The sequence below is a fragment of the Mus musculus genome, chromosome 18, assembly GCF_000001635.26.
Source record: "Mus musculus strain C57BL/6J chromosome 18, GRCm38.p6 C57BL/6J".
Classification (NCBI taxonomy): Eukaryota; Metazoa; Chordata; class Mammalia; order Rodentia; family Muridae; genus Mus; species Mus musculus.
In genome coordinates, this window is record NC_000084.6 from 89,171,972 (window position 1) to 89,316,150 (window position 144,179).

General features: G+C 37.3%; 2 protein-coding genes across 8 annotated transcripts in view; one reads left to right on the forward strand and one right to left on the reverse strand.

Moving 5' to 3' along the window:
• Positions 1-4,982: 4,982 nt before the first annotated feature.
• On the forward strand, positions 4,983-100,261 carry Cd226 (CD226 antigen). 7 transcript variants are annotated; one of them, XM_006526461.1, is made up of 7 exons: positions 4,996-5,161; positions 34,599-34,670; positions 35,056-35,394; positions 75,014-75,361; positions 91,300-91,396; positions 95,929-95,986; positions 96,997-100,261. In XM_006526461.1, the coding sequence occupies exons 1-7, from the start codon at positions 5,125-5,127 to the stop codon at positions 97,108-97,110; spliced, it is 1,065 nt and encodes a 354-aa protein (XP_006526524.1). In that variant the 5' UTR covers positions 4,996-5,124; the 3' UTR covers positions 97,111-100,261. The 7 variants fall into 7 exon arrangements, with proteins under 7 accessions (XP_006526526.1, XP_006526524.1, XP_017173383.1 ...); NM_178687.2 differs by lacking the exon at positions 4,996-5,161 and adding an exon at positions 25,456-25,668 and having other exon boundaries at positions 96,997-98,356; XM_006526462.4 differs by lacking the exon at positions 4,996-5,161 and adding an exon at positions 34,023-34,196 and having other exon boundaries at positions 96,997-97,230.
• A 20,190-nt stretch (positions 100,262-120,451) lies between these two features.
• Dok6 (docking protein 6) overlaps positions 120,452-144,179 on the reverse strand; it is a 477,118-nt gene continuing 453,390 nt past the window's right edge. The window contains exon 8 of the mRNA NM_001039173.2: positions 120,452-129,303. Within this exon, the coding sequence (NP_001034262.1) occupies positions 129,164-129,303 (140 nt within the window). The 3' untranslated portion in view covers positions 120,452-129,163. The remainder of the gene's footprint in view (positions 129,304-144,179) is intronic.

The window sequence follows — 144,179 nt, forward strand, 5'->3', positions numbered from 1 at the left end:
TGAAAAAAAAAAGTATTTTCAATAATAAAATGGAAAGAGATCATGAGCAAAGTATATAATGAAGAAATAGAAGTTCTGGGCACCATCAAGATGGCTCAGCAGGTAAAGGTTCATGCCAGTCAATTTAATGACCTGAGTTTGATCTCAGGAAGTGCAGGTTGGAAGGAGAAATACATTCTTGCTGGTAGTTTTCTGATCTCTATATGACTGTCAAGCTACCAGTGTTCTCCCTAACACAAATACATAAAGACACAAATGCACACATTCATACACATATACACATACCCACATACAGAATTCATACACACAATGCAAACATAAACATAATACATACTTGCTCACAAATAAATGAATGTAATAAAAAAAGACAAGTGTTGGGCACATAACAACAATCCAGTCACCACCAGCTGGGGTGCCTACAGTTAGACAATTAGGTGGGAGGACTAGCAAAGTTCATGGTGACCCTGGGAAAGTAGACCCGAGGACCATGAACAATGATCTGATAATCATAGCAGCTGCTTTGGGAGCAAGGATGGCATCAGTAGGAGTAGAAAAGGAAGAGGATGATTTAAAAGTATTTTCTAAAATGAACATTCTCTGGTATTTGGTGGCATAATATAACATGTTAATAAGAACAACTCAGAGATGGCATTGAGGTTGGGCCTGGGCACCATGAACAGGGCTTGTAGCTGTCATGAATGCAGTGTGTCATAGATATTAGTATATCATCCAATGAATTCAGTGATATAGGATAAAGGGTAAGTCTTTCAAGTTTTGTCTTTATCGAGAGGAAGGAATATGAAATCATTTAGTCCGTTTATACAAAAGTCTGATACATGGTCAATGTTGATAATGGAACAGTATAAGTACACAGTTGTACTACAAGGAGAATTGTGCCTGAAGTGCAACTTTGAACTTTGAGGACATCTTTGCTTTTTATTGAGGGCACTGAAGAGGTAGAATAGGTCCTCTGGGAAGAAATTAAAAGAGTGAAAGGCATGCTGGTACTCATAATCAAGAAAAGAAACAATACAAGTGGGAAGAATTAAAAAGGCCTCTAGTGAAATAAATATGCACAAATGAAAGCCAGAAACGAAAATGGTGTTTTTAATAACACAGGTTTAAGTAAATGGGAACTTGGTAAAATGTTTTGGTATACCAGATGGATAAAACTTCATAACCCCTGCATATAGAGAACTGGATTTTACCTTGTGTCAGAATTTTGCTACATTACGTTTTCTTATTATTTCTCATTTCCTTGTATTTTCCCTTTGGATACCAGCTGTCAGGAACTCAGAAACCTTCTAACACTATTATCACAAAATAATATATCTTGGGTGAGTGAATAAAAACATGTGCCTCCAAGTCTGACAACATGGAGCCCAAAAGGGAGACATGACACAGCTGTACGTTAAACACCTCACCCTCGCCATGGTGGCATACAAGTGCCCTTCCAATCCCTCAGCCAAATAAATACATAAATGTAAAAAGATCAAATAAAATTATACATCTAAAAAGATTTGAACAAGGAATAATCACATTAGTTACATGTATGTATGGCTTAATACATACTTATCTTTCTCTCATCCACAGCCTTATGAATCTTCCTCCCAAGTTGTATTTTCTAGAAATTCCCAGAAACTGGCCCACAGATCTGTGGCAACTGGTTAGTGAACTTTCCAGGATTCTGCGTATCTCTGACCCAAGAACCAAGACTTAAAATAAACTAAAATCCATACTTTAACACACAAAAATAGAAGAAAATCAATTTGCATTTTATTCATTGGGAAGACATAATAATGACACCTCCTCAGATATTTGTATATTTTGATATTTGGAATCTGTTCATATGACTTTTCTCAAGGAGAGTGACTTCTCATAAGATAAAGAGCAAAGAATTTGAGGTGGAAACATTATCTGGTGTCATACAAATGGGTCCAATATAATTACAAGCATCCTTAAACATGGAGGCACAGTGATAGTCAAAGAGGATGTGAGCAGAGAAAATGGTCAGAGAGATGCCATGTTGCTGACTTGGAAGGCAGAGAAAGAACCAGGATTTTAGGAAGCATCTCCCTCTAGGAGTTGGCAAAGCCAACATGACCTTGCCTTGAGCCTAGAGGAGGAAGCACAACTCTGTGGACACTTGGGGTTCAGTTCAGACTCATGTTTCATTTTACACATCTAAATTTATGGCAATTTGTTATAATCTCATGTAGAGGAAAAATAAAAGAGCTAGGAAGACCTAAATTATGTCCAGATGTGGAGAGATAATGTGTGAGACAGAAGGAGGGAAGGAGATGGGGACAGAGACAGAGCTTTCAAACCACCTGATAAGGTAAATAGAGATAAGACATTAGTGCAATACAACTCCCCATATAGTTAATCCACAAAATTGTGAGAACGTTTCACAGAGTACTAAGCTTTGGGACTAATTTGTGATTTGATAATAGGTAAGATGATAATTCAGGTCCATGGAGTAAGAAGAGTCTGTTTTGCAAGATTTCTTCTCTGGGGAAGTAGATTGATAGATGCTGTGCTTCAAAGTTGTTTCCTCTAAACAGTTTCCTAAGGATACTGTACCAGTATTATGGTCTCTGTCCCAGAGAAGCATGGAGGAAAAGAAATCTGAGGGTTGGGACCTTAGAACATCATCCACAGTTATCCATTTTCTTTTTAACCAGGCACTTAACTTTTCTCCTAATTGACATGATGTCCAAAACTTACTAAATTTAAATTACCAGTGAGGGGCAATTAGGCCAAGGGAAATAAATATGTTCACTTAAGCAGGATGAGAGTGAAGTACAGAGCTGCATTACTGAAGTCCTGAGGTCTCCAACTTGATGGAGTCATCTGAGTCTGGCTGCAGTCAAATATTCAAGAATTAGAAGTTCTGGCTCTCCAAATTCACCACCAGCTTCCAGCAGCACAGGTGCATGGAATTTCCAGAAAGTTTTGGAAGGAATCTACTTCAAGCCTCATCTGTGCAAAACCTGCCCACTAAAGCTGCAGATGGCAGCAGTACAAATTTCCTATTTGAAACCATGCAATATTAATATATGACTGAACTTAAATACAGACTTCAAAGTCACATGCAAGTGCCTTTTGCTCCAAGAATTTAACTTGAAATCTTGCTTCCAGGAATACTGGGACACACACTCTCCAAGATTTCAACCTCTAAAATGCAAGGAAGAATTCAGAAGGAGCGAATTGGGTTGCTTGGCAGGGAGTATGCTGGTATACTGGCCACCATTGCCTCTTATTTTCTCTAACGATGGAAGATAACAAACTGAAAGTAATGAACTTAGACTTATCCTCACAGCTTACATTTGTATTTAAAGCTCTGACTAGCCATTCTGACAGAGTCCCCTTTTGTTGATTTTAAGGTTTTTTTTTAAAAAACCCTTTTTGTTAAAAGCAAAATAAGAGTTAAGATTATAGTTAGAAAACAACTTTTTATAAATACCATGTAAATCTAGACAATGGACCATATTTGATACAGCAGTCAAGAAGGCAGGCTTCAACACATTTGAAGTGTTAATCCTTAAGTTGATGGTACAGAGACAGATCACACATGCACACACACACACACACACACACACTAAGGCAAAAGTCATAGTTTTACATACATAGTATTAAATAAGAAAGAAATTGAAACATATTTAGTTGTACGCTGGTTTAAACACTTATTTTGCAATGAGCTGGCTCCTTCTGTGTGGAGTATGAGGGAGATGGTTCTCTCAGAGATAGCATTGTATTCTGAAAGTTTCCTGTTAAACTATCTATGTGGATACATGTAAAGAAACAAAAAACGAGAAAGTTTAACTCCTATTGTTTACAGGTAAGGTTGGTTTGTTTTATCTGACTATTCCCTTCCTCAGGATCCCATGTCCTTGGGAAATGTAACTCACATTTTATTGAGGCCTTGAGTACCAAGAAGAGACCCTCTGTCCCAATTTCCTCTACAGCTGGCAATAGTAGCAGATTTTTATCTCTGAAGCCAGAGCCAACTTGACTGAAGAATGGGTAAAAGACCACAGCTTCCCATGTGAGCTGACTTCTAATTCTTGAATATTTAACTGCATCCAGAACTCAGATGACTCCATCAAGTTGGTGTCCTTGGGACTTCAGTTGTGCAGGAGAAAGATGTGCTGTCCTCAAGTCCTCTTGGTCATTGTCCAAGTCAGGGTGACTACAGGCTTGGGCTGTACAAGACTATGGATTTCCTGGGACATTGGGCTTCAGATCTAAAGTCCCCTATGTATCTTTGGTGAGTATAAAATTTATTATCCAAACCAAGATACGTTTGAAAATGAAAGGCAAGATAAAGAGATTATATAGGTAGATGATAGATAGATAGATAGATAGATAGATAGATAGATAGATAGTTGAACAGAGAAAGAGAAGAAAAGAGAGAAAGGAAAGGAAGGATATAACTTAAGTACATAGATTTTTCTACTATTGTAGGCAACAGAGATTTTTTTCCAACAACCTAGGTACATCAATAATGAAAGTATAGAATGAAAAATGACTTTTGTGGCATTTAGAATCCTCACTGGATTCTGCCCATAAATGCAGTCCCAGAGATGCAATCTGCATTCCTGGAAACTTCAACCTTCCTGGAAGAAAGTGCCATTGTAGCTGGGCAAGAATCAAGGCTCCCTCCCTTAATGGAAGACTGGGAGTACCATGGTTGGTCACACAGTGATGAAGGTTTGAACCCAAGTCATTGTGCAGCACATATTCTTGCTTCTAGGATGACAATGACTTTGTCTTACTTGTAACCACAACAGAGAGCTCAGTGTTATCAAATGGTGGCAGCACAGAGCAATGTGGAATACAGAGGATGGCAGAGGAGCAGTGCCAGGAGGCTCGCACTGACAGGAAGAGATACTAGGTATCAGAAAGCCCCTGTCTATCAGTACAGATGAGCTGACTGCTCCTTCCTGTTTCTCAGGAAACTATTCCCCCAAATCCTTAGCATTTGCCTAGGACTTGTACTTAGGGTTTGGATTCCTGTTAATGTACTTGCAAGAATACACTTCCTGGAATCCTTAAGACAACCACCACAACAAAGGTGAAGAACAGCAGGGGAAGGAAAGAGCAGTGGCAAGGGCAGCATGGATGCAGAGACCTAGGCCCTGGGCAATGTGGAAGGCAGGTGAGAAGGAGAGCATGAGCTCTTAGCTGCTTTCTGTGGTGGTCTCTATTTCATGTTTCTGGGACTATATGAGGTGCATGAAGCTTAGTGGTCTCTATTTCTTGTCTTTGAGACTATGCAAGATGCATTAAAGCTCTTCGCTCAGCATATTGCAGAAGTCTTACATGTCTAAATATAGATCTGTGTAATCATGGCAGAGCAAAACAGTCTCCTGAGTGCATTTATCACAATGCACACAGCCCATCCACTGAATATGGGTACACATTCATGACCAGTTCTCATTAACAGTACCCACTGTAATGAATATTTACACATTTTAGATAAATATCTTTGCTAGCTTTGCTAAGTGTACCTGTTTTAGGAAACATCTTTTGAGGTGGTTTTGATGGGTCTAAAGGTATCTGCTACAAGTCTATTTTATCTCTATAAACACACAGAAAGTTTAGGATGCATATAAGATGACTCTTGTACCACATAAATATTTGCATTCATTCTTATTAATACAGACCATCACCATCATGCTTGTGTCTCTGTTTACACACCTAATCAAACAAAAGTTGGCTTATAATTGTTTTAATTGTTTACAGCTCATGATAATAATATTTTTGATGTTTCACATCCTTATATGTTTTTCTTTAATTGGTAGTATTGGGTAATTTTATAACCAATAGCTTAAAAAACTATTATTCATACCTCTCATACATTCTCTTTATTCTTTTCCGTTCAGATTATCATGTGATTTTGCGTTTACTTGTTGAATACTTGACATGTCAGTGTTCTAAGTAATTAGTAGGAAAAGGAGCTGTTACATTTTTCCTAACTTTGGAGCTGGTGATATATGTTAAAAGTGGTTTAGAAAAGATGCAAGCTACAATATAGAAAGAAAGTGTATGGACATATACATACATACATACATACATACATATATATATATATATATACACACACACATACACACATATGTATTATGTATTATGTATGTATGTATGTATGTATGTATGTATGTATGTGATGAAGAAAGAGATAGAGATAGATAGTAGATAGATAGATTGATGGACATATAGATAGATCTGTCTCAAACCAAACCTATCTTCATTCCTAGGTTTTAAATAGAGCCTCTATTTTTAAAGATCCCTTTTCTCACTATTAATTTTGAATGAACTTGAAATTAATGATGAATTTATTAGCCAGAGTTTTTAGTTGCAATATTTAGAAGTAAGAAGTAAGAAATATCTAACCCAAGAATGAAGCAATAAATTACAAGGTTTTAGTATACTATCTAGACTAAAGGATAATCTTTATTGTAGAATTTGAGTATGTTTTGGAGATCTGTGTAGTCTAGTGCCCATGGTTATCAGTACTTTAATGTATGTTACATTTCCTGAGGGCACATATGATTTTGAATTTACCACCAGTATTTAAATGCATTTAATAATTTTTAAAGGGTGGAGATGTAAAATCTTTGGAGGGACTAGGTACATCTATGACATTTATGATGAGACTTTCACCAGAGCACTATATTCTTGTTTCTAACCTCTGAAGTTATATACATTAAAAAAACATTGTTTATATGTAGCTATACTTTAAAATGAGGCATGCAACTACTCAGGAGATGGCTCTGTGGATAAAAGACTGGCAAGTGAGAGTGATGTTCATATTCCTAGATCTCTGCTAAAAGCCAGGTAGGTATGGTTGCTGCCTCTATTGCTAGACCTTATAAGGCAGTGATAGGGATCCTGGGCATGCTGAATAAATAGTTAAATTAATCTAGCTTGGAGAACTCTAGGTTCAATGTAAAGTATGTCTCAATTAATAAGGTATAGAACTGTCAATGAAGATACCTGATGTTAGCTTTAAGCCTTCCTGGGCAAGCACATACATGTGACTGTGCACCCACATACTCATGTGAACCCCATACATATAAAAAATGGTAAGAAAGGATACAGGATATGGGATATGTCCTGAGTTTAGTGCAACTCAGCTTGCAACATTACCACTGTACCAGATGAACACATTTGCATAGCGGTCATCTCTCCCACCCCCACCTCACCACAGTCCCAGACACTGCTGCTTGCCACTGTCTGTCAGTGCCTACATGGGGGGAAAGGAATGAATCCTGCTATAGAGAATGAGCAGGCCCTGAAGTCTACCTGGAGCTGTAGCCTCTCCAGTCCTGACCTCAATGTCTCTATTTCTTCCTTGCTTCAAATTCTAGCATTTGACCCAAGTTCCATGAAATAAAAATGTTAGGTTGCACTTACATCCCATTCCAACTGTAAACTAAACTGGCAGAGGAAATATTCCAGTTGAGGTAGGTGCTTACAGTTTTGGCTGCCTGTAGAATGACAGGCATTCATGGTGATAAGGATAAAGTCTGGCTTACCTTTTTCCAAATGGCAAGCCAATTTCCTGAATACTGTTAGAACACTAGTTCTCTGTACTGAATTAAAATGCCATTCTTATCATGTACTGAAAATTTACAATTCTTCAAGCCTATTTTTAAAGTCTGATTTTTACAGAATATAAGAGTCATTGCAGCTTTATAACACACTTCCATATGTGGTGGTGTGAGATACCCTGCTCTTTTCTTCTTTTAACAAGTATGCCATGGTATCCTCATTTAAACAGCTCTAGCAAACCAAGACTGTTATCACTCTGTGACCATTTATAGACACACACCACAAGTACTAAGGATCAGTGCCCTCGACTGACCACTTCTTATGGTCTCAGCTATAATCAGATGGAGAATGCAGTCAACACATATAATCCAACCTGTTCAAAAATGTAAGAGATTCTGGGATTTCAGTTAAGTTCTACAGTATAATTTTGATGTACTCCCAAATCCAGTCTTAAATAGAAGGCTATCCTCATTCACACATGGCTTAATTAATTCAAGATTACAAAATTTTTCTTTGATAGAATTTAAAATTTTCTCTAATTCTTTTTATTGATTATTTATTTATTTATTTATTTATTTATTTATTTATTTATATTTGTTCCTCTTCCTAGTCTCTCCCTCCATAACCCTGTCCCATCCTCCTCCCCTTTGCCTCTGTGAAGGTGCTCCTCTACCTACCCACCCAGGCCTGCCTCACTGCTCTAGTATTCCCCTATGTTGGGGCATCAAGCCTCCACAGGACCAAGGGCCTTCCCTCCCATTGATTCCAGATAATGCAGTCCTCTGCTACATAAGCAGCTGGAGCCATGGGTCCCTCCATGTATACTCTTTGGTTGGTGGTTTAGTCCCTGGGAGCTCTGGGGCGGGGTCTGGTTAGTTGATATTACTGTTATTCCTATGGGGCTACAATGCCCTTCAGCTCCTTCATTCCTTTCCCTAACTCTTCCATTGGGGTTCCTGGGCTCAGTCCGATGTTTGGCTGTGAGTATCTGCATGTCTTAGGCAGATGCTAGCAGAGCCTCTCAGGGGACAGCTGTACCAGGCTCCTGTCAGCAAGTGCTTCTTGGCATCAGCAATAGTGTGGGGGTTTTGTGTGAAGATGGCATGGATCCCTAGGTGGGGCAGTCTTTGGATGGTCTTTCCTTCAGTCTCTGTTCTATATTTTGTCCCTGCATTTTCTTTAGACAGATATAATTCTGGGTTAAAATTTTTGAGGTGGGTGGGTGGCCCTATCCCTCAATTGGGGTCTGTGCCTATCTACTGGATATTGTCTCTAGAGGTTCTACCTTCCTTTTGTTGGGCATTTCCGCTAATGTCATCCCCATTGGGACCTGCGAACCTCTTGCTTCCCTGGAGTCTGGGACTTTCTAGTGGCTACATCCAGTTCCCCAGGTCTCACTGCTACATATTTCTATCCATTTTCCTGACCCTCTGTACTTCTCTCCCATACCTGATCCTCCCCCTTCTTTCTTCCTCCCAGGTCCCCCTCCTCCCTCTACTTTCTGTGATTATTTTGGTCCCCCTTCTAAGTAGGACTGAAGCATTCACACTTTGGAGTTCCTTCTGGTTAAGCTTAGTCTGACCTGTGAGTTGCATCATGGGTATTCTAATTCTTAATAAGCCTTCAGGAACATTCTATTGTAACACATGCTTACACATTTATATTATCCAAATTTTATTGTTCTTTTGGACATGACATGCACAAATACTAAATTTTGAATAATTTTTAAGATTTATAGTTTCACTCCCTTTAAAAATTATCATTATGTTAAGTTATAATTTTAGAATATTTTAAACATTGGCAGAGGTTGTGACCATACTTAATTTATTTTGGAATGTAACTAAAAATCTTCTATCTTTTTATCCTTATAGAAAATTCAACTGCTATTTATAAAAACATCCATTATAGATATATGTTGTCTTTTCATATTTTTATTTTTAGTTTATTTTTAGTGTGTAATAACTTTTCTTTATCACAATAGAAATTTAAAAATTGTTGTATGTTCTTATGAGAAGCTTAAAATCACCAAATGTTCTTTGTAATTTTCAGAATTAATAATATTTTCAGAATCTTATTGAGGAATGTAGGCCATTTGTTCCATAGTACATGTGTACCCTTTGCAAGACTGATTTCTTCTCTACTTGTTTGCTGTTTGTAATGTTTGTTACTTTTTCAGACTTGACTGAACTCAGGCTACGGCCCACAGGAAAGATCACTTTCTAAATGGCACTATTTTCTTCCTCCTGAGGCATATTAGAAAGCCCCTAATGGTTACTTGAACATTTTTTTTTTAGGGAAGTTGGTCAGAGGGTGTATGCAATGCCAAGTCAGCAGTTCCTCTCATTGTAGAACTTCCTATTCGTTATTCATTCAGTTCTTTTAGTTTCTACCCATCTTAATGATTATCATTGTTGACTGCTTTATCATGCATTTTGAAAAGACATCTTGTATCTACACTGGATGTTTTTATATATAGCTGTTCAATTTTTCTATAAGGATAAATTTAGATTACTGTGAGGTACAATTTGTATGTGAAAGACGAGATAAGCACTTTATTTCCCATCTCTTTTATAATAGATATTTTCTTTGTTTACATTTCAAATGTTATCCCCTTTCCTAGTTTCCCCTCTGAAAACCCCCTATCCCTTCCCCCCTCTCCCTGCTCACCAACTCACCCAGTCCCAAATTCAGGCCCTGGCAGTCCCCTATACTGGGCCATATAACCTTCAGAGACCAAAGGGCTCTCTTCCCACTGATGACCGACTAGACCTTCCTCAGCTACATATGCAGCTAGAGTCATAAGCCCCACTATGTGTTTATTTGGTTGGTGGTTTAGTCCCAGGGAACTCTGAAGATACTGGTTAGTTCATGTTGCTGTTCCTACTATGGGGCTGCAAACCCCTTCAGCTCCTTGGATACTTTCTCTATCTCTTTCATTGGGGACCCTGTGCATCGTCCAATGGATGACAGTGAGCACCCACTTCTATATTTGTCAGGCACTGGTAGAGCCTCTCAGGAGACACTATTTCAGGCTCTTGTCAGCAAACTCTTGGCATCCACAATAGTGTCTGTTTTTCATGGTTGTTTATGGGATGGATCCCCAGGTAGGGAAATCTTTAGATGGTCATTCCTCCAGTCTCTGCTTCACACTGTGTCTCTGTAACTCCTTCTATGGGTATTTTGTTCCCCCTTCTGAGAAGGACCAAGATATCTATACTTTGATCTTCCTTCTTTTTCAGTTTCATGTGTTTTGTGAATTGTATCTTGGGTATTCCGAGTTTCTGGGCTAATATCCACTTATCAGTGAGTGCATATCATGTGTGTTCTTTTGTGATTGTCTTAGCTCACTCAGGATGATATAATCCACATCCATCCATTTGTCTAAGAATTTCATGAATTCATTGTTTTTAATAGCTGAGTAGTACTCCATTGTATAAATGTACCACATTTTCTGTATCCATTACTCTGTGGACTGACATCTGAGTTCTTTCCAGCTTCTGGCTATTATAAATAAGGCTGCTATGAACATAGTCCTTATTACATGTTGGAGCATCTTCTGGGTATATGCCCAGGAGTGGTATTGCTGGATATTCTGGTAAAACTATGTCTAATTTTCTGAGGAACTACCAAACTGATTTCCAGAGTGTTTGTACCAGCTTGCAATCCCACCAGCAATGGAGGAGTGTTCCTCTTTCTCTACATCCTCCCCTGCATCTGCTGTCACCTGAGTTTTTGATCTTAGCCATTCCGACTGGTGTGAGGTGGAATCTCAGGGTTGTTTTGATTTGCATTTTCCTGATGATTAAGGATGTTGAACATTTTTTTAGGTTCTTCTCAGCCATTCAGTATTCCTCAGTTGAGAATTGTTTGTTCAGCTCTGTACCCCATTTTTTAATAGGGTTGTTTGGTTTTCTGGAGTCCAACTTCTTGAGTTCATTATATGTATTGGATATTAGTCCCCTATTGGATTTAGGATTGGCAAAGATCATTTCCCAATATGTTGGTTCCCTTTTGGACTTATTGACAGTGTCCTTTGCCTTTCAGAAGCTTTGCAATTTTATGAAGTCCCATTTGTCAATTCTTGATCTTATAGCACAAGCCATTGGTGTTCTGTTCAGGAATTTTTCCTCTGTGCCCATATGTTCAAGGCTTTTCTAGTTTCTCCTCTATAAGTTTCAGTGTCTGTGGTTTTATGTTGAGGTCCTTGATCCACTTAGACTTGAGCTTTGTACCAGGAGATAAGAATGGATCAATTCGAATTCTTCTACATGATAACTGCCAGTTGTGCCCACCCCATTTGTTGAAAATTCTATTTTCCATTGGATGGTTTTGGCTCCTTTGTCAAAGATCAAGTGACCAAAGGTGTGTGGGTTCATTTCTGGGTCTTCAATTTTATTCTATTGATCTACCTGTCTGTCACTGTACCAGAACCATGCAGTTTTTATCGAAATTGCTTTGTAGTACAGCTTGAGGTCAAGCATGGTGATTCTACCAGAGGTTCTTTTATTGTTGAGAATAGTTTTTGCTATTGTAGGGTTTTTTTTTTTTGTTATTTCACATTAATTTGCAAATTGCTGTTTATACCTCTGTGAATAATTGAGTTGGAATTTTGATGGGGATTGCATTGAGTCTGTAGATTGCTTTAGGCAAGATAGCCATTTTAACTATATTAATCCTGCCAATCCATGAGCATGGGAGATCTTTCCATCTTCTGAGATCTTCTTTAATTTCTTTCTTCAGAGACTTGAAGTTCTTATCATACAGATAAGAACTTCCATACAGATCACTTCCTTAGTTAGCTGAGTAGTACTCTATTGTGTAAACATACCACGTTTTTTTTTTGTATCCATTCCTCTGTTGAGGGGCATCTGGGTTCTTTCCAGCTTCTGGCTATTATAAATAAGGCTGCTATCAACATAGTGGAGCATGTGTCCTTCTTACTAGTTGAAACATCTTCTTCATATATGCCCAGGAGAGGTATTGAGGGATCCTCCAGTAGTACTATGTCCAATTTTCTGAGGAACCCCCAGACTGATTTCCAGAGTGGTTGTACAAGCTTGCAATCCCACCAACAATGGAGGAGTGCTCCTCTTTCTCCACATCCTCCCCAGCATCTGCTGTCACCTGAATTTTTGATCTTAGCTATTCTGACTGGTGTGAGAAGGAATCTCAGGGTTGTTTTGATTTGCATTTCCCTGATGATTAAGGATGCTGAACATTTTTTCAGGTGTTTCTCAGGCATTTGGTATTCCTCAGGTGAGAATTCTTTGTTTAGCTCTGAGCCCCATTTTTTAATGGGGTCATTTGATTTTCTGGAGTCAACCTTCTTGAGTTTTTTATATATATTGGATATTAGTCCCCTATCTGATTTAGGATAGGTAAAGATACTTTCCTAATCTGTTGGTGGCCTTTTTGTCTTATTGACGGTGTCTTTTGCCATACAAAAACTTAGCAGTTTCATGAGGTCCCATTTGTCAATTCTCGATCTTACAACACAAGCCATTGCTGTGCTATTCAGGAATTTTGCCCCTGTTCCCATATCTTCGAGGCTTTTCTCCACTTTCTCCTCTATAAGTTTCAGTGTCTCTGGTTTTATATGGAGCTCCTTGATCCACTTATATTTGACCTTAGTACAAGGAGATAGGAATGGATCAATTCGCATTCTTCTACATGATAACCGCCAGTTGTGCCAGCACCATTTGTTGAAAATGCTGTCTTTTTTCCACTCGATGGTTTTAGCTCCCTTGTCGAAGATCAAGTGACCATAGGTGTGTGGGTTCATTTCTGGGTCTTCAATTCTATTCCATTGGTCCACTTGTCTGTTGCTATACCAGTACCATGCAGTTTTTATCACAATTGCTCTGTAGTACAGCTTTAGGTCAGGCATGGTGATTCCACCAGAGGTTCTTTTATCCTTGAGAAGAGTTTTTGCTATCCTAAGTTTTTGTTATTCCAGATGGATTTGCAGATTACTCTTTCTAATTCGTTGAAGAATTGAGTTGGAATTTTGATGGGGATTGCATTGGAACTGTAGATTGCTTTTGGCAAGATAGCCATTTTTACAATGTTGATCCTGCCAATCCATGAGCATAGGAGATCTTTCCATCTTTTGAGATCTTCTTTAATTTCTTTCTTCAGAGACTTGAAGTTCTTATCATACAGATCTTTCACTTCCTTAGTTAGAGGAATACGCCAAGGTATTTTATATTATTTGTGACTATTGAGAAGGGTGTTGTTTCCCTAATTTCTTTCTCAGCCTGTTTATTCTTTGTGTAGAGCAAGGCCATTGACTTGTTTGAGTTTATTTTATGTCCAGCTACTTCACCGAAGCTGTTTATCAGGTTTAGGAGTTCTCTGGTAGAATTTTTAGGGTCACTTATATATACTATCATATCATCTGCAAAAAGTGATATTTTGATTTCTTCTTTTCCAATTTGTATCCCCTTGATCTCCTTTTGTTGTCAAATTGCTCTGGCTAGGACTTCAGGTACAACATTGAATAGGTAGGTAGAAAGTGGGCAGCCTTGCCTAGTCCCTGATTTTAGTGGGATTGCTTCCAGCTTCTCACCATTTACTTTGATGTTGGCTACTGGTTTGCTGTAGATTGCTTTTATCATGTTTAGGTATGGGCCTTGAATTCCTGATCTTTCCAAGTCTTTTATCATGAATGGGTGTTGGATTTTGTCAAATGCTTTCTCCCAGTCTAAGGAGATGATCATGTGGTCTTTGTCTTTGAGTTTGTTTATATACTGGATTACGTTTATCGATTTCTGTATATTAAACCATCCCTGCATCCCTGGAATGAAATCTACTTGGTCAGGATGGATGATTGTTTTGATGTGTTCTTGGATTCAGCTAGCAAGAAGTTTATTGAGTATTTTTGCATCGATATTCATAAGGGAAATTGGTCTGAAGTTCTCTATCTTTGTTGGATCTTTCTGTGATTTAGGTATCAGAGTAATTGTGGCTTCATAGAATGAGTTGGGTAGAGTACCTTCTACTTCTATTTTGTGGAATAGTTTGTGAAGAACTGGAATTAGGTCTTCTTTGAAGGTCTGATAGAACTCTGCACTAAACCCATCTGGTCCTGGGCTTTTTTTGGTTGGGAGACTATTAATGACTCTTTCTATTTCTTTAGGGGATATGGGACTGTTTAGATCATTAACTAGATCTGGATTTAACTTTGGTACCTGGTATCTGTTTAGAAATTTGTCCATTTCATCCAGGATTTCCAGTTTTGTTGAGTATAGCCTTTTGTAGAAGGGTCTGATTGTGTTTTGGATTTCTTCAGGATCTGTTGTTATGTCTCCCTTTTCATTTCTGATTTTATTAATTGAATGCTGTCCCTGTGCCCTCTAGTGAGTCTGGCTAAGGGTTTATCTATCTTGTTGATTTTCCTCAAAGAACCAGCTCTTCGTTTGGTTGATTCTTTGAATAGTTCTTCTTGTTTCCACTTGGTTGATTTTGCCCTTGAGTTTGATTATTTCCTGCTGTCTACTCCTATTGGGTGAATTTGCTTCCTTTTTTTCCTAGAGCTTTTAGGTGTGTTGTCAAGCTGCTAGTGTGTGCTCTCTCTAGTTTCTTTTTGGAGTCACTCAGGGCTATGAGTTTCCCTCTTAGAAATCTTTCATTGTGTCCCATAAGTTTGGGTATGTTGTGGATTCATTTTCACTAAACTCTAAAAAGTCTTTAATTTCTTTCTTTATTCCTTCCTTGACCAAGGTATCATTGAGAAGAGTGTAGTTCATTTTCCACGTGAATGTTAGCTTTCCATTATTTATGTTGTTATTGAAGATCAGCCTTAGTCCATGGTGGTCTGATAGGATGCATTGGATTATTTCAATATTTTTGTTTCTGTTGAGGCCTGTTTTGTGACCAATATATGGTCAATTTTGCAGAAGGTACCATGAGGTTCTGAGAAGAAGGTATATCTTTTTATTTAGGATAAAATGTTCTGTAGATATCTGTTAAGTCCATTTGTTTCATCACTTCTGTTAGTTTCACTGTGTCCCTGTTTAGTTTCTGTTTCCAAGAACTGTCCATTGATGAAAGTGGTGTGTTGAAGTCTCCCACTATTATTGTGTGAGGTGCAATGTGTGCTTTGAGCTTTACTAAAGTTCCTTTAATGAATGTGGCTGCCCTTGCATTTAGAGCATGGATATTCAGAATTGAGAGTTCCTCTTGGAGGATTTTACCTTTGATGAGTATGAAGTGTCCCTCCTTGTCTTTTTTGATAACTTTGGGTTGGAAGTTGATTTTATTCGATATCAGAATGGCTACTCCAACTTGTTTCTTCAGACCATTTGTTTGGAAAAACTTTTTTCCAGCCTTTCACTCTGAGGTAGTGTCTGTCTTTTTGCCTGAGATGGGTTTCCTGTAAGCAGGAGAATGTTGGGTCCTGTTTGTGTAGCCAGTCTGTTAGTCTATATCTTTTTATTGCGGGAATTGAGTCTATTGATATTAAGAGATAGTAAGGAAAAGTAATTGTTGTTTCCTATTTTTTGTTGTTTTTAGAGTTGGCATTTTGTTCTTATGGCTGTCTTCTTTTTGGTTTGTTGAGGGATTACTTTCTTGCTTTTTCTAGGTTGTGGTTTCCGTCCTTGTATTGTTTTTTTGTTTTTTTTTTTTTCTGTTATTATCCTTTGAAGGGCAGGATTCTTGGAAAGATAATGTGTGAATTTGGTTTTGTCGTGGAATACTTTGGTTTCTCCATCTATAGTAATTGAGAGTTTGGCTGGGTATATTAGCCTGGGCTGGCATTTGTGTTCTCTTAGTGTCTGTATAACATTTGTCCAGGATCTTCTGGCTTTCATAGTCTCTGGTGAAAAGTCTGGTGTAATTCTGATAGACCTCCCTTTATATGTTACTTGACCTTTTTCCCTTACTGCTTTTAATATTCTATCTTTATTTAGTGCATTTGTTGTTCTGATTATTATGTCGGGAGGAATTTCTTTTCTGGTCCAGTCTATTTGGAGTTCTGTAGGCTTCTTGTATGTTCATGTCCATGGTTTTTTTTTTAGGTTTGCGAAGTTTTCTTCTATAATTTTGTTGAAGATATTTGCTGGCCCTTTAAGTTGAAAATCTTCATTCTCATCTACTCCTATTATCTGTAGGTTTGGTCTTCTCCTTGTGTCCTGGATTTCCTGGATGTTTTGAGTTAGGATCTTTTTTGCATTTTGTATTTTCTTTGATTGTTGTGCCAATGTTCTCTATGGACTCTTCTGCACCTGAGATTCTCTCTTCCATCTGTTGTATTCTGTTGCTGATGTTCGCATCAATGGTTCCAGATTTCTTTCCTAGGTTTTCTATCTCCAGCGTTTTCTTTATTGTGTCTACTTCCCTTTTTAGGTCTTGGGTGGTTTTATTCAATTCCATCACCCGTTTGGTCATGTTTTCCTGCAATTCTTTAAGGGATTTTTGTGCTTCCTCTTTAAGGTCTTCTACCTGTTTAGTAGTATTCTCCTGTATTTCTTTAAGTGAGTTATTAAAGTCCTTCTTGATGTCCTCTACCATCATCATGAGATATGCTTTTAAATCAGGGACTATCTTTCCAGGTTTGTTGGGGTGCCCAGAACTGGGTGGGGTGGGAGTGTTGCGTTCTGATAATGGTGAGTGGTCTTGGCTTCTGTTAGTAAGATTCTCACATTTGCCTTTTGCCATCTGGTAATCTCTGAAGTTAGTTGTTGTAGTTGTCTCTGTTTAGAGCTTGTTCCTCAGGTGATTATGTTAGTCTCTATCAGTAGACCTCAGAAACTAGCTCTCTCCTCTGAGTTTCAGTGTTCAGAGTACTCTCTGTAGGCAAGCTCTCCTCTTGCAGGGAAGGTGCCCAGATATCTGGTGTTCGAATCTGCTTCCTGGCAGAAGTTGTGATCCACTCACCAGAGGTCTTAAGATCCTGTGGAGGGTCCTGTGGGTACCTTGCAAGTGTCTGCAGACTCCGGACCCAAGGTACCCTGGTGCTGGTGTGGACTGGAAGGGTTTTTGTTTTGTTTTGTTTTGTTTTGTTTTTTTATAGCTCTTTTTGTTTCCTGTTGGTTGACTTCAGCCCTGAGTTTGATTATTTCCTGCTATGTACTCCTCTTTGGTGAATTTGCTTCCTTTCATTCTAGAGCTTTTCTTTTTTGGAGGCACTTAGAGCTATGAGTTTTCCTCTTAGGACTGCTTTCATTCGGTCTCATAAGTTTGGGTATGTTGTGGCTTCATTTTCATTAAACTCTAAAAAGTCCTTAATTTATTTATTTCTTCCTTGACCAAGTTATCATTGAGTAGACTGTTGTTTAGCTTTCAAGTGTATGTAGACTTTCTATTATTTATGTTGTTATTTAAGATCAGCCTTAGTCCATGGTTATCTGATAGGATGCATTGGATTATTTCAATATTTTTATATCTGTTGAGTCCTGTTTTGTGACCAATTATATGGTCAATTTTGGAGAAGATACCATGAAGTGCTAAGAAGAAGTTATATCCTTTTGTTTTAGGATAAAATGTTCTACACGTATATCTGTTAAATCCATTTGTTTCATCACTTCTGTTAGTTTCACTGTGTCCCTGTTTAGTTTCTGTTTCCAAGAACTGTCCATTGATGAAAGTGGTGTGTTGAAGTCTCCCACTATTATTGTGTGAGGTACAATGTGTGCTTTGAGCTTTACTAAAGTTTTTTTTTTTTTTAAATGATTGTGGATGCCCTTGCATTTGGAGTATGAATTTCAGTATTGAGAGTTCATCTTGTTAGATTGTTCCTTTGATGAGTATGAAGTGTCCTTCCTTGTCTTTTTTGATAACTTTAGGTTGAAAGTCGATTTTATTCGATGTTAGAATGGCTACTCCAGCTTGTTTCTTCAGACCATTTGCTTGGGAAATTGTTTTCCAGCCTTTCCCTCTGAGGTAGTGTCTGTCTTTTTCCCTGAGATGGGTTTCCTGTAAGCAGGAGAATGTTGGGTCCTGTTTGTGTAGCCAGTCTGTTAGTCTATGTCTTTTTATTGGGGAATGGAGTCCATTAATATTAAGAGCTATTAAGGAAAGTAATTGTTGATTCCTGTTTTTTTTTTTTTTTTTTTTTTCTGTTAGAGCTGTGATTCTGTTCATGTGGCTATCTTCTTGTAGATTTGTTGAAAGATTACTTTCTTTCTTTTTTTCTAGGGTATAGTTTCCCTCCTTGTGTTGATGTTTTCCATCTGTTATCCTTTGTAGGGCTGGATTTGTGGAAAGATATTGTGTAAATTTGGTTTTGTCATAGAATACTTTGGTTTCTCCATCTATGGTTATTGAGAGTTTTTGCTGGGTAAAGTAGCCTGGGCTGGCATTTGTGTTCTCTTAGGGTCTGTATAACATCTGTCCAGTGTCTTCTGGCTCTCATAGTCTCTGGTGAGAAGTTGGGTATAATTCTGATAGGTTTGCCTTTATATCTTAGTTGACCTTTTTCCCCTACTGCTTTTAATATTTTTCTTTGTTTTGTTTATTTGGTGTTTTGATTGTTAAGTGATAAGAAGTATTTCTTTTTTTTGTTCCAAACTATTTGGTGTTTTGTAGGCCTCTTGTATGTTCATGGGCATCTCTTTCTTTAGGTTAGGGAAGTTTTCTTCTATCATTTTGTTGAAAATATTTGTTGGCCCTTTAAGTTGGGAATCTTCACTTTCTTCTATTATTATTCAAATCTATTCAAATATTATTTTAGTATTCAAATTCTATTATTATTCAAATCTATTATCATTAGATTTGGTCCTGTCATTACGTCCTGGTCTTTCTTAATATTTCAGGTTAGGATCTTTTTGCCTTTTGCATTTTCTTTGATTGTTGTGTCAATGTTTTCTATTTTATCTTCTGGTCCTTAGATTCTCTCTTCTATTTCTTTTATTCTGTTGGTGATACTTACATCTATGGCTCCTCATCTCTTTCCTAGGTTTTTTATCTCCAGAGTTGTCTCCCTTTGTGATTTCTTTATTGGTTCTACTTCCATTTTTAGATCCTGGATGTTTTTATTCATTTTCTTCACTAGTGTGTTTGTGTTTTCCTGTAATTCTTTAAGGGATTTTTGTGTTTCCTCTTTAAGGGCTTCTACCTGTTTCGCTGTGTTTTCCTGTATTTATTTAAGAGAGTTATTAATGTCCTTCTTAAAATCCTCTACCAGCATCATGAGATATGATTTTAAATCTGAATCTTGCTTTTCTGATGTTGGCGTATCCAGGATTCACTGTAGTGGGATTCCTGGTTTCTCATGATGTCAAGTATTCTTGGTTTCTGTTGGTAAGATTCTTGCATTTGCCGTTTTCCATCTTGTAATCATTGGTGTTAGATGTCCTTGCTGACTCTGGCTGGAGCTTGTTACTCCTGTGAGTCTGTAAGCCTTTGTCAGCACTCCAAGGAGACCAGCTCTCTCCTAGCAAGACCACTACACAGAGGACTATGGAACAGCCCCATCTCCTGGGTGCAGATATAGGCTGGTAGGACCCTTCCCAGCTGCTCTGCTGTTTCTGCAGCCTGTGTGCTCCTGAGTGGATCCGCCTGAGGAAGTCACCTGAGAGAAAATAGTGATCTCACCTAAGTTCCAGGGTCAGACACTTCCTGGAGGCAAGCTCTCCTCTGGCAGGGAAGGTATACAGAGGACTGAGGATCAGTTCCACCTTCTGGGTGCATGTAAGAGCCTGTCCTTGCTGCTCTGCTGCTTCTGTGGCCTGTGCACTCCTGAGTGGACCCACCTTACTATTTTCCATCTTTTACACTTTGTTAGAACAATGTTGGTGCCCTGGAAACTTACAAGAAAGAGACAAAATATAGCTAATGTGGTACTTCCTGTGATATGATTTTTTTTTACTGTGTCTCCTACTTTAGTCAACAGATAGTAACACCAAAAAAGATTGCTTTGTTTTAAAATGATAAAAATGCCTCTTGTAAGGGTCCACAGAAATACTGGAGTAATCTGTCTGCTCCCATAAGTGGTGACCATTCTTCATTCTACTTGACTGGTTTTTCTGTCTTGTTGTCTTCATTTATTTTTCTGGGGAGATCTTTGAGAGTGGAGCAGCTTCATCAGTATCAGGATGATTCAATTGTTTGCTTCCTGATTGATTACTGATCACATGACAGTCATATATTTCTTCTATTTGCTGATTGAAAGTTTATAGCTTTGTGTTGGGGAGAATGATTATACATTTCTAGGACCCTCACTATTGGATACCTTGCATTCCTTTGACATGCATATAAAGATAATTGTTAAGCTTTTTGTATTACAAACTTTTAAAATTCTTTTCTAAATTAATTTTTTATTTATTTACATCTCAAATGTTGTTCTCCTTCTGATCCCTCTTTGCAGAGTTTCTCCCCCATGCCTCCACCCCTTTTATCTCTGACAGGGCAGATCCCACCCCTGGATATCCTTACACCCCAGGGCATCAAGCCTCTACAGGATTAGGTGCATCCTCTCCCACAGAAGTCAGACAAGGCAGTCCACTGCTACCTAAGTGCTGGGAGTCTTGGACCAGCCTGCGTGTATACTCTTTGCTTGGTGGCTTAGTCTCTAGGATCTCTCAGGAATTTGGGTTAGTTGATACTTTTGATCTTTTTATGGGGTTGCCATCCCCTTCAGTTCCTTCAATCATTCCTCCAACTCTTCCCAGAGGTCCCTGACCTTAGTTCAATGCTTGTCTGTATCTGCATCTGTTTCAGTCAGCTGTTGGTAGAGCCTCTCAAAGAACAGCCAGGCTACACTCCTGTCTGCAAGTACAACATAGCATTAGTAATAGTGTCAGGGTTTGGTGCCTGCCTATGGGATGCATCCCAAGTTGGGTTGGTCACTGGTTTGCCTTTCCTTCAGTTTCTGCTTGATTTTGTCCCTGCATTTCTTTAAGAATCAGCTGACAAAGCTGATACTAATGGTTATTACTTATATTCCTATTGCTTTGAAGAAAAATAACGACCAACAGCAACTTAGGAAAGAAGGGGTTTATTTTAGTTTTCAGTTCCAAAAGGACAGAAGCAAAAATCTCAGGGAGTTAGCATTAGGAAACTGGTCAATTACATCCAGGGAGAGAGAGAGAGAGAGAGAGAGAGAGAGAGAGAGAGAGAGAGAGAGAGAGGACAGAGACAGAGAGATAGAGACAGACAGACAGAGACAGAGCTGGAGAGACACACAGACAGAGAGACAGAAACAGACAACAGACAATAGACACAGAGAGAAAGACATATACAGAGATAGAGACAGAAAAAATACAGAGACAGAGAGAGAGACACACACACACAGACATACAGAGAGAATGGGAAGTGGGACAAGGCTATAAATGTTCAAAGAGCCCTCTCACCCTGCCCCAGCAGAGATACATTTCCTCTAGCAAGGCTTCACCTTGTAAAGGTTATATACATCACCAAACAGCACCACCTACAATGCATAAAACCAGTACAGTTTCATCAAGAAAAAGCACCTGTCTTGGTTCTGTCTATGGCAACAATAACAATAACCTTGCTATAGGTTACAGCTATGATGAAAATAATGATGATGATAATAATGGTGTGTGTGTGTGTGTGTATGCGCACACTGTGGAAACAGATATAATAAGTGAGTACAAAACATTTAATAATTTATTAAAAATTAATCTTATAAATCTGAAATTAAATGAGATGGGGAGTAGAAACAACAAACTGTATACCCTACAGATATGAGTTATAGTTTTTATTATAGCTGGCTATCATTTTAAAAACACTTTGAATCATGTGTGTAGACAATGACTATTTTAGCCAATGTCTGAGATTCAATTCAAAACCACTATGAGGATTATTTGGTCTAACATAAGAACACAAGATTTATAATGTAAAATCAGTGCACTTGGGTTATAGGGTGTTTTTTGTTGTTGTTGTTGATTTTTTTCTTATTCATTGGGGAAATGTAAAGTTGCAGGAGAAGATCATCTATTTACTAGAAACAAGATGGAATACAGATTATGAGTAGTTTGTGGATATGTGCTATAAAACCCAAGGAGCTGAAGTTATTGTTTCATCCCAATTTAACAAGTGTTGGTTACACCCCAACCCAGGTGCCAGACAATGAGAAAAGAGCAATGGACAAGACAATATGTCTTATTCATTTGTTCATTAATACTTTGTGATACTTTGTGGCTGGTCTTGAACTCACTATGTAGCTGCATGTGACTTGAACAAGTGATCCTCCTCCTCCTAACTCCCAGGTGCTCAGATCACAGGCTTGTACCATTACACCCACCTTGAACGGATTTATTAGACTAGAATAAGAAAAGCAATCACAAAAGGTATATTATATGCTTCAGTAAATGCATGCCAAGGTTGCAAGAAGATCACAGGAGGGATACCGAAACCTGATTTTTGAGATCTCTCTCCAGTCAAGAGAAACTTTTATGAAGGATGTCTGAGCTGAGACCTGATGGATGGAAGAACAGTAAGAGAAATCAAGAAAAATGACTCTTGTATGCATAGGCTCTACTTTAACAGATCATGTGTCTTTAAAATATGAAATATTATTTATATCTGAATGGAAGCTTAGAATAGAATACTTGTGAGACATGAAATTGGCAAAAGTGAATTCAAGTAAAAGGGCTTTAGAGTGAAGTTTATTTCCCCAGGACAGTGAGGCATTTAAAGAACTGATGAGATTCAGGTGGGTGTATTAGAAAACTTCCTCTGACGCACAATAATACATGTGTGTAATGGAGGACCACACTGCTACTTCATTTCCATGCTTTCAGACATACAGTTAGCATAGCAGCCAAGGCTAGCCTTGTACCCCAAATTATGATTAATGTATAAGGCTGTTTGGCTTATAATGATTTCTTCTTTGCCAAATGTAGTCCTGCTTTCCTAGTATTTCCATTATGACCTCAGGCATCAGCCACATCTTTCAAGTTGACTTGACCAAGAAGGGGAATGTCATAATTTTGTTAATCAAACAACAGATAAAATTGTTATCTTTTGGTGTTCCCAAGACTTAGAATATATTCTTCAAGTTCCAACAGTGGCACTCTAATCTTAATGACATCCAACAGCTGTCTAAGTAGACTACAGACCCACTCAATATGAGGAAAATGCCTGGTTCTAGAAACTTAGATAACTGCCAAGGGCTAGTGATTTTTAAAGAGAGTCATCACTTTACTAGACCATCATAATTCTTAACTGCATTCTAAAATTTATCCTTAGATACAGATGGTGCATCTAACTCCCAGTCAAAGAAACTTCTATTTATAGTAGTGGCCACTGTAAAAAAGCACAACAGGTCATAATGTAGAACTTAACGGATTGTGGTGATTCTCCTTCCAATTAAACATCTATAGCACAACTCCTGCACCTAAGACTCAGGGGACATCACAGAAGAGAGAGTGGAAAGATTTTAAGAGCTAGAGGATCAGGAAGTCTGCAGTGAGATTGTGTTTCCTAGACATGACAGGGAAGGTAGACTCATGATACCTCAACAATATGGCTACCTATAAGGTTTCTGAACAATAATAATATTTTTAGATATGTTAACATGGAAGGGGTAAATATCATGGGGTCTCATATCTAGACAAAAAACAGCAGGCAGCTTATCACTTATTAGGGAGGGAGAATTATACTCTTCCAGGAATGAGCCCCTAATTTATTATACAAAGTGGTCAGCTCTGAAATCTTGTGTACACAAGTAACTCTAAATGGACTCAGCAAGTTGTAATTATATATTGGTATATAGCAATGATAAAAAGGAGGCCATCAATTTGAGAGGGAAATAGAGGGCACAGAAGGGAGGGAGGGGACAGGATAGGTTGGAGGTAGGACAGAAAAGGAGGGAGTAATTATATTTTAATTAAAAAATTAAGACTAGAATAAGAAAAGTAATCACAAAAGGGTATGTTATGTGCTTCAGTAAATGCATGCCAAGGTTGCCAAAAAGATTTTGCCTAATATATAGGGACTGATCTTTGACGATATCAATTTGTACTCCTTTGTGTGTTAGTGTGTGTACAGGCTAAAGGTTGATGTCTGATGTCTTCCTTACATTTTGAGCCAGAATCTTCACTGACCAGACATTCTCAACGACTAATACTGGATTGTATTTTTCTGTACTGTTCTGGTTTTTTTTTTTGGCTATTTTATTATTTACATTTGAAATGGTATCCCCTTTTTCTGGTCTCCCCTCCAGAAACCCCCTATCATATCCCACTCTTTTGCTTCTATGAGGGTGGTCCCCCACCCATCCACCCACTCCCACCTCCTCACCCTGGCATTCCCCTACACTGGGGAATCGAGTCTTTACAGGACCAAGGGTCTTTCCTCCCATTAATGCCCAACAAGGCCATCCTATGCTACGTAAACGGCTGGAGCCACAGGTCTCTCCAAGTTTCTGGGTATGGTGTCTGTATATGGGATGAATCTTCAGGTGTGGCAGTCTCTGGATGGCGTGTATTTTTGCACCCTGCTTTGACTTAGGTGCTGAAGATAGAACTCAGATCCTCATGTATGTGGAGTTATCCCCTCACCAATTGAGCCATGTACTCAGACCTCTGGGGATGGGGATGGGTGAGTGTCACAGACGATATGACAAGGATGAGATTGTTTGTTTGCTTGTGTGTGTGTGTGTGTGTGTGTGTGTGTGTGTGTGTGTGTGTGTGTGAGTGAGAGAAAGGGGGGGGGGAGAGAGAGAGAGAGAAGCCGGTAGTACTAGAAACGTGTTTAGATAAGGCCTAAGATAATAAAGCTTCCTGAATTGTAAATACTTCTGAAGGTGCATTTCTTTGATTGGCAGGAAGAAATAGGGAAATGAAAAGAAAGAAATGAACTTTAAATTTTAAAAGAGTACATTTAGTTTCAATTTGGAGTTAGAATCGAGTATGAAAAGTGCATGTGGGCTTGGAACTCTGATTTCGCAATGAGTATGAGTAGATGAAACCGTAAAGTTGCTTCTAGACACAGAAGACTTCTTGACTTCAGGAGACACTGCTGTATGAAACAGTGCTTGCTATCAGTGGCTGCTGGAAGAGGCTGTGGTGGAAAGAAAACCTCAACTGCAGGCCAGAGTTGGTTCCCCAAAAGAGGCAAACTCCCAGTGCTAGCCAGAGGCTAGGAAGCTCTAAGCAACCCACTTATCTGCAAGGAGAGTTACGCCCAAAGAGCATCAAGGTAAGTAGCCTTCTTACAAAGAAAGATTGGACCCCACACTTGATGTAAAACTATAAATCCATGTCTGTACATGTGACATGAAATTAAAACCAGTACTGTCTAGGGAAGGAGCCCAGGTGTTTTTTGGGAAGGAGAGCAAAGAGAAAGTGTGGGAAGGAGGGAGGTAAGGGAACATGGTGAAAATGGAGAACATACTTGTATGAAAAAGGTCTATGGAACCCAGTACTACAATCAGTATCTGCCAGGAAAACATTGGCGGTGGCTGAGCTGACACTTCACACAATAAGCCTGTGGTACAAGCAGATAATGCAAGGCAGGGACACTATCGGAAACAGCTGTCATTGCTTGAATGTCATGGAAGCCTGTGATTTAAGCGATGGGCATAGATTTGGTAAATGGTGCCATTTAAATACTTTTCTCTGTGTCTTCAGTCTGTGTGTCTCCAGGAAAAAATCAAGTTGTTTTATCATAATAAAATTTCTAAGATGAGAGAACCGACATGATTTTATAAGTGCCTGATCTATCACACTTAGTCTTCCTCTTCTTAGAAAAGGTTGAGTGAGGTGAAGTTAACAAGTGTCTGCTATCTAAAGAATTTTTGTAGTATGAGAAGGTTGGCAAATGTTTCCTGTGGAAAACTATAGCACACACAGACAAAAAAAATAGCCACATAAAATTAAACAGATGAGAAGGGCTGTGATCCAGCTAACATTTATAGAAATTAAATAGTGGGCTGGATTTGGTTCATGGGCCTCAGGGTCTAACTCTACTGCTGCAGATGATCACTGCTGAATGCAAACTAAGGATTCTGACTTGAATGGAATATTACTTGTTGAAATTCTAAGGGGACCATGAGGCAGAGGAGACCACAACTTCCACAGTTGATGAGGATTCCCTAGTGCTGCAGTAAAAGCCAAGGATATGGTGTTTCAATGGAATCTGCCTAGAGTTCTGAGAGCCTAAAACAGCTAAGTTACAGTGTCCTATCATACACCCAATCCTCTCAGTTTGGAAATAAGAACTGAAACGAAGATCTCATATTTGTGATTTTCCTGATAGTGGTCATGAGTTTTCAGAGTAGCAGTGCTTGGTGATTCTCTGCTTTCCTGTGGTTTGAATGAGTAGAGAGGTATCACAGGGTGTCCCAGAGTGAATCTTGGAGGAAAAGATGCCATTAGAGTAATGAAGAAAGATGAGATTCCTTCCAGAGTTCAGAAGTGGCTGAAACACATATTAATCAAAGTATATCAGATTTCAGATGCAGTGAAATCAAGGAAAAGCAGAGGGGCCTGCCTTTGTGGCTAGAAAGAACGTGACTAAAGATATTTACCAGACCCATATGAGAGATCTCTGAAGACAGACCTCTGCTCATGTATAGTGCCATGATGGTTAAAAATAGTGGAAAGCATGCAGGAATATATTGATTAATGGTTTTCCTGAGGATAAAGCTCCTTTGTATAGCCGGCTCTATTCAGGGAAAAAAAACTCTCAAGCCAAACCCTTCCATAAATCATGCAAAAAATGACTGCCAACATCACATAAATAGCTCAGTAGCCATTTCTATTTGTCTTTAGTTAGATGTTGATAGATAGGGCTTGTCCCCAGCAAAGTGGTAACAGCCAAACTTTTGTCTTCAACTGTCAGTCCATAGGTACCTGTCCAAACTCATATATGACCTCTGTGTGCTTAGATTTCTTAGTGTGAATGCAACTTATCTCTGATCTCTAATATCTGATGAACCAGCATTGAGTGACTTGGGAATGAACTACACATTCTAATCAATTATTAATTTCAAGATTGCTTCAACAAACCCACCTGCTTACTCCTAGCGAGAGGAAACTTCTTTCAATTCTGTTTGTAAGAATTCTAAGTCACAGAGTGGAGAAAAATCACATCACACCTAATTCCATTTAGGTTTGTTTGAATACACTGTCACAGTATCTAATTTGTTTTTCTATATTATACCACTTTACTGGATCCTATTCCCTGTCTTTTCCTGAACACACACACACATTCAATTGTCAAACATTTAATTCTTTTTTGTTGTTGTTGTTCGTTTGTTTGTTTTGTTTTTCGAGACAGGGTTTCCTCTGCATAGCCCTGGCTGTCCTGGAACTCACTTTGTAGACTAGGCTGACCTTGAACTCAGGAATCTGCCTGCCTCTGCCTCCTGAGTGCTGGGATTAAAGGCGTGCGCCACCATGCCCAGCTAAACATTTAATTTTTAATCTCTCAAATTCTTAATTTACAATGTGGACTATGATTTTTTATACTATTTATTTCTAGTTGTTGTCGCAAGCATCTGACACAGCATGCCATTGGGCTCTGTCCTTTCAATGTTCTAGGAAGCTTAATGTTAGCCACAGTTCAGGGTATTGGGGACTCAAGTAATAAACACACAATGAACTTCAAACTGTACTGGCTTCTGCAGTTGGGATTACAAAGGTACAGTTGCAGTCTTGATTATTACTAATAATATTTGTTTTACTATAATGGAATTTATAATCACATAAAAGTTATCAAAGCATGTTTAAGTGTCTGCTTAAGTTGTGTTTAACAGATTCATAATGCTCTACAATAACCACTTCACTTTTTTTGTGTGTGTAATAAAGCTACCTATTGGGGCTGGGGCTTAAACTTGAGTCCTCTGGAAGAGTAACCATTGCAATTAGTCAGTGAGCCATTTCTATAGTCCCAATAACCACTTCTTATCCACTCAAAATCATTTTTTATAATCCCCCAATAAAACTTTATAAATTAGTCTCTCCCCATTCTGTTATTCTACCAGCTTCTGCAAACAGCAATGTGCTTTGAATATCTTACAGATTTACCCATTCTGGGGCCATTTGTGCCTACACTGTTTTATTTATTTTCTATAATCATTCATATGATGGCATGAATCAATGCCTATTTCTTATTGTGACAGAATAATGTCTCCTGCTATGATTATATTGAATTTGTTTACCCCGTGCCTATGATGGATATCCAGGTTGTTTTCACTATCTAATTCTTGTGAACAGTGCTGCTATGAACGATGATGTGTGAATGAGTATTTATTTTCTGTTTTAAAATCATGGGGTACATTTCTAGGAGTGAAATTGTTACATCCTGTGATCCTATTTGAAGAATTGAAAACTACTTTCCACAGCAGTTTCAACCTTTCATATTTTTGTTAGTAATACACAAAGGTTTCAGCTTACTCACAGCATGATTCCATCTTCTCTTTTTTATGATAGCAGCTTAACTGACTATAAAGTGATCTCTCCATGTGGTTTTATCTGCACTTACCTTATAACTAATGATGTTGAATACCTTTCATCGTGTTTGTTGGTCATTTGTGCATGTTCTTTGAAGAAATATCTCTTGAAGTACTTTGCTCGTTTCTCAGCTGGGTTACATATTTTATAACTTTCAAGTCAGATATTTAATTCACAAATGTTTTGCCCATTATATTGACTGACTTTTCACCTTCTTGGCATCAGTATTGATACACAATAGTGTTAATTTTAATGAGACCAAATTTACTTTTACTTTTATCTTTTCCTTTTGGTGCCATATCTAATGATCCCTAGTCAACTTTAAGGTCATGCAGCTCTTACATTTAGGTCAATTCATCTGATATAGTTCTTGTGTATGGCGAGAATTACAAATTTAATTTCACATGGCCACACAGTTGTTCCAGGCCCATTCTTTGAATACTGTGTTGTTTCCCACTGATATGTCTTGATTCAGTGTTGAACATCAATTCACTATAGATGTAAGTTTTCAATTTTTATAAACAAAATAAAATAAAACAAAACAAACACTGTCACAGTGAGAGAGACAAGGCAATCCAATAAGACAAAAAAAAAAACAAAAAAACAAAAACAAAAACGAGGGACCCAAGGGAAGGCAAAGGAATCAGAGACACACTTGTTCATATTCTCAGGAGTCCCATAAAAATACTGAACTGAAAGCTACAATATATGTGTATGTATGATTTGCTACAGACCCATGTTGGTCCCGTGCTTAATGTTTCTGTCTCTGTGAGTTCATATGAAGTTTGCTCAGTTGATTTATCAGGCCTTGTTCTTTTGGTGTCCTCTGTTATCTCTGATTCTTACATTCTTTCTGTTTCCTCTTCCACAGGGTTCCCTGAGCTCTGAGGAGAGGGATTTAATGGAGACATCCCATTTAGAGATGTTGTTTTTACATTATACTAAGGTTTTCAGAACAGTTTACATATTTTCCCATACCAAAAGACACCAGGAAAATGGGAATGAAAGTTCTTCGTAGGCACCAGCTTGAAAACTCCATGTTTAATGGGTTCTGTGGGTATTGTCTACAACAATGAAGGTCTTGGTCTGTTTGTGGAGAGAAACATATTATCTTGCCTGAGTTGTTTGAGGATATACATTGAACCCCTTTGGCTCAAAACTCAATTAGATGTAACCCAGTCCTAGTCCTGATACTAGAAGCTTCATTTGGTGATGTGATATGGCTAGTTGTGACTTCATCTCTCTCATTATTTTGAAACTTCATTAGGGTTGGCTTTATATATTTTAGGAAGCTTCCACTGCACTATATTTCTATTCCACCTCTCAAGTGCTAGTTTTTAATTATCACTTTCATACCATTTATTTGTCTATCCTTCCTTATCCTGACATTAAGGTTTCGATTATTAGCTTTGAACTAAGTTTTAAAATGGGGTATAGGAATCACCCAATCTTTTCTCTTCAGGCAAATGTTGGATGATCAGAACCCCTTGCAGTGCAGTATGAATTTCATGATCAGATTTTCCATTTTCAATATAAGGCCACTTAAAGTTTACTAATTACTGATAAGGCTATGAGTTTAATTGAGAATATTGTCTTTGTAACATTAGTAAAATTTCCATTTATGAACATTGATATATTCTAGATACATTTTTTGTTGGTTTTTTTGAGACAGGGTTTCTCTGTATAGCCCTGGCTGTCCTGGAACTCGCTCTGTAGATTAGGCTGTCTTCGAACTCAGAAATCCACCTACCTCTGCCTCCCAGGTGCTGGGACTAAAGGCATGCACCACCATTGCCTAGCTTGCTAGATCCATTCTTAAGCATGCCTTTTCATTTGTAGGCTTTTAAAACAAACTTGCAACATTTGTCATTTTTAATGTAAACTCTTGATTCATCTACTTGGTTAAATTTATTCAGATGTGTTTTACTTTCTGGATTATAAATAAAATTGTTATTTAGAATTTATTTTCATGTGATTGTTAGTATTTAGAGATACACTAACTTTTCATATGTTCATTTTCTCTTGTGCAATTTTGCCTTGTTATCTAAACAGTATTGAGTAGATATCAGCTAATTTACAAAATCATGTCATCATTGTACAGGATTACTTCTTCCTTGGCTATATAGGTATCTTTTATTTCTTCTTGCTTATTTGTTCTGGTTAAAGCCTAGAGAGCAATATGAATAGCAGTAGTGAAAGCAAACTTCTGTCTTGCTCCTAATCTTAGAGAGACTTCCCCCACTGGGTGTGATGTTATCTGTGGGTGTTTCTTAAGCATCTTTCACTAGTGGTCATTTAAATTTTCAGATAATCAGTTCCCTTATTTGTCCTTTCCTCCTTTTCCCCTTGATTGATTCATTCCTTGGCTTTTCCTGATATCTCTAGATGAGCTTCAGCGTCTTAATGTTCCAGCTTTAACCAGAAACCTCTATAGTGGGCATCTCTCCTCCTGGACCCTTTAACGCTTATCACAGGAAAGGACATTTTTCAAAGTTTGTCTTTTTGTTATTTTCTCACCTAATCTATTTTATTATATTTGTATTATCTATAAACTTCTCCAGTTGTTTATTTTAGTGAAAATACTATCTATAGAATCTAGGTATATTTTTCTGACTGGATGCATCCTAGATCACATGGAATTATAAACATGCCTATTATTGGTGTGTCTCTGAGATTACAGACCATGTCTTGGAAGCCAGCTAGTTCATCTCATCTGCAGGGAAAATATCCAAGTCCAGGTGGCCATTTTATTTTTCTTAGATGATGGTAAAGATGTTCGAAAAGTTGGATGTCAGTGTTTGCTCATTCTCATTTTTATCTTTACAACATAGATAGAAAGAAAATGTATCACTTTAGATATACTTGGACAGAAGTAACAGGGACTTTTTATAAAATGTAATATATCTAACTGTATGTTCTGATGCCACAGTTCATGGATTCAGTGGGTTCAATGATTCTAGATGTGAGTTTGTATCCATCTTCTGGCAATTGTCCTCAGATTGAACTTCAAGATAGTTATGTAGGGTAGTGGAGTGACCATGCAACATTCCTTCTTGTCTGCATCAGGTGAGGAAGGGGAGGAAAGAGAAAATGTTCCTTCTGGTATAGAATGCCAATAATTTCCTGCATTATGATTGGGTCATCTCAGGCTTTGATTTTTTTTCTTTTTCCATTTACTCAGATCGGCCAGAGTGGCATAGATTCTTCATGTTGTGGTATAGAAAAAGGAGTAGATACTCAAAGAAAGCCAAATTCCAAAGGGTAATGAAAAGGCAAGTTTGTGACAGTTACTCTTCTGTTAACTTAGAGCCATCATCCAGAGTCTACAAAAGCAAACAGAACCTTACCCTACCTATCTATAAAATGTTACCTCCCATCATTTCCTGTCTTTATTCCCCCTCTACTACTCACAGATACAACTTCATTGAAAATTGCCAGCTACTGGCATGGTACACTTGCTTTCCTGTCTGCTCAAGTTTAGCCGAGCTTGGTGGCACATGCCTTTAATCCCAGCACTTGGGAGGCAGTGGCAGGTAGATTTCTGAGTTCAAGGCCAGCCTGGTCTACAGAGTGAGTTCCAGGACAGCCAGGGCTATATATACAGAGAAACCCTGTCTCGAAAAAAAAAATAAAAACCCAAAAAAAAAAAAAAAAAAAAGAAAAGAAAGTTTTTCATTCCTGGACCTGACTTCAATGATCACCTGGCTAGTGTTTAGAGTTTGCATCCCACAGGGGTGCAGGTCTTTCTTCCAGGTATCCTCCCTACAAAAGGCTTCTACTAGACTGCCAGTCTGGATATTTGGTCTTCTGGTTACCCTCATGAACTTCTTTCTTCATAACATTGAAGGAGTTCTGTAAATAAGTATTTGTATATGTGTTCAATGTCTTTCTAACTAGATCAGGGATCCCGTAGACTGTAAAATACCTCTCTATTATGGTCATACATACCTCCTGGTTAAACAACCACCCCATCTATACTCTGTACCTATTTCAATTCCTAAGCATGCCCCATGTGGACACATCATTATTTCCTCCTGTTTTATATAAAATATTCCCAAAGTTTATTAGACTGAACAATTTCCTTTTTTTATTGTCTAATAGAATAATTCATATTGTTAAAATAAAAGGTGAAAGTTGCTGATTTGTCTTATTGACTACCTCCTTTGCCTTACAGAAACTTTCCAGTTTCATGAGGTCCCAATTATCAATTTTTGATCTTAGAGCCTGAGCTATTGGAATTCTGTTTAGGTAATTTTCCCCTGTGCCAATGAGTTCAAGGCTCTTTCCACTTTCTCTTTATTAGATTCAGTGTGTCTGGAAAAAAGGATTGATTAAAGAATAAAAAAAAGGTGAAAGACAATTTTGCCTCTTGAACTTCATATGTGATGAGTCCATTTAAAAGATTATCAGTGTGAATCAATTATTTTGTGTATCAGCATGAGTATAAAACAGGGAGATGTTTTTAGAGAACATGAAATTTCAGCTGAGAATAAGAAATAACCTCATTTATAATGTGCACATTGTATCATGGTTCTGCTAATGGGGCCAAATGTAATATAATTCTTCTTTTTATAAAGATAAAAGTTTGAGTTTTGATTGTCTTGTTGAAATATTCTTCACAAATTTTTAAGAATTAGAATTAATATTTTATTATATATTAGTTATTCATATTATAATTGTGTGTGTTTGTTTGGTATGTGTGGTTTCATGTGCCACCGTGTACATGTGCTAGTTCAAGCATAACTTTGTGAAGTTAGTTCTATCCTCTTACCTTTATGTAGGTTCTGGAGACTCAGGTCATCAGGCTTTTTTAATAAGCATTGTTACTGGCTAACCCATCTTGTCACAACCCTAAGTTGTTTTTATAATTGAAGAGAGAAATCTTAGAAATGAATCTCACTTTGATAGTGTATCACAGTTTTAGATATATAAGGTGTAACCTCTAAGTTGTAATATCTAGTTTTTTCGTAGTACTCTATGCTTATTTTAAAATTAAAAAGTGGAAAAAAAATCATCAGATATAATGGTATATTACATGTGTTTTGGATCGTAATATTTTGTAGTTGGAGGTCCATTCAGTTGAATATCTTTGTTCAAATCTAACCCAGAGGTGTGGTGCAGCTGGAAGGCCACACCTGAGTGGTTGTCTGATATGCAGGCTCCTCCCATCAGCTCCAGTCTTCACCCCATTTCACTTTCTCAGTGAGCAGTTCCTGGACTTGCCTATATGAAAAGATCTTGACTGTCCTGCTTTGCTTCACTTCTTCTCAGGTACCAACCACCTTCAGCACACTATATCTAGTACACCTTTAGCATTGTATCAACCTCTTCCTAACAAAATGGCATGGGATTTTATTTTTAAGATGCATTTTTGTATATTCTTGTTGCACAGAGCTAAGTCTGGCACAGAGGACACACTCAGTAAACATTTGTCAAATGAAAGAATCTTTCTCGAAAATTATATCTTTTAAAGTAAACTGATTATCTGACAGAGAACAATAACTGCAGCCTATCCATCCCTGTACGATAGCAAAGCTTTCTTTGAAGCTGAAACTTCTTTCCTGTGCTCATACTTCAGAGAAAAAGATGCAGCTGATAAGATCTGAGAGGAAGGAAACAGTACTTCATGCTGAGCTGTGAATATAACATCATACACATTTTTTTTTTATACAGTCCAACCTCCTGAACTGTTTCCAGAGATGGCTTATGTTACTTGGCTTTTGGCTATTCTTCATGTGCACAAAGGTAAAGCCAGTCCTATGTATTCATTTAAAGGTTTTGCTATGGGGAGCACCAGGGTCAAGAAGTGGGAGTAGATAGGTAGGGGAGGGTGGAGGAGGGCATAGGGAACTTTCGGGATAGCATTTGAAATGTAAATGAAGAAAATACATAATAAAAAAATTGGAAAGAAAAAAAAGTTTTGCTTTTTTTTTTGTGACATGTGCAGGATCTCTTAGGCAGTTTCTCACTTGTTTAGAAATACTAAAATTTACAAGAGGCAATTTTGTAGTTGAAATTGTCAGTCTTCACCATGAGCTTATCATGCTATTTGTTAAGTCTTATAAGTTGTGTTTATTTGGCTTCGTCATCATTGGATCTAATCAATTTATGTGATTGATATACATTTTAGCACTGTGTGAAGAGACATTGTGGGACACAACAGTTCGGCTTTCTGAGACTATGACTCTGGAATGTGTATATCCATTGACGCATAACTTAACCCAGGTGGAGTGGACCAAGAACACTGGCACAAAGACAGTGAGCATAGCAGTTTACAACCCTAACCATAATATGCATATAGAATCTAACTACCTCCATAGAGTACACTTCCTAAACTCAACAGTGGGGTTCCGCAACATGAGCCTTTCCTTTTACAATGCCTCAGAAGCAGACATTGGCATCTACTCCTGCTTGTTTCATGCTTTCCCAAATGGACCTTGGGAAAAGAAGATAAAAGTAGTCTGGTCAGGTAAGGAAAAACTTTATTTTCTTTTTGTCTACTGACAATGTTTAATTCTAAGAAACCCAACCAAAAGCTTAAAATGTTATTGTATTCTTTTCCCAATTCCATTGCTAGATTTTTGATCTAATTTTTCCTCAACGAATAATGTCGTAAACCATCTCATTTTTTTCTTAATTGCTGTCATTTCTGAGTGCAAGTGTCTCCCAGGTTTCAGTGATGTGGGAGGAAATGCAGATTTACATAGTTTTTATGATGACATAAGGTTAGATTGAAATAATATTGTCAACATGTAGATTCAGAGCAATCCCTTCTTTTTTTTCATTTTATTTATTTATTTTTTAATTAGGTATTTTCTTCATTTACATTTCAAATGCTATCCCAAAAGTCCCTCATACCCCCCCCCACTCCCCTACCCACCTACTCCCAATTCTTGGTCCTGGCGTTCCCCTGTACTGAGGCATATAAAGTTTGCAAGACCAAGGGGCCTCTCTTCCCAATGATGGCCAACTAGGCCATCTTCTGATACATATGCAGCTAGAGACACGAGCTCCGGGGGTAATGGTTAGTTCATATTGTTGTTCCACCTATAAGGTTGCAGACCCCTTTAGCTCCTTGAGTACTTTCTCTAGCTCCTCCATTGGCAGCCCTGTGTTCCATCCAATAGCTGACTGTGAGCATCCACTTCTGTGTTTGCCAGGCCCTGGCATAGCCTCACAAGAGACAGCAATATCAGGGTCCTTTCAGCAAAATCTTTCTGGTGCATGCAATGGTGTCAGCATTTGGAGGCTGATTATGGGATGGATCCCCGGGTATGCCAGTCTCTAGATGGTCCATCCTTTACTGGTAAGAAGGACACATGCTCCACTATGTTCATAGCAGCCTTATTTATAATAGCCAGAAGCTGGAAAGAACCCAGATGTCCCTCAACAGAGGAATGCATACAGAAAATGTGGTACATTTATACAATGGAGTACTATCAGCTATTAACAATAATGAATTTATGAAATTCCTAAACAAATGGATGGACCTGGAGGGCATCATCCTGAGTGAGGTAACCCAATCACAAAAGAACTCACATGATATGTACTTACTGATAAGTGGATATTAGCCCAGGAACTTAGAATACCCAAGATACAAGATACAATTAGCAAACCACATGAAACTCAAGAAGAACAAAGCCCAAAGTGTGGACACTTTGCCCCTTCTTAGAATTGGGAACAAAACACCCATGGAAGAGTTACAGAGGCAATCCCTTCTTTTAAATCATGTCTCAGCAATGCATGATATCATGCCTATTTGCTGATCATTTGGCACTAGTTTCAGCACCTTAATATCTAGGATATTTTCTGGATGACTTATTCTGATTTTATTAGCAAATTCTGAACAAAGTTTAAGACAGAGTTCGTCTTCAGCCCATATACTTCCTTTAGAAACTGATAGATATTGTGTCAGAAAGAGAATAATGATTTGTGTATGTTAAGTGTACCAGTGAGTATGCTTAGATTTTTCTACTATGGCCACATGGATCAGGTATAATACATCAAAGAAATTCTGGGTAGTATAGGCATCGTTTTCTGTAAAACCTTTTGTTAGTATCTCACTCCCTCTCACTGAAGTAACAGAACAACCCATAAAGGTATTAATAATAATGATATATTTTTAAAAGGTCTACCATTCCAAATCTCAAAATCTTTGGAAGTGTAGTTTTTTCAAAACAGAATAATGTGATATTAAATATATTTGTTATATTTAAACATTTATCTTAAAATATATCTAAAAATCTCCTTTCATGCTTTATTTGCAATTTAATAAGATCTATAAGTACTGCATTTTATATAATATAATGATGGAATTGATCTATTTAATACTAAAACTGAACTTTAAACTGCAGAAATTCTAATGTGCCTAGTAAATTGTCAGAATTATAACATAAAGAGGGGGTCTAATTTTTTAATATTAAAAGAAAGAACCCTTAAAAATCAGAAATCCTAATGTGCATAGTAAATTGTCAGAATTATAATTAAAGAGTGAGTTGATATATTTAATATTAAAGAAAGAAACTTAAAAATCAGAAACCCTAATGTGCATAACATTGTACGAATTTGACAGAAAAGAGTAACACTACATGTTCGTCACAAATACTGGCTTCTTTTCTTCACTATTAACTCTTTATGGTTGAGAAAACTTCCTTTCAGTACCTTAGACAGATTTCTTTATCACTTTCTACTGTACACTTGGACATAAACATAACCTTCACAATATCTCCATATAGGAAAGTTGGGCTTAGTAAAGTCTTCTGGCCTTTCCACGGCCTCCAACCTGTATGAGTACTATAAGGATAGCAGCATAGTTAGATGTTAAGTCATGTATGGGGAGACATGAGCTTCTTGGCCTTGAAAAGATGATATATGACCACTGCGTATGTATCTATAGAACTCCTTTATGCCTTATTATTTACTCCTTTCCTTAGACTTTTAGCAGAGAATTGAGCTACTTAAAGATCTTATTTTGGATAATTGATACTATTAGTGGAAAGGGCATTGAAATGTTCATTAGCTTTAAACTAGGGGTTCTTAATTACTGACAAAATTAAATAGACAAATTGGTGCTGTATTATTTTCCCAATTCATGGTAAAATAGATGTGACTTAGGTGGTGACCTTTCAAAACAGTTCTTTGATAGCAGAGTTTGTGGTAGAAGTCTTGAGGAACACATTGCTCACCTTGTATCTCTGGCCTTATTAGTCAGTTAAATAAAATATATTTCTAGTTAAATAGCCCTCTACCAATGGCTAGAAAGCAACCTATTCCAATATCCTGCCCAACTTTTACTAGATACCCACTTTGTATGAATCAATTGAGTGTCTCTTGTAGTATGTTTGAATACTCAGCTACAGGAAAGAACATTTTCTGGTGCCTAATTTAAAAAGAGAGGGGTGAGAGACAGAGACAGAGAAACCATCACATGCTTGCTGACAGAGATGAATCTCACAGCTGTTTTGGAATATGATTCATTAGCTGGCTAAAGGACCACATATTCTATAGTACAATAATTCTGCTCTGTTTGGTATTTTTAGAGCTTGCCAATATGAATTAGAATTCTCCAGCCATGTTTATAGCAACAGTGATGACAGGAGCAATGTTTGGAAGCCACCAATAAGTTCATCAAAAGTAGAATAGGCAAATATGAAGGGCTCATCCATGCAGTAGGAAACTGCATTCCTAAGGGAGGACTTGTCACTATGCTCACTAACAGAGCTGAATCTCACCAAAATCACACTGAGGAAGTAAGCATACCAAAGATGACTTTGGGTGTGGTTCCTGCCCTTTACATTGTATAGGCATGTAAGATTGAGCAAAACCTGACTGATTGACATATAAACAACAACAAGAAAAAATAAAACTACAAGAACAAGTTCTAAAACATGATCAGGAAGAACACAGAGACAGGATCATCATCATAGTGATAGTCATGTATAGACATTTTATTTACTATTCTCAGACTGTATTATAACATTTCTTTCAAACATGCTGAATATCTAGAAAAATGTTGAAAATATTTAATTGCAGTTTTTGAGCAGTTCAAAGATTCCTACTTAAGGCAAGTACAAAATTTCTACTCTTACTTGACCTGGATGTTAGAGAGAAGGAAGCTTTAAAAGTGTAGCCAGACTTTTATGATCTAAGAACTGGAAGATATTAGCTTTAGTTTAAAATGACAGAGAATTAGGAGACCAGTTTTTGTTTGTAAGAAAGGAAGTGTTTTTGGTCTCCTGAGTTATAACATAGCCTCCGAACATCTATCATTTAATATGATAGAGCAGAAGAGCATTTCAGGATTGAATATACTATCTTTGAAGTTAATATCACCCAGCATGTGTGAAAAAGATAGCTAACAAAGCATCTCAGTAGGTAGAAGAAAAGACTAAGGTCATAGTTTGGAGAAGGATCAAATTGAAGTGCATGAGGGCATTTGTGTACAAACATGAAAATAATGGGGAAAGGAGAGGAATAAGCAGGTGTGGAGGGAAGGATGAAGCAGTAAAGATGTATCAGTGGTCTGGGATCAGTTAGGTTGGACACAGTTGCTGCTCACTGTATCCCTTTAAAAAGTGTCACTCCTCTTGGGTGGGACAAAGATATCCATGTCTTCCACACTCCTTTGCATGGTCTGTTTCTTACAACCTTGCTAGTCTAGCACTCGTTGTCCAGGGGCCAGCAGTTGACACAACAGCTAAATGGTCTATGCATGTTTATTGCTGGTTATCAATGCCCAGAAATCCCTTTAATATTTGGGGCTTCAGAACTGGGACCAATTCTGTTGAATCCCATGGTAGAATACTTTTAAAAGATATTGTGCACCTCTAGATCAAGTGGAAACAATATTATTTTTGCCCTGTAGTGTGGTATGATGTCAGGATTCAAAGGTGGAAAGGGAAGAGTGTCCTAGATCCAGTTTCCATAAATAGGCTTACTGATATGGGAAAATGAACTCATCCATTAACTCATCTACCAAATCCTTATTAAGAACCTAAACTATTCTAGAATATGTTCAGTGATTTTGAAGACAGAAAAGCATGTATCTTAGCTCTACATGTAGTTTATCCTGGTTTACAATTCATAGCTTGGCTTATTTCAATAGGTGGCTTTTGGCTGCCTTTATAATCCATATTAATATACCAGCATACTTTTATATCAGACTTTGTTTTGTTTATCCAGAATTAGCAAAGAAGGAAAATGTGTAAAATGATTTTTGTGTAGTACTGACAGGTACAAAGTGATGAAGGTAGAGACTTGGTTTGAAAGGCTAAGGGCATTGTGAATGTCAAAGGACATTCTGAAGCTGGTATGTGGTCCACCAAGAAAGAATTTCCCACAGAGTCTTGTTTCAAAGATTACTGGAAAAATTTCAGATCTTTATCTGTATTCTTTTAATTTTCAAAGGTTGAGTGAATCCATATTTCATCCTCTGGTCCTTACTATAGCTACTCATTTCCCAGTCTGAAAGAGGTAACCAACCACAAAACCTGGAACGCATTTCCTCTGAAGAGCAGGTGTTGGAGTGTTGGGTTGTGTGGGTGTTGGTATGTGGTGGTGACAAAGTCTCATGCATGAGAAAGAGTGGGTACTCTTCAGTCTTTGATACCTGTCAACATCACCGTGGAACATATTCAGCTCACAGGTCAGGGATATTCAAGACTGTCTACACTTGCTTAAAAATTTTCTCATCAAAAGTCAAAAGCTACAGAGAGCTAACCCTAAACCTGATGCTCTAGAGAATTAGTGCATAGAAATTTATTCATAGACTAGTCACAGTACTGACTAAAGGCAAAAATCATGGATTTTATTTTAAAGAATAAAATCATTGAATTTTGAATATGAAAATAAGAAAAATAATTACTGAAGGAAGTAGGGAAAATAAAACTCTTGGGTCCAGGGCTGGCTTAAGAGAATCTTCTGTGAACTTTCTCTGAGGTAATGCTGCCAGTAGGGATCTGATTTAAAACTTTTAGCTAATGGATGGATCACAGGGCTCCCAATGGAGGAGCTAGAGAAAGTAGCCAAGGAGCTAAAGGGATCTGCAACCCTATAGGTGGAACAACATTATGAACTAACCAGTACCCCGGAGCTCTTGACTCTAGCTGCATATGTATCAAAAGATGGCCTAGTCGGCCATCACTGGAAAGAGAGGCCCATTGGACTTGCAAACTTTATATGCCCCAGTACAGGGGAATGCCAGGGCCAAAAAGGGGGAGTGGGTGGGTAGGGGAGTGGGGGTGGGTGGGTATGGGGGACTTTTGGTATAGCATTGGAAATGTAAATGAGCTAAATACCTAATAAAAAATGGAAAAAAAAACTTTTAGGAAACAACCTATTTTGTAAATTGTATTTTTGATGTTGCCCTTTATTTTGGTTTGACTTTATAGGTAGTGGTGATTAGAAATAGGATGAGCTTTCCCTTCCTTCATGAAAATGGTGGGAAAATATTTCTGAAGACAATGTAAGTTTTAAAACTGCTAACAATTTTAAGACCATCAAGTCGATCCTTCTGGGATCAATGCAAAATGACTCCCTGGGGCAACATCTCATGTACTTACTTTAGAATTGTTTTAATTAAATAACTCCACTGATGGGACTGCTGGCACTTCCCTAGAGAGATTATGCGCAATCCAATAAATCTTAATGTGAGAAAATTTCTGACTTCAGCTATTTAGCCAACTAACATCTTTAAAATCTTGCTCTTTTTCATAATCTTCCCAGAGAGAAATACTCATGTTTCATAAGATGAAGGTCTATAAGAAGGTATCTGGGGAAAGGCCCATCATCCATAAGATATATGTTTAGGAAATATCATGTCTAGGGAAAGACCACATCCCATAGGATGGTGTCAAGGGGAAAATTTATGTTTAATAGAAGAGGGATATAGGAAGGTGTCTAGATAAAGAGTGATAATGTACCAATTTATATTTACTAACACTTGAAATAGATATGGGTGCCATACCTGCAGAATGCAGCAAGGGTGAAGATAGTGGTCAATAAAATAAGGGCATGAGCTCTGTGTTCAAATGTTCAACTTAATCATCAGGATAATTACAGAAGTTTACATTCTCATTTCAGTTGACTGTTCCCAATACAAACTTGTGCTATTTCTTGGGTGCAGAACGAATTCATTCTTCAACCATATTAATGTTTTAAATATCTTAGTGAAAGTGTTCATGTGAATATATGTGCATGTGTGTTCTGCACAATTTTCTTTTCAAATTGAAAATAGATTCTTCTTTTATACACTGCATTATGACCAGTTTTCCCTCTATCCATTCCTCCCAGCTCTCCCCCTCTTCCTTATTGCTCAGATCCACTTTTCCTCCATTTCCCATCAGAAAGGATCAGTACTCCAAGAACAACCAAAGATGATAAAACAAGACATAAGACAAGGCAAATGCCCTAATACTGAAGCTGACAAGGCAATCCAACAGGAAGAAGAGATTCTCAATAGTATGAAAATGTGTCAGAGACATACCCATCCCCATTGTTAGGAGTCCCACAAAAACACCAAGCTTACAGCCATAACATATATGCAAAGGACTTGGTGCAGACCCATACAGGCCTGGTGCTTGCTACTTTTATCTTTGTGAGCCTACATGAGCACTGCTTAGTTGATTTAGTGGACCATGCTCTCCTGGTGTCCTCCATACTCTCTGACTCTTACAATCTTTCCCTGCCATCTTCTGTGGGTTTGCTCAAGCTTCCAGTAGAGGGACCCAATGGAAATTTCATATTTATATTCTCCATATAATTTCTGGTTTTGGGTCTCTGCACCCACTCCATTTCCATCTGCTGTTGGAGGAAGCCTTTCTGATGATGACTGGACAGTGCACTGATCCATGAGTATAGCAGAATATTATTAAGAATCATTTCATTGATTTTTTTTGTTGGGGGTAGGGGAGTCATGTTTGCTTTTACCTATGACTTTGGGGTATCTGGTTTTCAGTTCTAGGACATCTACACAGTGTAGGGTGTGAACTCTTTCATGGTGTGGACTTCAAGTTAAACCCGGTATTGTCTGGTCACTTTCACAAGTTCTAAACCACCATTGCCTCAGCACACATTGTAGAAAAGATATATTATAGGTCAAAGTTTTTGTGGTTATATTGGTGTCCTGTTTCCTCTTTTGATAACTTGCATAGTACCTTCCTGTGCCAAAGAGTCTAGAATGTAGGTGTGAAGGTTCTATGTAGTCACTAGCTCAACCTCTTTACATTCAATGAGCTGTGTAGATGTTGTCCTCAGCAATGGAGCCCCACTGTCAGTTTTCTGAAGCTGACTATCCTAGCATCAGCCTGGATAGATCATGGAACTATCTCAGCCAACAAATCAATTGAATGTAAACCTATCCCATCATTTGAAGCTTTGCCTGGTTACAAAAATAACCAGTTCAGACTCTGTTTTCTCCACTACTAGGGGTCCTCACTAAGGTCAACCTCATCTATTCCAGGAAGGTTCCACTGCGTGTGTTTCCAAAGTACTTCAGAACCCCAGATTACAGGAAAAAATTAATCATTCTTCCAATCAATTCTATGAATGGATAGAGTTAATTAATTAATTTTTTTTTTTTACAAACTGCATGCTACAATTGAATATTCACTATTTTTCTAGTGAGAAACATCCAAGGAATTCCGGGCTTGGTAATGCTAGTGTACTTACAATGAGACAGTTTGTTCCATTAGTTCCTGACATCAGATTTCTCAGTGTAACCCTTCATTATCTGTTTCTATGTGTGTGGTGCTGAGGAGCAAAATTCAGGTCTCATGTATGTGAGGCAAGCACTCTACCACTCTGCTGTTTACCCAGTCTCTTCTCTACTATCTTTTAAAATATATAGTTATGGATAGTTAAATAAATGATATTTATAAATAGATATTCTGTTTCTATCATATGTTATAACTGTTTTATAAAAGTAAGAATTTAATCAGATGGAAATATGTACAACCTCTAGTACTACATTTCCTTAAACTGACTCAATATTTGACTTCTCATTTTTAATGTAGTCTGACCATGACATTTTTGTTAAAATAGCAGAATTAAAGAATTAAACCATAGGGAAAATAATAACCTTGTTGTTAAATGAGATTATTGTGTATAGAATTATAATTGATTGAATGCTTAGAATGAATGATCATAACAATAATGTAAATATTTATGCAAATCTGTTATTTTATTGGAAATTATATGTGTACATGTCTTTGTGTGTGTGTATGTTAAGAAGTTAGTAATGCTTCTCCTGTGAGTTACAATGTAGGAAACACCTGTATCTGTAAATTGAAATAATAGCAGCAGGTTAAAGATATTACATGGGGGATTATGCTAATTAGCATTCAGAATGGTTTGAGGAAATAAGAGATGAGTAAAATTTCTTCTGGTTTCGTGGGAACCATGAGCTGGGAATCTTGTATATTTTAAATGAGTGGAGATAGGAATGATAGGGGAAAGAAGTCCTATACAGAAGACACATCCTATAAAACACCACTGACCAGGAAAAAGGGGTTTGAATATAAAGAACACATTTTGTCACATGATTTAGGATAGATTGGGAAGTACAAATTCTAGATATTGGATTTTACCTAGTAGCCAGTAAAGTTTTTATAAAGTGGAAGCCACATGTTGGCCACATCTTGCAGTAGTATATGGGGTGGTTGGGTTGAGAAAGCAGAAAGATGGGTCAGGTAAAGTAGCTGAGAGAAAGAAAGCCCTGTCAACTCAAACAGAGCAGACACAGCCTTTAAGCCATGGCCCACAATAGTCTCTATTATAGATCACTTAATCTACTTTCCTCTGTCCCAATAAAGAAATCTTCTTTATGTATTTAATTCTACCTGTCTTTTCCCCTTGCTGTCTTTCCATAAATATTTATCGACTGCTGTGATCTATGTTAGGTCAGATATATGGAATAGGAAAAACTATTTGGATTTTTATTCTCAGACTAATATATGGATTACAGTCTAATCCAATGCTTGTTTGATGTGGGTGTGCTGAACAAGAGATGGTGTTGCTAGAAGAAGGGAGATGGCACTATACATGTGTTTTGGAAGGATGGAGAAAGAGACAGGAAATGGGGATACTCAGGAAAGCTGTAGCTATGAAAAGTCACTAGAGTTTTCTCAAGAAGGAAGTATAGAACTTCTGGAATTGAGGAAAAATCAGACTATTGTTAATGGTTTCCTGCTAGATGAAAACTAGGCTGTAATGACACAAAGGCAAAGTGAATCCATTTTGTTTAGAGACAACTGGATACTTAATAGAGCCCATGTAAATGTTAGTTCAAAATGAATCATAAGGCTAAAGAAATGCTGTTGTGCTTTCACTATAAGTTCTAGAGTGGAAGGGATTGGGGAAAATCATTGATGTGGTAAACCCATCACAGCCAATATCTTTATAAATAACCTATTAGAGTGCAAACAGGAAAGCCCTATGAATACATGGGGAGGAGAATATTCTGCAAGCCAAAAGAAACAAGAGGCATAAAAAGAACCAATGTTACCGCCATCTTAATTTTGGATTTGTAATTTGAATTCTGAAAATGAAACATCTGTTGTTTATGCCACCCTTTCAGTGGTACTTTGTTATAACAGCTCCTCAGAAACTTCCTTTATCTGTGATAATTAATCTTTATTGTCAACTTGATTGGATTTGAAACCATGTAGGAAAAAGTTCTGTATGTGTCTGTATGAACATCTCCAGAGACGTTTAACTGAGGATAAAAGTCTACCTGGAATGTGGCTAGTACCATCCTAGTTTGGGGGCTTGTACTGAATTAAATGGTGCCCTGAGTATTAATCTTCTTTTTACGTTTCTTTATATCTATGTATACAATGTGACCAGCTACCTCACACTCTTGTTACCATACTTTTCTTTGCCATATGGACTGTGTCTCAAGCCATGAGTCAAAATAAACCTCCATTTGGTCGCAGCAATGAGAACAATGACTAATATATTGCCCATGTTGCTTGCAAATGCTATCAATTTTTCTCTGCTCCCTCTATGTACATCATTATTTGGAATATGTAAACTTAGAAGACATGCTCAATAAAGAAACAAAGAAATAGAGTAGAAGGAGATGACACTTCAACACAAATTCATCATCATTAATCCTGCAGGTATATAAGAAAGCATTAATTTTATACACAATTAAATGGAACATAGCAACTTTTCTATTATGAATTCTGTTCAGGAATACAAAAACATTTTCCTTGTAGAGACAGAGGATTTTATCATATCTCATTTACCAAAGATGTTTGATTAGAAGGGAAATATCTGATTGATCATTTATGGAAAGTAAATTCAAATGAGAGCAAAATTGCAGCGAATGAGGATAATTAAGAGTTGATTTTTAGAAATACAAGTTTGTTAAGACTGGCAGTTTGGAAAAAAAAAGAAGGGTAATGGAGATGGAGATCTGGGTACCTGTTTGAGAGTAAATAGTGACAGCACCTATTGACTAAGTCAGAGGCATTGGTAAGGACAAATGAATTACGAATGACATTCAGTTCCAACAGAATAGCAAGAATGATAGAGAATATAGTTTGCAAGCTATAATAGCAAAGCAAGACTAAGAGAGAATATCAAGGACTAAGTTTAGAAAGGGGAATATGGCTTTGCTTCTCTGTAAGTACAAAATATATAAAAGAGTTTGAAAATTTAAGTTATGTTGTTTTATTCTTCTTTGCCATATGTTATTTCTTCCAAAAATTCTAGAATGGGAGGTAGATATTCTTTTTGATTTTTTTAGATTTATTTATTTTATATGCATGAGTGTTTTGCCTGGAATTACAGAGTGTTGTCAGCTGCCATGTAGATAGTGGTGATGAAATCTGGGTCCTCTGCAAGAGCAGCAAATGTGTTTAGCTGATGAACCATCTCTCCAGTCCCAAGGTAAACACTTTCATCTTAACAAGACCATGCTTCAGTTTTTATCGTAGTTTGCACTTGGTTACACAATAAGTATCAAAACCTTTCCCTAGTTTACTGAACTCAAGAGTTAGACTAATAGATTTTAATTTAATGACTTATCCATCTTTAGACTGGTATCCAGTGAAAACATGGGAGTGTTCTGAAACATGATGGCTGTTTGTTAATACAAGTGAGTTAGTGTCAGATAGTTTAGCTGGTTGCATTTGTAAAGCAAATTCAATGGGAGTAGAGCTACTATCTTCAGGGAGGCAAATTTTCTCAGTATATCAGTTAGATCAAAGGCTCATCATTTCTTGGAGAAAACATGCTGTCTATTGGTTCATTCTCTAAGGGCTTCTCCTGCAAAGTCACTCTCTCTTTATCCACTGAAAAACTTTTATTGTCTGTGACTCCATTTTACTCACTCTCTTTCCTTGATGTTTTGAAATTTTATCTGCATTTACTTTTAGAGATGCTGGCAGGTGTTTTCAAGCATGCTTTTGGCCTTGTTACAATGTGTACCTCTGGGCACTGTAACTCTTCTCCAGTGGATGGTCCTTTTTCACTTTTCTCTAGGTTGTATCTTCATCTGATTATGACACTTTGACTTTGCATTTTAGCCATAAGAGGCTTTATTTTAAGCATAAGACCTTTTAGATCTGTTAGAATATATTTCCCTTAGACTTTCAAACATATTTTTCAGTATTCTTGGGGTTTCTTTTGGGATTTTTACCCTTTAAACCAGAATTTATATGTATATATTTTTAAAACCAGAACATTTGCATTTTAGTATGGTTTCCATTTGTTAACCATGAAAACTTTCCAGTGAACATTCTTTGACTTTCTATTCAGAATGGTTTTTAGTCATCTGAAGAGGCATTTGCTTCAAAGCACAAAATTTATGTGTCTCTTCCATTCCACAGCACAATGTAAAACTCAATGCACTTTTTATTCTCATGGATTATGTAACCACTCAGAAGAGCAGTCTGATTGTACTAAGATTTTTCAGAGGGGAGATTCAAGACAGAAAGTGGACAATTTACTTATCCACTGATCTCTTGTGTTTAATTCTTCTACCTGATAGGCTTTGTGTAGTATATTTTTTTATTATGTTGTTGGCGCTATGTTGATAACATCACATGGGTGACTGGTTTCTACCATATAAAATACTGACTTCTGTGGCAGTTGCTATTTAGAACTAAGTTAAGATGTCCTTAGTATGTGACACTGTATCTTATTTTTTATAGACTATCTCCTTCCACCTCCACATTCTGAGTCATATTTGTCATTTTTGTTGGAGTTGTCTCATGCCTCAAAGGTTCTTTTAAATCCTTTCAATTATTTAATTATTGGGTGTTTGTGTTGGCAAATTATGATCTTTCTATTACTTCTAAGATAGAGTAGTTGAAGCTTCATTAAGAAACAGTAAGGTTGAAAAAAATTGGAATAGTTGGTCTATGAATGGAAGTTAGACATTTTTTGTTGGAAGCAAGAGACTCGAAAAATCATGTGTTGAGGAAATGTACTAGGTTCTAGCTGGTTCAGATTTCATCCCCCTGTATTTAGTCCCAATACCTTCCATACTCCAGCCTCTAGGCTTGTCTTTTACCACTTTAAAACTATCTGGAATGGAACTGTTAGGTGTGTGAGGGATCTACTACTAGACATTTATTCTCATTATTGTGGGTTCTTGGTCTATGTCTTGAATCTTGCTTTCTTCACTTTGTTTAGTGAAAAAGTAATTCCTGGTGTCTATTAAATTCAGCAGTTCTAAATTATGTCTCTGTAGTTCTCTAACATTAATTATTCTGTTGACACTGGTTGACTTTTAAACATTCAGGGAACGCTCAAGGACTTTCTTCTCAATGCTAAAATTACTTTTAATTTCTTGTACTAGGTATATATTCTAATATAAAAATAATATATTCCTTTATTTAGAGCAAATTACAAATTTTGCAATATATTTGCAGCACCTCTATTTCCAGTATAAATACCTTAGTGCACCATTTAGTAACTGATAGCTGGGCATTTATCATGGGAGATTCCCTATGTGCGAGGGAACTGGTAATAATGGATAATAAATGATTGATGACTCTTAGTAGTCCCTTAAGTATGTTTATTCAGATACAGCCAACCAGAACATTCCCCAAAAGTAAAAACAAACCCTCAGAGGAAGAACAGAATTCAAACTAAAACCAAAATAGAGCAAAAACTCAGGAGGAAATAACTATTTAGGAAAACAGGACTAATAAGATTATCATGGCAATAACTTATGTCATTTATCAAATGCAGTTTGGAACATAAAAATGTCATTTGATGTATAGTTACTTCATTTGGCTAATGAGGAGACAACTCACTGAAGTTCATTTCCAGAGATAATGAAAAACGCATAATCATGATAGAAGTGGTTCTTCACTGTTTACATCAGGCACATGATGTCTTGTCCACTTCACTCCTGGAGTGTGTGATTGTTGGCCTATTAGTGACAGGCCCTAGGAGAGTTGTAATGTCTGTGCCCATCTTTGAGTAGAAAGCTGTTGCTTCTCTGGAGCCAATCAACAGGACATGCTAAATTCTGACAGAAATGCTGTAGTGGAAGCTATAGCTTTGAGTCCAGAGGAGGTACCTCAGAAGTTCATATGTGATATTATCAGGATGTATGCAGAATTCCAAGATTTCAGCAGAAAGAATTGTCTGCATGAGGGCATGAAGTGAGTGAGGATTATGAACACATGATGGGCTTAAGTATAATAACTGTGATTATAAACTATAGGCATGTGTGGAAAGAGATGTAGTGGAGAGGTTTGGCGGCAGACTGTGCTTGCCGAACTCTGTAATGATAGAGATTCCAGAATTTCAGGTTTGCAAGGGCTGAGATCAAATTTATTTTTGGGAAGGAATTTCCTCCCATAGGAAAATTTGGTTATAAAATTTCCTTGGCTCGGCACAAAGACTAAAGTAACTATAATCCAAGACAGCAACAAGCTTCATTGGTTAATTTCACATTACTGGGGCCAAGGCACCCAGTAGAACCCATTTAAGGGAGGAAATGCTTCTTTTAATTTGTGGTCTAGAAAATTTGGTTCATCAGTGTGAGGAAGGAGTGGTAAAATCATAATGCTAGTATGGTACCAGAATGAACATGACAGGGAGGCCATTAACATCACTGTCGATAAGGAAGCAGAGAGCCATGTCAAAACCAGGGGCTGGGCTCTAACTTGCAAAAGCCTGTCCCTAGGGAACTAGATTTACCAGGCACATGTTCCAAAGACACTGAACATGGTACTAATAGCAGCAGGGGACCAATAACTTAAAATATGACTCTGAGGGTAATGTTTAATATTTAGAACATAAGACTGCCTATTTCTCACTGCCCAAACAGGTTTGTGGTCATCTATTAATTCTGTATACATTTAGTTCGATTTCAATAGTCTTTGTAAGTCTTTACAATGACAAGAACTTGTTCAGAAGTTTAAAGATTAAGTCATTTCTCTCACACAAGGCAAACTCTTAAGACTGTTCAAAGTAAAGAGGGCATGCACACTTCCAGTACACAATGGCATGGGGTACACATTGCAATTTCTTTTTTATTAATTAATTAACTAGTTAATTAATTAATTAATTTTTATTAGATATTTTCTTTATATACATTTCAAGTGCTATCCCGAAAGTTCCCTATACCCTCCCTCTGCCCTGCTCCCCTCCCCACCCACTCCCGCTTCTTGGCCCTGGCATTCCCCTATACTGGGGCAACTTCTAAAGGGAGGAAAGAAGGCTAAAGTGCAAAATTAAAATCATAAAACCCACCAGGCTAAACTGCAAATCCTGTAGCTCCTCATCTGACACCTGGGGCACATGGGGTAATGACTTGGTGCGACCCTCAGTTCCTGCAGCTTTCATCATCAAATGCCTCACTTCTCCTGGAACTTTAGGGTTTATCTTAACAGCTTCACATATGTGTTTTGCAAGAGTTCCCTGCAGAAAATCTAGCCCAGTTACACATTATCTGTACTCCCAAGATTACCTTAAATGTCTTTGTGCCAGCTTCTGTAACTCTGTAGGTCTTGCATTCTTCATGCCTACAGAACCACAGCGATGGTGAAGCTTTGTTCTTCCATTTTAAGAAATAACAGAACACCCTTTCAGCATGGCTGTGTCAGTCTCTGAGTACCAGGATCGCTGAACTCAAAAAAAAAAAGGATGACTCCGTTGGTCATCCTTTCTCAGCAGGGTACACTGTAGCCTCTTTAATTCCAGGTACCCTCACTTTCAAAGAAAAGCTTTTCAAATGAGTCTGTATGAGTGGGTGGGGACTCATCCTCAAAGGCCCCTTCTAATACTCTAAGGTAAAACTTGTGGATCATCCTGTGGAGTGTTAATCCTTAGCAATAGAAGCACTTTCTTGACGTTTCTTTGCCAGAAACAATAAACATTCTTCTTTTCTGGTTAAATCGGACATTTTCCACATCTTTCTGTTCTGCTTTTTGCTAATAGCTTTCATTCTAGTCATGCCTGATGGCAACTGTCTGCAACCATGCCCCAGATTATAGTTGTGGTGTCTTAAAGTTTCCTCCACTGAATTCATCAATACATTACTCTTGCATTCAGATTTATTCAAAATTTTAGGAAACAGACAAAATACAGATACATGTGTGTGTGTGTGTGTGTGTGTGTGTGTGTGTGTGTGTGTGATTGTAAAATGAGTGGCACCAGTCCATTCTTCAGTAAAATCTTTGTTCCTATCAGTAACCTTGTAAACAAATTTAGCTTCTGTGTTCTGGACTTCTAAGCTGTCACTTGAATTGCCCATTGAACTCTCTTCACAACATCCTGGGATGCTCTAGTTCCCATCACCAAGCATTTCCAAATTCCTCCCTGAAGTCAGTGAGAATACTTAATGAGTTGAGTGATTTTACTTTTAAAACAACATAAGTGTCATTTTTAGTTTCAAGTCTGTAGGGAATATACTTTTAGTGGGAAGTAGAGGTTACAAATATGAAAAATAAACACACCACTGGTACATATTGGTGCAGAATGATTAGAAAAAATTGTGATGCCTTTCATGAAGTAAGTAAAGCAGACAATCTTCAGGTTTGTTTTTTTTTTTTTTCCCAGTTGAGTTTATGAAAAGAGCAAGAAACAAAGTAGATAGAAGTCGGAAAGTTTATGTGCCTTATAACCTTATAGTAAGTAATAACCTCTATTTTGAAATAAATTTACTTTAAAAAATACCCATTCAACATCTGGAAATGTTATATAAACTACTTATTACTATTAATGGTATGAATTGGTCTTGAGAAGCAATTTGTTCTGTTAGATTAAATCATCCTCAGAATTCTTCAGCAAAGAACAATAAAAATGAGAATACATGCTGCCCGGTGTTACTTATTTCACACAGAGATAATATTTGTCCTCTTCCAGCATTTATTTATCCTTAAAACTTAGATAATCTTCTTGCATTGAGCTCTTCAAAAAAGTGCTTTTCAATTCTTTTTTCTTTGATAGTAGGTATTGTTCGAAGGCTTTTATCTCCCTCCCCAATGATCCTTTAAGTGTTGCAAATGAAAATGTTTTCTATTATGTAATAGTTTCTGCTTCATGACATGTTTGAATTATTTTACGACACATTTTTCAGTAGTATATCAGATTTTTTTACTCCTATGTTTGTGAACAGAGCCTATACTGTTTTATGGAATGTCTGAGTTGCCCAGGTTTTTCATTGTTCTTCCTCATCTTTAGAATAATTACAAAAGAAGTCATAGTCAGATTTTGTTTAATTCTTTAAAAAAATGAATCAACAACTCAGTCGAGATAATATCCAACACTTACAAGACCCAGCAGGCAAAGCCACAGCTGTCCAAATATTTTCTGAATATAGTTTTAAAGTTTCCCTGTATTTGACTTTTTCTTTTTTCCTCTTAGCTTTTTCTTCTAGAGCCTCCAGCAACTATATTACTTTTAAATTCTCCTTCATATGTGTATTACTCAGGCAGGGGTTCTATTATCTCTAGTCTCTCTGCTTGCTTCCTATATAGATCTGTGCACAAAATCATTGAAAAGAACCACTATCATACCCATACATTCAATGTGAGAAGTTCAAATTATATTTATCAGTCAATACTCCATGTCTCTACCTCAGTCTGTCCAGCCAGTTTCCTGTTCATACTGGAAAGTTCTGAAGTCCAGGTGATGCATGATAATCTCTAACTTTCTTCCAAGTCAATACTCAATTTTCTGCTTAGGGTAATTTCTCTTATATTGCTTCATTTTATATACTCACATAGCACTTTATATGTTAATTCTGTTTAATTTTATGGTTACTTAGTAGTTTCTAGCCCTGTGACAATGGGGCCACATCTGTCTTATTATCCACTTCATCCTGTTATCTTCTTTAATCCCTGTCATAAATCAGTCCATTACTAAATAATTATGTATTTATTTATATTTGTTGTGCTGGGATTAAACCAAGGGCTTCATGAATGCTAGATAAAAGTTGCAATAAGCTACAAGTCCAATCCCATTTTAAAACACTGAATTAGTGGTTGCAGTGGCTCTTTGTAGGCTCATTCAGGGCAGTGGTATTTAAATTCAATAAGTCTTTTCCCATAAACCTTTCTATAGTAGACCTATAAATGCTCCATTTGCTTGAAGTACTGATGACTAAATGCTATGTCATTTGTGGTTCAGCCTTAGATGTCTAGTTATGTGCTCTGGTACTTAGTTTGCTTAGACATGGAGCACATCTCATCCAAAGTTGCTTTGGACCAGGAGTCTTAGCACAATTTAGTTTTAAGGTTTGTATAAGAAAGCTATTGGTGCTTAACTTCTTTTTTTTTTTTTTTTTTTTTTTTTTTTCTTTTTTCCGGAGCTGAGGACCGAACCCAGGGCCTTGGGCTTGCTAGGCAAGCACTTTACCACTGAGCTAAATCCCCAACCCCCAGGTGCTTAACTTCTATATTATTTAGTTTATGACAACTGTGACCAACATGTTTGGCTGAAACAACTTATAGGAAGAAAGGTTAGTTTCAACTCACAGTTATATACCATCATGCTGGGGGAAAGCATGGCAGTGTGGTTCTATTCATAGCAGTGGGAACCTGTGATGGAGTTCATAACATGACTATATACCAGGAGGCAAAAGATAGCAGGCCAGAAGTAGGGCAGGTATCACCTCCAAAGCACCTTCCACCCCAGCCTCAACAGTTATCTATTTTTTATCCAGGTGCCATTTTCCAAAGATTTCATGATTTTTAACTGTACTAGTCCTTGAGAACCAAGAGTCCCAATCACGAGCTTGTTGGGGACAATTCAGATTCAAACCCTCTTTTGAATGGGTTGATGTGCTCATATCTTTCACCACCATTTCCCTGTTACTTCAAATCATTTGATACTTTTCAATGACATTGATCCCCATAAAGTGATATAAGAGTTAAGGATAAAGTTATAATTTTGTAATACATGGTGATGAAAGGAACAATTTGGAAACATTAACTCTAATAAAGCAAATTGAGCAAGAAGGTATATACAACATTCTGCTTTGCAAAAAATCACCAGCAACTCTATGAAAGGCATGTCTTAACACATACATCACCATGAATTAAATAAATATGTGTTAAAAGGAGTCTAATCTTAAAGAATTGGTTGTTGGACAACAGGGTTTGGAGAGGCTCAATGGAAGAACTAGCACATGACTTCACAGCTAGAGATGAAAGAAAGGTATTGTTGTGGACAGGAACCCCTAACTAGGTGCTCAGATGTTGCTCAGAGGTAAAACAAGAGTATTTGTGTGTGTGTGTGTGTGTGTGTGTGTGTGTGTGTGTGTGTGAGAGAGAGAGAGAGAGAGAGAGAGAGAGAGAGAGAGAGAGAGGAAAGAGATATTCTGGGTAATTTTTAAGACAATCTTAGTATAACCCCAAGGTAGAGGTGAATGGTGTAGCAAGGCCAGCCCTGAGAACTCATGTTTTCTTTTTCCCATTAAGATTGATTGTGATGCTAAAAAGTTTAAATTTATTTCTAAGTGCTCGAGAACAACTTTGGATTTGTAAAATAGGAAAATACAGGCCTTTGGTTTATTTTCCAGGATTGGCTTGATTGTATTAGGGATTGATGGGAGCGAGGCATGAGTAGAGGTCACTGAGGGACCAGATGATTAAGAGTTGATGATTAGTGTAATTTAGTCAAGAAGGCAGAACATTAGGCAAATGGAAAGCTTCTAGGTACACAGAAGGGGTGATGGAATTTGGAGATGAGTTAAATGAGAAATTTGGCATGGAGGTGAAGGCTGGCCTCTGAACTGAGCTGCTGACATATGAGGATATCATTTATAATAATGGATGACATTAGAAGGAATGTTCCAAAGTACAGGAAGCTACAGAGCAAAATTAATAAGTGTAATGAATACTCATTAGGAACAGAAATTAAGTATGAACAGCTCTTGACTTCTGTTATATGTGACTGTTCCTGGGTGTAGATTTTAGGTGATAAATCATATTTTCACATTAGATGATGAAGTTATAGTCTCTAGTCTAGTGACGCATCAGAAAATATTATTTTGTGCTTAATTCTTGTCTAAGCATTAAGAGAACATTATTTTTACATTACTCTATAAATCAAATCCTTCACCAATATTGTTGAGTCGACAAATGTTTTGAGTCATCTCTTCCTGGAAAATGTTTATTTATTAGAGATTAGTCTGCAGGCCTACTGTTCATTCTTTTTTATAAATTGTTTTTGAAGACCTATTTCATTTTCTGGGTTCAAGATATATTTCAAGGAAAGGAAATATGGAGATGTGCAGACCATCAGAATCACATAAGATAGTCACCAGCTTTGGAATAGTCTTAAGTTTGTGTACTGGCTAGTTTTGTGTCAACTTGACACAGCTGGAGTTATCACAGAGAAAGGAGCTTCAGTTGAGGAAATGCCTCTATGAGATCCAACTGTAAGGCATTTTCTCAATTAGTGATCAAGGGGGAAAGGCCCCTTGTGGGTAGGACCATCTCAGGGCTGGTAGTCTTGGTTCTATAAGAAAGCAGGCTGAGCAAGCCAGGTGAGGCAAGCCAGTAAAGAACATCCCTCCATGGCCTCTGCATCAGCTCCTGCTTCCTGACCTGCTTGAGTTCCAGTCCTGACTTCCTTGGTGATGAACAGCAGTATGGAAGTGTAAGCCGAATAAACCCTTTCCTCCCCAACTTGCTTCTTGGTCATGATGTTTGTGCAGGAATAGAAACCCTGACTAAGACAGTTTGATTAGTTAATTTTTGTTTTATTTTATCTTTTATAATTTTTAAGTACCACTGCATCCAATTAACAGCTTGCTGTAATATTCAGCATAGTTTTTCCCTTTGTGGATTTTCACTAAGAGCTCACCATCTTGGTAGTTTTCTCTGTTTGCTGAGGCTGTCACTGATTTATTTATATGTATCTTTTATATGCCCAATTTAAGCCTGTGAATAAATTATTCTGGCCATTGCATAGAAATGGAAAGATGCTTTGTTCTCCTATTATTCTACAGCAATATGCCTCTGAAATGAAATAGCACACTGTGATAAGCCTCACCTTGATGGAAGCACATTAGGGTAGATTTGTAATTGATGCTACTGGCGGGGATTCATCCTGTGATTAGGCTCAGATTCCCAAACTTTATAGCTTTTTGTTTTGTTTTGCTTTAAAAGGCAAACCCATAAATGTGATAAATGGAATTCCAAGATAATGGAGTTAGGAAGCCATTACTGAAGGCAATTTTGGAGGAAAATGGAGAGTGTAAAATGATGACTTTAAAATATTTAAAATTATGGAGGTGGAAATTAAATTGCAGTCTTTGGAGAGAACTGTGAACAGGACAAGGAAAAGGAAAGTCAACCCCAATTTAGAGATAGAGTTTATACTGTGATAAAAAATAAAGTCAGAGAGAGTGGAAACATTACTTTTGAATATTTCAAAAGGAACCATTCCAGCTAGTTTCTGCATTAAAAGCATGGCATGTTGCAAAAGGAAACACAGATTCATAGGTGGTATATTCATCAGAGCTCTTTCTGACTGATCTGGAAACAGTTCTGTTTGCTTTCCTAAAGCTCATTTTTTCTTTTGGTGTTTATAATTTCAACATGGTTCCTCAATGAATTCTTACAAATGGAGAGCCACAGGACAATTAAAAAAAATCTGTGGATTTTCAGATAGCTTCAAATATTTGGGTAAGATTAAATATAGGCACTTTGATAATTTATTAAAATGTCTACATGTTTCTTTGTAATTTCCATTTATCTTCCTACGAAATTAAAGCAAGTGATAACAATTCTCAAATCAGAAGCAATATTGTCTTTTGTATTAAACATTTATTGGTTACCTTAACAGTGTTTAACTCATATATAATGAAAAAAAGGTAGCTATAGACATCATCTCAAAATAATAGGTGACTATTATGACCAGAATATGAAGTAATAAATGTTTACCCTCATATAGATTACTGAGATATCACACAATAAAGACTTGATTGCTTGAATGCCATTGCCATCAAATGCTGTTTATGAAATAAATAATTCCTTAGAATTATCTTATACTTCAAACTGAAATTTTCCTTTAGTTTTAAACTGGGTAGAATTCCTACAAAAGTAACAATATACTAATGTAGTTCAAAAGTATTTTGTGATCTTTTTCTCATATCACCTTTGTTTCATATGAGGAAGTACCATTTGCATTATTAAATGCTATTCCTTTAAGAGTTATAAAATTTCACCTAAAACATAACACATCTTAAAAATGGTTTCTCATTTGATGGTATTGGAGTTACCTTAAAAGAATAGGCATTTCAGTTTTATTGTGAGCAGCAGGGTGACAGCTAACTGTATCTGGGATGTTTTGGTTGTCATTTTCAACTAGAGGAAGGGCTAAATGGCTGCTCTATTATGTCTTTTCCCATTTAAATTTTCTATTAGAAGAAATGCTTTTATAAAAGAGCAATATAAAGGACATAACACAAAGAATGAACTCCAGAACTTTACTGAGAAAATTAGAAACTTACTGAACCACTTCAGTGGAGTTATTATTAAGAGGTTTAGCTTAAAATCTGAAGATAAATAAATACTCCTTGTCTGGACTATGAACATATTGGATTCACCGGCAAGTTTGTTTCATGCTGATGATCTTGAACTGAGCCTACTGTTTCCTTACATCCTCAATGGCATGAATGCTTGGTGGGTGTCAGGGTGTCAATGAAGGTCTTATCATACTGTGGGACACACTGTGATACCTATAGTTGTTTTCCATGTGTCATGGAATATTTTAGAGAGAGGTTGGATATGAGAGTCAGATATTCTCTGTTAGTGAAGCAGTATATACAAACAAATTTCTTGGGTGAAACTGAATCTTCCTTTTTAGTTCATTATGTTAAAATAAAGATAAGATGATATGATCCCATTGTGACTTTCCTAGATTTTGGAAGTCTATAGCAGAAGTCTTGGCTTTCCCTCTACTTACATGGTTTCTTGAAATCTCATGAAGATCACCAGAAATGATAGAGAAGGCCAGGCCTGTTTTAAAACAGTTTAATATTAAGTATCTTTCCTTTCCTGTGTGGTGCTCTCTAACTCTTTCCTTCTTTAAGACTGTAATATCTCCCATTTGTCTTAGGCTGGTCTTTTGCAGGCTATTATAAAAGCAGAGTATTTGACTAGAATATCAAATCCTCTATAGAATAAAAGCTGCAAATAGAGCTCTGTAAACCTTCACATGTCATGGACTAATTGAACCATGAAAAGAAAGCAGGTTTAGGACAAAAAACATTCCTTCTAGGTTAGGTGTGAGACAATTATGTATTAACTAAAATCATAAACTGGGAGTGGACAACTTATTGTAGGCGCAAGGACAGAAAATACAGTATTGACTAGTTCATCTATATAAAACTTCAAAGCTAATAAGACACAGGCTTTGTCTCTACAAAATCATGATAACTTGTGACATAAAATTGTTTTAAACTATAAAGAACTTATGGGAGGCTATGAACAGATAATGAATATTTAGTCAGATACTAGTCTTAATGGAAAGACATGTAAACCTGTCGTTACTCCTAAAATCTTATCAATCTATGACATGAATTATTGCTTTTAACTTATTATGAATTTATTGGAATGTAAAGGTATTTAGAAAATTATATAATCAGTTATCCTGCTGTATGAGGTAATTTCTTAGAGAAAGTATAAAAGTTCCTGGGAGTTTATCCCTCCACCTAGTTTCCAATAAAACAACAGTGCAGATTTCTTCTGTTACATTTAGTATGCATGTCCGTTTCTTTTTTGTTTTTCTCTTCTCTTCTCTTCTCTTCTCTTCTCTTCTCTTCTCTTCTCTTCTCTTCTCTTCTCTTCTCTTCTCTTTTCTTCTCTTCTTTTTTTCTCCTCTGGTTCATGAAGAGTTAATGAACTCCAAGCCTCTTCTTGCTTGGCCAGTGAAGGGCCCTTGAGCCAGAGAGAAAAGAAGCAGGTAACTAAGACTTTTTTTTTTTTATTTCTTAATCCCTTGCTGCTACCAGCAGGAGGTAATTACCATTCTAATGGTTTCTGGCCTTAGAATAGCAAAGAGTTAAAGGAGGAGAAAAATTACCCAAAGTAAGGAGCTTTTAGCCAAGGAACAGTGAATAGTCAAAGACAGAATTGCCAAAAATAAAGCAGCTTTGGCCCCTATTGCTGACTCCATGCCCCTTTGCTTCCTTCCTTGGAAACTAGTTGGAGGGATGAGTTCCCAGGGACTTCCTGAAGTACTGGAAGGTGCTGTGCCAGCTGCTAAGGGAAGGAATGCTCAGTAGTTTCATTCAGTTGAAAAGCCTCTGAAGCACAACAAAGAATGGACTGAGAAGAGATCCAAATGGTGAGATGGTGGTATTTTTTTCCTTGGGTGTAGTCAGCAGCTGTTTAATTGGACTTCTGGCTAAACAGAAGGGATACTTAGACCTTTCTGGTACTGTAAGATTAGTGAACTTTGTAGGCTAAAGACTTCTTAGAGGCAAGATGAGAATCTACTACTGTCAGATTCCTAAACCAACATAGTTTCTGTCTTCTGTACACTATCTTTGTACCCACAATTAAGTGTATTTCTCGCCCATCATCAAAGAAGCTTTGTTTTTTTGTGACAGATGGAGCCTGTTGCAGAGATCTGCAACTGGCCAAAATGCAGAGAATAAGAACTGCGGGATACCCAACTCCAGAGAATTCATTTAAAGCTAAGGTTCAAAGAAAATTGTGTAAACAACAACAACAACAAAAACAAAAACAACAACAAAAACAAAATCCCAAGAGCCAGAGGCTCAGGATGCCTGTTGATAGACCATGTTCCGTAGGCATGATAGACAAGAAAAATATACTTATCAATTTTTAACAATATGCTTTTTTTGGATAAAACAAGAAAAATGGCAATGACAGTTGACATGGCAGTTCAGACAGGGACCATTCCACATGCCCCCACTCCTAGATGAAGAGCTACAAGATGTCAAAGGCTGCTGAGATGAGGAGAATCCATTGTGTTCAAGTATATACTCTCACATAGATTATCCAAAGTGCCCAGTCCTGGATATGTGAACATCAGAGCAAAGACAGATGGATTTAGTACATTATACATACACGTGCCTATACAGTAAACACACATATGTACACGTATATTCATGTGACAATAATAACTAAAGAATATATAAATTTTGGCGGAGAATGGAACAGTTGGAGGAAGGAGAAGGAAGTAGAAGTGGTATAGATGTTATGATCACATGTGGAAATTCTCAAAATTACCCCTAACTTTTAAAAATAATTACTAGAGGCATAAAAAGCAAAACCTTTTAGAAGACTTGCCACACTGACTCACATAGTAGCTGCATTAACTTAAACACTTATCTATAGATTTGTTCATAACTAGCCAATTGTTTTTTTATTCATAACAAATCTAGCTATCTATAAACTGATGAATGCATAAAGAAAAAATCACATACACACATACACAGAGTTGTAAAGAAGAATTAAGTTATGTATTTTTCAGGAAAATGGATTGTACTGGAGATTATCATGCTCTTGGAAACAAGCCAGACTCAAAAAGAAAACTATGTTGCATTTTCTAGCATATGTGGAACTTAGAGAGGAAAAAGGATCTTGAAAATAAAAGAATATTAAGGACATAGAAGGAGTAATCGAGACGAAGGATGAGAGAAAGAATTAGGGAGATAATTTGATCAGATTATACTATATGCATATGAAAATGTTAAAATAACATCTGATATGTTCTACAATCAATTCCTGAAAAAAAATAACAAACCTCTTGTTTTCTAGTTATGATGAAGCCAGTGCTTTTTTTTTTTCATTATGAGAAATAAGTAACCTAAATAGCAAAATCCTCCAACCTAGGGATCTAAGCAACCAGTAACAAATCCTTTAGAAAAATTTAATTCCCCAATTATTGGATTGCTTTATTTTCAGACCCTATCACTGATTTTCTCAAATGTTTTCCTGTCTTAGACCTTCTTAGTATTCTCTACCTATATTTTCTCTCTCTGCTTAATTTTAAACCTTCAGAAGTAGAGGGACACAAAAGATGTCTCATCAGGTACAGGGTGTATTTCATTGCCAGTATGAGGGAATGCTGCATTTCCTCTGGTGCTCCAGGAATTCTCTCACTAGCATAGACTTTCTTAGTCCTAACTTATAACTCATAAGTCCATACATAGGCCTAGGATTACTTATTCTACTTACAAGGAAAGGGTGAATCAATTCATCTGCAGAAAGTCATAAGATACTGGTTCTTTGTGCTACCTGAGATATCTATACTAAAGAAGGGTCAGAACAGATTGTGTTATACATGATGAGGCCAGAGACTTGCTCTGTTCTTACTCATCTTGTCTGAGTTTCAAAATCTATAAAATGCTGTCATAATATGTACTTCATTGGATGGCTGTGTTAAAATGCAACAGAATATTTAATCATTGCATGGTGGTGCTCAAGAAAGCAAGACCACAATTAGGTCAAACCAAAGGTTAGATTGTTATCACACTTTCTGTAAGAATTAGGTTCCTTGTTCAAGTGTGAAAACTGCAACCTTGATAAGAGGGGTGACATGTTGACACCTTAAGTGGGGAGTAATTTTGTATCCAAAAACTTAAAAGAATTTGTAGTTTAAATCTTGGTCTCAGAATGTAAAGTATTCTACTTACCCTTTTCTGGACTAAGAAAAGAAGAGGCACACTAACATAAACAAACAAGCAGGATGGACAAAATGAGCACCACAGAAAAGAAGCCAGTCACTTACTTTATGACTGCTTTGATGATGCTGGGGCCTCTTGTGATTCTAAGATAGCCTTCCCATTTTATGTTGAAATGGTGAAATATGAGAGACAATTTGAGCAAACACAAGGAAACAAAGTCTGTGGTATTCAGTTGAGCAACAAGTACATAATCGCAACATAAGATTAAAAGATTTGCTTTGGTGGGCAAAGTTTCTTTAATAGCATATTTACTCTCTCTCTCTCTCTCTCTCTCTCTCTTTCTCTCTCTGTATGTTTATGTGAATATACACAAAAGAGTGTGTTTAAAAACAAAGTAAAAATTTAAAATTCCTTCTATTTTACCATCCATTTCCTATTTAATTCTTATTCATAGGCATATGTATGTTTGGACTGTTAGTACTAAGTGTAGATATCATTGAAAATATTTCCTGTATTTTATATGATAAATATCCTCAGTCTTTTTTATAACCTATTTGATTTCAATATATTGCTGGTCTTTTAAACTATTTTCACTACTATCTGTTTCAAACAATGCTTGATAACCATATTCACGTGCATATGTTTGTGAAAATTATGTTTCCTGGGTTAATGCGTAGGCAGTCCTGTGATGAAGACAGGGTACATATGGAATGCTGATAAAGATTTGTTTCCATATGTTCTACTGCTTACCTAATTTCCCATTACAAAAATATTTTTATAGTTGACAATTGCATTTTAAATGCCCTTTATAGTATATATGCAACACGGATATTCTTTGTTTCCCCTATTTCTGGATTTTCTTTCCTAACTATTTGCATTTCCAGGCAGATCTGATGGCTATAATTACCTCCTTTAATATCTGTGCTCACTCTAATTTTCAATATTGTGATATTTAACTGCATTATAGTTTGAACTAAACAACTGCACCATTTCTTTCTTTAAATGTTTTTGAGAAACACTGTCATTTGAATAGTATTGGGAACCTTTCATTACAACAGCATCAAAATTATAAAGTCCTGGCTGCTGTGTGCTTATAGTACCAGGAAGAATAACTCTTGGATGTATTTCTTTTTGTAAATCTGGAAACAACAAAAACAAAAAACCACAATTTGTGTAGGACCTGGTTTTGTATATTAGACTTAGAACATTTTGAGAGATGGTTTATGACCCATTCTCCATAAAATTTATCAGGCAAACTAATGTGATTGGCAGTGAATTAAGATTACACATTTCCCAGGTACGGTTCCTTTGAGGACTCAACAGCTTCCTAGTGCAGGAGGAAAGATAGCAGATAGAATACAGCAGGTACAAAGTATCAAAGTTAAACCGTGCTTTTGGAAAACGGTATAAAGAGTAGGGAAACAGCATTTAAGAATATAGGGCTGCAGGGACATTAAAGTAAATGCAGTTTTGGGGGAAACTAATGCCCACTGTAGATTCTAGGAAGTGAGACATTAAACAAGGGCAAGAGTGAAAGCATACAATCTTCTTTGAGCTTGGGTACAAAGGGGAATGCAGAGCCTTTTAAATAGAGATGGAATATAATCAAACCCAGGCTTCACCTTCATGGTATAAGAATCCATGGGGACCAAAGGACAGTTAGAATTTTAGAGTCCACTTGGGCAACTATTTGTATGGTCCCATAGAAAACAAAGCGAAAGGCTTTTAAACTGTATCACACTTCTATCCTGCTTTTCAACTTTCTCTGATATTGTTTTTTAGCTCCCCAGATGAAGTGAATGTTCTTAGCACTTTGTTTTTGACCATCATGTAACTGTAACATTTAAAGTAAGGCTCCTTCTGAGATTAAAATAAGTGCAATACATGATACATCTACTTAGAAAACATTTGAGTCAGAATAGAGAAACCAGCAACAAACAAATATTTCTGAAACCACTTTTGTCACTCTTTGAGTCCAGCATCATTGAGAAAAGCAAGATGCACACAGAAGTGGGTATCAGTTTATCTCTTGCAAGCACAGTAATTTATTTTTACACATTTATAGAAAAGTACGAAAAGAAAATAAAGTTTCTAGGATTCTGACTACATAACTCCTCAGAATAGTTTCTTCAAGAGAAGGATGGTTAGCCAGACTTTGGAAGCCATTAGGGGTTGACTGAGTCAAAGAGGAAGTTTTTAATTTACTCAAGCTATGTCTCTATGAGGATGCTTGGAGGCCTTGTGCTATCTCTTGTGGAGACAGGATGGTATAATCCTAATGCTGAAAAAGTTTCATAAAGTCCCAGTACTGCAAGGACCTTCAGAATCCTTCCAGAAGCAGTGCTAGAGAGGACGATAAATGTGACCAGTCAGATTACAGTATTTCTAGGAAAGTCCTCCAGCGAATCCAGACCAAGGATACAGACCAATGACCCATGAACAAGGTTCAGGGAAATGAACTTCAACATTGTCTATCACAGAGTCCTGAGGGTGTCAAAGGCAGTTCCCCACCCTCTCCTCATAAACGAGCAGATAGGGACTCTGGGTGTCAATTATCCCAGAGGGATCTACCCATGGAAGAGAGGACTAAGAAGCTTGGGACCCTGACAAGGGTGAAGGGATCCCATGGGGATGTACATGGAGCAATTTTACAGTCTTCAGACTGTTCATTTCAAGCCTGGTATCTTTTCTAAATTAATGAGATTCCCAGTGATATAGGACTTTTTGCCCAATATAGAGTTCTGATTTTTCAGATATTATTGACTATGAAACAAATGCAAAGTTTGGTGTTAGAGTTGTCATTGCCTTTGCCCCCTTCATAGAATACAAATGTAAAAACACTCCAGAAATCCTCACTTTTAATTATGATCAACTATAGCTGAGTAAATGAACTCAAATTTCAATTATTCAGGGGAATGTTGTATGGGTCATTTGTAACAGGGTTTTCTTTGAATACTGTTGGTGGCACTTGCTGAAGATATGCAATTATGGGTTGAGTAGAGGCACTTTCATTATCTTATCTAAGAGGAAATGATTTTATTTCATAGAACATTTTTCCCCATAAAATTTTTAAGCAATGACTTTCCATTTCAGAGAAAAACTAGAGGAGTCATGTTGATAAAAATGGCTCAATCTTAAAATGAGTGTGCCTAAATCTTGATTTTAAAATCAACCTTATTGTCAAGTTTGATTAAAGCATTTGTGTATAGAAGTTGAAGCATATAAGTCCACATCTATGTAAACGTATTTATTTCATCTTGAGGAAGTGCATATGTTTTTTCTTCTCTTCGGATTTTTAATACATCAATTGCTTCTTTGTCAAATTACTCAAATGTCATGAGTCAGAAATGCCACTTAGCATTCCTGGAAAATCACATGGGATTATAAAATTGAATATAATATGTTAGATAATGAAACAGTATCACAGATAGATGTGGAAAATGATAGAAAATTAAACTTGGAAAAGAAAGAAAATTTACTTGCTGTAAATGCAGTAAACATGGGAAAATTGCATATTTTGATTCTGAAGCCTTAAGCAGAGTTTTTTTTTTTTTCCTAGCAAAAATATCTTTGAACCTTTTCCAGACTTGATGAGCCCATTGTCAGTAGGTAGACACATAACAGAACTCAAAAGAGTCCCTATAGATATTCAAGTCTCTATGGCAAATCCCTAAGGATAACTGGTTCTAGTGTTCTCTCTTTGCTTAATGAATGTGGGTGAGGGGACAAAGGAAGGAGGAATGGAGGAAAGAATAGGAAAGGAAAGGAGAAAAGTGGGAGGGAGGGAAAGGGAAAGAAAGAAGGAAGGGGCAAAGAAGGAACAGCATGATTCTATCACATGCTACTTCTATCCCTTCCTCCTGCATGAGTCCCACAGTACCTGCAGTGCACTTACAGTTGACCACTTCCATGCACACATCCATGGTAACATCAGTGGAACAAGGCTGGCTCCTGACTTTGCCACTCTCTTTTGCTACACTAAGTCTGTTCTGGTTTCTTTGTGGGAATTTGCTTCTTTACTTCTTGAAAAACAATCTAATGGGAAATTTCACACTGTGTTGGTGCCTGTTAGGAATCGAAACTGTTATATGCATTTTAATAAGGATAAGGACAGAAGCTGATTTCTAATTGTAGCATTTAAAGCATCAGAAAATAAGATATTTAGGATCTAAGGCTATCTTGGGTCCTGTTTGTTTCTGTGAAATTCAGCCTCCATGAAGGGAAGTAAGAAAACTTCAGCTATCTCTGCAAGCCTTCATTGTGATATAGGAACTAGAGCAGATTCTGTGGTTCAATGTGGCTTCACACCCTCCTACCAGGGTGAGGCAGATTCTACCATTTATTAGCCAGGTGGCTTCTCTGCAGAGACTCAGTATGTTACTATATGCCATGCATTTAATGCTGGTATATAAGTAAGAAATTGTTCACTGCTTATTGCATTACTTTAAAATTCACTGCAAATGGCATCTGGGGAGATGGGTTTGCCAGTAAAGTGTTTGTGTGGAAGCCATGTTTAAAGGCCAAATGAGATGTGTATCTGTAATCCTAGCTATGGAGAGGTTTGTTGGTTATCCAGTCTAGCTGAATCATCAAACTCTGTGTTCAGCTAGCAATTGTATCTAAAAAAGTTATGATGATCAATGAAGGCATCAGATGTTTACTTCTGTTCTTTACACACATGGACACATACATATAGGCATACCTGTACACACATGTGAATATGTTCACATGCCACACATATGTGTTTCTCCCTTTTATTAGCCATAGATTCTTTTCTCATACAATATAATCTGAATACAATTTTGCCTCTTTTTAATCCTCCCAGTTGTTCCCTACCTCCTTTCACTTTTGGCTCCACTCCCTTTCTTTCTCTCATTAGAAAAGAACAGGTTTCTAAGAGATAAAAACAAAACACAACAAAATAAAACATGATGAGATAAAGTGAAAACCACCATATCAAAGTTGGACAAGCCAGGCCAACGAAAAAAATCAAAAAGCCCCAACTGAAAGCACAAGACTCAAAGACCCGCTCATTTACGTCGCAGAGGACCTGGTGCAGGCCCTGTGACTGCTGCTTCAGTCTCTGTGAGTTCACATGGACTTTGCTCAGTTTATTAGGGGGCCTTGCTCTCTTGGTATCATCTGTCTTCCCTCTGTCTTCCCCACTCCTCAGCCTCCTCTGAAATCTGAGAGGAGGGATTTGATGCTGCTGAAATTTTTTTTAGACCTGCACACATATGTTTTTAAGTATATGAGATAAAATGCTTAGTGCATTTCTGTTTCTGCTCTGCCCTGGGAGATGATTAAAGAGAGAATTAAGCTCCTGATACATTTTTTTTTCCGTTAAAAATGTCAACATCTGATTTCTAAATGTGGGAGATTCTTGGTAACATTTTAGTAGAAAAACTGGAAGCTCTCGGACTGTAATATCTTTCTGTTTTAAAAGTCCTCTGAAATAATACACTACTTAAAACTCTTTTTTTTTAAAATTTTTTATTAGGTATTTAGCTCATTTACATTTCCAATGCTATACCAAAAGTCCCCCATACCCACCCACCCCCACTCCCCTACCCACCCACTCCCCCTTTTTGGCCCTGGCGTTCCCCTGTACTGGGGCATATAAAGTTTGCAAGTCCAATGGGCCTCTCTTTCCAGTGATGGCCAACTAGGCCATCTTTTGATACATGTGCAGCTAGAGTCAAGAGCTCCGGGGTACTGGTTAGTTCATAATGTTGTTCCACCTATAGGGTTGCAGATTCCTTTAGCTCCTTGGGTACTTTCTCTAGCTCCTCCATTGGGAGCCCTGTGATCCATCCATTAGGTGACTGTGAGCATCCACTTCTGTGTTTGCTAGGCCCCACCATAGTCTCACAAGAGACAGCTACATCTGGGTCCTTTCGATAAAATCTTGCTAGTACTTAAAACTCTTGTTCAGTGCTTTTTTTTCCCCCTTGCTGGAAGAAAATAATGCAGAACTGTTGAAGAGTTGAACAACTTCTTGTGCTCGAAAAAAACTTTGTATTACTGATTTAATAAATTGTATCACTTCCACGTAGCATGGTGAGAGACTGGGAGTTACAATTACAATCTGAGTGCAGGTTACCCTCACACAAAGGTTATCTAGACTCAAGAATTCCTGAAAGCTGCTTGAGGAGCACCTTGGATATCAAGGGCTGGGCCTGCAACCTGGATCACTGCTTAGAATCCCGAGTGATGTGAATCAGATCTGCCAAGCCATGTGGCAAGCGTTTTTTTCTGTCTGGGGCTTGAACAGTTGCAGCCCATTTGGGACCTACTGTAAATCTTCCCTTTTTTGTGATTTCTGGGTGGAGCCCCTGCTTTATCATCCCAGGCTGATCTCTTTTTAAAAATTTAGACATCTGTCCCTGTCTGTCCTGCCTTTGGGAAGGCTTTGTGAAGCTGTGTTTTATCTCTGATGGTAACTCACTTTCTTACTGCTTTTCAGTCAAGCAATCTTTTAGCTCATGTTTTTAAAATGTTGCTAGTTTTCTTTACCTTTCACCTGCACTTCAAATGGATGATGGCAAATGATATTTCATGGTGGAGCTATGAGACTTTTGCTCTTCTGAACAACACCCTGGCTGCTTCAGGCTAGGCTGGTGAAGCTCCTATTGCCCAAAGGTAGTTCTGGGTTACTGATGCAGCAACAGTGACAAGTGATACAGTCAGTGTGGCTTGTCCAACAGGAAAGCATCATGGGATGGACGAAGAGCTGGAAGTGTGTGGTACCAATGCCAGCAGGCAGGTTCCTATCACAGCTGTGGCAAGCCTTCCCCAAACCTCCCAGTCTCTGCCTTCATCCTACGGGTGGAATTCTCCCTCTGCATATTGGTGTCTGAGTTTTTCCTCTTTATAATGTAAAGAAACCAGTTATACTGGATAAACGTTGACCTACTGTAGCATGACTTCATCTTAACTAATTTCATCTACAATGACCTCCATTCTAAACTACTTTATTTGCTGGTGAAGACTAGGTAAGAACTTCAATTAGTCCTGCAGTGACTTGATGTGCCAGACTGGGATGATATGGGGGGTGGTGGTGGTTCTCCCATCTCATGGAGAAGGGAATGGGGGTGTGGAGGAAAGGCTATGTGAAAGGAGACAGGGAAGAGGGGGAGACTGCACTCTGGATGTAAACTGAATGAAAAAATTAATGGAAAACAAAAAACAAAAATAAAAGAACTTTGCCATATGATTTGTTGGAACACATTCAACTCACCCCCTAACTTAGTCATTGTGGAACACTGGAACATTTTAAGGAAAGGGTGTCCAACCTACTTGTCGTCTTCCACATTTGAAAGGAACACACTGAAGTGTTTTTACAGCAGCAGTTGGGAGTTGGCCTGCTCTAGCTCTGTGAATACCGGCAAGTTGTAAATTACAGGTTCCTGTTTGTTCTTGTTCTGCTTGAAGTTGCTAAACTTCAGTTAGGGGTCTGCCACAACTCACTTTTTTCAGCCCTTTGTCACAGGAAGAGTGAGGGAGGTAAAGCTACTTTGAGGGAAATTTAGTCTTTGGGGTCTGGCCTTCTTCCTCTGCCCTTGTTGCATCCTCCCACACTGCCTGTTCTCTGAATTTCAGAAACATTTCTTTTCACCTTTCTGGACCCTCATTTCTACTTCCTGTGCCCTACTTATAATTGGAAATTAGTGAGTGTATTTATTGTGTCTGCATGTCTCAGAGAACTATATCTCAGGTCACTGTAGGGCACTTCCTTAGTCATCGTGCAGTCAATATTTGGTTTTTAGAAAAGAGTACCACTGTGCATCTTCACGAACTAGGCAGGGTTGGGAAGACACAAAGACACTAGCGTTAACATTTCTAATTAGCTGGCATAATAATAGCTACTACAGATGGCTTGGGGCAATTTTGGGCTGTTTAACAGTTAGTCTATTTTAAACATCTGAAGAACAAGTTATTGTCTTGTGCTTTGAAAATGTATGGAGACATCTGGGCAAATGGGAGCTGTTGATTTATACCTCATGTGCACAAGAGGTGGTGGAGAAATGAGGGTGGACAGTCAGAGAGGAATAGTTGAGAAGGAGGAGCAAATTCTGGAGGAGATAGGAGGAAGGTCAGAGAGTAAAGAAAGGAAGCAATAAGACATAGATGCCAGGTAGGTAGAGTGGGAATTTACAGAAGGCTAGACCTCTAATGTTTAGGGCCAAGAACACAGGTGACATTTGAAGTATTAGTAGAATGGTGGAAATGGAGGCTAGTTAGCATGGAGTATTCATGAAACATGAGAACACAGGGACTTTCCAGAAATTTCAATGAATGGGGAAGAAAAAATAGCAATTGGGCCATTGGATAGTATCTTACAGGGTCCAAGCTGGCTCTCAGGAGGCAGAAATTTCCACTCAGAGATGAGTGGAAGGGGTTCAGTTAGAAACAGAGGTTGGAGACTCTTACAAGTGGAAATATTCTGGCATGTAAAATACATGGGCCTAAGAATAAAGTGAAATTTGACTTGCATTCTGTCAGCTACAAGCTCAGTGTTTTGGGAAGTTAGAATGCCCCCGTTTGAGAAACAACCTCATTATTTTCTTGCCTGATTAGAGCCTGGGTATATGTTACAGGCCTTACAAAACAAGTGTTTTCCTTTAACTTTGTTGTCTGGCTTTCTAAACAAATAATTTGATCTAGACCAAATAATTTTAGACTTTTAAGAAAACTTCATTAGAAACGAAATGAGCCATGTAGGATAGTTATTGACAAGTGCATTGATTAAACCAATTAGAAGTTTTAAGTCCTTTTTATTAATGGCCAGACTACGAGTGGGCATGTGTCTCTGAAAAAAATCTCTTGGCATCCAATCGCAGGGGTACAAAGTTTTTAAAGACAAAAACTACAAAGCACATACTTTACACCAAAGTTAAATGAGGTTCAGAGTAACCTTGAAATGTTCATTTCTGGCAGAGAATAGTAATTATTTTAGACATAGTATGCCAATTTTATTTAACTTATATTTTTCCTAGTTATTTTAGTTTACTTTAATTATTTGGGTTAATACATTTGGACCTTGGTTAAAACCATGAAAATCTCAAATGTGTTGCCCAGGCAGCCATGACTGCTATGGGAAGAAGGGTGTAGCATCGAGAATTGTCTAAGCAAACACAAGATGGAGTCAGAAAAGCATGATATTACATTAGTCATTTCAGAAACAACAGTAAGATAAATTCCTATGTGTCTTTTTTAAGCTTACCTAACTACCAAGAATGGCCACAATATTACTGTTTAATACTTCTCATACTCTTAATAACTTTTATTTATTTTACATGTCTCCAGTTGTATCAACATTCTGCTTTTAATTCTATGTTAGAGATATTTTGTCTCTTGAAATGTGTAAGCTCCTCTTCTTATTTATTTATTTGTTTATTTGTTTATTTATTTATTTATTAATTATATTTATTAACTATTTTGGTATTGTTGCCATAAGTTTGAGTTTGGGTAGTCCAATGCACTACCTTACCAAAGTGTCATTTAATACATTTCTCAGTTCTTTATAGCTTTGTAAAATTCTTGTTTAGAGTAAAACCTAGTTGCTCTGACAGAGCTTTTTCATGACTGTTTTCTCATGAATTTGTGGATGTATCTTATCTTTGTGTAGAACACTATTTATTTTGGCATAAAATGTTATTTAAATATATTTATTTTTATTTTTTATTAGATATTTTCCTTATATACATTTCAAATGCTATCCTGAAAGTTCCCTATACCCTTCCCCCCACCCTGCTCCCCTACCCACCCACTCCCACTTCTTGGCCCTGGTGTTCCTCTGTACTGGGGCATATAAAGTTTGCAATACCAAGGGACCTCTCTTCCCAGTGATGGCCAACTAGGCCATCTTCTGCTACATATGCAGCTAGAGACACGAGCTCTGGGGGTACTGGTTAGTTCATATTGTTGTTCCACCTATAGGGTCGCAGATCCCTTCAGCTCCTTGGGTGCTTTCTCTAGCTTTATATTTCTTAATATGAGAATTATTGCAGAAGTCAATACTATCCAAAACAACACAATGGCATATTATTCTGACTACAATGTGGAATGCAAATTGATTTTCTATTAAAAGTAATATTGATTTTCCTCTTTCATTTCTGGCAAGGGTGGATCTTGGGGTCCGAGGCAGAGTAGGCCTGCACAAAGGTTTGACTGGAGAAGTTGGTGTGAAGAGACCCAGAGCTCTGTGATGTCGATGGGTTACATAACAGTCTGTTCCTGGAAGATACGGCATACATACATATCTACTCACCCCAGATAGGACTCTCATGATGGACCTACATCAAACATGGTGAAGCAATGATATTTTATTGAGGCAATTAACAGAATATGGGTGAGGGGTCATTTACAGGAACAGGGATGACTCGAAGCCTCATCACCCAAAGAGCACCTCAGCACCCAAATACCCTGACAGCACATGCAAGCACTAACACCAGAGCTCTCTGCTGATGTAGTTGTTCACTGCCTTTATAATCCCAGGCCTCCTGGGCCTCCCCCTGGAGGGAATGTACCATTTTGCAAGAAACACACCATAATGTCTTTGGGTGATGTTGAAGACCTGTCCAACTGGAGACTGAATTATAGGCCTGTAGAGATACTGATGATGACAGTCAGTGCCTGGGGATGTGAGATGAACATGAAGTATAAGTGTACCCACCAATAATTTGTTCTCTAGAGGTGGGGCAATATTTGGAAAAGAAAATAAAGCACAAACTAATGCTTAAATTAAATTGATGGTCTATAATTATGATAGAATAGTCACTTGTAAAGTCAAGAATATCAATCAAAGTTACACAGACAGCAGTATTTTATGTTCATTTTATAAACTAGGACATAGATGAATTATCAATATGATATCAGTGTGTTTCTACTATTATTGTTATTTTTATTTTGGGATTCAATTTAAATCAGATTCCACCTCCCCCATGAACTATGACAGTTTTGTCTCTGATTTAAATCTATTCACCTCTGACTTTGTAGTGTGTCAGGATGGTGGGCCCTCTTGTTTATGTCAGCTCTTCTTGGCTGTCATTTTTAGTGTCACTTTGGACAACCTTCCACTTGGATGAGCATTGCATCCAGAAGTGTTCAAGTGGGACTTAGTTTTCATCTCAGACCAAACAGTCAACTCCCGTCAGCATGAAGCTTGACCAGGATCTGTTTGGGGAAGAGGGGAATGTCTGCCTCTAAAACTCATTCCGTCATTTAGGTCTGGATGTTCATGGGTAGAGATTTTCCTCAGTGCTTCAAGAATTTGTCCTTCATATAAATGTAGGTAATTTTCCTAAGTGGAACCCAGCACTTTATGCCTGAATTGACAAGTACGTGCATGGAGCTGTTCCTAAGAGGAGGTCAGGGTGAGAACAACCTGAAGACAGCTTATGAGATGAGAGAGTAGAGAACCATTCAGAGTGAGTGAAGAAAAGCAGTAGTGAATGTGAGTCCTGAAGACAAACACTGAAACCTGTAGCCACGGCTTTAACCTGTCTGTTCCTGAAGGCCACAGCTACTTGCAAATAGAAGATGTTTTATTACAAACTGCTAGTATCTTATTTAGCATTTTCCTTCCATTTCCCATAGTTTCTTCTCTAGTAACGTTCTCTCACCTTCATGTTAGTTTCTCCCTTCTGTTCTTTATAGGAGATTTCTTATTATTTTCTACTTATGCAGTTTCTTCCCTCCCCCCTCTGTTATGTTGGTTTATAGCTTAGAGATGAAACATTTTCTGTATGCCTCTTATGTGGGCAAAGTGTTACTTCTGCTAAACACTCTCATGGTCACACACTGAAACACTAGAGAGCTGTGGCTTTTCTGTTGCAAGATTTTTATGTCAGAAACCACTGTTGCAGCTAGTGTTTGGTAGGAGGAGATATAAGGTCCTAATCAAATATGAAGAGAACATATTATTGTACTTTAGACTTGTACTCCTTTACAAATGTGCCATTTCTCATTTTCCATTGCCCTCCCTCCATTTCTCCCTCCTCCTGTCCCACTCCCCTCCCAGTCTTCCTTTTCCTATTGATTGTTGTTTTACAAACCCAAGCACTGGTTCCTCAACACCTTTGAGCATATCTGATACAAATAAGTAGCTCTTCTAGTTTTTTCTCTTACCTGCCCAAAAGCTTTGTGACATAATGGCTACTCAGCCTTCTTTTCTTTTTGAATAACAAATCATTGTCCTTGATTTGTGTCAATAAAGATGAATGAGGCAGGTATTTAGTTTACATTTTAAGGCTCTGGGTTTCCTGATCTGAGAAGTAATAATATGAGTTTTAGTACTACATTAAGTTCAAAAGATTTCTGGTCTCAGAACTAAAAATGATGGAAGGCCCCTAAATGATTTTGTTCACATTCATTACATCTATCATGTTCATAGCACTAGAGGTTAACATGGAGTGCAATTTTAGACATAAGAATATTTGAGCATTTGCTGCACAAGCTATCGGAGCCTCTGACAGTATAAGGTCTACACTTGTGAGATATCACAAGGGGAGAAGATCTATTATATTTTCCTATTGCTTTGAGGTAGAAATTTGGGAGAGTATTTTTGGCACCAGAAATTTATACTACATGTGAGTCTCCACCTATGCACCAGATATTCCTGTACAATTCAATGAAATTAAATGAAAAAAATGATGTAGTATCTTTTCATAGCCACCCACATCTTAGTCTATTGCCTCATAATCTGAAATTTTCAGTCTTCTAAATTCAGACCTGGTGTAATCACTGCTAATAAAGTACCCTGGGTTTCAGTTATGTTTCTAGTTATCTGGTTAACAAAATAACACTCAAAGGATATGTGTCAAATATTGTTTCCTTTTTCTGTCTACAAGCCCTTACAAAATTGCAAAAATGAAGATACCACTTACTCTTGGAGTATCTACAGTAGGTAACATTACCAATCAGTTCAGGTGGCTTTCTGAGTAGCTTTCCCCTGTGTGTGAACATATGACCACCTGCTTAAGTATCTGCTTCTTTTTTTTTCCAGATAGTTTTGAGATAGCAGCACCCTCGGATAGCTACCTGTCTGCAGAACCTGGACAAGATGTCACACTCACTTGCCAGCTTCCAAGGACTTGGCCAGTGCAACAAGTCATATGGGAAAAAGTCCAGCCCCATCAGGTAGACATCTTAGCTTCCTGTAACCTATCTCAAGAGACAAGATACACTTCAAAGTACCTAAGACAAACAAGGAGCAACTGTAGCCAGGGGAGCATGAAGAGCATCCTCATCATTCCAAATGCCATGGCCGCTGACTCAGGACTTTACAGATGTCGCTCAGAGGCCATTACAGGAAAAAACAAGTCCTTTGTCATAAGGCTGATCATAACTGATGGTGAGTGACAGGATATGTTTCTAGTATCAAAAATAGAGAAACAAACAAAAACATACAAACCCAACGACCTTGAATTGGTCTCCATTCTTTTTATTTGCAACACACCTGTTTTGTATCAATATATTTAATGTTTATATATGAAGCTTCTAGAGTAGTAGATTTCTATATGTCTGTTTAAAAAGATCTTTAGTATGATTTATCCTTATCCATACTCCAAAAATATTTTACCTAATAGTCATTTGTACATATATAATTTTATAAATATTTTTATTGGTTGAATTAAGTATGTTGAACATTATTAAATTTTAGGACGTTGTATTTCTTTATTTAGTAAGTAAATCAACAATTATAGATTTACTAATGTAGATATTTCATTTTATTTTTATTGAGTGTGTGTGTGTGTGTTTACCCATGCACAAGTGTTTGTGCACCCCGTGTATACACATGAGTAGGTGAATATTGAAATCTGGAAACTTTCTCTATTGCTCTCTACCATTTTGTTTGAGACAGGGTCTGTAGCTGAACCCAAATCTCACAGTTTTGAATAGACTGTGGGGGTGGTCTGCCCAGGATCTATTTGTCTCTGCTTCAACCATTGCTGGGTTAACCTTATTATACTCTGTGTTTTAGTGTGTGATAGCAATCCTCACACTTGTGTGGCAAGTACTTTATCCACTGAGGCAATTGCTGAAGACAAAAATTTCACTATTTTTTTTCTTTACCTGAAACATTTACAAACTAAAATTCACCCATGTGTACACATACATACACCCATGAACATGATTGCATACATGCACACAGAGGATATTACCAGTGTATATCTTCATTACCTAATTCCTCACTCCAAATTATTTGTGGATTTGAAGGAGATGCCTGGATATTACATTGCCTGTGGGTCCCCAGAACTAATAGAAGACTGCAATAATGGTTTCTAAGTCTCAAGAGGACAGAGCTTCTGTACACATTTGAAAGTGTGTCAATACTAGTTTGCCAGATGGAAGCCTTGTATCCATCAGGAACAGAAGACAGCTGACCTTGAGATTTACAAAGCTGACCTCCATTGCATAGAGCAATACTCTTCTATGAGGCTGCTTTCCTTTTGTATCCATTATTTGTCTCCTCTGTCATAATGAAGTATAAATTATGTAAACATCAACGTAACCAAGAGTTGTACCTCCTCATGGATGATATCAATAATAGATATTTTTCCATCTGTGTAAGTGAAAACACAAAGATGAAGAGTAAGGTGTATATAGCTGTTCTATCACTGAGGGAGGAGGTAATCCTGGGCTTTCCTGGTTCTGCCTCTAGGCAACTTTCTCACTGACCAGGAGCAAAGCATTATTTGTTCCAGTGATAGAAACTTTACTTCAATTTATTGTTCCTCTCTCTAATGTTCCTCACTTTCTCCTTTCCTCCTTTTCTTCCTCTCTGCCTTTCTTTCCTTCCTCACTCCTTTCTTCTCTCTCCTGCTTTTCTAGTTTTATTTGTTCTGCCCCTTCCTTCCCTTCCTCTCTCAATCCTTTCTTTCCTTCTCACCTGCTTTCTCTTTTATTTTTCCCTCTTTTCCCCATTCTTCCATCTGTCTCTGTCCCTCTTTCCTTCCCTGGCTTCCTACCCACTAACCTTCTTTCCCTCCTTCCCTCCCTCCCTCTCCTACCTCCATACCTCCTCCTTTACTTCTTGCCCTCTTCCTTAGTTTCACTAAATTCACTTACCTTGGCAGTACTTAAAGGTTTAGAGGCATTCCTTTCAGCCTGCAGCTGCTACTCACAGTTTCAGACTGGTCTTTCCTTTTGAACTGGAATAAATAGGTGAAGAGTCTGTGTAACAGCAGCCCCTGTTTCTGTGTAAAGAGGACAGAAGTTACTGCAGGAGAGCAGGCTTTCATGTGTTAGCCATGATCATGATTATATCAACCCTTCTGTTTGTCTCAATAATAACAGGAGCTGAAGGACAGATACACATTGGCTTTAACATTTAGTACTGAAGAACGATTTCTTGATAGAATATTTTAGTATTGGGGAGACAAATTAACATCTTACATGTTGACTATACCTGTAGGCACAAAGAGGAAATACTTCTTGCCAAAAAAATTTATGCATCACAGAAGTTATTTTGGATCTGGACAGGAAAAAAAAAAGAGAATAAAAAGCAGATATTAACCTTTTGATAAGACAATACTTTAAATAGAAATATGCTATAGAGCCATTTTCAAACATGTATGAAATAAGGTCTTATCTAGTAAATGCTGAGAACATGATAAATCTCACAGGGTAGAGTAAGCAAAGGGAACGGGTTTTAAAATACGTTGTTGTTTAACTTTTATAAATTACTGAAAATGTCCTTCATATGCCTAACATGATTTTTTTCAAAACAATTTCTATGTACATAAATTATAAACAATGTCAAAATCTGCCATCAGCTGAAACTGACAGTGTAACAGCAGGTATTGTTAGTGTCCAGAAGCCTTGAACAGTTGCAAAATAGTTTTTTGACATCTAATTGACAGAGTAAAAGCATAACAACTAGATTTTATATCCATTAGCAAATATTATAATTGATGGGAGATGACAACTATTGGTTGTATGTTTTGACTTAATTCTTTTTTTTCAATTATTGTAAGTAAAGATAAAATCTAAAGCTACTAGACAGCAAGCAAGGAGGATGATTTGTGTTTTCTCTGGTGTGATTTTATTATCTCAAGTCCTGAGGCTATTTGGTAAAAAAATCAATGTAGAGATTGAAGCAGAGAGACAGGTATAAGATGTGAGGAGGATTTAATTCATCTCAACTGTCAGGGTAAAGATGATTTTGACACACGTTTTATAAACTGCTACAATCCTCTTTTAGTCCCTATCCATTTCTTTTACAGGACAATGTCGCATGAATCCAAATGAGATTTCTAGGGGGTCTCAAGTTCTCTCTCTCTCTCTCTCTCTCTCTCTCTCTCTCTCTCTCTCTCTCACACACACACACACACACACACAATGCAAAATGCCCTTATGGGGTTTTCCATGACTTCTGCCTACTTACATTTGTCTTCACACAAGAGTCAATGAAAGATCACCTAAGTAATTTTAACTAATTGTCTAATTACCAGCAAATGTGTGTGTGTGTGTGTGTGTGTGTTTTGATATATTTTAAGTAAAGGATGAAGGAGGCAGAAACATGAATTATTTGCTACCAAATTCTTTGCTAAAAATGTGAAGCTTTGTGCTGTTTGTGTGTACTCTTGGAAGTGTTTGGAAATAGTTACAGATTGAGAGTACTGATTTTGAACCTCAATGCCAGAAGCTAGTGACAGAATGAAAGGTGTGCTTGTAGCCAAGAACTGCAGTTATACTTGTTCTCTAATATCCTTCAGATTTTAATTAGTCATAAGAAAACATTTCAGATCCCAACCCCCCAAAATGTGACGTTCTTTTAATATTAGCAAGATATGATGTATCGACTATTATCATTTAAACTGCACCTGTTTAACATAAAAAGAATGAGGATAAAATAAATGACATCAGCTCACTGGAAAGTACAGGGACAGGACTGAAAGAACTGTTTGTTGTTGTTGGTTGATGGGCTTGCTACAGTCCTAGTCCAATCTTTTATAATGAGGCCTCTTGATAGAACCAAGTTTCATAGGAGGTAATTAATATTCATAAGTAGAGCTGAGGAATGAGGGGAAAATAGATCACGTTGGGCAAAGTGAAATTTGTAGTCGATAGTGGGGTAACACATTTAGAAGATTCTAATCAGATGACTAAGTTGGTCTAGACAGTCTGATCCATGAATTAGTATAGAGTGAGGCAGGTTAAATGAAACATCACTCTGATCGATTCTGGATCTTCAATTATAGTCAAGGAAAGTTACTTCTGCCTCTTGAGCAAGGATGGTGAAATAGCATTCTCGGAGAAGTAGGTTCATATTTTTCTGTGTATATGTCTTTCACTTCAGCTTACATTTATTCCAGTCTTCATTTCTTTTTTTAATCTTATGAATGATACTATTTTTAAATTTATTTTTGTACCATGATGTATAGAAAAATGTGTATCATCTTTGTGTATTGTTCTTGTTTTGATTGTGAATGAATTATATTATTTTCTTAATTTATTTTTTGTATCATTCTGCATAGAGAAATGTGGATATTCTTTGTGTATTGTATACATTGCAACTTAAAAAATCATTTATTAATTTTAGCAGTTGAGGTGTATTTGTGTGTATGGTTAAGCACAGTCCTTAGGGTATTATGTATATGTGATATTGTCATGTTCAAACTTTTTTATCTTTTCATATTTGGATCTCTCACACCTGCCTGCTATGGTGAGGGCTTCTAGAATTAGCTTGAGTTCAGTGGTAAAAATGGCATTTCTTAAAAATTGTTTTATTTATTTACATTCTAGTTGTTGCCCCTCTCAGTCCTACCTCCCATAGTTCCTCATCCCATTCCTCCTCCCTGTTGCTTCTGAGAGGGTGCTCCACCAGGCCTCCTCCTTCCCTACGGGAGAACGGCATATTTTTTGTTCTTGATTGTAAACGGAAATGTTTTTAGCTCCTTACTATGAGGGTCTGATGTTACCTATGGCTTTTCTTAAATGGCCTTTATTACATTCCTTCTATGCTTAACATGCTGAGAGGGTTTTGTAAAGCATGAAAAGACATTAACTTTTATCAATTGCCTTTTCTATGTCTATTGATATGTTCATATATATATATGTATATATATTTATATATAAGTGGTATATTGATTGATGTTCATACATTGAAATATTCTCCTATCACATTTGATTGTGATATATAATCTTGTTTATGTTCTATATTAAATAAATTATTAAATTTGCTAGTGTTTTACTGAAATTTTCATCTATATTTATCTTCATTAGAGACATTGGCTTATAGTCATCTTCCTTTGTGGCTTGCTTATTTGGGTATTATAGCAATGCTTTTGTCATAGAGTTTGAAGTAGTCCTTATATATTTAGAGAGTTGAAGAAGCATTGGCACTAATCCTACTTTAGATTTTTCATGTAGAAGAAGATGTGACACTATCACCTTCTGGGATTATTGGTGAGCCACATGTTCCAAATGAGCACTGATGTGGCCTCGACAAGAAGAGAGGAGTGCTAGCAGAGAAAGAATCCCAACTTCTGTTTTAGGCTCCCTTCCTTGGCTCTCATACCATTCTAGTTTCTCCTTTCCATGGACACCATCTTTTACCATTTACCCCCACCCCCATAGAGCTTAGTCAGCTCTCTCTGTCTTTATGTTCTGTCTACATTATCCCAATCTCCTTCCATATTATCAAACCTTATACATTTGGCTATCTCAAACTTTTATTACTTAAAATTACTATGATTCAGTGATGTAGTAACAGTATTTGTTTGTGTGGTCCAGATTTCTAACAAATACCCTTGTCATCTTTGGTTGTACTTTACATTAAAGTAGAAAGAAATCAACCCCATTGAAAGTTTGTGGCAATATTAAACACATATGCTTATTTATCTACTCCTTTGTTTATTAAATACAGAGATTTATTTATCTATTCCTTTGCTTTTAAAATAATGTTTAATACAAATAAATGCTATTTTTATTAATAAGTATTAAATATTCTAGCAAAAAGGAATTAAAGAATATTATAAATGTATTCACTTTATCAAATATGTATACAATAAACATATTTTAGGACAGTAGAAATATGAAAAATTACTTTTAAAATTATAGTGTACTCACATCACGCTTATAATAAATAATTTTAATTAGAAAATTTATTACATCATCCATTTAGATATTCTTACATATATGGTGAAAGTAAGCCAAGTATTCTTTTAGAATATGCTCAGGAACATTTATTGAGCATTGACTGTATCAGTATTTCCATTTTAGAAGTCATAATGTCCATCTAAGTTTTACATTTTTTTCAAAGTTTATTTCAAGACGCTTTTCACATGTTACAGCTCTCATTTGAGGTTTAGATATTGCCAATGAAAGAAATGGAACTTCTGAAATGTTTGCAGAGGAAATTTTTACGAACTTTGGTTTGTGTCTGCAACTGCCAGAAAGGTCTATTTCCTTTTTAAACTTGTATTATTTTGCTTTTAAAGATGCAAATAGGGCCTAATGTTGAGGCTGTAGAATTAGAGAATGTGAAGTTAGAAATTAGGTCTCAGGAGAATTTGTCAGGAAATCACAATGCCACAGTTACCACTCCTTCACCCAAATGGTACTTGCATGTTTCATTAGCAAGACTCATGATTGGCAGGACACAAGAGTAAGTCTAGCAATCTTAATATCCCTTGTCCATGATTACAAGCTTATTGACTTTAACTTCGTGTACTCTTGAGTTGAACTATGGTAGTATGGAAGGAAGGAGACTATGGATGGAGACTTTGTTTGTATGTGTGCACATGAGCACACACATGTGTACAGGTGTCTGTATAATTCAGGTGCTCATGCTTGTAAGACAAACACTTTTCTAAGCATTCCAGCTCCAAAGAAGGATGCATTAATTTAATTTATTTATTTGCTTTTAGTTTCTAGAGTTCGGCTGCTCTTCAATGAGCTAATTTGTATTCTACAAGAGTTCTAGGTCATTAATAATTGTACTTTAGAATTTGGTTCATTTACAATCTTATTTTTCACTCTTGTGGATTTTGACTAGATGTTCTAAGAAGGTCTGCATAGATCAGTCTGTTTCCATGACAGTTTGTTGAGCCTCAGCAATGGAATTTTTACATATATGACATTTCTTTTAAATGCTAGAACCACTCGACTGGAATCCCCAAGTCCTACTGATTTTGCTCACAAGTTAAAATAGTTTCCCCTGAAGCAAATCAGATACAGTTTCCACCTCAGTTTAATTTCATTTTAAGAATTCTGGTTGGCAGCTGGGTACCCAGTTGCAGCACTGGGTACACAGTTACCAACATCACAAGTGAGTTGTGTACTCAGCCTCTGCCTATTACATCATAGCTCCTTCTCTTCACAGCTATCTCTTCCCATATCAAAGTATTGTTTTCCTTTTAGTAAGATAATGCACAGGTAGGGAGATAATTTCTTTCCAATGTCCCATATAGACAGATATAGGTTCCCCCAAAGTACAATGTAGGCTAAGAGAATATTTGCTTGCATTCATTTTATACATTCCATTCTTTAGTATTGGATTGAATAATAATGCCACACTAATATCACATACAACAGAAATCTGAAAAACAGAAAAAAAGCAATTGATCTTAGGAATTGCTATTTGGTTAATCTTTGCTTCCAGAATTAGTATCAATTTTTTAAAACATTAAAAAAAACAGTTATCTATTTATTTACTCTGCCTTTGTGTGTGTGTGTGATTGTGTAAATGTGAGAATGTGTGCATGTGACTGAGTTTGTATGTGTGTGTGTGAGTGTGTGTGTGTGAGTGTGTGTGTGTGTGTGTGTGTGTGTAAGTCAGAGAACGACCACTGGAAAATAACTCTATTTTTACCATGTATTTTTCTGGGATTGAAACTCGGGTTATCAAGGTTGGTTACAAGCACCTTTGCTCACTGAGCCATGTTATAGCTTTCAATTCTTATTTAAAAAATCAAACCTTTCTTGTTCCTTGGAATTCAGATAGGTAAAATTCAAACATGAGTACTTAGCTTTGCCCCTTAAAACCCATGCATTGTCCCAATGATGGAAACAAACAAACAAACAAAAACAACAACAAAAACCTCCTTGACTCTAAATTAACCATTTTAACTGTTTTGTCCCTATATACAAATTTCATCCTAAAAGGCCCCAGGAATTATTAGCAGCACATGGTATATATTAATAAGTAAAGCTTTTCTGAAGGCAGATAACCAATTATCATTTTTAGAAATGAGTATAAGATTAGCAGTATTTGATTCTTAACAGAAATTCCAGTTTTGAGTATTCCAATTTAATTACTCAAATGAATATTTATGTGAAGTATTTAAAACATACTGATTTGCATTTTGACAAATATTCAAAGGCAGTATAATGGCTTTTTAGAGGACTATTTATCTAAAAGATCAGCACATGAAGAACAAGCATGAATCTATCACTCCCAAAGATACATCTTCAAAGCCCAATTTGCACCTTAAAGCTATAATTTACATTGAAGCAATCCAAGAATCCTTAATAGGTATTGACCCAATAGAGATATATATTTTTTCTTTTTCAACATCTGTAAAGTATAAAATAAATATTTAGCAGTTTACTGACCTCTTTTTTATTTATTTCCAGAATGCATTTGTTGGTACTCAAAAGTAGCCATGGTGCTATAATGTTTCAGAATGGCACTGGCATTTTATTTTATTAGCTAATAGAAACTGATTTTCTCATGCACAAGTATAAAGTGAAATATAAATGCTTTTATTTGAGCTCACATAGCTTAAAATGGCTTTAGTCATATTGAAAGTGAGCAAAATGAAGAAAAAGCTAATTATAATTCTATGCATGAATGCAAGAAAGAATAGGTGCTAAGAGAAGAGGACATTAGCAAAGGCTGGGGTACTTCCTGTGGCTACACATTAAAGATGCTCAAGAGTCACGATATGCAAAAGTTCCTCAATACTGGGCAGTATAAAAGACAGGTTTACAGTTATGGAAAAATACAGGTTCACAAAGTATAATTGTTTTGATATTAATGTCATCAATTTTCATGTCTTATTTGATAAATTACCACTAATTCTTCATTCTTATCTGTGTGAATGCTTAGGAATAAATATATGTATGAATATTTGTGAAGAAGAGCAAAGCAATTATTGACCTCCTATATGGAAAACAGTTAATAAATATGTCATGGTGTAGGCAGTTTTACATCTGTACTTAACACAGGCATATATGCCAAATCTCAAATAGCTTTATGAAAACAATTTACTGTGTTTAGCTGTTGATTACTGTTTTCTCCCTCTGACTTCAAAGTGAGAGGCATCATTTTTGAAATCTAATCATGCATTCAACAATCATTGAATTTTTAAAAGATGAAAAATGGGTGGGTAATCAAATTCTAACAGGCATGTCCAACTGTTACCTACAGCCAGGATATCTGCAAGCGAATCCCAATAGAAAATCATAAATCACTTAAACATTACGAGGTTTGCTTGCAATTTCTTTTCTAACCCAGTTCCGTAACTCCTGAGTGTGAACTTTATAGATGACAGCATCATGTCACAATGCCAAAAAGCTGGACGTGCCTGTGTCTAGAGTATAAATCTACAGGTTTTATTCACTAACATTGTTCTTTATATTTGCTTTATGCTTTAAAAGCATGAGAAGTTATTTTCAGATACTTGCTTAAAATAGATAGAATTCATGAGATAGATATTTAACCCAGAACTTGGGACCTATTTCATATCTTGACAAAAATAACTAAACAGAACATTTATATGTTCATCTTATTTAGTGGCATTGTTTAGTGTGCATCTTGACTGTCCCAAAGATTTGATCCCTTGATGGTACCAGTGAGGAGTGGTAGGTTATTTAAGAGATGGGGCACAGTGAGAGAGGGATCTTCAGGTCACTGAGGTGTGCCCTTGAATGAGTTGTTGTTATTCTGGCTACCTTGTTCTATATAGGAGGTGAGTGGTTCTCTTACCCCATGAGTGGTTTTCCCATATGACTCCTTGCTGCAGTCTGCAGAGCAATGAGTCAATTTGATCATGGATTGGAAACTGTAAAATAAAACCTCATTTTTCTAAGTTAATAGATCTTTGTATTTGTCATGTAGTGCAAAGCTGATTAATCCTTCTTATTGCTAGAATCTTGAATGCATGTGGCTGTGTGTTGATACGTTTTTGAGACACATGGGTCATGTTTCTCTGTGCTGCTTGCTGGCCTAAGGATGTATGCAGTATTGCTCATTTACCCCTCAAAGCAGTTTTATCTCATCTCTACTTTACAGATGAGAAGCATGCGAAGCATGGTGGGTTTAACTGGTTTATTCAAAGCTTCTTAGCTAATGCATATATGAGCTAGGCTGTAGAGGTAGGCAACCTAGCTTCAGGGTTCCTGTTCTTAGCCACAGTTCCTCATTCTGCTCAGTGCAGAATAAAAAGTCTTGCCACTTACATCAGAAGGGGTTTCAGTGAAGTCACAGATCTCTGGTTTCCTTCTTTTAGATATTTAATCACAAGGCAGATTCCATACTGAACCTATATGTGAAGAAAGTGAAAGCTCACAAGTGGGGTCTCATCTCTCACTGTTTTATTCCAGCATTGGGTGTTGCTGCTTGTCTGGTTACCACCCTCAGGGTCAGGTCCTGTGTGGATGAGTTCTTCACCTACTATTTTCCCTTTTCCAAGGGCTTTTGCATTAGTTGCTCGAGTCATTCAAGATTGGTTCCATACACAGTTTTAGGGAATTAGCCCCATCAGAGCAGGTGCGAGAATCCAGAAGTGGGATGCTGACTGCTAATAAAATTAATTCTACACTCAAAAGAGATTAGTGGATTGTGTGATTTAATTGTATCCAGTGAAACAGTGTTAATGTGGGAGCTTTAACTGGGCCACGAAGGCTCTGTCACCATCAACTGATAAATGCCATTATCACAATAATGCTTTAGTGGCTGTGGGGGTGGTATTCCTGATGAGTTCAGCATATTTACTTCTCTTTTACTCTTACCTTCTCTTGTCTTTCCACTGTCTACCATGTGATGATGCAGCAAAAAGGTTTTCTGCTGTCTGTTGTTCTTGATTTGATGGTGGTAGTGGTGAGCAGACAGGTTCTCACTTTGTAGCCTAGACTGGTCTAGAAATCAACATGTAGGCCAAACTGGCCTGAAATGTGTGACAATATTCTTGCCTCATTGTCTTGAGTGAAACCATTACAAGCATGACAAACAACACTCAAATGAATGACTGATTATTTTCACCTAACCTCTGGTATTGTGCTATAGCCACTTGAAAGAGATCCAGACACTAGAACTTTAAGAGTAGTATCTGGGTATAGGACAATTCTAGTTTGTGATATAGAGACCTGGTGATATTTTATCCTGCACATGACTTTGGGCCATCACAAAAGCAAGCAAGCAAACAAACAACCCCCCCCAAACCCCAAACAAACAAACAAACAAAAAAACCCCCAACCAACCAACCAACCAACCAACCAAACAAACAAACAAACAAACAAAACCAGTGCACTCATGGCCTCCATCTGATTTCCTACTAGATGCTTATCCCATGGCTAAACCTACTTTCTAGGGCAACTATTTAGGTATCTATAGAAACTATCGAAGCAAATTTCTTTATCCCACTTAAAATTCTTCTTTTTTTTCCTCTTCTCATATTCTGCTCTTCTCTTTGTCTTATACACCAGATCGAAATGACTTAGGACAGTTGGATTACAGCAGTAGTTCGCAATCAGAGATCTTCTTCCCCTCATTGTTGGTCAGTGAAGGGATAACTTTCAAAATACCCCAAAGAAGCAACAGAAGCTTATTTTTTACACTAGCACATGTTGGATATTCACGTAGGAACACCATGATACAAAGTCACACCTGGTCAAACAACAGTAGTAGAAGCAATTTTCTGGGAGAAATGTAATTAAAAAAAAAGTCTCTGCCCAGAAAACTTCTCCCAAAGTAGAAGAGAAACAAAATAATTATATTTATATTTTAGTGAACATGAATTTAGAGTGTTCTGTGAATCTCAGGTGATCTACTAAAAGATTGCAAAGTAAGAAATATTATTTCTTTAGTGTAGACAATTTATTTATTATAAACATAATTTAAAGACAAATTATAACTAGTTTTTAAGTAAATGGACTTGACAGTACCATTTGTTATATATATCATACAGAATATGCCATATTCATTTGACATTTGTGGAGGCCATCCATTTTAGTTAATTGTCTTTATCCAAAAGAAACACAAACATAATCTTTATAGCAAGAGGTAGTTTTACATTGGATAGAAATGTTTGGGTAATAGAACCTGCTCCATGCTATGCTGTCCTTGGTGATGACATATCAGAGCTATGGCTTTCTGGTTCTGGAGAAGGATATTTCTCCAACACAAAGCAGGTTAAAAAGTTCATTTAGCTTTAAAAGAGTTTTCCATAGTGTCATATTCAAAGAGACAGAACTTATGTTTCCAGTTTCCAAAAAAAAAAAAAGGTTGTGATTAGCCTCAAGCATTCTTCTTGAGGGGCATTGACTTTTAAGGTCAATTTTATGGAATCCAGCCTTAGATTATTTATTAAAAATAGTCCTTAAAAATGTTCTGCATTCACAGTGTATTTTGACATATTCACTCCCCCTTCCCACCTTCACCTGGTGTCTTCTTTCATTTTCACTCTCAACTTCAAGTCATCTATTTTTTTTTTAAATATAACCCACTGTGTCCAAATAGAATATTCATTTATATTAGTGAAAAGTCACAGATTTCCGAATTTTGTGCCTGGGTGCCTGACTTAGAGTAGATGTAGTTAAAACAAGTCATTATCCTAAATTATTAACATTTACCTCTGTTTGAAGAACAAGACTAATCAACTCTAACCTCTGTTTACTTTTATTTCTAGTATTCTAGTATTCATTTATCAAATCAACAAATTTGATAGTTTCCCCCTAGATTCTTTAAATGTGAAACGGTTAGGTTTAAAGAATTAGCATAGCAGTGAGCAACAGCTGCAAGCTTATATGCTGATACAACAATCATCAGGTAGAGAGAGACAGAGAGACACAGAGAGAGAGAAAGACAGAGAGAGAGATAGACAAAGACACACACACACACACACACACACAGAGAGAGAGTCAGAGAGTTAACTGGGAATGGTATGGGCTTTTGTAATTTCAAATCTCACCCCTAGTGACATACTTCCTCCAACAAAGCCACACCATTTAATCCTTCCCAAACTATTCCACTGGTTGGAGAGAAAGTATTCAAACACACAAGCCTTTAGGGGCTATTCTCATTCAGACCACCAAAGATACCAATTTAAGCACCCTTGGGATACAACAGTCACTAGTTAGTTAGGTTAGTGCCATTGCTCGTTAAGTATCAGAATGTTACTTTTTCCCTAGGATTTTCTTCATGTGAAACAAGAAATTGTTTATAAGGTAAAGATTATAAAACTAATTTATGTAGACAGGTAGCCTCTGGAAACCTGGGGTAATATTAAAATACCAGTATCCACTTGATGCAAGTTTTACCAATTTTGGTTTACCACGTTCCAGTGATCTGGAATGCTCTTATGCATAAAGATCAATACAGCCTTTACCTTTATCTAGAAGTGTGACTCTACTTACAGAAGCAAGCAGTACCTGTGATATGGGACTACTTCAATGTTACATTACAGCATGAATAGAAATGGCTTATTTAGTTAATCTTAATTTGGATAGGGTATATAAAATCTAAATGTATGTATAATTTGTACAGTTTAATAACATTATATAGTGTTATAAAGTACTTCTATATATGATTTATTCGAATACCAAAGGCATGCTTGGTATTGATTCTATTATCATTTTGCTACTTACAAAAGTAAAAGATTAACTGTCCTTTATCAAGTCAAGTGAAACCAAGCAGAAGCCAGGGCCAGGTTCCGTAACTGTCCTCAATGTCTATGCTTTTAGTTTGCTGGTTTAACTTTAGATTAGATATTTTTTTTTTGGTCACATGCCAATAGTTGAAAGTTGATTATCTTGATATTGCTGAATCTATGAGCCCGCCCTGCTTCATTCAAACTCACTGCGTATATTCCATCTGTTCACAGAGTAAGGTCTAACATTTGTGCTTATTTTTTTTAATGAGCCATGAAAAGATACATTTACTCACTTCCTCACATGTTCTGATCTAACAATTTAGGTTTGTTAGTTGTTGGTTTGTAAAATGGTCTCATGTAGCCCAGGAGTTTGCTATGTAGCACAAGCTGTACTTAAACTCTTGATAATACCACATCTAACTTCTGAGTTCTGGAATCAAAAGCATGACCCATTGTACTTGGCTCATTACCTAGGTTCTACATTATTTGGTGCCTTCACCCCTGTCTTAGTTAGGGTTTTATTGCTGTGAACAGACACCATGACCAAGGCAACTTTTATAAGGACAGCATTTAATTGGGACTGGTTTAGGTTCAGAGGTTCAGTCCATTAGCATCAAGGGGGGAACATGCAGTATCTAGGCAGGGATGGTACAGGAGAAGCTAAGAGTTCTACATCTTGATCTGATTGCTGGTAGCAGAATACTGGCTTTTAGGCAGCTAGGATGAGCCACTCCCTGGGCTGAGCACATACAAACCATAACAACCCCCAACCCCTATCTCTAATAAGGACAAACAGTGGGCAGTGCTGATGGATCTGCTTCTTGCCTCCCTCAGCAGGAAAGATCTAGTGGCATTTCTTTCATGAGTCTTCTTCAAAAGTGTATAACTCCGTCATAAATACTTGGCATTGACAGAAACTTACCCTGGAGGATTGCAGGCCTAGAGAAAAATTATTCATTTATAAATTCCACTGACTTGATTTAAATTGTTTTAACTGCACTTATTCTTTTTGATAAGAGTAAAAAATAATGGCTTCATAGTTCAAGACAGATTTGTCCTCCTATGAATCAATACAGCATTGGGATACATGAAAAAAAAAAAGCCATCAGAAAAGGGACCACTGAGAACAGACAATAATTCTTTCTTTAGGAGAAGGGCTTGAGGGCTGGCATTATTCAACTACAGATCTATTAGCAGAACTTAAGGGGAAAAGTGAATGTTATTAACTATTGATTAACTCCTCAAAGCATCCTGTGTGCTTTCTGTTTTTCTATCCCATCCTCACAGGTTTCAGGGGAGTGAATGCTTGCAGTAGTCTGACCATTACCATTGCAGCTTCGTAAAGAAGTCAGGGCAGGGAGGGAGAGCAGCAGTAGCTCTGGGCTGTACTGGTCCATGCATGACAGAAGCTTCACTTATCTACACTCATTTCTGGAAGGAAATGCTTGTTTCATGCTGACTTTAAAACATTTAGGGCTCTTCGAAGTAACATAAGTTCCACCAAATCAGATACAAAATATGAGTTTATCTGATTCCCTCTTTTTACCAATTACCCAGCTCACAGTGAGATTGTTGGCATTTCGACACTGAAGAGATGGACCCGACTCTAATGGTCAGATTTCTCGGAAGAGGTTGATCGTGTAAACATGGTTCAGACTGTAACATTTGAAACTAGGTTTTATAATTCAGAGCTTGGATAAAAAGTCCAAAGTCACATATTTGAATGAAACAAAAATGTAATCTTAACTCTAAACAATTCTGAGTCCACCTTAAAATGGAATTCCTCACATTTTCTTCTTTAAATGCAACCACTGAAATTCAATAAACATTGAGAAATTCCACCTGTGGAGTTGTCTTAAGTGCTGTTCCTCAGGAGATGTTCATCTTGCTTTTGGAGATTGGGCCTCTCCCTGGCTTAGGGCTTGCCAATTCAGCCCAGGGTCCTGCTTACTTCTGAAGTGGAATATAGTGTTATACCACAGTAGACTTTTTCATGTGGATAGAAGTCAGGTCCTTGTATTGGTATGGCAGGTGCTATTAACATTATTGTTTTTAAAGATTTATTTGTATTACTTTTATCTGTATTGTGTATGTGGGTGTGAGTGGAAGTGCTTTTGGAAGCAATAGGTGTCAGGTTCTCAGCAGTTGCAGTTACAGACAATTTTGAGCCAGTGTATAGATTATGGGGACCTGTGTAAGAAGAGTAACCACTGAACCATCTTTTCAGCCCCATATTCTTGTTCTTGATGCTGAACCCAAATTAATCAAGGAAGCAATAAAAATCTTTAGTAGTCATAAGAATTAAGGAGGCTTTCAAGAAAAACTTTCCCCGCTCAACCCATCTGTTCTTAGATTCTTTGAGTTTGATTCCTATCCTGCCATGATTAATGGATCCTTTCTTCATTTCTCCTTCTTTCTTTGGTGGGAATTTATTAAATTCATAATTCATACTACAACTTTTTTCTTCTAGGTGGAACCAATAAACATTTTATCCTTCCCATCGTTGGAGGGTTAGTTTCACTGTTACTTGTCATCCTAATTATCATCATTTTCATTTTATATAACAGGTAAGTAAGGCAAGTTATGCTGAGTCTTATTAATCTTGAATGATTCTGATATTTAAGATTTTCTATAACAACCCAACAACTTATGAAGCAACTTGGGATTCATGTGTGAGTGTACAGTTAGGTACATAGGTAATTGCTGCTTTTCAAAAAGGGACAAAAGGGGGGGGGCAATGGGAGTACTATTATAGACCAAAGCTGGAGTCACTCACTTAAGAGTTGGCAGTGCGCCCTTACATTCATGCAAATTTCTCTGTTCTACATCCATCTTCACTTCTGCCTCCTCCACGGGAATAGCTGTAAGTTGAGAAGCTTTTGTTAGTGTGTGGGGTGTGGGAGGGGCTGGAAAGGGCAACATAGAGAGGGAAAAAGAGGGAGAAGAGATTAATGTTTTATTCAGTCATCTTCTTTTTAAAAACATTGCAATGCAATGAACAAGAGACAAGGAAGCTTACATATTACCAGAATAACAACAGTCTAAGATGGTTTGATATTTTCTGAAACAAGCCACCCACTGATATTAAATAAAGTAACTTAGATAGGACCTGAAGGGGTGGCCTGGGAAAGAGAGGTTTCAGGCCCTTTCTTTCCCTTCTAGCTCTTCCATGAGCACTACTGATCTGTCTAGTATATCTCATACTCAGTTATTTTATTTATTTACATTTCAAATATTTTCCCCCTTCCTGGTCTCACCTCCTCAACCCCCCCTCCTCCAACTCCTCCCCTTTGCCTCTAAGAGGGTGCTCTCCAACTCACCCACCCACTCTCATCTCATCCCTATAGCATCCCCTTACACTGGGCAACAAACCTCCACAGGACCAAGGGCCTCCCCTTCCATTGATACCAGACAAGGCCATCCTCTGCTACATATGTAGTTGGAGCCATGGACACATCCATGTATACTCTGGTTGGTGGTTTAATCCCTGGACTTTAATTTTATTCTATAACGTCTTATACTATGTTCCAGATGGAGAGTTACCTGCTCAAGGGAGAAAGGAACTACTTTTGAACATTAGAATTTTGCATTTCTGGAAAGACATAGGCATAAGATTTTTTTTGACAAATGAATAAATAAAATTTTATTCTTCCCTTGCTGAGAATATTAACATCACACACACACACACACACACACACAAAACCATGGCTTATTATTATGGTTCTCAAGCAGGTTTATATGTCCTGTCTCCATATATTATCCATGAACCCCCCCCCTCCCCAATTCTTTTATTGTCACCTGACGTTAATAACATTTTTCACTTCCCTATATTGCTCTCAGACCCACTTTCTCCCTTTAACCTACCGATTTTTACCTATTTCTTCTTTTGAAGGAGGATTGGTGATGCCATTCTCCTGATTGATGCTTGTATTATCTTCCAAAGACACCAGTATATGTAATCTTACAACTCATTAATGCCTTGTTTCCTGATCTCAGTATAATCTTCATTTATATTTTCTATGTTACTACTACCCCTAATCCTGATTACGTTCATTAAAACTAGAACTATTATATTTTTTAACATATCCAACTCATTTATCAAAAGTGAAAAATTTTGCTACCAAAATACAGTTTCTCTAATTTGAACTCAGTCCTTGTGCTTCATTCAGCATGCAAGACCTGGAATAATCTTGTCCTCTTCATCTGCCATCCCTTGTATCCTGCTTTATATTTTAATTCTCCTTGCGATTATTATCCCTTTCTGTACATCTATGATAATCACAATGGCAGGGTTTTGTGCTTTTCATTTTTAGTGTTTGATTGCACTAATATATCTAAACGGTGCATATTCAATAGGTGTCTGCCCAGGTACATTGGAACACAGGGAAGTCTTACCTTTTCTCCCATCATGGTGGTCTTAATTTTTTTTTTTCCTGAGCAGAAAATACCAAGTTAGGAAAAGACCCCCAAGTGTTAGTATTACAAAAAATTCTTTATCACGGGAGTGATATCACAGGGACAGGCAGCAGAGATGAAATAGTGAGTGTCAGAAGAGACCTCTGGAGGATCACAGATGTTTGACGTGATAAGTTTTGCGTCAGGAAAATGCATTACTTTTACACGAAAAACTAAATTGAACCAGAGAGTACATGACAACCCTTGGTTAAATGTTATAAAAAGATTAGGGAGCTTGGCTGCATAATCATAGGTGAAAAGCACACAAAAAAGTGCACTCTCTCTTTCTACCTTGTCACTGGGGCTGTTTTGGTTGTTACTTCAAATGGAAATGCTTTGAAAGCTGACCCAAGGTTTATAATAGTGACCCACAGCCCTATGTCTTACCATTTAGAATAATGCTGCAGCTTCAGATGTGCTGAGTTGAACAGAAGCCAAAGTAAATTTAGACTTTACTCTTGGCACCTAGTCACCTGTGATTCTGATGTCCTTGGAAGCAATTCCTCTGTGTCAGGTTTGTGCTGTTCCATGTAGAGATGAGAAGGATGATAATAGTGAGTTACAGGACAGGGGAAGTACAGAGTGCTGGTCAGAATGAAAGGAGCCAACATTTATTCTTGGTTTGGACATTTTTTAGGTAAAATTTAATATTTAGGTTGAAAAACATTGCTTATTTGAACATTTGGTACAAATGTGCATATGATGTTTTTAACAAATACGTGTCTTTATATGCTGGAAACTCTTCTCTTTTCAGCACTGAAAATGTCCACTATTGAGAAATACTTTACAATTAGGCAAACCAGGACAACTGTTCAACACACAACAAGCTTTGGTATATGATCTAACTGTAGTGTAAAGATAAGAGGACTAATCATGAAATACTGATCACTTGTCTAGCAAATAGCACAGTACAAGTTGCATAAAGAAAGCTTTGCGATCTGAACCAAATTCTATTTTATTCACACTACATTGTTTGCTTTAGTGTTATTTAAGCACGCACACACACACACACACACACACACACACACACACACACACACAGGGAGAGACATACACAGATACATGCAGACATGCACATACACACTTATCTTAAGAATGACAATTTAACAACTGGTCAAAGGCATAGATTCATACCTTTGTTTCTTCATGTTTGAAAGTAGCAATAGTAGCCTTACCACAAATTTTCTTGAAGAATAAATAAGAATTACTTAAATAAACTTAAGAAAAATCATGTATGTACTTTTGTGTCATACATTTCCACATAGAATAAGTAAATAAGTGGAGTGCTAATTTCTTAAATAAAAAATCAAATAAATGTGTATAAAGAGTTAAGATTGTGCTGAGGTAATTGGGCTACTTCCAAGCGATTGGAAATACACATTATAGTCAATAGCCATTATGGATATTCTTTTCTTTGTAGAAAGAATATCTTACTTTCATGACTGCTAAAGAGGAGTTGTAATTGTAGATTTAAACAAAACAACAAGGACACGCAAACACAACAGACCTTCTCACTTCTTGAACTCAATTTATTTCTGCTGTAGTTCAGCTAGAATCTTGTTTGTAGGGAGATGACAGTGAGACAGACCTGATATCCCCATAACAGCTCTTTCAATATTCTTGGCTGTAGTTATTTTCTACAATTCAATTATAGTATCATTTTTGTTTCTTTTATATTTATTCTTTTGAAATTTTACCCAGAACGTTGGTTTACTTAGATGAGTGTGTTATACAGTATGGCTCTGGATGGTCTGCTTATACAGGTGACTCAGAATGGAGAAGCCTTAGATTCAAATGGGAGGGCTGTGGCTTTAATTCCAACACCATTACTAACCCATGAAATGCCTTCCAAGATGCTATTCACCTCTGATCAATTTTCTAATCTATTAGAGCTTTGATGTACTTTAAATAAAATAATAAACCAGGTAATTTATAAATTTAGAGATTTTTTAAATGAAACTTAAGTTAATTATTATTGTCATCCAATACAATAGAGTGCTAGTCTTTTAAAGAAGTCCAGCAGTCCAAAAGCTATAGATTGTTTTGACATTAGTTCACTATATAGTATTTTGTAAAACCACTGTAATTAATTGCTATTGCATTCTGCCTGTAGAGCTGTGTAGCTGTCTTTTCCTTCTATGAGCACACGAGAGTAGATAAGTATGTTCTTTTCATCACTGTGAAAAAACACCTGGAAGGCAGCCTTAAGGGAGAATAGATTTATTTTAAGCCACAGTTGGGAAGTACTGTCTGCCATGACAAAGAAATCATGGGAGCAAGAGTATGAGTCATCTGGTCATGTATCCAGTCAGGAACCAGAGGGAAAAGATTCCTGGTGTATTTTCTTCTTGTTACTGAGCCTTTGACCCTGGCCCTTAGGATGGTGATGCCATATATAGCACAAATCTTCTTTCTTCAGGTAAAAATTTCTGGAAACAAAAATCACACCCAGAAATAAGTTTCCATGATGACTTTAAATCTAGTCAAGTTGGCAGTCAAACATCACTGTGGAAGATGTACACATAAAACATAAAACAACTATATCTAGCCACAACTACTTATTCACAGCAAGGAATTGAAACAGTACAGATAACCAATGCTTGCCTGTACAGTCTTAATATTCTGTCCTAAATTTGTATTCCAGGAAGAGACGGAGACAGGTGAGAATTCCACTTAAAGAGCCCAGGGATAAACAGAGTAAGGTAAGTTGATTATCATTGCTCTTATTTGTTTAAAATAGCCTGTCAGGGGGCTGGAGAGATTGCTCATTGGTTAAGAGCACTGACTGCTCTACCAGAGATTCTGAGTTCAATTCCCAGCAACCATACGGTGGCTCATAACCATCTGTAATGGGATCTGATGCTCTCTTCTGGTGTGTCTGAAGACAGCAACAGTGTACTCACATATATAAAATAAGTAAGTCTTAACAAAAACAAACCCCCCAAACCCCCAAAACCAAAAAACCTCTCCCATAAGAGCTCTTTTGTATTCAGTTGTGTATATTTTCCTTGCAATGCTATTGCTTGTGATTCAAGTACCAAGTAGCTGGTGAAATAGTTATCTTTTTATTGTTAAAAACTTTGAAGCCAAGATTTTGAAAATATATCAGTATAAAAATACATGACTATTTTGCTAGTTCTTGGAAAGCTAGGGTGGTAGGATTGTGAGGAAAATAGTAACAATTCCACTGTGAGCATTACACATTACCCAAATCTGTATTATGTGTGCTTCTATAACACATTCTACAAACTTGGTAGTTTAAAACACCAGACATCTATTTTTTCATGACCGAGGGTTTAAACAAACAAACAAACGGAAACATAAGAAGGATATCTATTTCTTGGGTAAATCTGGTCTTATACTTGCCTTCCAGTTTCTGGTAGCTACCTGAAATTCTCCACAGCCATTGGGGAAATATATTAGACTTTGCATAGGTAGACGACATCTTATTTTTGAAGAAGTAATCAGCATAAGACTGAACCTGATTATCTGCCTTAAATATACTTACCACCTATTCCATTCATGTAAATGAAGACTGTAATGTCTAAAATGTGCTTTAGAAATAAGTTTTGTGTAATAAGGTTAATGTTTTACCAAATTATCTGTAATGGAAATTTGACCTATACTAGTGTATTTGGAGGGTTCTATAGAATACTTTCATTGGACGCTGAAATTCAGTGAGTCATTCAATGTTTTGCTATTTATTTTGTAGGTAGCCACCAACTGCAGAAGTCCTACTTCTCCCATCCAGTCTACAGATGATGAAAAAGAGGACATTTATGTAAACTATCCAACTTTCTCTCGAAGACCAAAACCAAGACTCTAAGCTGCTCTTTTGGCCTGAACACATTAGTGATGACTTCTATGGCATGGAATTTTACCCATGATTTCCTTACCACTAGGATCTACATTGATAAAAAAAATTGATTAAATTTATTTCATCTCATATATAGAAGTACTTTATTACCTGGAAACATTCTTAATAGAGATTCATTAGAAAACCCAAATCTAATGTTCATGTGTTCAAGGAACCTTCTTCCATTATGTAACAGAACAGTCTAGAGAAGATTAAGGACCACATGGCTTTCTTGCTCTACTTGAAATTAATTGTGAGCATAAGCTTGTTTCTGGAGTCTTCTTACATTGTTGGTTCTACTTACATACTACTGGTCCAACTCTCATGCTGTTTCTCTCAGATGTTCCCATGATGGTTGCCAAGGACACTTGATAGAAAGACTACTGGTTAAACACAATAAACAAAGTTCATTATTCACTTATTAGCAAGAAGGTAGCATTATCATAAAGGATTAGATGACTTAAGTTAGCTATAGGTTCAAGACCTGGACTAAAGTATTACTTGGAAATTCTGAGTATTGCTAAAAAGGAGGATGAAAGGGACCTAGAAGTTGAGTTATTACTAAAAACTTTGAGTGCGAAGATATTACTCATTAACCAGATAACAAGTGAATATGCTGTAGCATCAACATAATTCAAAAGAGTAAAGAAATGGCTAGGAATGAGGTAGTTGTGTAATTATTTCTTCTCTTACTAGTTTCAAATAAATTCATCTCTAATTCTATAGAGAATTCTTGCCTCCCATTCAGGACTGGCCTTCTATACAGTGAGATGGTCCAGTAAGAAATAATTTTTATTAGTGTTTTTTCTATTTTGAGAATTATTTTAATATATATTTTAATATATAAACTTGTGAGTTAAATTTTTTTTTTGCAAAATTAGCACATGAAAAGAGATTGATGGTTTTAAGTAGTAGAACACAGTAGTGTAGGAATCTGAGAGCAGAGAGTTTGGGAGGGGGTGAAGAGAAAACAACATCACCAAATAGTGATATATAAGAGAAAATCTGTGCTTCAGAGTTTGATCAGGGCCATCTCTCCCAACTCTGCTGGAACTGAGAGAATGCACCTGATGTTGTCTCCATTTTAGATAGAGAAAAAAAAAACCCGAATATTTATAAAACTAAATAAAACTATAGTTACCTCAAAACTATGGGGATCACTATAACATAGAATAGAATAGAATAGAATAGAATAGAATAGAATAGAATAGAATAGATTTAGTATCTATTTTCTAATCTCTAAAAAATTTTAAATTATCATAATCTTTGAATGCTAGTGCTGTTACATATATTCTAAAATGTAATCCATAGTTTTAAGGTAGCTGGGGGATATTTCATATTTTTAACCTTAGATCCATGCATAATGAATAGGCCAATTATTTTGCCAATTATAGAAATTCAGAATGTAATAAATAAAAATGACTTTTTTCTTAGTTGTTCTTAAATAAGAATGATTAATTAACTCAGATTTTGACTGATTGCTTGAACATTTTTACGTCTCAATTTGTGAACTGTTTCTCTAAATATGCCAGTGAACTATAGTTGAATGACAATTAATCAGAAAATAGCCAACATTTGGAAACATCAGAGATCACGTGTCTACCTATGACAGTTTGCATGGTTGAACAACTTAGTATTGTTCATGAAATAAACTACTTTTCAATAAATGTTAAAGACAGTCAAAATAATACTTTCTAGTATGTTTAGTAGTAATAATACTTTCTAGGATGCCAAGTTTCCAGTGGCTAAGTTGGTGAGAGGGAATGCTTTTATAATTGCATGATAGGGAGATATAAATAGCTACCTGGTGGTCAGTGACTTATATGAAGAGTCACTGAAATCGATCAAGAAAGCCTCCAGATCATTGGACACTTGTCTCTGTTTCTATGGCAATTCATATAATGTTTTGAAAAAAAAATCACTCCTTCAAAATATATTTTCTCTGCCTACCCTTCCTTTCTGTATGTAGTTTCTCACAGAATTTAGTATTCATCAGGGATATTTACTACAACTTCTGACCTCCCCATGTCTCTGTTATGCTGCAGAGACAATGTTAACTGTCTCTCTAGATATTTTTATTCAAGAAAGCACTTTAATTGCAATCTGTGTGTTTTACACAATTCACAAGATTTCTGGAATGTGACCCCTCCAATTTGCAACAGAGTGATCAAAACTGAACCAAAATTAAAAGACAAATGTCAGAAATGAAATATAATTTTGTTTTCCATGTTTTATTTTATTTTATTTTTTTAATATTTGGTGCTGCTTTGGAGGCCAGATGCTTTCTGGAGGTGCTTTACACAGATAATGGATACCAGTATATAGTGCAACATTAAGTAAAATATGATTGGATTAATTGTTATTATCTTAATATTTTCATTAAGGTAAACAATGAAAGAAAGTTAGGTCTGATTAGGAATAGAAGAGTTTCTTACATGATTGCAATAACTATGCAAATACTATCTTATTATCAGATTGATGTTGAATTTCATTTAAATGCATTTATGTTAATGTTAAGAAAATAGAATATAAATCTCTATTTTTCTCTTTTTTCCCCCATTTTTCTATAATGAAAATTGAACTCAGGGATTTTAAATATCAGGCAAGTGCTATGCTCCTGAGCTATACTCCAGTTCAGAATATAATTTAAAGTTTAAATATTCAACAAATTGTCAAGATACTATACATTAAATATAAATTTAAAAAGATAAAGTAAAATAAAAGCTAGAGGTTCTTTTTTATTTTAAACATGCAAGTTTTATTACTTTACATATAGAACTCTATTAAATAATATAATATAACAATCTTTTAAATTAGGAAACCCCACGTTATAGTTAGAGATCAGTTTACATAGTTGAATTTTCTATGTTCAAAGCACTAACATTGTTGTAAGATGCTGTTAGAAAATGCTTTATTTGAGGCAATGGATAATAATTATCTGATTCTGATTTGTTGCTTATTGTCTCTTATAATTATACGTTCTCTGACTATTGTATTTAGAACAATATTTCCAGTTTTGTTTTCCATTTCCAGAGACTGAATTTGTAGGCATAGAGCAGCTCTTATCCCTCAGTGTACTGTAATCTATTGTTCTCAATGAATAAAACATAGTTCTCAATGATGACTAGCTTTCTTTTGCTACCAAAAAATTTAGGAAAAATAAATAGAAAAATCAACATGTAGACAGAAGCAAAGAACACAGAAACTTTGTACTTTATATCTTAAAGCAATAGTTTGGACATTTTATAAATATGTGTATTTTAAACAGTTATGGGATGACAGCCGTCCTATGTTCTGCATTTCATTCCATGAGGGCAACAAATTCAGTTCTTACTCATTACCTCATTCCACTCTTCTGCTATCCCATCAATAGTCATACACTGGAGTTCAGGTACAAAGTTTCCACAGCAGACCTGAGTAAAAGCATGACTATTTTAGTTTGGGTTTCTATTGTTATGATGAAACACTATGACCTAAAGCAAGTTGGGGGAGGAAAGGGTTTATATTTCCATACCTGCAGTCAATCACTCTAGAAAGTCAGGACAGGAAATCAAACAGGGTGAGAACTTGAAAACAAGAGCTGATGCAGAGACCATAGAAGGATGGTTCTTCTTGCTCAGCCTGCTTTCTTATAGAACCCAGGACCACCTGCCCAGGGATGACACTACCCTTGATGGCCTGGGCCCTCTCACATCACTAATTAAGAAAATGTTTTACAGACTTGCCTACATCCCGTTTCTCTCATATTTTTCTTTATTTTTATTCACTTTCATTCATGATCACAGCTCCTCCATCTCTTCCTAATCTCACCCTTACAAATCCCTCCCTCCACCATTGCCTTTTCCCCTTCCCCTCAGAGAAGGGGGAACCCCCTTGGGTACCATCCCAACTTGGGACATCTATTTCCAGCAGGACTAGGCACATTCTCTCCTACTGAGGCCCAATAAGGCAGTCCAGGCGGGGGTGGGGTGGGGGGGGGTGGAGGGGATCCAGTGACAGGAATCAGAGAACGAGACGGCCGCTCCCTCCAATCCCCATGCCTTTTCTACTTGTTAGGGGACCCACAAGAAGACCAAGCTGTAAATTTTCTACAAAGGTGTAGAGGACCTAGGTCCAGCTCCTGCATGCTCCCTTGGTGGCCCATGCTTTGTGAGCCCCCATGGTCTTAGGTTAGTTGACTCTACATTTTCTTATAGTGTTCTTGACCCCTCTGACTTGCTCAGTTCTATCCCCATCTCTTTCAGATGACTCCCTGAGCTGTGCCTGATGTTTGACATCTGCTTTCATCTGCTACTAGATGAAGCCTCTAGGGAGACAGTTATGCTAAGTTCCTGTCTACAAGAAAAGCAGAGTATAATTAAAAGTGTCAAGAGTTGGCTCTCTCACGTGGGATGGGTCTCAAGTTGGGTTATTCATTGGTTGGCTGTTCCCTCAGTCTCTGAATCATCTTTATCCCTGCACATCTTATAGGCAAAGCAAATTTTGGGTTGGGGGTTTTGTGGATGGATTGATGATCCCTCTCTCTTCTGGAAGTCCTGCCTGGCTACAGGAGGTGGCTATATCAGTTTCCATATTGCCCCCTAGTAGGAATCTCAGCTAGAGTTATCCCCATAGACTCTCTGTATCCTTCCTTCATCCCAGGCTTCCAGCCTGTCACCACAGATGCCCTTCCCACTACCAGCCCTCTCCCCACACCTGATTGCTATCTCCCTTCCTCTCCTTGCCGCTTCTTCTACCCAGTTTTCCCTCTCTGTCTACCTCCAATGACTATTTAGTTTCATCTTCTGAGTGATATTTACACATCCCCTCTTGGAAACTCTTTATTACTCAATTTCTATGTGTCTGTGGATTGCAGTATAGTTGTCCTGCATTTTATGGCTGACGTTCACTTATAAGTGAATATATACCATACATGTCTCTCTGGTTATGGGTTACCTCACTCAGCATGATATTCTCAAGTTGCATTCTTTTTCCTGCAAAATTCATGATGCCTTTAAAAAATAGCTGAATTGTTTTCCATTGTATAGACATACTACATTTTCTGTATCCTTTCTTTGGGTGAGGGACATCTGGGTTGTTTCCAGCTTCTGGTTTTTATAAATAAAGTTTCTATGAACATAGTGGAGCAAATGTCCCTGGATTTTTTATTTAATTCCATTGATCAACCTGTCTATTTCTATACCAGTACCATGCAGTTTTTATTACTATTGCTATGTACTACAGCTTGTGAACAGTGATGGTGATACCTTCAGTAGTTCTTTTATTGTACAGAATTGTTTTAGCTATCCTATGGGTTTTTTTTTTGTTGTTGTTGTTATTTTTTTCATGATTGTGAGAATTGCTCTTTCAAAGTCTGTAAGGAATTGTTTTGGAATTTTGAGGGGAAATTGCATTGAATCTGTAGATTGGTTTTGGTAAGATGGCCATTTTCATTGCTAAACCTACCAATCCAAGAGCATAGGAGATCTTTCAGTCTTTTAAAATACACATAAACTTATTTCTTCAGAGACTTGATGTTCTTTTCATACAGGTCTTTCACCTGCTTGACTAAAGTTAGTCTAAGATATTTTATATTATTTGTGGCTATTGTGAATGAAGGGTATTGTTTCTCTAATTTCTTTCTCTGTCCATTTATTGTTCATATGAATCTTAACAAGAAGGCTCAACTGTGGATGCTTCAATCCCATTTAGAAGGGGGACAAAGTAATCATGGGAGGCAGAGGGAGGGATGGACCTGAATGGGAGAGGGAAGGAGGAGGGAAAAGGGGGACAGGATCAGGTATCAGGTGAGACAGGAGAGACGCTCAGACAGCCAGGAGAATGAATGGAAATATGTAACAGTGTGGTGTAGGAGATAGGGGAACCACTAGAAATTCCCAGACACCAGGGATATGAGAGGATCCTAGGACTCAATGGGAATAACACAACAGAGAGAAGATGGAACCTGAAGAGACAACCTCCAGTAGACATGGTTCCCAGTTGCAGGGTGGGGCTGCTAACTCATGTTAAAATTTTAACCCAGAATTGTACCTGTCTAAAGGAAATGCAAGGCCAAAAATGGAGCAGAGACTAAAGGAAAGGCTACCCAAAGACTGCCCCAACTTGGGATCCATTTCATGCACAGGCGTCAAACCCCTACACTATTGTTGATGTCATATTGTGCTTGCATGGTTGTCCTCTGAGCGGCTCTACCAGCACCTGACTGAGACAGATACAGATACAGATAACCATTGGACTAAGCCCAGGGACCTATGGAAGATTTAGGGTAAGGACTTAAGGCGCTGAAGGGAATTGGAACTTCATAGTAAGGACAGTATCAACCAACTGAACCTCTCACAGCTCCCAGGGAGTAAGCCCAACCAAAGAACATACATGGGGTGGTCCATGACCCCTGCTACATATGTAGCAGAGGACTGCCTGGCCTCAGTGGGAGGGGATGTACTTGGTCTTGTGGAGGTCTGATACCCCAGAGAAAGGGGATGCTAGAGGGATGAGGTGGGAGTGGATGAGTGGGGGAGCACCCTCTTAGAGGGGAAGTAGAGGGAAGATGGGGTAAGGGGTTCTTGGAGGGAGGACCAGGAAGAGTTTCAAAGTTGTCACTTTGAAAGGTAAATAAATAAAATAATTAATAAAGAAAAGTGGCTTTAGTGCAGCTTATTTGATCCATTTTTCATGTTAGCATATGAGAGTAGTCTGAAGCAAGTTTTAATCTTCTTTTATCTTTCTTACATTAAAAATGTAATGATTCAGTAGGCTCCAGAGAATTATATTAGTCTTCTAAGTTTTCTTTTTTAGAATACACGGATTTTATGTATGCAATTGCCAAATAACAAAATTAATCATTAAAATATAATTTTGCAAATCTCCTTCATTATCCTTTCAAAAGCTAATAATAGCTAGCTCTTATAAAGTTTGGTAATTGACAAAAGTATATATTTTTATTATGTTGTATAATTTAAAAACCATTTCTTACATTCTTTTATTAGAGTTTTACAAAACTTCATGATTGGGTCAAAACAAATAGTATTATTGTAATTGAGAATTTAGTAGATACAGATGCAGATAAGGTGTGTGCCAGACACTACTGTCAACTTGATTAAGACGAGAATATTGATTCCAGTAAGAGACAGATTTTTAAAAATTTCTTATAAGAGTAATGTGAAATGTTGAACACTATTCTCTTTAGGTCATTTAGTCATTGTGGTGATGGGCTGATTTAAAAGGCCTAGAAAGTTTCAGCGTTTCCTTTTCTAGTATGTGCCCAGTGTCCCCTGACTGAATCCTCTGTTGACCAATTATAGCTTTACTTGTAAAACCACTCATGCAAATAGCTGTCCAATGACAATGGCTTCATGGGGATCTATTCCAAGCTTCCTTTCACATGTCTAAAAAGATACAAAGCTAATTCATTTACCAATTGTAAAAAAGTCATCTGGCTTCCTATAAATTTCAGGAATAAATGATTAGATTCTGAAATTTAAAAATCAATTCTATTTACCATAGCACTTAAACAAATGAAGAAATTACATCCAGCCAAATACATGCAGGATTTCTGTGATTACATTCTTTTAAAAAATCTTGGTCTTATTCATAAGTACAAATAATTTTCTTTCATATATTTTGATATATTTCACAGAGACAGTTGTGTGTGAATAATTTAGTTTTTAACTTTTAAGCCTTTATTGCTTTTTCTTTGTTGCCTTAGTGAAACAGTCTTGAATTCCTAAAATCTAATTCTAAGATATTTCATTTCTGCTTTGTTCCTGATCTTAGAGAGTATGTAGTCACTCAACACAAAGCCCAATGCTAACTACAACTGTTTGTAGATTTTTTTTTTATAATCTTGAGGACATTTTCTTTTATTTGGATGCAATAAAAGATTTTTATAATTAGTGAATGTTGGATTTTGTCAAGTGTATTTTTGATGCATAATCATATGACCTTTAAAAATGTTGTTAATGTGGAGTATTACATGTGTAATTATTTTAAATATTAAAACAGCTTACAAACCTGGAGTTAGTTGCATCTGGGTGTGATTTTAATTCTTTATCCACATTATTGGATTTAATTTATAACATTTAAATATTAATATTAAAATATAGCACTTGAGGCTGGAGAGATGGTTCATCATTAAGAGCACTGGCTGTTCTTTCAAAGGACCCAGGTTTGATTCTCAGAACCCACATAGTGGCTCACAATCATATGTAACTCCAGTTTCAGGGAATCCATGAGCATGCATGTAGTACACAGACATTTATGTAAAAAAAACATCCACATGTTAAAATATAGCACTTGAGAAATCTCTTTTTTTTCCATTTTTTATTAGGTATTTAGCCCATTTACATTTCCAATGCTATACCAAAAGTCCCCCATACCCACCCACCCCCACTCCCCTACCCACCCACTCCCCCTTTTTGGCCCTGGCGTTCCCCTGTACTGGGGCATATAAAGTTTGCAAGTCCAATGGGCATCTCTTTCCAGTGATGGCCGACTAGGCCATCTTTTGATACATATGCAGCTAGAGTCAATAGCTCCAGGGTACTGGTTAGTTCATAATGTTGTTCCACCTATAGGGTTGCAGATCCCTTTAGCTCCTTGGCTACTTTCTCTAGCTCCTCCATTGGGAGCCCTGTGATCCATCCATTAGCTGACTGTGAAATCCACTTCTGTGTTTGTTAAGCCCCGTCATAGTCTCACAAGAGACAGCTACATCTTATGAGGTATATGGCATACTTGCATTTCACTCTTTAAGCTTTCATTTTTTAAACTATTCACAATTACTATATTGCGGATACGTTTGTGCATTATTTTCTATTGCTTAAGAATTTGATAAATACCGGTTGGGACATCTTCTGGATATATGCCCAGAAGAGGTATTGCTGGAATCTCTGTTAGTACTATGTCCAATTTTCTAAGGAACCGCCAGACTGATTTCCAGAGTGGTTGTACAAGCTTGCAATCCCACCAACAGTGGAGGAGTGTTCCTCTTTCTCCACATCCTTGCCAGCATCTGCTTTCACCTGAATTTTTGATCTTAGCCATTCTGACTGGTGTGAGGTGGAATCTCAGGGTTGTTTTGATTTGCATTTCCCTGATAATTAAGGATGTTGAACATTTTTTCAGGTGCTTCTCTGCCATTCAGTATTCCTCGGGTGAGAATTCTTTGTTCAATTCTGAGCCCCATTTTTTAATGGGGTTATTTGATTTTCTGGAGTCCACCCTCTTCAGTTCTTTATATATATTGGATATTAGTACCCTATCTGATTTAGGATAGGTAAAGATACTTTCCCAATCTGTTGGTGGCCTTTTTGTCTTATTGGCAGTATCTTTTGCCTTGCAGAAGCTTTGCAGTTTCATGAGGTCCCATTTTGTCGATTCTCGATCTTACAGCACAAGCCATTGCTGTTCTATTCAGGAATTTTTCCCCTGTGCCCATATCTTTGAGGCTTTTCCCCACTTTCTCCTCTATAAGTTTCAGTGTCTCTGGTTTTATGTGAAGTTCCTTGATCCACTTATATTTGACCTTAGTACAAGGAGATAGGAATACATCGATTCCCATTCTTCTACATGATAACAACCAGTTGTGCCAGCACCATTTGTTGAAAATGCTGTCTTTCTTCCGCTGGATGGTTTTAGCTTCCTTCTCAAAGATCAAGTGGCCATAGGTGTGTGGGTTCATTTCTGGGTCTTCAATTCTATTCCATTGGTCCACTTGTCTGTCACTATACCAGTACCATGCAGTTTTTTATCACAATTATTCTGTAGTAAAGCTTTAGGTCAGGGATGGTGATTCCACCAGAGGTTCTTTTATCCTTGAGAAGACTTTTTGCTATCCTAGGTTTTTTGTTATTCCAGATGAATTTGCAGATTGCTCTTTCTAATCTGTTGAAGAATTGAGTTGGAATTTTGGTGGGTATTGCATTGAATCTGTAGATTGTTTTTGGCAAGATAGCCATTTTTACAATGTTGATCCTGCCAATCCATGAACATGGGAGATCTTTCCATCTTCTGAGATCTTCTTTAATTTCTTTCTTCAGAGACTTGAAGTTTTTATCATACAGATCTTTCACTTCTTTAGTTAGAGTCACGCCAAGATATTTTATATTATTTGTGACTATTGAGAAGGGTGTTGTTTCCCTAATTTCTTTCTCAGCCTGTTTATTCTTTGTGTAGAGAAAGGCCATTGACTTGTTTGAGTTAATTTTATATCCTGCTACTTCACCGAAGCTGTTTATCAGTTTTAGGAGTTCTCTGGTGGAATTTTTAGGGTCACTGATATATACTATCATATCATCTGCAAAAAGTGATATTTTGACTTCCTCTTTTCCAATTTGTATCCCTTTGATCTCCTTTTGTTGTCGAATTGCTCTGTCTAGGACTTCAAGAACAATGTTGAATAGGTATGGAGAGAGTGGACAGCCTTGTCTAGTCCCTGATTTTAGTGGGATTGCTTCCAGCTTCTCTCCATTTACTTTGATGTTGGCTACTGGTTTGCTGTAGATTGCTTTTATCATGTTTAGGTATGGGCCTTGAATTCCTGATCTTTCCAAGACTTTTATCATGAATGGGTGTTGGATCTTGTCAAATGCTTTTTCCGCATCTAACGAGATGATCATGTGGTTTTTGTCTTTGAGTTTGTTTATATAATGGATTACGTTGATGGATTTCTGTATATTGAACCATCCCTGCATCCCTGGAATAAAACCTACTTGGTCAGGATGGATGATTGCTTTAATGTGTTCTTGGATTCGGCTAGCGAGAATTTTATTGAGGATTTTTGCATCTATATTCACAAGGGAAATTGGTCTGAAGTTCTCTATCTTTGTTGGATCTTTCTGTGGTTTAGGTATCAGAGTAATTGTGGCTTCATAGAATGAGTTGAAGGACACATGCTCCACTATGTTCATAGCAGCCTTATTTATAATAGCCAGAAGCTGGAAAGAACCCAGATGCCCCTCAACAGAGGAATGGATACAGAAAATGTGGTACATTTACACAATGGAGTACTACTCAACTATTAAAAAGAATGAATTTATGAAATTCCTAGGCAAATGGATGGACCTGGAGGGCATCATCCTGAGTGAGGTAACCCAATCACAAAGGAACTCACACAATATGTACTCACTGATAAGTGGATACTAGCCCAAAACTTAGTATACCCAAGATATAAGATACAATTTGCCAAATGCATGAAACTCTAGAAGAATGAAGACCAAAGTGTGGACACTGTGCCCCTTCTTAGAATTGGGAACAAAACACCCATGGAAGGAGTTACAGAGACAAAGTTTGGAGCTGCGACAAAAGGATGGACCATCTAGAGACTGCCTTATCTAGGGATCCACCCCATAATCAGCTTCCAAACGCTGACACCACTGCATACACTAGCAAGATTTTGCTGAAAGGACCCAGATATAGCTGTCTCTTGTGAGACTATGCTGGGGCCTAGCAAACACATAAGTGGATGCTCACAGTCAGCTATTGGATGGATCACAGGGCCCCCAATGGAGGAGCTAGAGAAAGTATCCAAGGAGCTAAAGAGATCTGCAACCCTGTATGTGCAACATTATGAACTAACCAGTACCCCGGAGCTCTTGACTCTAGCTACATATGTATCAAAAGATGGCCTAGTCGGCCATCACTGGAAAGAGATGAAGGCCCATTGGACACACAAACTTTATATGCCCCAGTACAGGGGAAAGGCAGGGCCAAAAAATGAGAATGCTTGGGTAGGGAAGTGGGGGGGAGGGTATGGGGGACTTTTGGGATAGCATTGGAAATGTCATTGAGGAAAATATGTAATAAATAAAAAAAGAATTTGATAAATAATTATAGAATATAATGTGTTTTGAACAAATCAATCATGAATCCATCCTCTTCTATTCCTCCCTGTTCTTTTCCCCACATTTACCACCTTAGTTTATGTGCTCTTTATGTAAACCCTCTGATATCTCTTAAAGTTGACTATGTGTGTCTGGGTGGAGGAACATCTTCTGAAGTGTTGATAGCCTCTAAGAACCTGCATCTTTGAAGAAAACTGGTTCTTCCTCTATCATCATCTATCAATTGCTAATAGCTCCTCAACTTAGTGTGGGACTTCATGAACCCATTACCCATCCATACTGGGATTTTAGCACGTTTGATCTTATATAGGTCATATTATCACAGCTACTGTGAATTTATGTGTACAAGGGTTCTGTCATGCCTGGCAAATATTTTCCCTGTAAATATCCACTATCTCTTGCTTTCATAATGTTTCCACCATCCGTGGTCCCAGAGTATTGGGAAGAGAATGTAATATAAATATGCTATTTAGAGCTGAGTACTCCAGACTGACCAGCTGAAGGTCTCTGTATTAATTTAGATTTCCTGCAAAAAAAAGTTTTCTTGATGAGGCTTGACAGATACACTGTTTCATGTGTATAATGATGGAAACTTTGGGGGAAGTTCATGCAGCCGAAGGATATTATTCATTCTCCTGGGGGGCCTATGCTCTAGCCAGCCTTGAGTTTTCAGCCAGTTAATGGTACCAGGAATGTGTTTTACCTTGTGGAGCATGATTTAAATCCAATAAAAAAAAACTCTTTGGATTCATATCTGGTTAATACTGTTGATTACTTTCTCTGAAAGTTGCATGCATAGCATCTTCTAGCACTATGAAAGCTATCCAGAAGGGATGATGCTTTTTGGTTGGCACCAATTTGATTTCTCCATGTACTGTGACAAGAGCCTATACTGTTTTATTTTTTAATTAGATATTTTCTTCATTTACATTTCAAATGCTATCCTGAAAGTCCCCTATACCCCCCCCCCCCGCCTTGATCTCCAACTCACCCACTTCTGCTTCTTGGCCCTGGCATTCCCCTGTACTTGGGCATATAATCTTCACAAGACCAAGGGACTCTCCTCCCAATGATGGCCAACTAGGCCATCTTTTGCTACATATGCAGCTAGAGACACAAGCTCTAGGGGGTACTGGTTAATTTATATTGTTGTTCCTCCTATAGAGTTGCAGACCCATTTAGCTCCTTGAGTACTTTCTCTAGCTCCTTCATTGTGAGTCCTGTGTTCCATCCAATAGGTGACTATGAGCATCCACTTCTGTATTTGCCAGACACTGGCATAGCCTCACAAGAGACAACTACATCATGGTCCTTTCAGCAAAATCTTGCTGGGATATGCAATAGTGTCTGGGTTTGGTGGCTGTTTATGGGATGGATACCTAAGTGGGGCAGTCTCTGGATGGTCCTTTCTTCTGTTTCAGCTACAAACTTTGTCTCTGTAACTCCTTCCATGGGTATTTTGTTCTCTATTCTAAGGAGGAATGATGTATCCACATTTTGGTCTTCCTTCTTGATTTTCATGCGTTTTGCAAATTGTATCTTGAGTATTCTATGTTCTGGCAGTTCCTCAGAAAATTGGACATAGTACTACCGTAAGATCCAGCAATACCTCTCCTGGCCTTATACCCAAAAGATGTTCCAACTTGCACTAAGGACACATGCTTCACTATGTTCATAGTAGCCTTATTTATAATAGCCAGAAGCTGGAAAGAACTTAGTGTCCCTCCACAGAGACATGGTACAGAAAATGTGGTACATTTGTACAAGAAAGTACTACTTAGCTATTAAAAACAATGAATTTATGAAATTCTTAGGCAAATGGATGGAGCCTATACTGTTTAAGTAGAGGGATGTCTATAGAAACCAACTAATCAACATCTGGAAAAGAGGTAACTCATACATGGAGTTTTATTTGATAGCCTATGATGTCTGGGAGAGGCATTGTTAGCATATGTATATATGTGTATATTTGTGAATATATGTATTTGAAAAAGATTCTGTGGTAGGTTGGCACATGGAATTTCAAAGGATGTTGCTTTTATTCCCTCTACTCTTTACTCTAGCCTCTCCTCTGTCATCCTCCTCACTTAACCTTTTCAGTTCCATTATTCCCCTTCCCTCTTTATATCACTTGAGTCTGTCATTCTTCCTGCTGACAATGACACTCATTAGGTTACTCCAACTTAAACACACATATCTAAACGTCCAAAGCTACTATCCACATATAAAACAGATAATGTGGTATTTGTCTTCCTGGGTCTGAATTATTTAATTAGGAATAATTATTTCCAGTTCTATGTATATTTGAGATTATATAATTTTCTTTAGAGCTGAATAATATTTCATTGTACGTATACATATTTTCACAATCCATTCAGATATCTAGGGTATTTCTATTTCCTGACAATTGTGAACTAGGCAGGCTGAACATGGATGAGTCAGGATCTTAGTAAAAATATATAGAAGGTCCTTTGGGAATATACCCTGAAATAGTACAGATCCTGTGATATATATATATATATATATATATATATATATATATATATATATATATATATATATATTCTTACCTTGGCTGCACTAGTTGACACATCCACCAACAATGGGTAAGTTTTCTCCTTTCAGCAATTCATGGCATTATTTGTTATTATTTGTTTTGTTGTTGCTCTTTTTACACCTTAGCAATTCTAACTTGGGGAAGATAAAATCTCTAAGAAGTTCTAACTTACATTTCCCTGAAGGCTAAACATTTTGAGTGATTTAAACAATATTTCTCAGTCACTTGTGTTTCTTCTTTTGCAAACTCACACTTTAGTTCCATGCTTCCATTTTTTAAATTATTGGTTATTTTATTTACTTACATTACTTTTTTATTAAATATTTTCTTTATTTACATTTCAAATGCTATCCCTTTTCCTAGTTTCCCCTATGAAAATCCCCTGTCCCCTAACCCTGCCCCCTGCTCACCAACCCACCCACTCCTGCTTCTTGGCATTCCCCTAAACTAGGGCATAGAACCTTCACAGGACCAAGGGCCTCTCCTCCCATTGATGACTGACTGTTGTCTCCCTTTCCAGTCTCCCTCCACAATCCCCCAAGCTATTGCCCTCTCATTTGCTTCTATGAGGATGCTCCTCCACCTATCTATTCATTCCTGCATCACTGCCCAAGCATCACCCTTTGCTGGGGCATTGAGTATCCACAGGACCAAGGTACCAAGGTCCATCCCTCTTATTGATGCCAGATAAGGCCATCCACTGCTACAATTATAGTTGAAGCCATGATTCCCTTCATGTGCACTCTTTGGTGGTTTAGTCTCTGGGAGCTCTGGGGTCCAGTTAATTGATATTATTGTTTTTCCTATGGGGTTACTTCAAGTTTTAATTGAATTGGCTCATTTTCTTCATGGTTTCTCCCCTCTCTTTCTTTGAGTCTTTTGTGTTTCCTGGGCACCAATGCTCTGTCAGATGTATAACTGGTGAAGATGTTTCCATCTTGTAAGCTGCACAGAAGCCTTCTAGTTTCCCAAACTCTCTTATGTCAATTATTGGTCTTTACTCCTGGTCTCACTTTCAGAAATTTCTTCCTATGCCTGTCATTGAAGTATTTCCCATACTTTCTCTTTAGACATCTTCAAAGTTTTAGAACTTTGTTGAAGTGCTTGATCCATTTGTATTTGACTTTTGAGGAGCGTAGGGAAAGGATCTAGTTTCATCTTTCTACATGAAGCTATCTAGTTTGAGCAACAATCCATGTTGAAGATCATATCTTTTCTCCAATGCTTGTGATTGACTTTTAGTAAAAACAAAACAAAACAACCCACAAAAAAACAAATCCAAAATGAAAAAAAACTACCATCAACCTTCCCGCCCCCATCATCATCAACACAAACAACACTAGAAACCAAAACAAAACAGGTAGCTCTAGGAGTGCTGTGTCACTCAGTTCCATTTCAATAATCAATGTGTCAGTTTTATGATGGTACCATGCTGTTTGTATTATTTTACCTCTGTAGTACAACTTGAAGTCTAGGACAGCGATACCTTTACTTGTGTTTTGGGGTTACTTTTCTCAATTTCTGCAAGGAACTGTGTTGGAATTTTGATGGGGATTGCTTTGGATGAAATGGCCATTTACACAATATTTATTCTACCAACCCATGAACACAGTAGTACTTTCTATTTTTTGGAATCTTCTTCAGTTTCTTTGGAGTCTTAATGTTTAACTGTACAAGTCTTATACTCTTTGATTTTATTTATTCCAAGATTGTTTTTTCTGTCTGTCTGTCTGTCTGGAAGCCATTGTGTAGGAGAGCATTTTCTGGACTTCATTCTTAGTAAGTTTATCATTAGTACATAAGGAAGACAACTAAATTTTGTACCTTTCTATTTTGCTGAATGTGTTTATCAGCTGTAGGTATTTTCTGGTGGAGTGTTTTGAGGTTTATATGTGTAGTATCTTATCATCTACAAGAATGCTTTGACTTCTTCCTTTCTAATTTGTTGTCTCTTTTGTTTTAGCTAAGACTTACTATATTAAGTGGAGTGGAGACAGTGGACATCTTTGCTTAATTCTTGATTTTAGTGGAAGTGCTTTGAAATTTTTTTCTAGTTAACATGATGATACTGTAGCCCTGTTGTATATTGTTTTTATCATGTTAAGACATGCCCCCTTTATCCTAGACCCACCAGGACTCCTTATATAAATTCAGTACTTATTAAATATTTTTAATTTTTTTATTGTGTTTCAGTTCAGAATGAGAATTCAATTCTACTTTATTGAAAACGATTATGTGCATAATTTTATTCTTTTGAATGTACTGCTACATGGTTCAGAATATGGCCTATGTTAAAAAATGTTTCATTTGCTCTGTGTACACTGTGCATTAGGCTGTTAGATGTAGCATTTTATAAGTCTTCACAGGTTAGCATTGATGGGTAGTGCTACACAAGTCGTCTGTACCCTTTTTGATCTCCCATGCCCTTAATGATAGATAGAGACTTTGAAGTCGTCAGTTGTCAAGTGAGTTTGTCTAAATTTTCTTGCGATTTTATCAGTTTTGCATGAAACATTCTGGTTGTCTGTAGTGTACTGTACTTTTAGGACTGCTGAGGTTTGTCAAAAAATAGAAGACCCTCATATTAAATATTCCTTTCATCTCTGGTAATCTTCCTGGTTCAAGTTGGCCTCTTTTGGAATTGGCACAAGCATTTCAGCTTGGTTTTGAATCATGTTGCCATTCCATGTTTTTCCATGGTTCTTGAAATTGAAGTTGGTGCATTTGTGTTTAAAGAGACTTTGTTATAGCAAAACATAATTAACACCTCGAAAACACAGTGAAACAATCTTTGTTTTCTTTTTTTTAATAGGTAATTCAAATTTATTTAAAAATAAAATATTTAAATATAATAAATTTTGTTATATATTTTTGTATTATTGTGTTATGTATCTTCTTTTTTTTTCCATTTTTATTAGGTATTTAGCTCAATTACATTTCCAATGCTATACCAAAAGTCCCCCATACCCACCCACCCCCACTCCCCTACCCACCCACTTCCCCTTTTTGGCCCTGGCATTCCCCTGTACTGGGGCATATAAAGTTTGCATGTCCAATGGGCCTCTCTTTCCAGTGATGGCCGACTAGGCCATCTTTTGATACATATGCAGCTAGAGTCAAGAGCTCCGGGGTACTGGTTAGTTCATAATGTTGTTCCACCTATAGGGTTGCAGATCCCTTTAGCTCCTTGGGTACTTTCTCTAGCTCCTCCATTGGGAACCCTGTGATCCATCCATTAGCTGACTGTGAGCATCCACTTCTGTGTTTGCTAGGCCCCGGCATAGTCTCACAAGAGACAGCTACATCTGGGTCCTTTCGATAAAATCTTGCTAGTGTATGCAATTGTGTCAGCGTTTGGATGCTGATTATGGGGTGGATCCCTGGATATGGCAGTCTCAATCTTTGTTTTCTTAATGGCATTTTAACCACTCAAGAGAAATTGATTTATTTATGTAAGTGTATTTATATATGCTCACAACTATTTTCTACTACTGTATTTGTATGTTATTTGATTCTTTAAAATCTTATCCTTCCCTCTTCATTCTTTTCTTTGGTTTCAACTGGAAATTTCTAGGTAATTCTATTGTATCTACTGGTGATTATCAAGGTTCTTTCTTTTCATTATTACCCCTTTTTCTTTTTTCTATCCCCCCTTTATTCTCTTTTTCTTCTTCTTTTTCTCTGTCTAGTTCTGCTTTGTTTTGGTCTCCCTGAACTCCTTTCTGTGTCTCTCCTTCCTTCCATTTTCCTCAACCTCTCTCTCTATAGAATTTAAATGTTCTAAGAACTCAATGGTTCTCTATTAGCAGCTTTTTATAATTTTGGAAAATTCCTAGACAATTTTATTTCAAAGATTCTTTTTCTTTATTCTCTCTTCTTTGGAGCAGCAGATTATGTTTGTTACACAGGGCGAGATTATTTCACTGTTTTTGATATTTTGTTTTTGTTTTTTTCCTGCTTAGGTTTATTTTGGGAACTTAAAAAATTGCTTTTATTTATTCACATTCCAAATGTTGTCCTCCTTCCTGGTCTCCCTTCAAGATTTCTTTATCCTATTCCCCTCCTCTTTGCTTCAGAAAGTGTGCTCTCCCCTAACCTCAGAACCCCATCACCCACATACCTCACCCACAGCCCCTCACCCCCCTTCCCTGGGGCATCATGTCTTTATGTGATTAGGCACATCATCTTCCACTGAGGCCACACAAAGCAGTCCTCTGCTACATATGTGCTGGTAGCCACAGACCAGTCCATGTATGCTCTTTGGTTGGTAGCTTAGTCTCTAGGAGGTCCCAGAGGCTCGAGGTTAGTTGACACTGTTGCTCTTCCTATGTGTTTTCCATCACCTTCAGCTCCTTCAATCCTTCCCCTAACTCTTCCTTAGGGGTCCTCAACCTTAGTCCAATGGTTGGCTGTAAGGATATGCATCTTCCTCAGTCAGCTGCTGGTAGAGCTTTTCAGAGGACTGCCATGTTAGGTTCCTGTCTGCAAATACAACATAGCATCAGTAATAGTTTCAGGGGTTGGTGACTGCCCATCAGATGAGTCTCAAGTTGGGCTGGTCACTGGATGGCCTTACCTTCAGTCTCTGTTTCATTTTTGTCCCTGAATTTCTTTTAGACAGAAATAAATCTGGCTCAAAAATTTTGAAGGTAGATTGGTGACCCCGTCTTTCCACTGGAGGTAGTCTCTTCAGGTTCCATCTCCCCACTATTGGGCATTTTGGCTAACATCATCCCTATTCAGTACTGGGAGCCTCTCACATCCCAGGCCACTGGGACTTTCTAGAGGTTCCCCCCTAACTCCAAGTCCCCATAGCTCATATTTCCATTCATTCTCCTGGCCCTTTGGGCTTCTCTCCTGTCTCCCTCCATAGTTTTGGGAACTTTATATGCATGACTAACATTCACATTCTCTCTTTTATCAGTTGTGTCAAGTTTTGAAGATCCCATAAAATGTAGTCTTCACTTCTGTAAAACTGTTTGTTGTTGTTAGCAGGTTACTGATTTGTAGATTAGTCCCAAATATAACTAGGGATTGGATTGTGTTTGAAGTCTGTTGTAGCTGTGGGTGCTAACTACATTTGAATTGTATACTTCTCTTGGAATTTTATTGTTGCTGCTAAATTTGATTTTCTTTCCTTATTGACTTCAGGCACCTGTTGTCATTTCTCCTCCTTAGGGAGACTACCCTGATTGGGAGTTCTCTCTTGCAACTACAACTTAGTTATTTTGAAGACTTCTTTATATATTGGTGAGGTGTAGGGAAAGGGAAGTGTTCTATGATTTTACACTTAAGCATTAGGCTTTTCGTGGGCCGGTGTAGAAAGTTTTCAAGGTCCTCAGAGGTATAACACATTACTGCCTGGCTACCTCCACCATGCTTTCTCCAACTACCATGCCTGCAGCATTTCTAGTTGCTTTCCTACAGAGCCTGACACCTTGCTTCAGAATACAGGATCTGAAGATGTGAATGCAAGATCTGGGGCATGTCTCATAAAGTTGTTTCCTGACCACATGCCTGTGCTACCTAGAAGGCTCTCCTCTTGCTTTTCACTGGGTATTATTTTTAGCCATTGCTGGAGCTATGAAGGGATTATTTCCAGATTCTAATGCAGAGAACCCGATCCTTCTGACTCTGCCTCCTTAGTACTTGAATTACACTAGCCTACATGCTTGACTAGTCTGTGCAGTAATGAGGATCAAACTCAGGCATTTGCCCACAATAAGAAAACACTCGATGTAAATTCCTAGGACTGTTTTCTTGTTACTTGTATGTTAGGTAAGTTCTCTTCCACTGAGCTGTGTTCACTTCTTGCCTTGTTACAGATTAATGATGGTTCAACTGGGAAGACCTAATTTTGTTTATCTGACTTTGTTTGTTCTATGATGCACTTTACCTCATTTCAGTGAATGACATAGGATGTAGGGTATATATTAACTCAACATATACTTTTAAAAGAATAACTATAAAATTATGAGAAAATAACTATAGAATATGAAAGAAAATCTGAAGGTCAATTTAAATCATACCTTTCAGGTTTCCTGATTATGCTTAAATAATCTTTAAGATTCATAAAACTTTCCAAATCCAAAAGAAGCAAAAGGTTACAGGAATATTTTGTGCCAATGTACACAAAGATCATATGTCAAGTCTACCCAATTTGCTAATACTAGAGAAGATGAACTGTCGGCCATACTTATTCATCACTGAATCAGTCTGAGACATCAAATTTTGAGAACTCTTTTTGTTTAAACTGTCAAAATGAAACAGCATTTAAATGTTAGAAAATGGTTTTCAACATTAGTTTTGCTTTGATGTAAAACACTTTAAAGTTGCCAAAATATAAACAAAAAATAGAAGGCTTTAAGTTGAAAAGAGGCAAAAAAGGCTTGGTCAATAATTTTGTGCACACACACACACACACACACACACACACACTAGTTTTATTAAGAAACAGAAAGAAGGTAGAGGATTTTTGTGGCCCCTGTGAATTTTTTTGTAAATAGAACTCTCCTTTTATGTGTATGTAAATAATTTTAACTTAAAATATGAACAGAAGTCTGTAAACTTGACAGAGATCTTTTTCATTGTATATGGATATGCCTAAGTATACTGCAAAAATTTAATAAACAAGCTGCTGAATAATTATTTTTAATTCTGTAACCTACGTAGCAGAAGCAACATTCAAATAGATCAAAGTTCTTTAATTGCCCATCACATATTACTCTGTTTTTCAGCTTAAGAGAAAGCATCATTAGTAATCGCAGAGAAATAATCACATGTCATGAGGGAAAATATTGTCTAGGGATACAAACAGATAAGAATGATCTTTAGTGTACTACTCAATAGCAATGATCTGAACTATCTAAGACTGTGTAGTGTTTTGGTGTACTAGAAATTATACTGTATTTCTTACAATTCCTGCTTCACTCATAAACACAGAAAGCAGCATAAAGTACAATTCTATGGGTATGGTATCTCTAGGACTTTTGATATTTCAGTTAGAGAGTTAAGAAAGACACTGTCACATGAAGGATGGAGTTATATTTGGTTCAAAAATGAACTGAACATTCCATATTATATGTAATGCAATACTAATTTTACCTGAATTTTAAAGTTACCAAAAACCAGCTTAATATCTGGACATATCAAAAATAGCAATGGGCATTTTTTTTGCATTCAACATTATTCATCTTGTTTTCACATTCTACACAAATACAAATCTTACTGCTGTTACATTTCCTGGAAAATCCTCTGAAAGGACCATGAAATTTTGAATTTAAAATACCATCCCCCTCCAATGTTGAGGGAAGTAAGTCAGATATGAGAAGTACAGCCAAGGAAGAAAGCTGAATAAAACCCTCCGAATGAATTCAATGTAACATTGTTTTTTCCATTACAGCATGAAATTGAGGTTATTTCCTTAGAGTGAGTGAAATAGGCTATTTCTAGGTAATGGCCTTAATATACTATACTTAATCCTCTGAAATGTAATTAGATTTGTTAAAAAGAACTACAAAGCTCAGAAGCAGCAGTGTACCCACAAATAACACTTAATATATATTGGAACAAAGAAGGGATGTGTAAAGTAAACTGTACTCCAGGGATACCCAATGAATAAGACCAGAGTAAGCTACTTGCCTCCTGATTTCTAGGTGATGTCTCTGAAAAAGTGGCATCACATTGTGCTTTTCAAGTCCAGCTGTGAGAAGATTCAATTAAGACTTTATTTTATTTATTTATTTATTTATTTATTTATTTATTTATTTTTAAAATTATTTTATTTATTTACATTTCAGCCATTTCTCCCCTTCCGGCCCCTCCTCCCACAGTCCCTCATCACATGCATTCATCCTCCCTCTTGCCTCCAAGAGAGTGCTTCCCCCTCATCCCTCTCACCTCTTATCCTCCTTCCCTGGGCCCTCAAGTCTCTCCAGGATTAGGCACATCTTCTCCCACTGAGGCCAGACCAGGCAGTCCTCTGCTATATGTACCAGGGGCCTAGAACGAGCCACTGTATGCCTGGTTGGTGGTTCAGAATCTGGGAGTTCCCAGGGGTTGGGGTTAGTTGAGACTGCTGGTCTTCCTGTGAGGCCACCTTCTCCTTTACCTTCTTCAATCCTTCCCCTAATTCAGCCATAGGAGTACTTGACATCAGTCCAATGGCTGGGGTAAATATCTGTGTTTGAACATCAATGTCCCAAATTCAAAGGCGCCCACATTTGTAAAATAAAATTTACTAAAGCTCAATTGAGACTTTTTAAATTGAAGTTTGAAACAACTGTTTTCCCAATTGATTACCTTAAAACTAGAGTTTACATGCATTCAGAGGAATTTGGAATATATAGTGTAATTGACACATATAGAGAGTGATGATAATGATAGAAAGTCTTCATGAGCACATTTATGAGTTTGTCAGAGGATAAGTTGAAGATCTAAAATTAGAAATAAAATACAATTCCAGTAGTGAGAGGTGATTTTGTGTTAATACTTAATTTTGTTTCCTGACAAATATCTGTGACTGAAAAAAGCAATGTTTTTTGAAAGAGAGGAAGCAGAGGAAAATCAAGTGAAAGAAGATGAAAGAAAGGAACTGAAAAAGGAGGAGGGAAGAAGAAATAAGGAGTAGAAAGGTGGAGGAATTGGAAGAAGAAGAGGATAGTTAGGAAGAGGGAAGAGGAGGAAAAGGAAGAGAAAAATAAAAAGGAGGAGGAAAATGGGAAAGGGAGATAAACACATTTAGAGATGGCTTTGAGAAAGTTGACTTTTAGAAATCTGCTCATGATAATATCTCTGGCTTTTCTTTATTCCCTTATTTCTAGCCATTTTGTGATCTAAGCACCACTTTGCCACCAGAGCTGATCCCTAATATTGGCACACACCAAAGGAATTAAAAGTAGGAAAGAACAAAGATCAGAAGATATTGCATGTCCTTTATTTGTGTGTTGGAGGTAGCAAGAACTCACTAAGCATTTAGTGATTGACTAGACTTAGAGATCATATTCAGTATCAATCAACAGCCAGATAGCCTAAAATGCCTAAATAGTAGAACAATTCACATTTCCATGAATGTTAAATATTCTAGCCAGTTCTTGCTCAAACATTAATTTTAATAAGTCACCATATGGATTCCAAAATTAGATCAATTTGTCTAACATTTTTTGAGTAACATGGAAACAGAGATAGCTGGTTTGTTTGTATGTTACAAAAATAGCAGAGTAATTGCTTTGGGGCTGTGCCCTGTGGCATGTATTTATTAAATATTGTCTTTGATGTCAGCCCTAAGCTTATATAAACCATTACATTATTCATAAATATTCTTTTCCCAGCAAAAAATTCTGCATGATCTTAATTGTGACAAAAGGGAAAGAAACACCACAATTTTACATCATTAATTTCTTATGAAAATGGCTCAAATTGATATTCAGAATAATCTATTTCATTCACTATTTAGAAAGAATATTTTCATTATCACTCCACTCTTGAAGATTTTTTCTAAACCGTATAGCATCAAAAGGTCCTAGTTATTTTTTATTTTTTAATTTTTATTTTACAAGTTTGTGTGGCTATACCTCCCCATCAAGGGAACTTTAACACTACTGACTGTGTGATCTGGGTCTACAATGCAGTTTGTTTTCTCCAGGACTAAGAAATTTTACCCTTTCTTTAAGGGTATGCTTTCTTAAGGAGGGTAAATATTAATTTTAAAAAAATCATTTGGTAAACTACCCAGAAGGCTCAGTTGATATTTAACCACCAAGTTTTGAGAAAGAGGCTCAGCAAATGTTTATCTAGACAGATCTACATTAAAATGACAAAGACTGCTGTCATTGAGAAGAATTGTCAAACGGAAAATGGATCACATCACTGCAGGACAGTCATTGTTGAGTAAATTTCAATTTTGACGTAAAATCTTGCTGCCAAATATGCATTTTAACTAATTTTCATTACCATTAATGGGTGGATACAAAGGCAGAAGAAAACACAAAATCTAATTATATCACAACGTGTAACTCATTTATGCTTTCTGTGTGTCTTTTCACTTGAAAATAGACGTCAACATATTGGTTGTAATAATATCATCAATACTAATGTTCTACAATTCATTCCAAGCATATTCGACCCAAGGAAACTATAATATGATAATGTTAGGGGAATACCGGAAATGTGTAATAAATTCTCAGTAACCTTACAATTTATAAAGGGCTCTCTTTCACTTTATTTTGAAAATTGCAAGCTCATAAGTGATGGAAGAAGTTAACATTTATAGGTTAGCAAGATATGATTGTCAGAATTCTGGTTAATCACAAAGTTACATTCATCACATAACAAAAAATGTAAGAAAATCACTTACTATTACAGTTCTAGGAAAGTCAACTAACTTATGGGTAAAGTCATTGAATTAGCTCAAAACTTCATTCATGCAGAGTTGTGGTGTAGAGTAATACTTTAGCTGTTTTGCCCTTTTTAAAGTAACAAGGCAGGTTTTAATGTTGTACAACTATGTTCTTCTTTGTAGTAATTCCACTTGTGAATTTCTTGGACTTATAAGACATTATCATCAACAGATTATGTATATCTTTTAAAGATTGGAGTATATATAAAATGAAAAATTTAGGAGCAAGAAATTCAACTATGCATTTTTACTGAAGGGTAAAAATCACACACAGATTTTAAAACAATTAAATTTCTTAATTTTATTATTGTCTCAATATTATTTTATGCTCTGTCAGAAATTCATATTTACTTTCCATGGACAATGTTTTACTTTGCATTTCATTTGGAAGTTGTGTTTCAAATAGTATTTAAGTCCGGATGCTCCCAGACTATTATTTATTTGGAATAGATTGCAACTAATAATAAGATGTAGTAGGTCATATGTTCTCCAACTGAAGCAATTTTGTAATAGGTATTTCATTTCTTAGAGTTCAATGTCTGGTGAATTTTATCAAAATGATCATAATCATTATATTTGAACAACCACAAATGCTATACCTTTATAATGCACAGTAGAACACCTTGGAAAGTACATAAAATTAGTTAAATAAAGATTTATAGGAAGCAAACATATAATGTATAATCTAGTATATTTTTGAGATTCATACGTGATAAATACTAAAATAACATTTGTGTTTCTAAAAAGACAAGTGATACTTCGTTGAAAATAGAGTGAGTCAAAAGTCAAAGGTAAGAGTCAGTCTGTGAATGTGAGCATGTGTCTTGGTTGGGGCATATGAGAGAAGGCAAGGGAACCAATGTTTTTTGTCATCTGCAGTGAAGGTGACACTGGTCTTTGTGCCCAGGAGTGGAGATTTGTGGGTGTGGTTCATGTACTGCCTCTGACAGCTAAAGTAACAATGTCTAAGTAAAGGAAAGAAGTAAATTATGTCATGTTTGCTCATCTCCAGAGTGTGGAATCCTAGTCTCCTTGTCTAGCCACTATTAGGCCTACCTACCTCTCTCTCTCTCTCAATCTCTCTCTCTCTCTCCCTCTCTCTCTCTCTCTCTCTCTTTCTCTCTCTCTCTCTCCATATCAAGCATTGTTTCTTGAGCTATACATTAAGTTTGTGGAATGGGATTTGACTGATCAGATTACTAACTCATAGTAATTATGTGCACTTCTGATTGCTATGAAGAGCAAGCATCACTGTTCTGCATGTTGCCTTCATTCTGTCCATTTCTCACATACCCTGTGGTCTGTGAGATGTGTTTCTCTCAAGATGGTTCTTCTGAGAGAAATCCTGCAGTGGCTTAAAATTAAATCATATCTTTCTTTTTCATAGAATTTTTGTTTATAAAATTCAAATACTTGATTCTTCTGAGACTATGGGCATTTTGAGTGACTTCAAACAGTGGTTGGTTTTCAACTTCTGCACCCCTGTTTATAGCTAGGTAGTTTATTCCAGTAATACACAGTTCTGTTTACAGAGAGGATTGATTTTATATGCTTAGGCTAAAACCATTGTGTGAGTGATACATTTGTAAGTTATTTGTATTAATCAACATGAGGATTTCAGATTAGGGATATTGTCAGAGAAAATTAAATACATTAAAATAAAGCTTACTGTATCTGTGAAATTCCTACAAGGGATAGTTCTCTTACAAGAAAAATTTTCCTTTACAAATATTTACAGAATCATAATACTTAACCTTGAGGAAAAGTGTCTGAAATTTACAACTAAAAGGTAATTTTTAAACTTTTTTCTTATTCATCTAAATTTCAAATAATTAAAATAGTGCCCACTTAAATTCATAAAGAAAAATATGATGAATATGATATCTGAATATAAATTCTAATCTTTAATATTTTTTAAGAATGGAAACTGTGTAGTTTCCATGAAAGAATGTAACCCTAATGCCATCAGCTATCTAATGCTGTTGTGATAAAAGTTATTGACAATGGTGCCATAATGTCCTCTGAAGTGATAAAGTTCCCTAAAATAATAATAATCATGGTTATCATATAAGTTGTTAGTGGGCAAAAAGAAAAATGGTAAAAACAGACAAACAACAACAAGAAAAACATTGCCTTAAGTTTTAGGTTGCTTATTATTTGAGGTAATAAAGCACTGTTTGACAATTTATAAATGAAAATGTTTATAGCCATCAACGGAATGAGTTGCTCACAGAAAAGCTTTTTGGGGTATGTTGGTGATGAATCTAAGACAAAAAAAAAAGTAAGAATGAAAGGAGAGCATTTCAAGGTACCAGGGCTTAGATATTCTGAGCCATAAGCTATTTCTCATTTCCCACCACTTCCTGCTGAGAGATGGGTGGTGCCAGGGAACATTCACGGAGAGCAGGAGAAAAACCTTCCCAGCTGTTTATTGCCTCTGAACAAACTACAAAGCCCTCAGGTTTCAGGTTCCCCCCACCACCAGGGAAACATAAAAGGAATCTTTCACTCTGTTTGACCTTTCCATTGCTGCCACGGTTTAATCCCATCTTAAAAATGTGTCTGGCGTCTCAAGATTTTTGCACAAAACTTATAAAACTATTTAAGCTTTCTTCTCTGAGAATAACTGTAGAGATATTTCAAGGTTCACACTCTTGAGTAAGAAAGAATGGGCTCATGTCCACACACAAAAAGGCAGGTGACCCTTATAATTCATTTAGAGTACATAAATATGGGGATTTCTGTTTCTCTGTGTATACTGACCAAGTAGTCCTTTTCACTGAGAACACAACTTCATGGCAAAATTCCAAAAGAAGTTGCCCACAAAAAGCAATTCTGGAATTACAAAATTGCAGTTTATATACCTTCCTTTGTATTAATTTTTTTCCACAAACTAAAAGAAGTACATTTGTTGGTAATGTGTTTTCTATGCAAATGTTAAGACATAATATGATTGTTTTTCACCTGCACATAGTACTAGACTAAAGAAGGCAAAATCTACCACACAGAAGAAATTCTAAATCTTGGAAGAGTAGGGTCCAAGTGTCATGCTGTCTGTGTCAATGGATTCTTTATCATTTAGCTCAAATTATCCTACAGACTAATCATTTCCAATTGACTCTACTTTTTTTCATGGGTAATTTCCATAAATTTTATAACCTAGGCTAGAAATTTATTTGTGTAGCATATTACTTAATTTTAAAACCAAGATTACATACACAAAAAACACCCTTTGGGGGGGGGTCTATTTTTGAGAAGGTGGTAATCCAAAGATTATATAACTAATGACTGTAAAAGGAAGTAATTGCATTATATGAATAGACACATTAATAAATTAGGAGAATATATATATATAATTTTCATTTGGAGCAGTCATTAACATTACATTTGTACTTTGTGAAATATTAAGTAGTAAGGGCCTAAATCTCAGGACCACTGAATGTATACTGCCCACTTATTGTGCTGTATTAAAATAGTCAAGACAGGAGTACATTTAAAAAAAATAATGATAATGTAATTACCTTAGTTTGCTTTCACTGTAGCACTAATGATTATTTTGTATGTGATTCCAATTATCAAAGAAATAAATTATACATGCTTTCTCAAAACATAATTTTGTGAGATCTTGGCCAAAAAAATGAGAGTTAGACATTAGCCTTTATGATATATTTTAATATCCACTATAAGGATACCACATGCAATAAATTGGATTGTAAAATCTACAACTAACAGTGTGTAGATATTTATCACCCCATGGCTTCTATGTTAGATGAGAGATATGAATGGCTGGTAATTTTATAAGAAGGATGAATGATTTTCAAACAAAATTTCCCAGTGAAAGCAGAAGAATTGCACACTGGAACTAATTGTCTAGATACTAGAATGAGGAAAGGTTTGGTTCCAGTGAATATGCTTCTTTTCATTTTACATGCACTGTCAAACAGCATCTTCCCTAATGTATGAAACAATGGCTTCATTCTGAACCAGCAAAAGGCTTGCTCTAGATATCTATTTAAATTTTATTAAATTCAAATTGTGGCAGTGGCCAAAAGCTACTGATTCAAAACTATTTCCAACTGGTCTGAGTAAATTAGCTCTGAGTGCAAAAAAATTTTTTGTTGTTGTTCAATCACTTAATAAAAGATGTGATTTTGTCCCAAATCCCCACCCCACCAGAATAGTAAAACAGTGGTCCAAGTTCATTTACACTTTTCTGCATATTTGATGCAATGTTATGTGTCACAGGTTGCATGTATATTAATTTATCACTATGGTACAAAAAAAAACCCAACCTCCCTCATCAAATATTTATGTAAAAACATGTATACCTCCAGACTTTGAGAGGAGACTTTCTCATGCACATCAGCCTCTTTTATCATTTGTCTCCATCAGCTTGATATTGATATGGTAACCATCTTCATAGCTCTGTATAAATCTGAGTGGAAGCCCAACTGAGTTATACTCAGAAGGAGCGTAAAGATGTCTTTGGTGCATAGTAGTCTCTCCCTCAAAATGAGAAAGTATAGAGGCATCTTAAGTCAAGAACCTACAGGTTCAGGTGAGCTAACACATGCCCACAGCCATTCTAGCATTTATGGTGGAATAGGTTTTATGAGGCTACGGGAGACTGCCACAAGTATCTTCTCATCTTTGGTTTATATAGGTTCATCTGTTTGTCTCTTTTATTACAATAATCATTGCCTCATGTCAAGCATATTAGGCTACTATAAATTCTCCTACTGCTTTTCTGAGTAGTTTTGACTTAGCTGAAAATTTTAAGTATACTTGGAGGAGTATGCTAGAATAAAGCTCCAAAAGTTTTTCATGAAATATTTTACAGTATTATTCTCAGTATGATGAGATTGGTTAAAAGACTAAGGAGGTATGTCTCTCATACACTCTTTTCATGACACTATCTTTAGGAAAAAAAAAAGTACTGGCCTAAACTTATGTATAACTTTTGGTTCCTTCTCAATGAAACTCATTGTGAATGATCAGAACCAAATGGTGAAGCTACTTTATGTGAGTACTTGTCTCCCACCAAAGAGACACAAGAGCAGACTCATAATTAGCAGAATCCTACTGGACTTGCTATCTGTGCTTCTGGCACATTGATAAAGCTGAGATGTGAATCAAGACCCCCTCAGGGCCTTTCCCCATAAGTTCCTTGTAGAAACTTGTGGTGTCTAAGCAACAGCTCGACTCAGTGAGCCAGCAAGAGGCTCTCTCTGATGGCCACACTAGGAACCGTGCTAGAACAATCTCAGCTCAGAGTTGCTCTGGTGTATTTACTAATGGCATTTCTACAGTGGATGCCATGTGTTAAAGAAACTCAGAGGCATTAACCCTGAAAAGTGGGATTCCAGGAATGGCTGTATCCTCTGTCCTCAGTAGGACCCAGTCATTTGCTCTTCTGCTGTGTCAGCAAAATCCACAGTGCAGAGTTTGGGCAATTTTCTTTGTATCCCTGAAGACTTAAGGTAATTATTTTTCACAGCCACATTAACTCGTATGATTAGTCTTTATAGGGTTTTCATACCTATCTGAGTGATTTGGGGAGTGTAGGTAGTTGCAGTAAGTGCACATTTATCAAGGAAGGATGCATAAACACTTTACTCAGTAGTAATTCACTGAAATGAGTTGTCAGTCTGCTCTTCATCTATGGATAAGGATGAAGGAAATCCTGATGGGGATCAGAGAAAGGTTCCTTTTAACAGACTAACTTTGATAGAACATTTGCTAATATGGAAAAGAAAGTCAGGTTTTCCTCTTGCCTAATCGTGGATTTTTTGTTCTTTAAATATGATCTGGACTCCTTGATAGATATCTGGATTAGGCACATGACATCAGGTGAGTCAGGCATAGTAATTTATACTTTTACCCAGCAAACATTTCTATTTTGACCCGAATTAGCCAGACTTTTCCTCTTTGAGTGGAATTTCCTATTTTCCCTCCAACTTGGTAGTTTGTCATATTTTAGAGCTAAAAAAGTTTACAAGTGAAACATTTTCTCCTTTCATCCCAGCCAAGTAAGTTCAGTATAAGAAAAAATTAAAGCCAAGTAAGTTCTGATTTCACAGTGAATGCCAAGCCTCAATAATGATGGCCTTTGTGAAATTCGTCTGTGAAATTTAAAATCCTAACATTTATTTTTGTATAACATTTGTTCTCCTCTCTTGACTACATGATGGCTGAGTTTACTTTAAGATCAGTTTTATGTCTTTCTCCAACATTTTGGAGTCTCCATTTGGAGTTGGATATTACACCAATTCCTCAAGTACTTCTGATGGATGGCCAAGGGAAGAAACAATCAATAACAAGGCAACACTAACTAGACATACAATATGACAACCAACATACAGGACAGCTAGGCGTGTTATCCTGCTTCCAAAACACTTTCCTCTTGAGTTTCCACACATACTCCTTATAGGATCCGAGCGGACTACAGAAATACTGTTGCTAGTAGGGGGCCTTTAAAAAAAATTCTAACATCAACATAACAATCAATTTGAATGCAACAAATTAGTTTTCAATAATTTAAGAGAGCATATCCTATCACCCTCAGTATTGATGATATATACTTATCTGTAGGTTGCTATAGCAATATCCGTGGCTATACTCACACACACACACACACACACACACACACACACACACACACACACACAAACTCAAGCTACAGGGCCCTTCTTAATGGAGTATTCTAACTTTACACGCCATTATTAACACTGGATATTTTTACATAGAGAGTAAAGATGCCATCTGTAGAGCTCACTTGACTTCTTTCTGCCAAAACTGAAAAAGTCACAGGGCTTGCAGTAGGTCATCATATGTCTAAACACAGGCCATATGTCTAAACAAAAGCACCTAACCTTAAGGACAAATGTTAGTGACAGCCAGGCTCAAACTGGAGTGGAAAAATTTCCCAGTACCAAAACTTCTGCTAATGTCAGACACAAAGAATTTTTCTTATTTAGATGAGTGCTCATATTATTGGGTTCTATTTTTTGGGGGGGTAAAACATAGATTTCCCCCATAGAAATTCAATAAATAAAGGACTTAACCACTGAATCAAGGAAGCAGAACTCCAGTTTTTAACCTTCTAGTTGGGACTAGGCCCTACCAATGTTAAATTGTACTGCAATTGGTCTTCCAGGAAGCATGGGACGAAATGACCCCATGGCAGGTCCAAGACAGACTGTCTTGCTGGTCAGTGGTGGCCTCAGTGTGTCATTGAATGAGGCTGGAGCTATAGCTGAATCCATAGCTGCTGGACCGTGACAATGGTGGCTGAGCCTCTTCACTCTGTTCTGGAGCATAGCTGGGAAATGTCTGTGCCCTGGACATCTTTGATGAACCAAACCCATGACCTGAAGAAGAGGAAAGGAAAGCTTTACTAAAAAAAATATTCAGAAGAAACAAAAGGACATCTTAGCAAAGAGAGAAAATAGATCTAACAAAAGACTTCAAACCCTCAAAACCAAATTTGTAAGGAAGTGGGCAAGAGTCTAGACTTTGGTATCCTGACTCTTCTTTTACCCAACACTGGGAACTGTACCCAGGGTCAACCACATGATAGTCAATCCCCCTCTCCTTTTACTTTTTATTTTGAGACAGAGTCTCAGTAAGCTATCAAGGCAGATGCTGAATGTCTGATCCTCCTCCCTCAGCTTCCCAGTTAGCTTTGATTACTGACCAAGCACCACATCAGGCCTGATTTCTTGATCTTGATGATGTAAAGACATATTCAGACATCAGTACTTTCCCCACCCCACTAGTATCTTCTCTAGGATTCTGCACATCTATAGAGCTAGGCTAGTTTTTAGGACTCTCAACTTTCCTGTCTTCAGCCTTTGAAATAAGGCAGAAAATCCTTTCCCTGAAAAGCTACTTCTGATGGAAAGCTTAATAATTTCTTTCTTTTCTGTTACACTCACTTTCTGCAACTCAAAGGCAATGAAATGCTTTCTTTAGAGCATTTGTGAATAGGCAAACTGAATTATACCCTAGTCAGTAACAGCCAATTATCAAAGAATATTTTACAATAGTTTAGGGGTTCTGGTTTCCCCATGAACTTTGTGAATTCCCCTATAATTGATTGCATATATGGGTTCACCAAGGTGATATTCTTCAATGGTCACTAAAATGCTTTAATGGTTGAATATTATACAAAATATGTCCCAAGAGAATTCTTCCCATGATTTTGACTGTTTTGCTGATAGATTGTGATAGAAAATCGTCTAATGCGAACCAAAGCACAGTGATTGCTTAACATTTGCCAAGATGTTTACAATGTGTAGAAAGAAGTGCACATATTAAGGCTTTAGAAAGACTTTCCAGCCATTGTCTCACCACTTTTTATAACCAGTGATTATTCTTTGTGCTTGAGGATGGTTTGTACCTGATGGAAAGGCCTAGAGAGACAGAAGAAAAATTGATACTATGCACTTCCCCTTCAGAATTTATACTGTACTCAAGGGATGAAATAAATTTAATTTGATTTGTGTTTTAGCTGATCTCTTGGGTGTGGAATCCAGAGAAAACTATCTGCTAACACTGAAACATGGGACTTCCACTGTCATACCCATCAGTTGCTCTGTCCTTTGCAATGTCATAGGCTCAAAGCCAGTTTTGTTGCCACATGCTTGACAACTCCAAAAATATCCTTGCCATGAAGAAAGCTTGAGATCCAAGAGAGAAAACCCACAGGAATTGTGTAATTAAAGGCTAATTAAAACTGGTAGAACTGCTTAAATGTTAAAATAATTAAAAAAAAACATGAGAGACAAATCTTGCTTTCTAGCAAGAAATTGTTTTAACTTTGTCATTGGCCTGATTCTCTTGATGGCCAGGGATGGGGTAAGACTGCTGACTATTGCTGCAAATCTGGGAGGAGAAAGTGTGGGGCATCCTTTCTGTGCCTCTCAGGGGTAGCTCTTCTATCAGGTACATTTGAGCTTTTTGAATTCTCCTTGCTTCTGCAGCTCTTCCCTACAGATGAATCTATGCTGTGGTGTGATACACAAAGTTAATATACATCAGTAGTTACTATAATAGTCTGAAAGTTAAATGTGGATACCTGAAAAGTTCTTTACTCCCATTTTCCCCACTTAGTGTCTTCGTGCTTTGGAAGAGGTATGTCATTACTTCTGCTCTTGTGCATCTCTCTCTTATTTATCATTAGCTACTATGGCCTTTTCTATTGGTCTATATGCAGTCTCTTCATTAAATTATTTTAAAATTTCAATGGAATATTTCTGCTTTTTCATGAGGACTCTGATGATATAAAAGCATGAAAATGAAGCAGAGAAACAGGAAAAGGAGGGAGAAGTCAGAGACGGGGCGGGGGTGGTGGTCAATAAAGGCAATGCTAAGGCGATGTTAGAGAGGGGCTTTGGAAAAGATAAGAAATTAAAGGAGTGCATAGAAATTAAGGGAATGCTAAAAATCAGGATCTCAGAAGTGGACACACCACGTATACATGCTGCTTCTGGTATTTTGTTTGTTGTAGTTAACTTTAAGGGATATTGTTTTGCTATGAGATTTTTGGTTTATTGATCTGAAATGAGATGATGATAATAGAGGCACTCAGCTTGAATTTTTTGTTTTATTTAACGTGTTCTGTGGTTTTAAATGTTAAGTCAGTGAGCTAGCTTGTGCCAAATGTTGTCATCCAATAAAAGGCTGTGATTCCATAGTAGTCTCCATGGGTTTCACTCTCCTAGGGGGAAGATCAAACTGTCTGTTGGCTGTATGTGCACTAAACTCAAAAATACATAGGAAGACATCTGAGATAACAGTATGTCCTAAATGTTAGCTAGAGCAGTTAGTAAAGGGCTGTAAGGAGGTAGCATCTGGGCATGATATTGATGACAAACGTATGCAGTTAAAACTATTGATGTGTGTGTGTGTGTCTGTGTGCGTGCGTGTGTGTGTGTGTGTGTGTGTGTGTGTGTGTATGTGTGTGTGTGTGTGTGTGTGTACTTTCTGTCCCTTTATCTTAACATTTACTAATGAGAATTCATGATTCTTTTAACTAGGAACATTGTGTTTATTAACATATATCAGCTGGAAGTATTAAGAACTTGCTCTTATGTCTAGAGAGATGCTCTGTGGTTAAGGTTGTGTACTGCTTTTCCAAGGGACTCCAGAATTCATGCCAAAAAAAAAAAATTAACAACTGCCTGTAACTTCAGTTTCAAAGGACTTGGTGAGGTACTTCAGGCCTTCATGGGCAACTGCACTCATGTGCACCTACACACTTCACATATGCATGTAATTAAAAATTAAGTATTCTTCAAAATATACTCTTTTTTATTTGATTTTATGCAACTGTTATTAAAATATGAAAATATCTGAAGAGAGAGGTGAGACATATCTTTAAATCTTATTATTTGTGGCCTGAAAGTGAAGGCTTCAGTTGAAAACAAAGGTTTTTCTTATAAACATAGTGTTTTTGTTTTAATTCTACAATATTAGCATAAAAGGAAGATAATACAAAGTTACAGACAGTTTTTAATTTTCTTGTTATGAGTTCTTGGAACAGAACTTGGATCTCCTGGAAGATAATACAAAGAACATTTACCATCCTTCTACTCAAAAAGTCTCCAGGAAAGAGTCTTAGAAATGGGGGCTCTGACTTTATAGACGTGATCAGCTTCCCTGAGAAATATAGTCAGGCAAGGGCAGCAAACTACACACAGCAAGTGAATGGTTTGCTCTACCTTTGTTGAGTAGAACCAGAGGTCAGGTGGGTGATAAAACCATACATATCACTTCAGCACCCCAAACCGCTTCCCCTTCAGAGTGTGAACAGTGAATCTCACCACTACAGTGAGCTTCAGAAACAAATTGGACTTTGCTGTACTTTTGTGGTCTCATCGTCCCATGTTGGGAAATCATATTCTCTGTAGGTATAATGGAAGTTAAACAAATCAACACATAAGGTTGTCAGCAAAAACTGTACGTGTGTGCCTAATTTCTTTTCTGAGCAGAATGGGCTCACAAGCTCATCATTCCCTGCTCAGCTCCTGCATTCCCTTACCATCTTAATATGCTGCCTCTCTCCATGATGTTTTTATGTTATTCTCTTTCAAGGTCATCAGTATATTTTTTCACCTCCTCTGTAAATCATTTCTGGTTTAATTGGAAATTAATTTATGACTTTCTTTTACTTCAACTATTCATTTACTTCAGACAGTTCACAAATTATGCTGTTTAATGCTAATCAGCAAAATAAGATACCTCAATCAGAACTGAATACATGAAGGCTGTTTGATCAAGAAAACAATAAATGTGAACAAAGAGAGAAAAATAATTAAGCCCCTTTCAGCATTCACTAGAACCATGCCCTTAGGCAGTGATGATGAAAGCAAAAACAACAAAAATAAACTGTGAGGCTTAAATTAAAAACTCAGTGGAATACACTTGTTCATCCTGCTGACAAGGAGTCTAGTGAAATGTTCTGTCAGTTTTTCTACACTTGGACATACAGACAGATATGGTGAATACATTCACAGAGCATGTGCACAATGCTACAAGTTAAAAACAGCAAATACGTTAACAGCAATAAGTCTGTTTTAAAAATCTTCTTAAATTTTTTACTTCCACCCTAGCTGTAGTCATGTCTCCTTCAGTAGAAATGATATTTTGTTCACATGTTCCATATGTTCCCACAGTGTTGATGACTGTATTTACCCAGTGAGTTCAAGGCCCCTCTGACACAGTAATTTTATGTGCATCGACTGACCCTAAGCTTCAGAGTTTCGCTCGAGAAGTGTGTATAGTCATTTAGTGCATTTATTTATGCTAACAAAATTATTCAGGGAACTGAAGAACATCACATAACAATAAAGACATAATGAATGCTTAGTTTCAAGGGAAACTTCCCTGCTCCACCCCCAAATGCCCAAACTATCGATGAAGTGGAAAGAATGCAAATGTAGTAGAAAACAGCAGCCAAACTGGAGTGCTGGAGCAAGTATTCTTACATAGAGATGGCAACAAGAAGAGGGTACAAGAAGACAGACACAATATTCTCTTCTCCCAGTAATTAAGAAGTGTGTTATCAGCACATATAGCTGAACTCCCTCAACCTGACTGGCATCTGGTTTTCTACTTTTACTAACCAATTTTCTTTGTAATGTAGATTCTAATGGAAACTCTTTTCATAAAATCCAGACAGATTCCCCAAACAAAACTCTTGGACAATAGCTGGTAAAAGGAAATGACCCTGATAAAGACATTTAGTAGTCCTGTGCTTAAATGATTTTTCAGAATCTGGAGGAGCTGAAAGGGTGTTGTTTCTTCAAATAATAAGACAAAAGTTAGTATTAGAATAAATTAATGGTGAGAAAGAAAACGCGGAATAAAAGCATTACTAAAAGCTTAGTCTGAATAGTTAGGAAAGATCTTTAACAAGTACCTTCTAGACACTAGCTGCGAAAAGAGTAGGCAGGCTGTACTCATGCACCTGGATAGGAGAGGAATAGTAGAACAATGGGCTAGGTGGCTGAGTGAACTCACCAATGTGTCTTGTTGGCAGAGGAGGGTTTTATGCTGTGTTTAATACTTGAATGCTAATTTTAAAAGTAGGTGAAAGTTGAAACTACATTAGAGTTAGCCAGCCACAGATCTATTACATCTCAATAATTAACCATCAGGGATTAATTATGCATTGAAATGCCGACATACATTGCCAAGATTTTTCCTACAAACTGTATTTGAATTGTATTCAATTTTTAATATTTGAAATTTAAACTAGCATTCTTAGAGAGTTTCTGAGTTTCTTGTGGAGATTTGATGGTGTAGCTTTATGACCTTGAGTAAACTTAGGGGTTTAATAAAGGATCAGGTTCAGCATAATTTGATCCATTGGGGAAAATGATAATTGGCTTAATCTATATAAAGAATGGTTAAAAAGAAAATTATAAAAACTTCTGCTCATTGAGTACAAATTTCATGGTGATATTATTCTAATTACCAACCAACCAACCAGCCAAACAACCAACCAAACAAACACAAAACTAACCAACTTGAGAGGAAGAGATTATGTATGATGTGTCATCCAGACAGGATTGATGAACAACCCAGCCTGCTGGTAAAATAATTATTTCCCAAATATCTTTGGAGGTGCTTTGTAAAGTAGTCAGTAGGTTAAATAAATAAGCTCGTTCATCAATGTGACCAGACCTCATCCAGTTCATCTGTATACTGCAAACGGAAGGATAAAGGTAACTTCTCTTTTTAAGTTGACGTGCTCATCTTTACTAGTTTTGGATACAAAACTCTTGATTCTCAAACTTTCAGATTTTTTTTTTTTTATGAATTATGTTACTGCTTTCTCTGAGTCTCCAGCTTACAGATCCTAGCTTCAGGGATTTCCCGCTTAATCAAGCAATCTAATTCCTAATAAATCTGTGCAGAGTGAGGTGGATTTCTGAGCTCAAAGGCAGCCTGTTCTACAGAGTGAGCTCCAGGATATCCAATACTATACAGTGAAACCCTGTCTCAGATAACTAAAACCAACTAACCAATCAACCAACCCACCAACCAACCAAATAAAACCAACCAACCAACCAAAACACTCTTCAGTTTCTTAGGTTATAAGCTTTTTAAACCCATAGTATCAAAATGCCTCTCACTAATTTACACCCTTTCTCTCAGGGTAGGAAATTACTTTTCTAAAGTTCAAGTACAAGAACTTACATATATCTCAATGGTATTTAGAGTTTTTTTTCCTTTTAAATATTTAAATGTGTGTGTGTGTGTGTGTGTGTGTGTCTGTGTGTGTCTGTGTGAGTATCCATGTGTGTGAGAGTGTTATGGAGGACAGAGAGGATTCAGATCCCCAGAGGTTGGAGTTACAGGTCCTTATGAGTCACTCAGTTTGTGTGCTAGGAACTGACTTCAGGGCCCTTGGAAGAACACCAAGTGCTCATAACTGCTAAACCATTTCAGTAGTTCCATCATTGATGTTTTGTTAATTTTCTTTTGTCACACAAAGTTCCTAAAGCTAGAATAAAAAAAAAGTCAGATCTGTTTTTAAGTTTCCTAGGTTTTGGACAGGAGTCTGGTATAGCTGTCCCCTGAGAGGCCCTCCAAGAGCCTCACCAATACAGATTTGGATACTCGCAGCCAACCATCAGACTGAGCACAGGGACCCCAATGGAGGAGTCAGAGAAAGGACTGAAGGAGCTGAAGGGGTTCGCAACCCCATGGGAAGAAGAACAAAATCAACCAACCAGACTACCCAGAGCTCCCAGGGACTAAACCACCAATCAAAGAGTGCACATGAAGGGACTCATAGTTCCAGCTGCATATGTAGCAGAGGACTACCTTATTTGTCATCAATGGGAGGGAAGACCTTTGGTCTTGTGGAGGCTTAATGCCCCAGTACAGTGGGATGCTGGGATGCTGAGGCAGGAGGAGTGAGTGGGTGTGCAAGCACCCTCATAGAGTCAGGGGAGGAGGAGGAGGTATAGGATAGAGGGTTTTGAGAGGGGAAACTGGAAGGGGGACAACATTTGAAATGTAAGTAAGTAAAATAACCAATAAAATATGTTCTCCTCTCTACAAGACTATTAAAGAACTTCCTTTACCTTTTTCCAATATTTGCATAAATTTGTTTTTTCTCTTTATCTCTTAAACTGATGAGAGATTTACCTCAGTTAATGCTCTACATTCAATATGTCATATTGCATAGTATTCAGTGGCATGAGTTTGAGTGTTGAAAGACTACTTGGTTTGAGTGTTTCCAATGTTTCCTCACTACCCAGCCCAGCCCTTCAGGTTTCTCAGAATTGTGATAGTGTTCATAATAGTTCCTTAAATAGAATATGTTGTAAGCTAACATGCTGTGTAGTCTAATAGCTAATTACCATATGCTAATACACAAAGAGCACAGACAGTAAGTATACTGGCTCTTTTTCTTTTTTTTTTTTTAAACCCATTAAGTATAGTTTGTACAGCCCATATATGCTTGACTGTGTGGCTTTAACTTGAAGATGGTCAACCCATTAGGACTTTCACTCCTTAAAAAGACTGATTCTCCTTCTCTCAGAAGCTACTAACTGCCAACAGCTCTTTAGATAGGGGGAGAACTTTGTGCCTGTCTTCCTTCCCCATGTTGGGATTTTGTGTGGCCTGAGACTGCACAGTTGTGTATTTTTATGCACCTGCTGTGAGCTCCTATATACGAATGCCCTGCTGTGTACAGAAAACAGCACTTATTTTCCACTGCCTATGGCTCTTACAATCCCTCTCTTTCATTTTCCACAGTGGTTCTTGGATCTTGGTGAGATGTTCCATTAGGGATGAGTATTCTGCAGTTTCTTATTCTCTACATGTTAACCAGTTGTGGGTCTCTGTGTAAATTACCATCTATGGCAAAACAGAAACTTCTCTGATTGAGGGCTAAACTGATCAGTGAGCAAAATGATAAGTTATTAGGAGTTGGTTTAATAGTAAACTCATTTAGCTGAGTGTTAGTAATAGGTTCTTCATTAGGGCTGGGAATTTGTCTGTTTACAAGTTCTTGGTCCCAGTAATGGAGCCAGATATGGAGTATGCTTTGTGGAGTGCACCATAAATTGAAGCAGAAAGTGGTTGGTTACTAATATGATAGGCACGGCCTATTCCACCAGTGAATATGTCTTGTGAGACTGGTCACAGATACAGCTCATAGTGTTTTAAATATTTTTGAGAATTACTCTCTCTTCCATCCCTTTCCTTTTCCTAAACTTCAGTTGTTTATTTATTTGAATACCGTTTTTATAATGTTAGAATCTGGTTTCACATTCTATTTTTGTTGCCTGAATTTGTTGTGGGTTTTTAATTTGTTTAACCTTTACTTCCAAACCTAACGGAATTATAGTTAAATTTTACCACTCTAGTTAAAATTGTAACAGTATCATCTCCTTTCTTTCTTTTTTCATGTCTTTAATGTACAAACATAGAGATATATAATATTTATTGATACTATTAATGTTGCTGTTATCTTTGAAGTTATGATATTTGTCTCACAGGTAAATATCTGAATATTCTTTATTTATATCTTTAAACATTTTATAAAATATTTAAGCGCATAATAGTTTTATGTAACACTAAGTTCATAATTAGACTGGCAATTTAAAAACATTAAGATACTGACAAATCAATATAATGTAGTTTTATTACTACTAAAGATGCTCTATTTTTTAAAAATAGAATTACATTTTAATAGTCATTTCATAACTTTTTTTCATAACAAAAATAGTTTTACAAATTTTCTGGTTGATGTAACATCCATTTATTCCTGTGGCTTGGAATTAATTTGTCTTGTATTCTAATTCTTATAATTACCTACCAGGATATTAATTTTCTACAACTGTGATTGCTTCATGAAAGCTAGCTTAACTCTTCACTATTAGCAGACAAATAATCCATTTGAATAATTGCAGGCTTTATACCAGTCTATGGTAGCCAATAAAATGATGAATGTTAAAAAGGTATATTTTAAGTTGAAACAACATGAGTATAGAACACAATGAAAATCCATTGGTGTTGATGAACCAAAGGAAAATCAAATAAACTACAACAAAAAATTCAAGTGGTTTCAAAAGTTTATACTATCATCATTTTCAAAGGATTGTTTATAAAACTTGAATACAGTAAAAATTAAGTTTAGGTTTTATACTGGCTCTCATTTGTGAGCATGTTAGCCGTTATGACAACCAAGGAATTATATACAATTATAAATATACCAAGTTCAGGATCTTGGTTCCGGGACCCCGCCAAGAGTATCTTGCACAGGCCCCAGACATTCGGCCACTTTCCCAGCCAGAGGATAGGGGTCCACCCAGCCCGGGAGCACATTGCCTGAGCATCGGCAGCAGACATCTTGATTCCGGGACATCACCGAGAGTATTCGGCACAGGTGAGTGTGCAGAATACAGAAGCTAACAGCTTCTGGGACAGGCAGGAGCCACAGAGCTTCTAAGGCAGCCCCCTTTATGGGCCCCGGACATCTGGCCACTTCCCCTGCCAGAGGATAGGGGTCTGCCCAGCCCAGGAGCACATTGCCTGAGCATCGGCAGCAGACATCTTGGTTCTGGGACCCCACCAAGAGTATTCTGCACAGATGAGAGTGCGGAATACAGAAGCTAACAGCTTCTGGGACAGGCCAAAGCAACTCAGCCGCAGGACAGGTCCTGTTTTGGGCCTTCCTCTTCGGCCAGGAGGGAGGTCCTAACGCCAGATATCTGTTCACCTTCCCTGTAAGAGGAGAGCTTGCCTGCAGAGAATACTCTGACCACTGAAACTCAGAGGAGAGATCTAGTATCCCAGGTCTGCTGATAGAGGCTAACAGAATCACCTGAGGAACAAGCACTAACCAGAGACAATTAAATCAACTAACTCCAGAGATTATCAGATGGCAAAAGGTAAACGTAAGAATCTTACTAACAGAAACCAAGACCACTCACCATCACCAGAATCCAGCACTCCCACCTCGCCCAGTCCAGGGCACCCTAACACACCTGAAAAGCTAGACCTGGATCTAAAAGAATATCTCATGATGATGGTAGAGAACATCAAGAAGGACCTTAATAACTCACTCAAAGAAATACAGGAGAACACTGCTAAACTGGTATAAGATCTTAAAGAGGAAGCACAAAAATCCCTTAAAGAATTACAGGAAAACACAACCAAACAGGTGATGGAATTGAATAAAACAATTCAAGACCTAAAAAGGAAAGTAGACACAATAAAGAAAACCCAAAGTGAGGCAACGCTGGAGATAGAAACCCTAGGAAAGAAATCTGGAACCATAGATGCAAGCATCAGCAACAGAATACAAGAGATGGAAGAGAGAATCTCAGGTGCAGAAGATTCCATAGAGAACATCAGCACAACAATCAAAGAAAATGGAAAACGCGAAAAGATCCTAACTCAAAATATCCAGGAAATCCAGGACACAATGAGAAGACCAAACCTCCAGATAATAGGAGTAAATGAGAATGAAGATTTTCAACTCAAAGGACCTGCAAATATATTCAACAAAATTATAGAAGAAAACTTCCCAAAACTAAAGAAAGATGCCCATGAGCATACAAGAAGCCTACAGAACCCCAAATAGACTGGACCAGAAAAGAAATTCCTCCCGACACATAATAATCAGAACAACAAATGCACTAAATAAAGATAGAATATTAAAAGCAGTAAGGGAAAGGGGTCAAGTAACATATAAAGGCAAGCCTATCAGAATTACACCAGATTTTTCACCAGAGACTATGAAAGCAAGAAGAGCTTGGACAGATGTTATACAGACACTAAGAGAACACAAATGCCAACCCAGGATACTATACCCAGCCAAACTTTCAATAACCTTAGATGGAGCAACATGTTGCGCGCACTCAACTGGCCAGGAAGAACGACGCTGCTACAGGATCCTTCTGCACACGTTTATTCAGTCCTGTTTCTTCTTTCTCTATATTTCCCTTGTTTATATCTCCCTTGTTTATATCTCCCTTGTTTTTATATCTCCCTTGTTTTTATATCTCCCTTGTTTATATATCGCCCTTGTTTATATCTCCCTTGTTTATATCTCCCTTGTTTTTATATCTCCCTTGTTTTTATATCTCCCCTGTTTATATCTCCCTTGTTTTTATATCTCCCCACTAATAGTAATCCTCTCTCGAATAATAATCCTCCCTCTAACCCGGGCCTCTCACTCTTATATACTCTCAGTTCCCATCCACGCACAGCAGGCCACGCCACCTCACCAGGCATGCAGCTTCAGCTAATCAGGGCAGCAGGGGCAAATCTCCACCAAATTGGATTCACCTGTATCCTGGTACACCTGCGCAGCACTCAAGATGTTTGTGTCTTATATGAGGAAGTCAGGTGCAAGTCATATGACTTAGCTGCAGTCTCTGGCGCCTTTGGGACTGCCGCCACACCCGCTCCCCACAATTCCCCCTTTTTTCTTTTTTGGCAGAGAGAATGTCTGTAGATAGCCCCCCGCAACCATGCCCCTTACCCGTCCTTGGGTGACAAACAGCATTGGTTTGATCCCTGTCTTAGGTTGGTGACATGCCCAGGGAGTCTTATCACTGACTACCTCTCTATCATGCCAAGCCACACCTGGGGAGATTGTGTTTTGCTTGCAGCAGGTGCATCAAAAGGCCAGGATGTTGATTAATCTATGGCCAGATCTTAATTGCTGCAAGCAAGCCTCATGGGTGAAGGTAGAGGTCTGATCCCCAGTGTGCAAGCATAGGGGCCCTACACAAAACCATCCCTTAGGCTCATCACCCAGAGAGGTCTTGGCCAGCTCCCGTGTCGTTTTTCCTGGGGGAAGGGAACTAGGACACTGAACCTTCATGCAATCAGACATGCCTTCCACAGGATGCCAACAGCAAGCTATCCTCTGTGCAGTGCTTAGCCTCGCAACCCATGGCATAACGCAGCATAATTTCTTTTAGAGCGGCAAACCGAATCTGAGGAGATTGCCCCGCCTCCACTGCAGCAAAAGCCTATGCTACCATGGCGAAAGTGCGGGCCCGCACACTCTGCATCTAACACATGTGCCAAACACACAACACACACACACTATTACAAGCATACATCCCAGGGCTCTCATCCCTACTCATCTTCCCTGAAGCAAGGGATAGATAGCCAGAGGGGCTATCTCTTTAAGGGGAATTCAGGGATCAAAAAGCGTGGAAAAATTTGAATGTCATGTCGAGCTGGTATCGGCTTCTGGAATACCGAAAGGATCTCCCATCTCGGCTCCATTGTTTGTGCTTGTGGGAATATCTACCACATCCACAGGGGCAACTGGATCAGGAGCCTCATTCTTGCAGCGTCTCACCAATCTCTCCAGCACCCAAAGAGTTTCTGTCTGGTCCTGTGGAAACACAAACAGACCCTCTCGCCCACATCAACACCTGATCTGGTCGATCCTCTCCAAATCTCCAGACAGAAGGTCCACCTACAGGTGGCTGCTGAGGAGGCATAGGGAGAGGACGCAGAAGCCAATTCGCCTTCCTCCTCCGCCTCAGCTCTTTTATTTTGTCCTTTCTGTCCACCTGATAACACTGTGTCTCCTTTCTTTTTCCTTTTTCTTTTTAAGCCCTTCTCTTCCGACATACTTTCTTGTTGCTCTATAAGGATTTTCTGACCTGTCTTGACTGCCTCTTGATTCAAACAGTAACAGAGTCCATATATCAGAACAAACAAGACCAAAACTATCAGACCTACCCACAAAGGGTCAATGGGAGAAAAAAGCATAACTACACAGCGAGGATCTATTGATCACTACACTGAGGTTATCATAGTTCCTTAACTTGTCCCCAAACCGGGAACCTTAACTTGTCCCAAAGCCGGGAACCTTTCGTTACCTTGTGCCTGCTTCCTGGCAACTTTATGCTCACCTCTATTTTATCCGAGGTCCTTCCCAAACTCCTGGGTTACTTTGTGCCTACTTCTTGGCAACTTTATGCTCACCTCTATTTTATCCGAGGTCCTTCCCAAACTCCTGGGGTCGCAAGTTTCACTCACCGTGAACTTACGCTGCTGGCAACCACTGACTGCTGAAAGTTCTGAACTCGGTGGGGGAGTCGGTTCCCCGTACGGGCCACCAATTGTCGCGCCTGCTCTCGACCAGCAAGAACGATGCGACCACTAGTCCTTCTAACAGCAGTTTATTCAGTCTTCATCTTTCTTCTTTCTCTTCATCAGTACCGTTCCCCAGCTGAAGAGTTCTGAATCCACGCCGGATCCTTCTCAACAGTCTGTTTTATGAGAACCTTTATTAACCACTCCTTCCCCGTGATGCAGTTCTGAATCCTCCCTGTAGCAGGGGGTCTTCGCTCGTGCCTGAAGATGTTTCTTGTTCCCGGGTTTCGGGCACCACTTCTTGCGCGCACTCAACTGGCCAGGAAGAACGACGCTGCTACAGGATCCTTCTGCACACGTTTATTCAGTCCTGTTTCTTCTTTCTCTATATTTCCCTTGTTTATATCTCCCTTGTTTATATCTCCCTTGTTTTTATATCTCCCTTGTTTTTATATCTCCCTTGTTTATATATCGCCCTTGTTTATATCTCCCTTGTTTATATCTCCCTTGTTTTTATATCTCCCTTGTTTTTATATCTCCCTTGTTTATATATCGCCCTTGTTTATATCTCCCTTGTTTATATCTCCCTTGTTTTTATATCTCCCTTGTTTTTATATCTCCCCTGTTTATATCTCCCTTGTTTTTATATCTCCCCACTAATAGTAATCCTCTCTCGAATAATAATCCTCCCTCTAACCCGGGCCTCTCACTCTTATATACTCTCAGTTCCCATCCACGCACAGCAGGCCACGCCACCTCACCAGGCATGCAGCTTCAGCTAATCAGGGCAGCAGGGGCAAATCTCCACCAAATTGGATTCACCTGTATCCTGGTACACCTGCGCAGCACTCAAGATGTTTGTGTCTTATATGAGGAAGTCAGGTGCAAGTCATATGACTTAGCTGCAGTCTCTGGCGCCTTTGGGACTGCCGCCACACCCGCTCCCCACAATCTAAAGGTCCCTGGTTCGATCCCGGGTTTCGGCACCAATTGTTATTAGACGCGTTCTCACGCCCGGCCAGGAAGAACACCACAGACCAGAATCTTCTGCGGCAAAACTTTATTGCTTACATCTTCAGGAGCAAGAGTGTAAGAAGCAAGAGAGAGAGAAAACGAAACCCCGTCCCTATTAAGGAGAATTTTCCTTCGCCTAGGACGTGTCACTCCCTGATTGGCTGCAGCCCATCGGCCGAGTTGACGTCACGGGGAAGGCAGAGCACATGGAGTGAAGAACCACCCTCGGCACATGCGCAGATTATTTGTTTACCACTTAGAACACAGCTGTCAGCGCCATCTTGTAACGGCGAATGTGGGCGCGGCTCCCAACAGCAACAAAAGTAATTCATGATAGAACCAAATTCACACATTATCTTTCCACGAATCCAGCCCTTCAAAGGATAATAACAGAAAAAAACCAATACATGGACGGAAACCACATCCTAGAAAAAGCAAGAAGGTAATCCCTCAACAAACCTAAAACAAGACAGCCACAAGAACACAATGCCAACTTTAACAACAAAAATAATAGGAAGCAACAATTACTTTTCCTTAATATCTCTTAATATCAATGGACTCAACTCCCCAATAAAAAGGCATAGACTAATAGACTGGCTACACAAACAGGACCCAACATTTTGCTGCTTACAGG

What these genes read in the sequence shown, in the direction of transcription:
- Cd226 (XM_006526461.1), top strand. Translation starts at nt 5,125, where the DNA reads ATGCAGAGACCTAGGCCCTGGGCAATGTGGAAGGCAG. An exon ending in GATAAAAGTAGTCTGGTCAG is followed by an intron (nt 35,395 to 75,013) that starts GTAAGGAAAAAC and finishes TTTTTTTTCCAG; the next exon opens with ATAGTTTTGAGATAGCAGCA. An exon ending in ATTTTCATTTTATATAACAG is followed by an intron (nt 91,397 to 95,928) that starts GTAAGTAAGGCA and finishes TTTGTATTCCAG; the next exon opens with GAAGAGACGGAGACAGGTGA.